The following is a 144,179-nucleotide window of genomic DNA, read 5'->3' on the forward strand; positions in this document are numbered from 1 at the left end:
TATTGCTGTAAAGTGTCAGCGCCCAGGATTTCTTTCACAGACTATTTTTCTTTACTTTTTCAGTGCTGGGGATAAAACCCAGGGCTTTGCACATGCTAGGCAAGAGCTCTATCCCCAGCCCTTTTTATTTTATTTTGAGACAGGGCCTTGGTAATTTGCCCAGACTGCCTCAGCCTCCTAAATAGCTGGGTAACAGGCAAGCACCAGCAAGCCTGGCTTCCTTTCACTCCGTTTTCATCCAGCAGACATTGAGAGGTGCCAGTGTACAGGGCTTCATTATCCCAGCCATTGTGGGCTTCTCTACCTAATGCACTGTGAAAACTTACCCAGTGAGATGTTGCAATAATTTCCTCATTTCTACTTTGAGTGCATCATATCTACATTTCAAGTAGTCAATTTATTTTTCTCTAAACTAGCCCTAGCAATTACCTGGTATTATAGTACTGGTTAATGTGATCTGATGCATAAAGTATGGTAATCTATACTTAACATCCGTATAGAGGAGGGAAACAGATTTCACATCCTTCTCTTCTGCTAGTCAGAGAAATATCTGATGTGTCAGTTTCATCTTTTTTTCCCTAGTATGTTTAGACATAGATGATGGGACTGTGTGTTGACAAAGCAAATCTTCTAATCTGTCTTTATTAAACCGGTGATAAATCCTTGAATATAAGGATATTGTGACTTTGTGGTGGTGCATGTGTAATCCCAGTTATTTGGGAGGCTGAGGCAGAAGATCAAAAATTTGAGGCCAGTCTGGGCAATTTAGGAAGAACCGATCTCAAAATAAGAGATAGGAAGGGCTGGGGATATAGTTTAGTGGTAGAGTGCCCCTGGGATCAATTCCCTGTACTCCTTAAATTAAAAAAAGAAAACAAGAGTGACTGTATTGTAATGATCATATTGTTATGTGTTAGAATAAAATATTAAATTAAAAAATAATTTTAGATAAAATTACAAAATTTATAAGGGTTAATAAAAACATTTAAAGATTTCATAAAATAAAGTGAAGTGTACTTACTTCCTGTAATAATGAGGGTGGATAGAATAAATAAGGAGAGGTAGAGAGAAGACTACAGGAAAGGGAAAAGAAGCTGTAACTTTAAATCTAAGAAGCTCCACGAACACCCTGTCCTTTACTTCCTAAATCCATTTTCCACCAAGCCTGAAATCTTACCAAAAAAAAAAAAAAAAGAGAAAAAGGTCCTCGAACCTTTTAGAGTAATATGAGCCTAGATGATTAATACCTACATATATTGCTAGCCTATACAACATTATTTTCTTCAGACTACATAAATCAAAGGGAAGATATTGTTAGAGACTTATGATATGGGTGTATTCCAAATGTTATTGACTGGATGATGTCACTCTAGAGATCCTGAAATGACCAGACTACTGTGACCCACCCTGTGCTCCATGATTGACGGAATTGAGCTCACCAGGCTGATGTCACCCCTATACACTTCTCATGTTCACTATTTACAAAATTTCCTTTAAAAAGAAGGGCCCACGATCCCAAAGTGTGTCTCACCCTCAGATAACTGCACTCCTTTCCCTTTGAGTGTGCATCTGTAGTATTACTTGTTTTCCTAAATAAATCTTTGTTTGTGTCTCTTTTGATATATCCTAAAATTCTTTTCTATGGTGCAAGTCACCTCTGCCAGGGCTGAGTTGAGGTCCCTTTCTCTCTTCGAGACCTCCTTGGATTCCTATTTAGTGACATTTCCAGATAGGTGTAAGGAAAATTTCGAAGTAATAATTTATTGGATTATATAACTCAAGGGAGAATACACCTGTGTATTACTGGTGTTATTTTTTTTATGGTTTTTAAAATTTTTTTATTGGTTGTTCAAAACATTACAAAGCTCTTGACATATCATATTTCATATTACTGGTGTCATTTAAAAAATATTTATTTTTTAGTTTTAGGTGGACACAATATCTTTATTTTTACATTTATATGGTTCTGAGGATCGAACCCAGTGCCTCACCAATGCTAGGTGAGTACTCTACCATGAAGCCATAACCCCAGCCTCTAAATATATTTTATAAAGACTATTTTGTCTTTACTTTTCTTTAGGATGATGTGTAAACCATATACCACTTTGGTATTTTTTTCAGATCAATTAATAAGCTTGTCACTGTTCCTCTGGAGAATTATCACTAGGGCAAAGGAGTATCGATGCTAGATAAAATATAGGATACCCAATTAAGTTTTGTAATTTCAAATAAACCTCAAATAGGGTTTTTTTTTTTGGTATAAATATGTCCCTTGCAATATTTGGGATAGACCTATGTCTTTTAATACACACCCTATATCTTTTGATATAGGTGTATTTGAACTTCCAATTTAACTGGGCATCTTGTGTTTTTATTTGCAAGTCCGGCAACCTTGTATCCCCTCATAGGGGATGCAAGGGAGGACCCCTTGATGTCAAGCTCTGGAGTAGACCTCAGATCTATTGGTGATTTGCTGATCATTGGAACATATGGTGTGCCACATTGTGAGTAGAGCTCATCAGAGGATAAGAGGAGAAGCTCTAAAAGGAGGACAGTAGGGGCAAAATCATGTTGGCAAACTAACTTCTCTCCTGGTAAATGCCTTTACAGCTTGTCAAGTTTGTGAGATGTTATCCTAATGCGTATAGGTGGAGCTGTGGGTCAGGTATAAAATGTCCCCCAAAGGCTCATGTGTTGAAGGCTTGTTCAGAGGTGGGGCTTTTGAGAAGTGATTGGATCTTGAGAGCTCTAACCTCCTCAGTGAATTAATTCATCGATTAATTCAGAAGACTCTGAATGGACTACTGGGAGGTGGTGGAAACAGTGGGAGGTGGAACCTGTTGGAGGAGTGGTCCTTCAGTGTATGACCCTGGGGACTTGATCTTGACCTTGGTCCTTGACCCTGCGGCCCCTGTTTCCCAGCTATCATGATCTGAGCAGCTTCCCTTTGCCATGCCCTTCTGCCATGGTGTTCTGCCTCACCTCAGGCTCGAAGCAATGAAGCCAGCTGACCATGGACTGAAACCTCTGAAACCACAAGCCAAAATCAACCTTTCCTCCTTTAAGTTCTTCATGTCATGTATCTTGGTCACAGCGACGAAAGTTGACTAGCACAGGTGGGAATGAGTTGGAGGAAGGTTGAAAATTGTTGCAGTTGGAGATTTTGTTTTTATTCATTAATTTTGTGGCACTGGGGATTGAACCCTTAGGTGCTGTACCACTGAGCTACATCCTCAGCCCCTTTTATTTTTCATTTCAAGATAGGGTCTCACTAAATTGCCCAGGCTGGCCTTTAACTTGCCATCCTCCTCCTCAGCTTCCTGAGCCATTGGATTACAGGAGTGCACCACTGTGCCTGGCTCCAGTTTCAGTTTTGGAACTCTTCTCTTTTCACTTTATTCACACTCTTGGCAGCTCTCATCCACTTTATGAGGTTGTTTCTACGTATGGGCAGTAATTCCCAAATCATTCTCCTGAATACCAGTTTGCTTTCCTGAGCTTCAGAACTATTTATCCAGCTGCAAGGTATATCCTCCATCAAATTTTCAACAATGGCTTTTTTTTTTTTTTTCTCTCTCTCTGTACTGGGGACTAAACCCAGGGCCTCACACATGCTAGGAAAATGCTCTACTGATGAATTACATTCCCAGCCTTAAAAATTAAAAAAAAAAAAAAAAAAGGACTGGGGTTGAGGCTCAGAGGTAGAATACTCGCCTAGCATGTGTGAGACACTGGGTTTGATCCTCAGCACCACATAAAGTAAAATAAAGACATCATGTCCACCTATAACTAAAAAAATTTTTTTTAATTAAAAAATTTTTTTTTGAGATAGGGTCTTGATAAGTTGCTCAAGCTCCTTCAAACTTACTATCCTGCCTCAGCCTCTCAAGCAGATGGGACTCCAGGTATGCACCACCACGCCTGGCTCAACGTGACTTTTACTATGCTTTCTCAGGTGCCCTGAACCCTAAGACTACTTCCATTTTGATATGCATCACTCTGCATTGCATTGTCTTCTATTAGACTGTGAGCTTTTTATTTAATTTTGTAAGTTTATTGAGGGTAAGGGCTATGCCATCATTATTTTGGTGTCTGCAGTACTTGACACAGCATCTAGCATGAAATGGTTACTTATGAATTATTTGGGTCAGGGTGACAGCCTGGGTGGTGTGTGGATACCAGAAGCTCTACAGCCATTGATTCTGGGTAGTTCCGGGGACCTGATCTGGGAAGGAGGAGCTACTTCAGTGGCTTTGGGACTGAGGCTTGGGTCTGTTTCTATTGCTGGTAAAATGTGTATCCAGTTCTGTCTCCACAGCCAAGGGAGCTATAGCTGCCTGGCCTGCCCATCCCAGCTTCCCTAAGATGGGGTCTGCAGCCTGTTTGAGTACAGGCTTTAGATCCATGGATCTGTCTGTTTTTGTGGTGTGAGAGCATCTTTGGGGAAAGTGGGACGCTGACAGCAATGGGTCCTTGGTAAGTGTCGTGTGCAGCATTCTGCAGAAATTTATACAGATAAGTCCTGTACTTTCCCCCAGGTTCTTCCTCCTAGGCTATGGGGAGTCCTTTTCTCATCCTCATTCTGACCTTCTGAATTCTGGGACTGTAAATTTTGCTCACACTTGAGTTTTTGAGATATAATCAGCAGGTTCTGAAGCCTAGCCTGCATCCTACTCACATCCTCACACTTGCAGACTTCATGACAGCCAGATAAACTGAGCCTGCATCACCACAGCCCAGGGCAGGAATGGTGTGGTCCAAGTTGAGGCCATATGGCCATGCTGGGGTCCATGATGGGTGGAACTGCCCATCTTTACTCCTTTTTCCTTTTTGTTTTGATGTTTATTTCTCCCTAACTCTATGCCTGTAACTCAGTCTATTTCTCCTCTGATTTTCAGAATAAAGCTCTTAGGGCTATTGGAGCCCTTAGGACCACCCAAGTCAACTTCTCATTTTACCAAGGTACAGACTGAGGCCAGAGAGGGGCACATACTTATCCAAGATCACATAGCTTCTGTTGACTTCTCTTTAGTCTCTCTCTTTTCTAAATGTTTTAGAAACATTTTCAATGTTTCTAAGTATTTGATGTCTCTTCCTTACTCCTTGTTTTTTAAATTTTTTTCCTTTGCTTTTGCTCTTCTCTTTTTGGAGTGAGTGTTGAAGGCCATTCACCTCAAGATGGGGCTAGATTAATGGTGTGTCTATTTGGCTTCCCCATTCCCAACTTTGGGCATCTGAATTGACAGGCATGGAAAGAGGTATCAGAACAGGCAATGTCAGTCTCCAGGGAGACTCCAAGGACCTGCTGTCAACTCTGCTCAAGTTGGCCTAGCTGATCGCTTTGGAATGAAGTGTGAATGAGTGCTCCCTCTCCACCTGGAAGAGAGGGGCTCTGTGTGGAAGGGGAAGCAAGGAGACAGGTGAGGCCTCACCTCATCTCATTACCTGCATCGGGCTGCAGTAGCTTTTCTGAACTTTAGGTCACCTTTCCTGCAAATTGCCCTGAGGCAAGTTCAGACAAGCAGTGCTCAGTGAGAACTGCTGCAGGCCAGAAAGGGGACAGTCTCAGACTTGCTGAGACAGGAATGCTTCTCAGTGTTGCTGTAACTCGAAATGTCCAGCAGGGCGCGCCCTGTCCCGACGAACCGACGAAATGCCGTTCTCTTTTTTCCCTGCCCGGCTCCAGGCCAAGGAGACCGGCTTCCCCTTCCTCTCATCATCTGTAAGGGGTTAAGTGCTTGAAGACGGGGTGAGAGGAGTCCCAGGGGTGGGGAGAAGAAGTTTAGAATCTGGTGTCCTGTCTAGGGAAGATAGACCAATCAGGAGATGAGACCCCCCCCTCCCCCGCTTGAAATGTAACGCTGTAAATGTGACCTTGCAGAAAGGAGAGAGTGCCTGTGTGAGAGAGCAAGCAGAGTGAAAGCAGCTGGGAGAAAAAAAAAAAAAAAAGGGAGGAGGTCTAGCACCTGCAAAGAATGCTTTTGGAAATATGATACCAGAAGGGACATAAATTGGAAAGCAAGGTTGTCCCTCCCAAAGCAGAGCATTTGGTCACCTTCATTATGAGCTGAGTACAGACTGATATTTAATCTAAAATTTCTCTACAATTCCTGAGCAGCACCCATTCATTTATATTTCATAGATACAGACCCCAGACTCAAGGGAATTAGGTTACGCAAGGGTTGCTAAGGAACAAGGGCAGATGAAGTAGGTAAGGCAGAGGTTGCTTAGTAACCAGGAGTCCCTGGGTGATGGAGTGGCCAGAGCAGATCTGAAGTGATGATGAGGGTCTGTGGACAGTTATACACACTCAAAGTTCATGTCTGTTGACCCAAAGCTGCCAGAGCCTGCCTCTCTTCGTGTCTCGGGCTCAGTCCTGCACGAAAAGCAGACCCCCCAAGTCCCTGAGTGCCTTCTCTAGCTCTTTGCTCCAGCCACTCCCTTCCTACGTCCCTTGGCAGGAAACTAATCAGATTCCTAGATTAGGGTAGGGAATAAGGAGCTAATGGGAATCTCACACTAGGGGATGCAGGAGCCTCTGGCCTGATTTAGGGCTGGGATATTGGGGTTTGGGTGAAAGAGGCTTCCCACTATAAGACTCCAGTATTTTTCCAGTTTACAGAGATAGCATACCTGAGTCTCCTAAGCCAGATCTTACTCTGCCTTCACCTGTGCATGCCTCTGCCCTTCTGAAGACCTCCTGAGGGCTTGGGTCTCCATGCTGCACTTGGCTGGGGCTGCTGGGACTGGCCTAGCTTCAGAGAGCTGCACTTCAGTGTAAGCCTGGCCAGCCATTCAGATCTGTATCCTGCTTTCTCAATCCCGAGTCCTGGACTCTCTACATTCTAGGCACACAGAAACCCTACTCTCTTCTGATTCCCTGGACATTCATTTCCTCTCAGCTGTCCCCTTACACTGGAACATTTATCCTGCTTTCCCTGTCAAAACCTTCCTCAACCTTATAGACCCTGATCTCCAGTTTCCCTCACTTTCCCCACCTCCAGTATGAGATGCGTCCCACAGACTTTCCTGAGCATTTGCTGAATTTCAAACTGTGGACAGGGCTCTGGGGCCCAGAGGGTGGAGAGGAGCCATCTCAAGGACCTCAGGCTGCTCCTAGGTCCTTCTTTATTTTCCAATATTCCCCAAGTCTCTGCTTCCTGGTTAGGATATCTCAGAAAACTATTCCCCTCTCTCTTTTTTTCTCTCTCTCTTTTGGTGGTACTGGGGATTGAAGAACCAGTAGTGCTCTACCACTGAACCACCTTGCTCAGCTGTGAACCAAATGTTTATAAATGGAAAACTTGTTTAAAACAAAGCCCTTTTGCAAAGAACACCCCTGAGAGAGTATTTGAGATGCTGGTAAGTTTGCTTCTGAGAAGGGACTTGGGAAATTTAGTTTCTGACTAGCTCTAAAGTGCTTGAATTTTAAAATTTACCATGAGCATGTAAACTTTGCTTTTTAAACATTTTTATTGTGAAATACAACATGCATTAAAAGTATGTAAATTTATGTGTGTCTGTGTGGTTTTATAAACCATTCACATATGCCACATGACCATCACTTGCTTATAAAATGTACCCCAGAGCTCTTTGTTTTGCCTCTCCCTGATTACAGCCCCTACACTTTACCCTAGAAACACCCACTCTCCTGACTTGTGTGGCAATTATGGCCTTGTGTTTCTTTGTAGTTTTATCATCAGTTGCATTCTTAAATGATAGAGTTGTTTTGCCTCTTTGGGAAACTTGTGGAATCACACGATGCATATTTTCTGCCTGTTTCTTTCACTTGATATCTTTTTTTTTCAAATTCATTTATGTTTTTTAGTGTAACTTCAATTCATTGTCATTGCTGTGTATACTATTCCATTATATAAATGCAACAAGATTTACTTATCTCTTCTACCACTACTAGGCATATGGATTTGTTTCCAGTTAGGGACTCTGACATCAAATACTGCAGTGAACACATGGGCACCATCCCTTGGTACACACAAGCTGCCCTTCTGCAGGGGGTGGGGGGAGGTCCCTTTGCAGAGTCAGAAGGCTGTATTTTCAACTTACAAAGCCAAATCATTTTCCAAAATGATCGTACTTACCCTCCATTCAGCCATGAATGAGTTTCTGTTGATTTTACTCTTCTAAAATAAGTTAATTACTAATTGACATAATTATTTGTTTGGTATTTAGCATCCTCACTCAATATGGGGCACTTCATGGGTGTGGGACTGGGTCTGGGACTAGTTCTGTCATTCACCAAGATGTCCCCCAGTGCCTGACACCTTAAGAGCTCGGTGCTTGCTTATGGAATGAATAGAAAAATAATTTTTGTCTATGGAATTTGGGTCTTACAATCTTATATGTCATTTTTATAACTAGGAAATTTTCTGGAGCTGGTTGCCTAACCTGAAACTCTGGTGTTTGAAGTTCACTGTTACTAGCCTGACTCCCGTCACTCTGGGATGCTGGCCTTGACATTCTGGAGGAGTGGGGGCTAGATTGCTTTCATGCTCACTGATGCCATCCGTGATAGGTGAAATGGAGTCTTTCCCACCAGGGTTGACTGAGCAGGAAGCAGTCTGGGTTTGGTTACCATGCTCCTACAGTGACTTGGGTCCACTAGGACTTGTTTTGTCCCTGCACTGGCTCTCTGTGAGGAGGCACAGCACTGGAACAGGGCATCCTGGCCAACCAGGTAGCTGTGGTTACAGGGTCCACTGAGGGTGCGTGTCCTGATTTCTTCTTGGGTCTGCACCTCACAGGGACCCAGTTTTCCATGGAAGGACTTGAGGTTGTAGAATATATTACTCCCTTCTTCACTGAGTTCTGGGGATGGTAGAGGAAGAATGGTGGGGAGGAGTGAGGCTGACTTGTGCCCTCCACCTTCTACACAGGATTGGCTTCACCAACAACTGGGGAAGGATAGAGCCCAGGACAGGTTGTCAGCAGCAGGAAGCAGCAGAACAGCCCTGGCAGCAGCTGAATGTGAATGGCACTGTGTGCCCTATGGGGAAGGCCAAGGACCTGGAGCAGCTGGTGGCTATGAGAGACCAAGGAGATGCAAAGAGAGCACACGGAATTTCTGCTTTACAGCTCAGCCCTGGCAGGGGCAGGGTGGGAATGGTGGCAGGAAGCTTTCTGGCAAGTGGCTTCTTCATGAGAGGACACCACCTTTGAGAACTATGGTTAAGGAGGTGTCTAAAGGGATTGAGAAGGCATTTAGGGTGCCCCTGTACCTTGGAGCCAGCCCCTGGGCCCATCCATGATACTTGCTTTTGCAAGAGTCTGGTTTTCACAGGGACCTGGTAACCATTCCTGATTGGGGTAGCATTTGATTAGCAAGTTTTGCCTCAATGCCTCCGGCTCCTAGGCTGCTCTGGGAGGGTGAGGCCTCTTCAGGTCACTTCCATACTCTCTCACACTCCTCCCCCATAGGCCCTGGATTACCAAGGAGGTGTGGACTTCCTGTTTTGCAGTGCCCCTGGTCAACCCTCTGGTGGGGAGATGCCAGGGGCCATTGAGCAGGTGTGGGACAAGATGAGGGGCTGCCCCAGGAACTGGCTGAGAGTCTGACCCAGGTAGTGCCCACTCCCAACAGGACTTTCTTCCCTTCTCCTGAGGCACTGACTATGAAAGCAGGCTGTGGATGGCAGGCCTGACTGCTTGTCGGCTAGAATGTGTCTTATGCTGCTTTATGGTTTGTTTGTTTTAAAATTTGGCTGCTACATTCTTTCTCTTCTCTTTCTGTAACTTTTGCATTTATTTATTCAGCAAGTATTTATTGTGTACTTGCTGTGTGCTAGGTGCTATTCCAGGCCCTGGGGATGTAGCTGTGACCATATAGGAAGAGTGTTTCTGTAAAAGCCAAGAATTTATATCTTCACATCCTCTTGTGGGGGCATACTTTGGTCACTGTGCTCCTCCCTGGTGACTGGGTCTTGCTGCTGAGTCTCTTTCCTAGATTAGGTGTCCCCACTGTCCTCAGATGTTGCTGTCAGGACTGGCTCTGGCCATCAGCATTCCCTGAGCTCAGGCATTCCAGTCCACCATGAGGCCACTTCATGATTCTGCCACCTTGCTGGACAAGGGTCCAGGTCCATCTTGGGCCTTGTTATTCTCCTGCTTCCTGCTGCATTCGCTCTCATGCTGTGCTCCCAATTCCCTCTGACGGATCTGACAGACAAGGATGGAGTCTCATTCTTTCTGCCATTAGCATTCTCTGCTCTGTCATAAACACTTGGTCAGTTCCCACCTGCTGGCCTTGTGTGTTGTGCCTCCCCAGCCTCTGGACTCTATACTTTGTCAACATCATCCTCAGACCCGCCCCTCTTCTCTCTGCCCTTGGCTGAATGCCCTCGCTCCATCCTTAGAGATGACCTGAAATCTGAGCTCCCTGCAACCACTGCGCAGCTGCCTCCCTAGTCTCCTGAGCTTCGTTCCAATGTCTCTGAGAGATTGTTTGTGATTATGTATCCAGGATTTCATTGCTGACATTCTCCTAACTCTCCCGAGTCATTTTCCTTTCTAGTGTCTCGGTTCATGGGATCATGACTCTTTCTCTGAACTGTTAGAAATCTTGCCTCCTGAAGCTGGGGGCGCATGCTGGCAATCAACCTGACTTTGTCTGATGGTCTCCTTTTCTCCAAGGACTTGGTATTCAACAAGCAATTCTGCGCCACTGGACAGAAATCGTTGATGGAGTAATTGTCCCCTGATCACATCTGCTGCCACCTTGCAGGTGAAATTGTCACAAAATGGGTTTAGAATTTACCCGATGCTCTGCTTTTAACTGAATGCAATTTTCAGTAGGTGTCTTGTGAGGAGAATTCCTTATCACTCATATTATCCCTGGGCCAGGTTCAGGGATCTCCCCTGGACAGACCCACATTCTCTCCAGCTGATTAGGAAACTTCCAACCCCTCTGCCATGCCCACATCTCCTCTATCCCTCTTCTGACTAAGGATTTTCCAGTATGTGCCTTCTTCCAGGCTCACAGGTCTCCACCCAGGACCTCTTGGCACACAGAGCCCTTCTTTTCTAGTGAGCAGTTTTCTTCAGCCAGAGAGGGAATCTCACCTTTTCTTTGGTTCAGGTTTGGCCCCTGAGTTTAGGAAAAGACTTGTCTCAGCCCACTGTTCAGCCTGAGGCACACAGGGCTTTGAACAAACATCCTGTGGGGTGACAGCCTCCATTCTGAGCGGGAAATCCATAGTCCAACTTTGATTCTTTCTTCTCAGGGACTAGGCCACTTCTTGTAGTCATGAGGACCATCCCCAGTGCTGATTACCTGATGTCAAATGGGCTGCAGCTGCACCCAGTTGAAGCATTTCCCTATCAACAACTAAGAGGATGAGTGGGTGTGTGAGGAAGGGGTGGGAAAAACAGTGAAAGGCCTGGTCAGTTACAGGTGTGCAGCCTCAGTCCCTAGAGACTCAGGACACTGCGGACCTTGTGTAAGTCAGCCCCTCACAGGGGGAGCCCCAGTAGCCACTGTACTCCCAGCAGGACTTTGTCCTTGCCCCTGTGCTCAGTCCCTGCACCTTTCCTTGCCAGTGCCTCTCTCATTTCTCCACTGTCCCCAGACCCACAAGGCAGAGTTCCCAGAGTGTCAGCACCCAGGTGGGAGCCCAGATCCAGACTTCAGTCAGAGACAGGATCAGCATAGGGACCTAACTTCTAATGGCAATTTTCTAGTGTGTCTCCATCTTTGTACTGGTTATAGGAAAGCTTGAAGACACGTCTGCAATAAATAGAGGTGTGTGTGTGTGTAGGATCCCACAGCCTCCATTTTTGAGAATGTATAGAAAATAATGCCCAGTCTTACCATGTGCTGTGAACTGCAAGCATCAAACTCACTCTTGCTTATTCTTATTTTTTTAATACTTATTTTTCCTTCTTCACTCATGGTAACTATTTGATGGCTTTATCCTGTTGTATTGTGAGTATGCCTTAAATTTTATTATGACAAAACAAAAGCATAAACAAATGAACCACAGACAGACAAAGATGACTCTTCCAGAAATCTCCCTGGACCTCAGCAGCTGCTTGTCCTCCATCTGGTCTGTCTTCAAGCTCTTTCCTGTAGCCTCTGTTTTTAGCTTTTTTCTATACAACCAGAACATAATCCAGTTTCTTTAAAAGGCCTGGACATTTTTTTCCTTTACCTCATTCTGAGTAATTCACATTTTTGCCCGCCTGCCTGCCCATGAAACCATAAGCAAGTTGGAAACACCTCTTGATTCAGGAAGAAGGGGGATTGGTCTCTCAAAGCTGCCCGCATTTGGGTCTGATGTACAAATTATAAGTGTCATTTGAACAGATCTGGAGCTGACCAGACTTCTTCCTCCTTCCTCAGTCCCCTGCTCTGATTTCAGATACCGAATGTGAATGTGAAGGCCCTAGTCCTGCTGCTGAGCCAGCTGCTGCGCCACATGGAGACCAGGGGCTATGGTTGCAGGGTGAGTGGGAACTTACAAAGCTGGGGAGGCTGAGGTGCACAGGCACAGTAGAGAGCGGGTGGGAGACAGGAAAGGTTTCTCTGGGATCTCCACATTACCCATCTCCCTCTGTCCTGTCTCACCCTTTGCATGGCTACTAATTCCAGTGGCTACAGGATGGAGATGATGTTCCAGCACGCTTTCCTTGGCCTTGACATTGTCAGGTTTGAGAAGAGGCTGTGCTTTTTAGCTCCTTGCCTTGGGGGCTGCTCATTCTTACCTAGTCTGACCTTCTCACAGCATAAAATCCCTCTGCATCAACTTAAAACCTACGACAGGGTTTGCCTGGCCTCTCCCCACAGGGAGAAGTTGATCCCAGGCTCTTCCCCATTTCATGCACCTTGGTCTTTAGCAATCTGCCTCTGTTGGATTCTGCAAATCTGATTACACTCCTTACTGACACCCTTTAGGAACTGGCTGGGGCTGTCCTGGGTGGAGGGGAAATTCCTAACCTTCATCTTTTGAGTCCCCCTGTCCCATCTGCTTCTTAGAGGCTGCCCATGGTGGGCATTGGCCCCAGCCCTGGGTACCTCTTCACCAAGCCACCTGCCCTCTCTGCCAAGCACCTGGCTTTCTGCTCATCTCTTCCTCATAAGGGGCAGAAGAGTACAGTCTAAGTGATGAACATGGACACCTGGTTTATGAGAAATGGGGTTGGAACCCTGACTCTGAAGTTTGTTGGTTTGTTACCAAATCTCTCTCAGCCTGTCTCCTCATGTGAAGTGGGATAATTAAAGGACTCTTATTGCTGTTTGAGGACTGCAGTATTTAATGCCTGTGTTGCAGATCCCCAAACAAAAGTGGGTCTTTAGTTTCCTCTTTCCTCTCCTGTTTGTCTGCTCTCGGGAGGGGGTTGTCCCTCTGGTCTCTTCCAGTTCTTGCCATATGTGGTAAGTGCTTAGTGCTTGTGCTCTGGTGTATGTGGTGTGAGGGTCAACTCTGTTCTATTCCCAAGAACCCACAGGGACAGTGCCCAGGACAGATCCCTGCCCTACTCCTGTTCTTCTGGACTGAGCTTCTGCCTGTGTGGCTGGGTTCCTCAGATCTAGCTTCTGTGCTCAGACAGACAGGCCTGAGGAGAGCATGCCTGAGCTCTGGGCTTGTTGAGATTCTCTATAAGTGACAAACCCAACGGATACTTCCTTCTACTCCTCTAAATCCCAATCACTCTCTCAATTCTCCTTCCAGGAGCTGGAGGCCTACAGTTCTGGGCCTCAGGACATTGGGGTTGGAGCTGGTCCCCAAGGACACCTGGGTGGATTACTTCATTCCAGGAGTGATCAAGACTGACTTTGGCAAAGTGGAGAGGACTGAGGTATTCCCGCCTTGCAGCCTGGCTCTGAGGAAATTCTCCTCAGTGACCAAGGGATGAAGGGGTGACTGGAGCCTCCATCAGCATCCTTTCGGCTGAGGCCCTCTCTGTCCTCTGAGCCCTGAGTTTAGGCCCATCAACCCTAAAAGGAGCAAACCCACCACAGGTGCTTTGCCAGGTGGCTCCTGTGGGCCCCTGACCATGTGCTTGTTTTAGCAGCACTGACTCGTCCCTTTGTTCAGTTACATGGGAACAAGACTCTCTGGAGTCACTTTAAGGAGAACCAGCAGCTGCAGAGGCAAGTGGGCTTTGGAGTCTGGGGTCTGGTACAGCTGGGGAGGGGTGGCTGAGGCCACCATATGAACAGACACTTCTCTACCTACTGGCCATTCCTTTTGCTGAAATCTGGGGTCCACATGGCCCTGGAGGGAGCAGGTAGCCCAGCTGAGTCCACCCTGTCCCCCCACAGAGCCCCCTCCCACCTATGGCCTGTGAGCCCTGGGAAAGCAAAACCAGAGTGCAAATGACTGATGCTGTGACTTTCCTTCATCCCAAACTGGGCAGCCTGAGCACTGGGCACGACTAGTGTCCTTCCTGTGCCCCCAAATGCAGCTACATCACCAGGAGGGGTGTGGGTATCGTGGTGGCCAGTTTCTCCCATTAGCTCTGAGGGGGCTAGAGGGTTGTGCAGCTGTTTCTGGTCCCAGGAGCTCATTAGGGTCCCCAGGCAGGGTCTGCAGCTTGGCCAGCCTGGCAATCTGGGGGGTCACTCACGCTGGGCTTGAGGAAGAAGAAAACCCTTCAGTATCTCATCCTAGGGACTGACACCTCTGCAGGACTATTGTAGATTTGGCCAACCCAACCAACATGTGAGGTTTTTGATGTGATGCTGTGTAAGGACTTCATGGGGTTGTGCTCTGGAGGAACCTTCCGGGAAAGAGTAGAGGCCAATACCCCTGAAGGATCCCAGCTCCTACATGTCTTTCCTAAAACAAACTCAAAAACTTTCCTCTCACCTCGAAACTTGGTCAAGGGTAGAACCAAGGGCAACTCATTGTGGTGGGGAGTGGGTATGTTGCTTCACAGCAGGTTTGGCCCCCTGTTATGGATATGAACAGTCCCTCACATGTTGGAAACATGCTATCCAGTATAGCAACGCTCACGGGTGAAATTATTGGATTATGAAAGCTGTAACCTCATCAGTGGATTAATCCATTTAATGAATTAATAATTTGAATGAACTACTGGATGGTAGGTGGGGTGAGGCCAGAGGAAATGAGTGTTGGGGGGACTTTGGGGTGAGTGTGTCCTTGGGGATTATATTTTATCTGTGGCTCCTCTGGCATTTGTTTTATTGGAGCCCCTCCCCAGTGCTTTCTCTCCAGCCCTCTGGGAGAAGGGTCCTGTTTGTGAGAATAATTCATTCCTAAGGCATGTGTTGCTCTCTGCTATAAGCTATGATTGTCGGGTACTGTGGAGAACACAAATATAAATTCGACTGTCCTCCCTCAAGTTTCTTCAGTGTGGTGGGAAAACAGTAGGTAAGACACTCATAAATAATGAGATGGAATTTTTGCATTTGTGCACAAATGTATTGAATAATACCACTCCATGTCAGGCACTGTTCTAGGAATTTAGGGCATCCTAGTGGGGGAGATAACCATAAACAATAAACATTCTAAAGTGGGTGGGGGCTCAGGTCAGGCCTTGTGAGAGGTGAGGAAGGAAGCTGGGCATGAGCAAAGCATCATGGGAATTCAGAGGACCTGGAATTGCAGTGAGCCTGGTGGAGGTGTCATTTGAGGTCAGACCTAATCAATTTGACATAAGAAAAAACTGGGTTGCTGGAATTCATTCAGTGGGTAGGCCAGGAGCTGAAACAATAGGACTGATGGTGAAGGGATACATACACTGCTGGGCCCCATGATACATAGGCAGGAACAGAAATGGACAAGATCAGTGTCTGGGTTTTTTGCCCCTCCAGATACACTCTCCACCCTTCTTGGTCCTGCCTGGTGCCCAGAGGCTGATCTCCACACTGCAGGGTAGAGTCTCTTTTGCCTCCCCCACCCCCACCCCCTGCTTCCACTGGGAACAGGAGACTGGGGGTGGGCACTTGTTTCCCTGTCTCCTCCTTGAAGGGCTGCAGTGACAAGTGGCTGTGTCTACCCTGAGGCTATGGCTCTAGTGACTCTCCCTCCCAACTATATCCCTTGCCAGAATCCTTCCAACTAGAAATCACTATTTCTGGTTCCTGGCTGCTTTACTACCCTCCTTGCTGGTCCTTTTAGTTTTTGTTTGTTTGTGGCACTGGGGACTGAACCCAGGGCTTCACATATCATAGGCAAGTGCTCTGCATTGAGCTACCTCCCCATCCCTGCTGGTCCCTTTAATCCTGCCCACATTTTATCCTTTTAATTACTCCTTTGAATGTGGCCTGACAGGGGAACTACATCCAGGATAGAGTAAGGCAATTGATAAATTCCAATCACTCTAGTCCTGGCTACCCTGGCATCTATCTCTCTGGGCATCTCCAGTGGTTCAGCAGCCAAAGGGTTAATGGCTGGCATAGTAGGGGCTTCCAGACCCTTCTTCCTGTGTGACCCTGGGCTCAACAGGCAGGGAAGAGATAACTGCAAGCAGACCCCTGCAGGGGTCCTGACCTGCTTGAGGCCCAGGGCTTCCAGGCATGATCCTGCTCTTGGCTTTCTGCAGCCAGACTTCCATTCCTTTCCAGGAACACCTTGGAAATAAAGAGAAACACAGCCTCCTGAGGTGAGTGGTCATTTCTCCTCACTCAAGAGCAGAGATAGCTTTTATAGATCCCCAGTGTCCTGAATCTGTCTTTGGAAGGCTCTGCAGCACACCCTGCCTGCTGCTCCTTCTCTGCCCACTGTGTAAATTCTTTCCTCCTCCTTCTCCAAGGAATTAGGCCACCTGTGGCTCCTGTTCTCTTAAACCGGCTCCCCTCTCTCTGAACATCTGTGTGGCATTCAGGCTGCCCACCTGGGAAGGTGAACAACACCATGTGGCAGCTTCAGCCCCCACCTTCTCCCTGGGCCACACAAGGAACATTCACACAGAAGCACATGACTTAGCCTGGGCTCCCCAGAAAGCAGAGCCAGGTCAAACCTTCTGTGGTTTCCAGTGGAAGACAGGAGGATCCAGAGTTCAAATGCTACTCCATCCTGTAGCTCTTCTTTATTTTGGCATCTTTTTATTTTATATTTTATTTTTTGGTACTGGGGATTGTACCCATGGGTGCTTTACCACACTCAGCCATATCCCCTGCCCTTCTAACTTTTAAATTTTGATACAGGGTTTCCATAAGTTGCTTAGGGCCTTACTAAGTTGCTGAGGCTATCCTCAAACTTGCAGTCCTCCTGCCTCAGCCTCCTGAGTCACTGGGAATACAGTTAGGCACCATTGTGCCTGGCTTATTTTTTATTTTTAAAATTTTCTAATAAGTTGAAAATTTGTAATTTATATTTTTATGAAGTACAAAGTCATATTCTGATTTATGATTACAATGTGGAACAATTAAATCAAGCTAATTAATATATCCATTACCTTACTTAATTTTTTGTGTTGAGAACATTTGAAATTTACTCTTAGCAATTTTCAAAATGCGAAATACACTGTTACTAGCCCTGTTCACCACAATGTGCAGTAGATCTCAAAGAAAACCAAACTTATTTTCCCTAAGATTTTGTAATTTTGACCGTTATCTGTCAACCTCTGTAACCACGTACTACTTTCTGTTTGAGTCCAATTGTTTTAGTTTTCATATATGAGAAAAAGCAATATTTGTCTTTCTTTCCTGACTTATTTAGTATAATGCTCTCCAATTCCATCTGTGCTATTGAAAGTGAACAGAATTTCTGTATTTTTAAAACCTGAATATTATTCCATTGTGTGTATACACCAAATTTTCTTTATTGTTAGATAAATGGAATTAACCTAAGTGTTCATCCCTTGATGGACACTTAGGTTGATTCCATACCTTGACTATTGTGACCAGTGCTGCAATAAACATGGGAATGCAGATGTTTCTTTGATAAATTGATTTCAGATATTTTGGGTAAATACCCAGTAGTGGATTTGCTGGATCACAGGATAGTTCTATTTTTAGTTTTTTGAGGACCCTCCATAGTTTTCTATAATGACTGTACTAGTTTATATTCCCACTGTGACTGCAGCCCTTTAGGAGCATTGCTAGTGGATCACCAGCAAGTGGCACTGTCACAGTCTGGAGTGAAATGTTCTTCTGGTGGAGTTCTTGCTCCAAATCTGCCACTGACTAGGCAGAAAGATCTGGGAGGCTTTGCTTTTGTATCTGAGATATGTGAGTCTCCTACAGTCCTTTCTGATTGTAACCAAATATTTGGCTCATAGCTCCATCTCAAGCAGCAAAGGGGTGTGAGCACTTCCTGGGGCAGAGTTTTGGGGGTGCACTAGGGCCTGAAGGGATTTGGACCAGCTGCAGGGCTAGATGCAGTATAGAAAGAATCAGGGACAGACAGAGGGGTCAGAGAGCTACCTAGAGCCCCATATAGGTTCCTCCAGGTGTACCTATAACAGGCCCCATAGTTATATGCTTATTATTGCTAAGCTCAGCCACTCTGGATTGAGGATGAAGAAAAACTGATGGGGTTGGGACACGTCCAGGCCATAGGTTCAGGTACCACGTGAAATGGCCTGATTAGGGGTCCCAGGTGAGGAATCACAGTTCATCAGTGAGCCAAGATGATAAGGTGTTAGGGATGAGGCTTCTGTGAGTGTGGGTTAGGTCCCACAAGCCTGAAAAAGTTGGGGAAGACAAGCAGGGGGCAGTGAAGTGTGGAGGGAAGATACAGCAGGCAGAGAAAGACTGAATTCTCTGGGTCAGAAGGCCAGGCCCTGAGTGGTGACTCAGCAAAAGTTCCACAGGCCTAATCTAGCCCAGAGGGTGAGCAGAGTCCAGCCATTTTGACTCCAGCTGCATGGCCTTGTTCTAGGCTTGCAGAGGCTGAGTGCTGGGGGTCGGTGCTCTGTAGGCCTGCTGGGAGACAATCAGAGTGGTGCCCAGGGAGAGAGGCTGCAGAGAGATGGTGAAACAGTGTCCTGAGTGCAGGGCAGGGCCGTGGGACCCCTCTTCCTGCAGTGAGAGTGCAGCTGTGGCTTCCTGGGTAAGGGCAGTGAGGGCGAGCAGAGAGGGAATGCCCCATTTCTGGATGTAGTGGAAAGAAGAGGATCTGCTCATAATGGAGCAATGCTCCAAGGACTTGGGGTCCCAGTGAGGAGTGTGTGTTGGACACATGTGTATGTGTGAGGAGGGTACAGTGGGACTGATCTCAGCGAAGGGGAAGGGCTGGGGAGAGTGCAGACAAAAATCTGGGAGGTGTGGAGAGAGGGTATGCCATCGTCCAATGGCTCTTACACCCTTCCTGTGTTGGGAAGCCTATCCTGGGCTCAAGCTGTCAGTGGGCTGGGAGGAGAGTAGGAGGCAGAGAGAAGGGCAGGCTCTCTTCTCCCCAGTTCTTCCACCCTGCTGTGCCCCTCATGCTGCCATGTTCCTCACAGCCCTGAGTGGACAAGAGAGCAGGGCTCTGACCTGGCTGGGCTGGGTGAGGACAAGGGTCAGGATGTTTGAATCTCCCCATCTCTTTTGTTCAGTCTTTCTGGTCCATTTCCTGCCTAGACTCTGTGCTGTGGTTAACTGCACACATGTGCTTCCCTGGGATGTGTAACCTCTGTATATAGTTGGCTCCCAGCAGCCCTTGGGGAGGGACTGAGACTCTCACCTGGGCTAATACATGAAGAACAGACAACCGAGTTTGGCACTTCTCGGGCTGGGGGTGTCTGTGGGCCCAGAGGAGGAGAAAATGGGGTCCTAGTGATTGAAAGTAGCAGATAGGACTTGTGAGTTTATACTCAGGTGTGTGTGTGTGTGTGTGTGTGTGTGTGTGTGTGTGTGTGTGTATGTTCTCAGGATAAGGCAGCCCTGGGGGTTGGGAATTGAACATCATATCCTCCATTGGGTGTAGTTTGGTATATATTTATACATTTCAATAAGTTGATCCTCTAAGAAAGGTTTAAAACTCTAGGATATTGGAGTAGAGGAACTCTAGGGTATTGGAGGTAGCCACAGAAAAGGATTATGATAAATTGGGCGTGATGGCATGTCAGCCTGAGGGTTTTCTGTCTTGCAACCCCTCACCCCCATCATCCAAATTTAATTGGATATTGAGTCTGCATCTAGAAAAGTACAAGCTGCAGCCCCTGACCCAGGCCACTGTGGTAGTGGGTGCCCTTGCTCCCACAGTCAACCCTACTCACCTGTCCTGAAGATCTCACATGTCTTGCCCAGGTCCACTTGTGGGGCTGGCTCCCCTGGCAGGAGGGAGCTTGGGGTGCTGTGAAAGGGGGAGAGTCTTGGTACCAAGTGGAGCAGAAAAGGTGGTCCTGAGGTGGCCTGACACAGGGTAGCTGGGCCAGAGAGTCAAATGTGAGGTTTCATGGCAGCTGGGCTCTGTGGGGGAAGGTGAAGAGGAAGATGAATGGGTGTCCAAGCCCGTTTGTTTACTGCTGACTCTATCAGTAAATGTCCTGGTCAGATTTTATCAAGAAGATTGGGCTGTATTACTGGTATGGTCTTAATGTGTCCCCTCAAAATCCATTTGTTGGAAAACCAAATTCATTTATCAATGGCATTTAGAGGTAGTGCCTTTGGAAGGTAATTAGAGTAGCTGAGGCCAGGAGAGTAGGGCTTCCACGATGGAAGAAGAAGAGATCTGAGCTAGTAAACCTGCCCTGTTCCAGGTGATGCCCTCTGCCAGTTTATGAAGCATCAAGAAAGGCCTTACTGGGTGCTGACCAGGCGCTAACAAGATGTACATCTTGTTAGACTTAGTTCTTAGACTTCCTGGCCTCCAGGGCCATGAGCTAAATAATGCCTACTCTATAAATTACTCTCTGTGCAGGGCTGGGCTGCTTTTTGTGCCTTGGGTGATTGTACTCAAATTTAGAGTTTCTCTCTCTTTAACCACTGAGGGCTAAAAGATGCTTCGCAGAATTCCTATAGGTATCAGGATTCTCCTTGCTAATTGATTAATCAGTGACTTTCAATTGCTATCTGCTCCAGGGAGGTTTATTTTTCTATATGTGTATGACTTGGAAGAGACAAGGCTGGGATTTGAATCCAAGTGTGTGTCTCAGCCACCTTCTGTGACAAGTGATGATCAGGACTCTGTTGGCTCAGTTCTTTCCTGGAATTCTCTCTTGATCTGATTTCTTCTGAAAGCAGAGTCTGAGACGAGAATTTTGGGATAGGAGATCCAGGGAGCACAAGCAGGGGAGAGAGTAGTGAGAGTGAGTCCTGGGAGCAGAGAGAGCCACTGTGGAATGACCCAGAGAGAGCCACTGCATTCAACAAGGCTCTGTCCCCACAAGACTCTCCAAAAGGTGTATAGGATGCCTCTCGAAGTGGAGTGTCTACCCTAAGCATGGGAGGGAGAGCATTTATCCATGGGTCGTCTCCTTCCATCCATCAAGGGTGGCCTTGAGAGTTATCAGCTCCTCCTATTTCCAATCAAGTGAAAGATGCTTTCCACAGTGCAATGATCTCAAGGTCCTTGGGAAATACCTACCCCAGCCAAATCATGATGAGGGCAGGAGGGTATGAGCTGAGACACTAAATGTGTCTGCTGCAAGCTCTAGGAAGTAACAAACAGTCCACAGTCTCAAATATATTGAAGGGACAAAATACTCAACCTATTGCTCTTGTGAGGCTCCAGGGAGAAAGAAAATCTCTCCTCTGCACAAAGTAACAATTAGTCCATTTCCCTCAAGGGACAGTGTTCAGAGATTTTTCCAGAGGCTTTTAAGCTCCCTAATCTCAAATCTCCCTTTAATGGTTTGAGCAGTCCCTGTGGTTGTCCCCTGGGTTTATCAGAAGAAATCAGAGGATGGGAAGGCAGGAAAGGAGGATCAGAGAGAAAACCCTTAATTAATGAATCACACATTAAAAGAATTAGGGGTCTTTCCATAATAGAATGCTCTGTTTGTTACAAAACAGATTTAAATGCAATAGTACTGTATAATGTACACACTTAATTTTAAGGCTCCCTTTAGTTTTCCTAAGTAAATATCAGAACAGTTTTAGAACATGAGAAGCTTGGAAGGGGAGAAACGCAGAACCTTCTTTTGCCCTATTTTTGTGACCCAGCTTCTGGAGACAACTGACAAAAGATGCCAGTGGTAGCTGTGCATCCTTGATGACCTAAGCCGTGCATCCTTGGTGACCTAAGGCATACCAGGAGTGGGTCTGAGATTCTGGGCCTCAGCGTTTAAGGACTGGCTATCTCCAAAGTAACCTCAATCAGAGTACCAGTCCTTTCAGGACTTACCTGAATAATCTGTGTAAGATTTTATCAAAAAGATAAATGGTCTTTCCTTCTAAAAAGATGGTCCTTGGGTCATCTAAGCAGTTTACAAAGAACACAGCTGGCCCACATAGGGAGGGTTTCCTTTAACAGGACTGAGGAGGGAGTAGGGTATGCCAATCAAGAGAAACTGCCACCCTCTGTCTTAGTCTGTTTTGTTAAAACAAAATGCCACATAATGGGGAATTTATAAAGAGTACAATTTTATTTCTTACCATTTTAGAGGCTGAGTTGTCCAAGATCAAGGAACTGGCATTTGTCTGGTAAGGACTGCTCTCTGCTTCCAAGATGGTACCTCATTGCTGAAGCCTCATATGGTGGAAGAGCAGAAGTGTGTGAGCCCATTCCCTCAGGCCCTAACCCCATCCATGAGGGCTTTGTTCTCATGTCTTACTCCTAAAGCCCCACCTCTTAATCCTACCATATTAGCACTCAAGTTTCAACATAGGAATTTTGGGGGACATATTCAAAACATAACACCCCTAATTCCAACTGTAAAACAGATCCCAACAACCTATATCGGATATAGCCATTTCCAAAATCCTCCTCTAACTTGTTCTTCTCTTCTCCATCCTTCTGAAGTTTATCAGCTAACTTCTTGCCAGACCTTTCAGGGACGCTCACTACTCTTGCCTTGCTTTACAGGTTGGGGTTAAGCATTGATGCAGGTGTGGAGAAGTGTAGCCCCCTGAGGATCCATAAGCTCCAAGCCAGCATGCCTGTCAGAAAGGCTGTGTTCTTCCCTGCCAAATTTGCTGGTTTCTCTCCATTGCACCTGCTCTCTAACCTTTTCCAGAAGAGCTTGAAACTAGTCCATTACCTGCCTTGGGAGCAGCTGCACCCCATAATCAAAAAATGAGAACTTGAAAAGATCATACAAGAGATCAAGTTTACCCCACCTCCCCTGCTGTGCTATGGCTGAGAAAAATGAGGCCATAAAGGGACAAGGATTTGACAATGTGGTGGCCAGGTGGGAGAAGTGGTGCAGAAGTCAGGCTCCTTGATTCCTAGTGTGGACATGGCTGCAACAAACCCCCATGATGGTTTTCTCAATTCCTTTACCTCTTATACTGATGATCTCCTAAGAAGTTCTTTTTTTTTTTTCCCCCCAGGGCGGGAGCTTCTGTATTTGAACAGGGACCAACTTTGAGGACAGGACTGCAGAGCTGGCTGCTAGCCCTTCAATAAGCTCAAGTGATGTCAGTGTCATGTTGATGGGTGGTAGGACAGCCTGGCCAATCACTACCAATATTCCAATCAACAGAGGGCTCATCATCAAGGGCTATGGCCTCTGGGCTTTTAGAATATATTTTACTAAAAGTCTCTTGTATCTCTCAAAAAGTTGCCAAAGTGGGGCTGGGGTTGTGCCTCATTGGTAGAATGCTTGCCTGGCACACATTGAGACACTGGGTTCAATCCCCAGCACCACATTAAAAAACAAACAAACAATACAACTAAATAAACAAAATAAAGGTATTGTGTCCATCTACAACTAAAAATATTTTTTTAATAAAGTTGCCAGAGTGATCCTTACTTGGTGTTGAATCCATAATTAAAAAAAAAATTAGGTCAACATCTGTACACTCAGGCAGTATAGTAGGAGCAACTAACTGAGTATGTCTGTACACTTTAGTTGGAAATGTACTGAAAAAGAGAAAAGCAGCCCCTAGAAGACAGACCTTGACCTTGAAAGGAGCTGGCCTGGCCTCATAGCTAGATGAAGGTATTCTGATGAACATAAATAATTTCAGGAAATACCAATATCAGACAAACTCACTTTCTTAATTTGGTGGGTAAAGACAAAAACAAGATCACTCTGTCATTATGACTACACACAGACAGAATGATTATTATTGTAATTTTCCCAGTTGCAAAAATGACTAAACATTGAGTCTCCTTTTCTGCATCGCAAGAGTGAACACTGCTGCTTTATCAATAGCACCTTTAACTTTGCTCCTTTCTTTTCTCCTTCAGATCGAATTTTAAGATACTTATAATGAAGAGAATTCTTCTGCTTTCTCGCAGTTGTCCAACCCAGAGTGCACTCTTGCATCCTTAGATTCTCCTCAAAGTCTCTTAACATGAGCCAAATCCTGTAAGCCCTTTCTAACATTCCCTTGTTGAGGCTCTGCACAGTTCCCCAGGTATGTTCTTCTTTAGTTTAATGAGTCAATAAACATAATTTTATTTGACTCTAATTGTGTTTCTGGTGATATAGATAGCATTTATATAGATAGTATTTCTAGGATATAGATAGCATTTATTTTTATTAAAGAAAACATGTCCAATGAACATGGTAGCACATTTGAGTACTTCAAAAAGATGAAAGGCAAGTCTCCCTTCTTTGTGTCCTAGAATTCAGTTTCCCTCCCCAAAGGTGATCACCATTATCAAAGTCAGTTCTTGCCTGTTCAAGCATATCAGCATATTTATCATTAGCTGCTCATCTATTGTTATTAGTATCATTTTATTTGTCTACATAACCATTATTTATTGTGCCCAGGACTCCACAGCAATGCAATGCACTTTTTCAGTCAGTGAAATTATAAAAGTGACTCAGAATAGGGCGTGAGCAATTTTTTAATAAGCAAAGACGGGGGAAGAAAGAGCTTGGTTACTGGTGGTGATTTTAAGCAGCTGCCAAAATTTTATTTATAAAGAGGCATATTGGTTGTTTTTGTCTCTCTCTCTCTCTCTCTCTTGGTTTGAATGCATCTGCATTTAAAAATTTTTTTTATTTATATATGACAGCGGAATGCATTATAATTCTTATTACATATATAGAGCACATTTTTTCATATCTCTAGTGACTCTCTTTTTTTAATAATTAGAATATCATTACTGAAGTAGAAGTTGCAGCTTTTATAACAATAAGGGATGTCTTTTTGTTTGTGCTGCTATAACAAAATACCCGAGACTAGGTAATTTATGAAAAACTGAAATTAAGCTGGGTTTGGTGGTACATGCCTATAATCCCAGCTAATCCAAAGACTGAGGCAGGAGGATCACAAATTCAAAACCAGCCTCCACAACTTAGAAAGGCTCTAAGCAACTTAGTGAGAACCTATCTCAAAATAAAAATGTAAAAAAGAACTGGAGATGTAGTTCACAGGTAGAGTACCTTTGGGTTCAATCCCTAGTTCCTAAAAATAAAACAAAATAAAACCCAGAAGTTAATTTTCCCACATTTCTGGAGATTGAAGGGTCCCAGTCTCTCTGCTTCCAAGATGTTACCTGAAACGTGCCCCTCAGAGGACAGGAAAGCTGTGTCCTCACATTGTATAAGATGAAAGGGCAAGAGAGCCAGATGGCTGAGGCCTCTTTGATGGGAGCCTTAATTTCATTCTGAAGGGAGGAGCCCTCACAGCCTAGTCACCTCTTAACGCTCCTGCCTCTTAGTACCGTCACATTGGCCATTAAGTTTCAAAGCCTGAAGTTTGGAGGAGTCACATTCAAACCTTGGAAAAAGGGACACTGAGGGGTATAGAATGCATCTTTTGGTATGGCTTTCCACCAGCTTTAGGATAAGGCCCAATTGCTCTGTGTGGCAGAACCAGACTCTCCTCAGATCCTGCCTACCTTCCTCCTCAGTCTTCTTCTTCTTCTTATTTTAATTACTTTTATTTTTTAAAAACATGACAGTGGAATGAATTATAATTCTTATTCACATATAGAGCAAAAATTTCATATCTCTGTATATAAAGTATTTCCACACCAAATCATGTCTTCATACATGTCTATCACATTCCACCATCATTTCTAACCCCATGCCCACTTCCTTCCTCTCTCACCCCTCTGCCCTATCTAGAGTTTATTCCTCCCGTGCTCCTCCTCCCTATCCCACTATGAGTCAGTCACCTTATATCAGAGAAAAAATTTGCCATTTTTTTGGGGGGGGGGATTGGCTAACTTCACTTAATATTACCTTCTCCAACTGCATCCATTATTATTATTTTTTCTATAGCCACCTCTAGCCCCTAGGAACTTTACTCCTACTTATCATAGCACGTGAGCATCATTGTTGTAGTTTTCTCCTGAAGCTCAGGGATAGCCTTTCTTCTCTGATGCCCCGCAGTCCAGCAGGGAGCTGGGCACATGCAAAGTCTTCAAGGAAGGTTTATTGGATAAAGGTTTGCTGAATGCTGAATGTGTTCCTCAACTGAAGGGTGAACCAGGTGCGCCTAGCTCATTCTGCTTCTTGGGAACCATGCATTGGAAAGCATGCCTGATTTCCTGGAAAATTTAATGGCAAACCACCCAAGAAAATTGTTCATTCTAAAGTAACAGAAAGGCAAGGCACCTTGGCACATGCCCATAATCCCAGCAACTCCAGAGGTTTAGGCAGAAGGATCGAAAGTTAGAGGTGAGACTCAGCAATTTAGTGAGACTTCGTCTTGAATTAAAAAATAAAAAGGGCTAGGGATGTAGCTCAGTAGTAGAGTGCCCTGAGTTCAATCTCTAGTATTAAAAAAAAAAAAAAAAGTATCAGGAAGTAGCTTCTCCATCCTCCTCCCTCCAGAATTATATTCCCTTCTGCCTTATGGATTCTAAGATCCATGAGTATTTGGACTTCTTTTGGGAAATAAATAAAAAACTTGGCAGGGCTTCCTAGATCTGGAACTCAGGTTTCCTTGGGAGTTACTTCCTGTGTGGTTTCCAGTCCCACTCAATTTGGGTCCTGTCCGAGAGATGGGATGGGGGCTGGAGATGGGTCCCCTGGGTCTCCTGTCCCAGTCAGGGAATAGTAGCCGCTATTTATCAAGGCTTTATCCTGGGTCAGGTACCAAGAGCTCCTTAGGCATTCTCTCTTTCATTATTTATTTACTTGTCTATTTATTTTTGTGGTACTGGAGACTGAACTCAGGGACACGTTACCAGTGAACTACATCCCCAGTCCTTTTTTATTTTTTGAGACTAGGTTGTGCTAAATTGCCAAGGCTGGACTTGAATTTTAGATTCTACTGCTTCAGCCTCCCAAATTGCTGGGAGCAGAGGCATGTGCCACCACACCCACTGGAGTTGTCTTAATGATCACAACTATTTTGTGAAGCAGAGTAGTTCTAATCCCTATTTATTTGTGGAGAACTTGAGATTCCAGAAAAGTCACCTTCAGGAAGAGTGTTCCAGGAAAACCTGCTTAGGGCTGGGCACACAGTACAGAAGTGCAGGGTTAATGAAGTGAGGGACAGGAGCTGGTCAATCCTAGTCTCTGATCCTTGGGTAGAGAACACTGGAAGGCATTCTCAGTAGGTCCTTATGGAATGGGTGTTTGTTGCCCACAGCAACAACTCCCACATGCATCCTTATGTTAGCTCTTCCCGCTGACCAGCATCTTCTGCTGCCTCACTTCAGTCCTCTGAGGTCACATCACAAGGAATTGACCTTCTTAGGCTCCCCTTTTGGAGGAATGCAAGCGAAGACAGTTACACAGTGCAAAAGGTGACAAAGCTGATATTTGAACCCTGATGTATCCGATAACAACTTTTTTTTTTTTTTTTTTTTTTGTGATACTGGGGGTGGAACCCAGGGCCTTGTGCATGTTAAGCAATGATAAAGATTCTTTTGATTTATTTTTAGTGAAAATTCCCAGGAGAAGCCTAGGATCACTAAGAAGAGGCAGGCTGGAGTGCTATTGCCCTCTGTGGGTGGGCTGCCCTATTCAAATGTGCTGGCCAGTGCAACAAGGGACCTGCTCTTGGTGTGGGCTGTTGGGAAGGAAGCTTAGACACTGGACAGTGGAGGTATAGTCCCCTATCGTGACTCCACATCCAGCTTTAGCACAGAATTTTAGGAGAAATCATGTTGCTAGGCTTTAGAAATAGGAGCTGAGCTAAACACACTCCCTTTAGAATCTAAGAGAGTCTTAAGTGTCAAGAAATGCTTTGGAGAGAAGAAGACCTAAATCACTTCTACTTTTTTCTTTCTAAAAGTCAAGTTCAAACTCTATTCTTGCAGCACTGATCCTTGAATTGCTGCTTGAGTCTGATTTAACGTCTGATTTCCTTGGGGGGAGAATACAAGCTAATCTGTTATTAGTCACATTCAAGTACAAATGGGTTTCTGATCCTCCTTTGAAAGCAAGTATGATAGGGAGAGATAAGAGGCACTCATGCCTGAGGTAGGTGGGGAAATGGCTCCTGCCTGGGAGGCAAAGGTAGGCAAGGCAATCTCTCTGAACCTAGCTCAGAATAATTCCAGGCGTGCAAGTGTTGGTTTAAAAAGGGATTAAATCGGCCTCACTTGGTGGTGCATGCTGGTAATCCCCAGGACTGGGTGGGGGCGCTGAGGCAGCAGGATTGCAAGTTCAAGGCCAGCCCTCAGTAATTTAGTGAGACTGTCAGCGACTTAGTGAGACCCTGCTTCCAAATAAGGAAAAAAAAAAAAAAAAGGGCTGGGGATGTGGCTCAGTGGTAAAGCACCCCACTAGGTTTAATCACCACTAACCACCTCCACAAATTAAAAAGAGAAAAGTGAAAAGAGGGATTAGGTCAAAGCACTAGTGGCTTCTCTGCTCCACCAAGAGCTTGAACTGTGCCAAAGCCTAGGCTCATGATCTGGGAGCACACCCCAGGGCAGAGAAATGTCTACCAGAGACTGTAGGCACCAGAGAGATGTGTTGTTTTGTTATCAAAGGCCCTACAAAAACAGTCAAGTATTTTGAGGAGAGTAAGGGCATTTTTTAAAAAAAAATTTTAGTTTTATCAGCTCTCACATTATTGGGGAGGAGTAGGCCAGGGTCTGCCAGTGGGAGAGAGGCTAGCTTCTGCAGAGACTGGGGAAAGAGGAGATAGGAGGAGAAGCAGGGTGGGCAGGGGGTGCTTGCCATGAACCACCAAAAGGGCAGGTGTTCCATAGCTCATCTATGCTTTTCTGACTTGCAATTTTCACATGATGCAGCCAGGACTCTGGAGTTGGCCTCCTCTGTGGCTGGAACAGTGATGGTACCTCCCTTTAGAAAGGCCAGTGGAATAGCTGATGAACCGAATCTGTCTCCAGCAGGAGAACTCATCCTCCCACCCCCACCCGGCCCCAGAGGAAGCTTATTTCCCAAGAGTCTTCCCATGAGTTCATTTCCAAGGCCAAACGTCCTTTCTGCACAGATCCTTTTTATTGCCATGGAGACAATCTGCTGTTCTGTCCAATCAAGAGTTGGAGCAGCAGGCACCATGACAACCTGTGGGGACGGGAAAGACAGCTCTAGAGCACCCCCGCCCCCAGACCAGAGCCAGGACAGAGGCCCAGAGACACTGTGATTCTCTCAAGTGTGGTGAAAGGGGAACCCCCTTCCTTTCTCAGGGTGAACTAGGGAGGGGTGTGACAGGTGGGGCCTGGCACTGGTCAGGTTGACATCTTGGGTTACCAAAGGCAGTCAGCTTCATTCTTTTCTTTCTTCTTCTTCTTTTTTTTTTTTTTTAACCATTTTTTTCTTCAGTAAGGGGGATTGAACCTGGGGGCACTTTATCACTGAGCTAAAAGCCCAGCCCTTTTTATTTGGAGACAGGGTCTTACTAAGTTGCCCAGGCTGGCCTCAAACTTTTGATCTCTCTGTCTCAGCCTCCCAAGTTGCTGTGATTACAAGCATATACCTAGTACCCAGCGGCTTCATTCCCCCCCCCCCCCCCCCCCCCCGATTTTATGCTTTGCTTGTCCTTAGCTCAGCCAGCTAAGTACAGGGAGCCCTGGCAAAGCCGGAGCAGAGAGAATCTGATTAGCTCTGCGTGGGTCAGAGGAAGCAGCGCGCCTCTAGGAGATGACCCACAACTAAACAAGTGGCTTCCTACAGAATGTCCCATCTCTCACTGCCTTGGGGAGGACTTGCTTCCAAGTTAAGTGAAACAAGTCCTGATTCCTGTGTTGTGACACCTTTGTTATTCAGAATTTGTTTGTGGTAGGAGGCCAGAGACCTGCCACAATCTCCCTTCCTGTCCCCAATGTCACCTGACTCCTGCCTGACAGATGGATCTGTGTTTGACCCATAGCTGGTTACTGTGCAGAGCTGGGTCAGGAGCCTCCTTTATCCCTACCTTCCTCCTGGCTCTCCAGCCATTCTATCTATGCCTTGACCCAGGCTTTCTGACTCCTGTGCTGTGTTCTTATCCCACTCAGCGTCTTCCCCTCAGCCTTTACCCAGAGCAGCTGGGGAGGAATAGAGTGATCCTGAGATCTGCTTGTTCCTGAAGTGGAGCTGAGTGACTGGATTACCTTTCTGGGACCACAAATCTGGGCACAGCCAGTAATCTGCAAGTGCATTCCTCAGAGCTAAGCTTCTGGCCAAATTTTGATAATAGACTTCAGTTATACGACTCTAGTTCTGGAGGGTCAGCCTCTCTGTGACTCAGTTTTATCATATATCAAATGGGGATAAAATTGAAGGACTATTGTGAACATGAAATGAATTTACATCTGGCCTGGCTTATAGTAGATATTAGCTGTTGTCAGTATCAGTCCTCATACAGACCAGGGGACACACCCTACTGCTATTTTCTATAGACTCCCAGAGACCCAACCAGCAGGGGGCTTGCTTGGTCCCATCAACTCTAGGACTGAAGAGTCAGCTCCTACACTGTGTGCACTGATTATCTGGGGAGTACTACCCCAGTGATCCCCAGCTGGTGAGGTTTGCACCTAACCCATCTGGCCAATAGAGCTGTTTCCTCAGGCAATCCTTATATTTGAGGGATATGGGGATATGGCCCTCAGTTTACATTTCTTTCTGAACCTCCAAATGTCTCCCATAGGCCCTTTGTGATCTCATGTAACCAAAAGGTCAATTCTGTGTTCAGAGCCCTGCCATTCCAATTAGCCTCCATCCATAGGATGCTGTGCAAATAGTGATTCTGCTGAGCCACCTACAAGGAATGCCCTACACAAACTGCCAGGAGTATGTCTTCAGAAACTTCTCCATCCTGGATCATTACCCTTGAGCTGCATCCCATCCTGCATGTAGGTGATATCTTTCTCTCTTCCCCTGTAGAAATACTCTCAGGGAAGTTCTGCAAACTCATTCATTCTGATGAGTAAGTGACTATTAGGGACTAGTCACTGAGGTTAGGACACTTCCAGGTAGCCTTTCTTGATGCTGAGGATGAGCTGCATATTCACATATTTTAAACCATTCCAAGGGTGTGTTGCCACAGATGACGCTGTGATCACCCCTCCCACCACAGTTACTGGTAACATTTACCAGTGCCTACTGTGTGACAGCTTAGGTAATTGCCCACAGTGGAGAATCCTGGTCTATAGCACACACTTGACCAGATCTCTGCCTCATTTATTATGTCAAGAATTCCAAAAGGACCAAAAATTTAAATGCAATGTAATATAACTTGGGTTACATCTTATGTACAAAGATATACCTTATAGCCCCCAATGTATACAGCAGAAGACAGGAAACAACCTAAATGCCCATAATAAATGAGGGTGAAATAAGTTATGGCATATTCATTTAGTCAATTCTCTGTTTAAAAAAATGAGGGCATATCTACAGTTACTGATCACTGAAAAATCACCAAAATATAAGTGAAAAAAAGTGCAAGATGTAGAGCAACATATAGAATATGCTCCTGTATATGTCCCAAAAGCAAGCATAGAGAGGAGTTTTTATGTAGACTAATTTTAGAAGGAAAAAAAAGTTGACAATAGTGGTTGGTTCTGGGAAAGGAGTTGTTGGTTTGAGTAGGAGAGTTGCTTTTTATCCTTTAATGGTGTTTAGATTTTTATTCCTTGTCATACGCAGGTTTTATTTATTTATTTGATTGTTTTTTGAGACTGTGTCTCACTAGTGCCCAGACTGGCTCCAACTCCAGGGTTCAGGTAATCCTCCTGCGTCATTCTCTTGAGTAGCTGGGATTAGAGGTACCCATTACCAAGCCTGGCTCATTATTTTTGAATTTAAAATGCTTAAGAAATAAATAAATGCTGTGGAGTCAGATGGGCTTGGGTTTAAGTTTAGTTCCACCAGTTCATAGTCACAAGCTCTTGAGTCAGTTGCCCTCTTCCAGCCTCAGTTCTTGCTCTGTAGAATGGTAGTAGCCTGCCTCTGGGGGTGGTGAGGAGTGAGTGAGATGGAGCCTGTGAAGTTCCCAGTTCAGGGCCTGGCACAAAGCAAAGCATCAATTGTTAGGTACTTGCTTATGGATGATTTATGTCCCTCAAAAATGTATAGGTGGAAACTCTATTTCCCAGTGTGATGGTATTTGGAGGTGATCAGGTAGTGTAGTCCTAATGGGTAAACTCTTAGAAGTGAATGAAGGTGGGCTGGGGATATAGCTTAGTTGGTAGAATGCTTTCCTTGCATGCACAAGGCTCTGGGTTCAATCCCTAGCACCACCACTACCAAAAAAATAAATAAAGAAAATAAAAGTATATGAAGGCACCAGAGCTCTCTCCACCAGTATCTTTTTGATACACAGTCATCAGTGTATCAAGAAGATGCCCTTACCAGAACTGGACCATGCTGGTGACTCATCTTGGGTTTCTAGCCTCCAGAATGGTGAGGCATAAATGTTTTTATTTAAGCTACCCAGTCTATGGTATTTTGTTGTAGCAGCCTGAACTGACAAAGACAGTTTCTAATTATAACTCTTTTAAAAAAAATTTGTAGTTGTAGATGGACAGCATGCCTTTATTTTATTTGTTTATTTTTATGTGGTGCTGAGAATGGAACCTAGTGCCACACACATGCAAGGCAAGCACCCTACACTGAGCTATAGTTCCAGCCTCTAATTATCACTCTCGATCCTCTATGTATTGGGTTCTTAGTTGTTGCAGTGGCCCATTGCTGTAATCCCAGCAGCTCTGGAGGCTGAGGCAGTTCAAGGCCACCCTGGGCAACTTAGTGAGATCCTGTTTCAAAATAAAAAGAGCTGGGATGTAGCTCTGTGGTAAAGTGCCTCAGGGTTCAATCCTTAGTACTATAAAACCAAAACCAAACCAAAAGGAAACAAACCATGGGAGAGTCAGACAGGGGACACCAACCATAACCAACTACAGGAGGTGCTCACAAGAGGTGACACTGAATATTACAGAATGGGAAGGAACAGGTCAAGCAGAGACTCCCACGAGGAAATACACAGGATGGGAAGAGTTGGGGCTTGGGCCCTCTGTCCCTGCGGTAGGGCTGAGAACTGGGCCTGGGGAGGCAGGAGCACCCTCTGATGGAGATGGTGCCTTGCCACTCCTTTCCTGGTAGCTGCCCAGTGGGACAATGATGTGTTTCAAGTTGCTCTGGTGGAGTTGGAGGCAAAAATTTGGGGGTTTTATGCAGCTGTGTCTTGGGATTTCTCTTTTAGCCTCTGCCCTCATACTGCATTAGCTGGGAAAGGAGCAGCAACCTTTGGGCAGGAGCAGTTCTGTTCCATATGATTCCAGTACTGCAGTTGGTTACCTGTACACCTTATTCTCCCTTGAAAGTTGCACACAGAGGAGTTGTATGGATGATCTGTTTTCTCCATCAATTATATACCTGTCTATAAAATATAGATATGTTTCTTCCTGTTTAAGCATGGACAGGTTGATGCAGGGAACTGTGTGATTAAACCAGGCACTCTGGAAGGAGAAAGAGCCCAAAGGACTGATGGACCCAGGTGGTCATCTTCCTACCTCTGGAAGACAGAGACCTGACTGCACTGACAGATGATGGATTAGCCACACCTGGGGAAGATCGGTGCGTGCAGCCTCCTTCCCTGTCTCCTGGGTGATGAAGCCTCTGGATGACCCCACCAACAATAATGAGATGAAAATGAAGAGCACTGCAGTATAACAAGCATGATAAAAATAGAGATATTGCTAAACAATGGGTGGGCTGTGGTTGAGGAACAGGAGAAGGAGCCAGACCCAGAGTGGAGCCATACCCAGACAGTGGACAGGGCCTTCTTGTATGGCCTCCAAAGCCAGAGCCCTGCTGTGTCACAGTGACTCAGGTGAAGCTAGTGTTGAGTGCAAGGATGTTGGAGGGGGATTAGAAGGTGGGTCTAAGGAAAAACCAGAGCAAGCTCTATTCTGGTCACTGTGACTTAGTCCACCAGAGAAGGGACAAAGATGCAATCAGCACACGTACCAATGGCGGTGGTGACTGTACTGTTTTAGTAGGAACCACTTGCTGTGAGAGAATATCAGAAAATGGTCTAAGAGTTAATGCACCACGTTTTTCTTTCTTCTTTTAGAAGATTGCCTTCTTGTCTAAGAATGGGAGATGCCTGTTAATTATGTCTTTGTTCATTTGTCTCTTTGTTCAATTGTTTGCCAGGAAAGGCAACTAATCCTGGGCAAGAAAGGACCAGGATGCTGTGGGGACAGCTGCCCATGCAGCCTTTTGACACCAAGTCACTCTGAAATCTTTATTTTAAATTATTTTAAAATTTTAGTTAAAACCTTTGAATAAGTAATGCATAAATATAGTAAAAAATTCAAAAGGAACAGAAAGGTTACAATAAAAATAAATGCCCCTTCCTCTCAATCCCCCAACTCCAGCCACCTAGTTTTCTTCCCCCAAGGCAACCATGGCTAGCAGTTCTTGTGTGGTTTTCCAGATGTTTGCTAAGCATGTACACACACACACACACACACACACACACATACACACACACAATTTTTTTGTTTTTTGTTTTGTTACACAAATGCTAATATACTGCATCAGCCAGCGTCCTGAAAAAAACAGATGGCATACATCTAGTGAGTCACTAGAGTAGAGTTTAGTACATGCACTGTTTGTAAAGGTGTAGGCAGGCTTTGGGCAAAGCACGGGAATAATGCAGCAACCAAGGCAGGCAATGGTTGCTGGCAAGGCATGGTGACTTTGTGTGAGCCATAGATATGGCTGGGGAGCCTGGCAGAGAGAAAGCAGGAACATAGATACCCATCCTTACTCTCCTACTTCCCTCTGATCTCCAATTAGAGCACCTCCTGGATGGAACCAACCTGAGTCAGAGGACTAAAGAGACGGTTGATGCAGTTTATTGGGATATCAGGGCAGAGAGCAGGTGGGAAGGGTGGAGTAGATGAGGAAGGCAAATGGTGGGTACCCAGCACGTTGCTTAGCACAGTGGTCTGCACTTTGCTGGTTTCTACTTTCCTCTCTGTACATGTGGCCTCCTGTGTTTTTTGGGGGGATTAGGGTGGGGTGGGGGGCTGGCTTGGAGTGTTTGTCCTATTGTATTCCTGTTGTAGAATTCTATTATATGTCATGTTATGAATTCAATTTTCTGCTGGGCCCCAATCCTCCAGTTCATATGTTGAAGTCCTAATGCCCAATGTAACTATTTGGAATAAGGAAGTCACAAAGTGGAGTTTAGGATTAGGTTTATAACAGGAGGCATCCTGTAAGAAGATACACTAAAGAATTTTCTCTGTATCTGCCATATGAGGACACAGCCAGAAGGTGGCAGTCTGCAAGCTAGGAAAAGAGCCCTCACCAGGACTCTAATCAGCAGTCACCTTGTTCTTGGATCTCCCAGTCTCCAGGACTGTGAGAAATAAATCTTTTGTTTAACCCCCCCCCCCCCCCCAGTTCATGTGGCATTTTGTTCTGGCAGCCTGAACTGACTTAGAAATCACATATAACATATATAATAATATATGCTGCCCTATATTTAATTAGTTCTTCATTAATGGGCTACTAAGATCATTTCAAATCTTATGCTATTACAAACAATGCTGCAAGGATATCCTTTTACAAAGTTATCTGCCATTGCAAGGATATGTACAGAATAAATTCCCAGGGAAGAGATTGCTGGATCAAAGAGTGTATGCATTTAAAATTTTGATAGACATGGACATAGCACCCAACATAGAGTGTGCACCAATTTACATGCACATCAGCAATGTATGAGATTCCTGTGCAGTTTTAAAACAACTGGGTGACAAAGATGTGGATAACTTATTAGAGCATTTTTCTAGCAGTGTCTGTCACCTTCACAAAATATAAACTTCTCTCTTTTTAAACTAGGAAAGTATACATTTTCCCCTTGTTTTCTGTCATCTCTTTCAGATTTATTCAGCAGGAATAAAATTCCTTCACAGGGGAATGGAATTTTCTTCTGCTCATTCTTTGGGAACAGTTTGGTGTCACTTTAAGTCACAAATAACAGCCCCAATTCAGAAGTTAAGTTCTCAATTTATCTTTCTGGGCACAAAAAACCCCCACTATATGTGTATAAAAAGACACCTTGGAGAGAGGGAGGAGACTCCAAGGAATCACCACCCATCCTACAGTGTTGCTGTGGCATGCATAAAACTGTCCCTGTTCTTTAGAGATGCAGTCTAAAGTATCCAGAAGTGTGAAATGCCACATGACTTCAATGTCTTCAACCCATCCCAAACATTTCAGAAAAAAAAACCACATGAAACAAATATGCAAAACATTAATACTCATGACATATAAACGATGGGCACCTTCCTATGTGCTCAAAACCCCTCATAATAAAAAAAACTTAAAGAATTGTCCAACCAAGATAATGACACTTCACACTTGGTTCATAGGAAGGCTCTGCCCCTCTCTCTCCTTTTGCTCTGCCCTCCCTCTCTCTCTCCTTCCTCTCCTCCCTTTCTCCCCATCCAAGCCCCAGGTAAGAGAGTCTGTGACCTAGGGAGGAGATTGCAAGGCCTTCTGCTCTTTCTCCCTTCACTTCCTTTCTAACCAGAGTTAAAGAGAGGTGGTCAGGGGACAGGATGTTCTTATTTGGCTTGTTCTCTGAGACTGGCAGATATTTAAAATAGACTCTCTTGTGATTCTTTTTTGGGTCCATCAGAGCTCAACGTGATCTGTGACAAGGGTAAATGAATTGACTCTGCTTCTCCAGCTGCCATTCATCCCCTAATCTCTCTCTTCCCTGGTCTGGTGATCCAGAGTATCAATAGCTGGAGCCCCTTTGCTCTTCATGTGTTCTTCTTGGGAAGAATATTGAGTAGCTCCAGCTTGGCTTCCTCTCTATGGAAAACCTTGAACCCTCCAACAAACCCTAGAAATGCTGGTTGTGTGTCCTGTGGCCACAAGCAGCTTCACCTTCCTCGGGCCCTAATAAGATGGGAGCTAGGATCCTCTGCCCCAACTTCAGGAAGCACACACCAAACTCTCCTAGAGTGTCCAGGAAGCTCTGATGCAATGGGTTTATGTTCTAAAATAGCTTCCTATCCTCTTCCCAGAGATTTGGAAGCAAGAAAGTATCAGTGTTCTCCAGAGAAATCTGATAAATCTTCCCAGTACATCTCTTAGATAATACATTATCCCATGATATTGAAATTATCTTAGTATTATTAAACATTTACTTTCATTACATGCATTTAGAGTTTTATCTACATTTACATAGTAGAAATTAGTATATTAAATTCCATTTGTTTACAATTGTGCTAGGAAAAATTTATTTTTATTAGTTACCTATTACTACAATGCCCTACAACAATTATCATTTCATACAATTTCTGAGGGTCAGGAATCCAGGACTGGTTTAGCTGGATGGCTCTGGATCAAAGTCACCCATGAGGCCACTGGCAAGAACATAGGACTGGGCTCAGTGGTGCATGCCTGAAATTCCAGTGGCTTGGGAGGCTGAGGCAGGAATTCTAGAGTTTAAAGCCAGCCTCAGCAAAAGTGAGGTGCTAAGCAACTCAGTGAGACCCTATCCCCAAATAAAATACAAAATAGGGCTGGGGATGTGGCTCAGTGGTTGAGTGCCCCTGAGTTCAACCCCCAGAATCAAAAAAACAAAAACAAAAACAAAACAAAACAAAAACCTTGTTTTTTTTTTTTTAGATTTGGGTCATATAAAAAAGTGTTTTAAAAAAAAAAGATGTCACATAGGTCTACAGTCATGTGAAGACTGAACTGGAGGGCTCCCTTTTGAGAAGATCCACTCACACAGCTCAGTTTCCCTTAGTTACTCACCAAGAAGGCTTCTCCATAGGGCTTCTAAAGACAGGGCTGCTGATTCTCCCTTGGATGCATAGTCCAAGGGAGCAAGGAAAAGCCATGATGTCTTTTTTGGCTTAGCCTAAGAAGTGACATGCCATCTCACCCACCATATGCTATCGTCATACAAATCAATCATGATACAATGTGGGAAAGAGCAAGGATGTGACTACCAAGAGGAAGTAACCTTAGGATCATCTTGGTGCTGGCTACCATACCTATTGATGTCAGCCTGCATGTTCTCGTAGCATTCAATGTAAACACTTAATTCTTTTATTTTTTTAAAAATTTATTTATTTTTTATTCTAGTTTGTTATATATGACAGCAGAATGCATTACAATTCACATTACACATATAGAGCACAATTTTTCATATCTCTGGTTGTAAATAAAGTATATTCACACCACTCGTGTCATTATGCATGTACTTAGGGTAATGATGTCCACCTCATTCCACCCTCATTTACCCCATGTCCCCTCCCTTCTCCTCTCAACCCTTTGCCCTATCTAGAGTTCATCTAATCCTTTCATGCTTCCCCTCCCAACCCTACTACGAATCAGCCTCCTTGTATCAGAGAAAACATTCGGCATTTGGTTTTTTGGGATTGGATAACTTCACTTAACATTATATTCTCCAACTCCATCCATTTATCTGCAAATGCCATGATTTTATTCTCTTTTATTGCTGAGTAATATTCCATTGTGTATATGCACCACATTTTCTTTATCCATTCATCTACTGAAGGGCATTTAGGTTGGTCCCATAGTTTAGTTATTGTGAATTGTGCTGCTATAAACATTGATGTGGCTGTGTCCCTGTAGTATGCTGTTTCTAGGTCCTTGGGGTATAAACCAAGGAATGGGATAGCTGGGTCAAGTGGTGGTTTCATTCCCAGTTTTCTAAGAAATCTCCATACTGCATTCCGTATTGGTTACACCATTTTACAGTCCCACCAGCAACGTATGAATGTGCCTTTTCCCACACATCCTCGCCAACACTTATTGTTTTTTTTTTTTTTTTTTTCTTAATAGCTGCCATTCTGACTGGAGTGAGACAAAATTTTGGAGTAGTTTTGATTTGCATTTCTTTAACTACTAGAGATGTTGAACATTTTTTCATGTATTTGTTGATTGATTGTGTATCATCTTCTGAGAAGTGTCTGTTCAGTTCCTTGGCCCACTTATTGATTTGGTTATTTGTTTTTAAAACTACTTCATTCTGTCCATGGTTTTAAGTGTGACACTTGGTCACTAGGTACACATGTGCAGACATCTGTGTCTCCCAGAGGTCATAGTGGTAATAATACTGTTGCTCTTTGCCATGAGTCTAGGCCGGAGAGCAAATCCTACAGACTCTGTCCCCTAGTGCCCAGTGCTCTTTGGTCCCCTTAATATATAAGCCCTCATAGAAGAAAAAACTGAATCCAGGAGGGACACAGTTCAAGCAAAGGTGCTCCTAACTGTGCTCTTCCTCCGCCCCGCTCCGCCCCCCCATCCCACAGCACATACATCAGAAGCCCTATCTGTAGGGATCAGTGTGAAGAAATGGTGACAAAGTTGGTTTGGAGTATGTTCTGATTGGAGGTGAGGTTATCCATCTCTCTGTAAATCTGAGAAGTAAATCTGAACACAGGGAGGCATCCATGAGGAGAAGACACCAAAAGCCTTTCCCTTTACAGAGGACCTTCATGAAATCCATGAAGCAGTGGTCCTGCATGGCCATGGACCTCATCCTCCAGGAGAAGGAAAGGGTAAAGGAAAGGAAAATTTTTTTGAGTCTGTGGAGAAACCATCTACTTGGAATTTATACTTCCTGAAGACAAATAAATTGTTTGGGTTTGCACACCAGTTTCCTGTGATTTGGGTTTCTGTGAATTCATTTCTGGACTATTAAGGCTGAGGTGACCCCTGAGGTATTGCCCCTCTGGGCAATACTGTGCTGTCGAAGGTCTTTATCTTAATAAATAGTAACAGCTGCTGTTTACTGCAGGATTACTACGGCCTGGCTCTGTCATCTAATTTAGCCTTTTTCCCAAACTCAGAGAGGTGATATCACCATCAAGTTTATGGGTGAAGAAAATGCCCAGAGGGAAAGAACAACTTGTCAAGGTTGTTCTTAAAACTAGGGAGGAGATTCAAGCCCAGAAGAGCCAAAGCCTACATCCTAAATGCTCTTTTAAACTATCTACCATGCTTCGAGAGATGGATTTTTGCCAGTGATTGTCATTTTCTTCATAGGCTGTTAACAATGATCTTCCCCAGTAATACCTTTGAAGTCTTTCTGGTCAGGAAATAGGTGCTTCAGACCTGAACCCTGCCCGCATGACATTCTCGAAAGTGGCTCACTCCTGCTCATCTGTTGTTGCAGGTATTGGCAATGATGGAAAGCCTACAGGCAGCCAGTATCATGGCGATCATGGTAAAGTCATAGAATGAATAGAGGTTCTGTTTTCAATATTTCTGGATCACTTCATTGAAGGTGTGTCTCTTCTAAGCAGCATTTAGCTGGATTAAAACAATCTGATCTGAGACACGTCATTTTTTATCTTTTTAGATGTGTCATTTTTAAATAAATGGATTTAATTCATTTGTATATTTGCAATTTCTGATGTATTTGAACCTATGACCACTTTACCAATTTTTTTCTCTGCTTTTCTTTTTCTTTTCCCCTTCCTTGTCTTCTTTTGTATAATGGATATTTCTTGGTCTTTCTGTTGGTATAGAAGTAATACATTCTATTTCTACCTTTTTTTTTTGTGGTTAGATGAAATTTTTTTCTTTTCTTTTTTTTGTTTTAAACACATGAACTTAACTCTACTTTTCTACCAGGACCAGAAGTTAATTAAAATGATAATTCTCTTTCTCTTAAGACATAAAATATCTTAATTTCCCACTGCACAATTTCCTCTTAGCTTCCATGGCATACTGGTCTAGTATTTTAGTTTTTTCACACTTTTAGCTTCTCAATAGTTATGATTTACCACCCACTGAGTAACAGACTTGCCAACATATTTTATGGCCCTCTCAGTCCACTACTGCTTCTTGGATTGTGTTCCTCCATTATGGTCCATGTTCTTTCTTGCTGAAGTAATACTTTCGAAGTTCTTTCAAGTTATTTTTACACTCTGATTTCTACATTTCTACATTTCTGTCTCCAACAGAAATGTAGATTTGTCTTTAATTATGTTGCTTGAGATTTGTTACTTTCCTTCAATTTTGGAAACTCTCAGCCATTATTTCTCAACAGGGCAATGTCTGGGAGCTGGGGTTGATGTTACATAGGATGGTCAAAAATTGATCTCTGAGGAGGTAACATGGGAGCTTAGACCTAAATGATTGGAAGAGGAGTGGTCCAGGTAGAAGACAGAACAAATGCTAGGACTTGGCAGGATCCAGGGGTTGAAAGAAGACCCATGAGCCTGGGCATGGTGAGAAGAAGTGGGGCAGGAGACAAAGTTAGATCAGAGAAGGAGGTGGGGCTAGCTGTGTTAAGCTTCCTAGGCCCTTCATGGGAATTTGAGTTGAGAAAAGAAACTCAGTATGAGCTCTTGTGGCAGACACCTTGCTGTTCACCCAAATCTGTTTCTTTCTTTTAGTGCTATTATTTCCCTTGAACTTAGATGTGTTCATATGCCTGAGTTATAGAAATGGAATGAGAGCAGAAGTGAGATACATACTATTTTCTGGTCTTGATCTATAAAAAACTCCATGGGTGCTTCTCCATGCTCTTTTCCCCTTCCTAGTGGACTGTGATAAAAACATCAATTATCTATTTTTTTTTTTGAGAATTTATTTATTTATTTTTTAGTTTTTGGCGGACACAACATCTTTGTTTGTATGTGGTGCTGAGGATCGAACCCGGGTCGCACGCATGCCAGGCGAGCATGCTACCGCTTGAGCCACATCCCCAGCCCTAAAAACATCAATTATGAAAGCCACTTGTTGCAGGTTGCAGGGTTGCCATCAGTGTGGGTGCCTGAGTGACTGTATGGAGCAGGATTCTTATCTCCACCTTCAATTCAACCCTCCTGACCTGGATATCCCTGGGATGTTAATATGAAAGAAGTCAATATTAAACCATCATTTTTTTTGTTTGCTATTGTAGCATAGCCTTACTAATGCAAATAAGAGGACCTTTTCAAAGAACCCTGAAGTCCTGTGGGTCACACAAGGAAAGAATAGAAGGTTCAGAGTAATATTAAATTGCACAGATCAATAATATCAGAGATGCAATGGATTCCTGAGGGACTATTACTCCAGAAGCCCACCTTTTAGCAGATGAGGCAATGTGGCCCAAAGAAAGCTACTCTTCCTAAAGATATTCAATGGCAGAGACTGCATTATATACCAGAACCTTAGGGTTCTTTCCTTGGAATTGGGAGAGAGGGGTTCAGTGGTTATTTAGGGCTCTGCTCTTCACTGATGCCTTTAGGATGTGTCAGCAAGAACTTCAGGTAGCTGCCTCTTTACATTGTTAGATAGATATTCTCTCCCTTTTTGTGGCTGAGGATACTCAACTCCTGACAGTGATACTTTGGGCTCTAAGTTTGGGTCTCATCTGAAAATGTGAAATAACAAAAATTTGTTAATTATAAATAGTGCTTTTATCAAACTCTCCTAAAAGGCATGGATGGAGTTTAGAAAACCAAATAGGGGTGGTGTAGTGCTCTGGGACCTGCTATAAGGGGAACCATTGTCACTCTTAAATCTGAAAAGGGTGTTAGTTTCCTATGGTACTGTAACAAATTACTGCAAACTTAATGACTCAAAGCAACATGCATTTATTATCTTCTAATTAAGGGGATCAGAAATCTGAAACAGGGGTAGGAGATAAAGTTCAGTGATAGAGAGCTTGTGTAGCATGTGCAAGGCCTTGGGTTCAATCCCCACTATTGAAGAATACAAAAAAAATAGTCTGAAATGTGTCAGACACTAATGTGTTACACTGTTGTCACTGATGTCAGTTACACTGTGTTCCATCCTGAAGGCTCTAGAGTAGGATCATTTCTTTGCCTTTTCCAGCTTCTAGAGGCTTCCTGCATTCCTTGGTGCATGGCCCTTCCACCTTCAAAGCTCACAATGGCTAGTTGAATGGTTCTAATGATGGCATTTCTTTGACTTCTGCTTTCTGAGCCTGTGAATACATTGGGCCCAACTGAAGAATCCAGGATCATATCCTTATTTCAAAGTTGATGATTAGCAACCTTAGTTCCATCTGCAACCCTTGCTACATAACCCAGCATATTCACAGATTTTAGGAATTAGGATGTGGTCATCCTTGGGAGTCATTATTCTGCCTGCCACAAGGGACAAAGTCAGGGATCAATTACTGGAACCCAGGGAAGGTAACTATTGGAAAGGGTTACTTGACAGAGTGACCTTTGATAGAGATCTGGGTCTCCAAATTCGGCATGCAAATTAGTCACTGTCCTACTTGGCTTCAGGGGATCAGGAAGCTAAGGAAGGACTTGCTATACTAATTGAGAAATCAATTCTGATTAACATCAGGAGCTAGGATTACTTCTGTATTGGTGTCAATAAAGAGAATTTCCATAACTCAGGGCATTTATTTGGGCATTTCTTGGTGTTTCTATGCCCTATAACAACCAGCAGTGGAAATTACAGTAATCCACCATGGGCAGGGGAAAATAGGGACTGAATGTCAGGTTTACTCAGCCAGGCTATCAACCTGGACCAGCCAGAAGGCTCTCAGGACACAGGGAAATTTAGAATAAGTCATCATGAAGGAGAGAGATGATGACTATCAATTTTGATCTGGGACCAGCTACAACAGCAAGGACTTGTTTCACTGAATTCTCTCAGGGGATTGCTACTGACACCACCTTAAGGGACTTTATGACTAATTGCACTATACCTCCCTCTTAGGGAAGGAAATAGGGTGCATTAATGCTCACAAACAGCCCCAACTGCAGAAACCCCACTTATAATACAGTACGGGTGTCAATATAGTAGGAGAGAATGAATGGATTTGAGTGGCACAAGAGGTGGCTTATGTATGGTTCAAATCTATGTTCCTCCTCTGATTTCCTCAGCATTGATAGCCTCCTGGACTCTACTGGCTCTAGTAGGGACTGACCATCACTTTCTCTGAGAACAGGGGACCTGCACTTGATCACTAGCCATGCAGCTGAGCTGATATTCATGAACCCAGAGTTTCTGGCTCCTCTCACCACTTCTAGACTTGAAAGAAAACCTCGATGACTCTCTCTGCAGAGGCGCTGCTGCCTAACAACACCTGGAGGTGAGAAGACAATTCCTGGAGGCCGAAACTTGACTTGTGGGACCCAGGAGATGGGAGAGATTCTGACAAACAAATTCCCCTTTCCTCCCTCCAAGGCCTACACCTGAGCATCCTTTTTCTTTGCTGCCTGCTTGAGAACCATGTGTCAGATGCTTGCTGAGACTCTCTGTGGTCCTGGAGGCTTGTCATCAAGCATCAGCCAGAATGGCAGCGTGTCATTTTGTGTTTCCTTTTGTCTTTCTTGGCTTTGTTTCTTTTTTACTCATCCTTGCTGCCCTCTCTTTGCAATTCCCAAGGGTGATGGTTAATTTCATGTGTGAATTTGGCTGGGCCATGGCGCCCAAATATGTGTTCAAAACTTGTTGTAGATATTTTTGTGAGGGAGTTTATGGGTGAGATTAACATTTAAATCAGTTGACTTTGAGTAAAGCAGATTGCCCTGCTAATGTGGGTGGATCCACATTGAATCCAATCAACTGAAGGCCTCAATGGAACCGAAGGCTGACCTCCCTCTGATGAGAGGGAATTCTGTAGTGACAGCCTTGGATCTGAACAGCAGCATTGACACTTGGCTTGTGTCTAGCCTGCCAGCCTATTCAGCTTGGACTTGCCAGCTTCCATGATTGCATGAACTGGCTCCTTAAAATGAATCTCTTTCTATGTAAATGCACATCTTATTGGCTCTATTTCTTTGGAGAAATCTGGTTAAAACAACATGGAGGGCTTCAGCTCTTTTGTCCTGATTACATTTTTTGTTTTGGAGTGAATCTGGCCAAGACTAGGACCCTGCCTTTCATGGAGGCCTCATCTCCAACCCCATGTGGATGTTAATATCCCAGTTCCTAGACCCTGAGGTTCATCACCATCTACTTACTTCCCTAGTTTCGTCTCTCCCTCACTATTCTTCAATCCTCTTTCTGGGACTTGAGAATTTCCTATTATTTATTAGGTCTTATTATTTTATAAAATAATTTCCTGGAATTAATTTCCTTTATTGCCTCCTCAATTATACATTTAAAATATTATTATGTATTATCTGTATGTATTTATAGTAGGAGGGTAACTTTGGAATTCCTCATGCAATTATATGTTGCCCTTTTATAGCATTGTTCAATAATAATAAATGTGTGTGTGTGTGTGTGTGTGTGTGTGTGTGTGTGTGTGAGATAACTTCCATCATATAGGGCTTCTATTTTCCTGACCATTTCACTAATGTTGGGATATTTTCATTATACTATAATAAATCACTTTATGGTGAATATATTAATGCATAAATTTCTTTAGGTATTTAGGTTTTTATGCCCTTATGAAGATTCCAAAAAGTAGAATCACTGTATCAAAGAATACAAACATTTTAAAATCCAAATCACTCTAAAAAAAGTGCCTGCATGTGATTTTAGTCTAGACACATCTTGATTGAAGTTTGTCATTCTCTTGTATCTTCCCACTTTGATCTGTTCCCCAAAGTGAATTCTTTAGAGAACTACTCTCATCCATTAAAGATTTATCTTTACTGGTATAAATTTCTGAGGGCAGACATTTGCAAATTTTATGTTTCTGGGTATAAGGACACAGTCATGTTAATGAACAAATATTCCATATATTCTTACCATGGCTAGACCCCTTTTTTTCCTCAGTGTTGAAGATTGAACTCATGGCCTAGAACATACTAGGCAAGTACTGTACCACTGAGCTACACTCCAGCCCTATTTTTAATTTTGAGACAAGGTCTCACTAAGTTACCCACGCTGGCCTGAAACTGGTAATGAGGTGGGCAAAGTCAGTTTCTATGAAGGATATGCAAAGCCACACACACAAAAATATATATATGATTCCCAGCCAAGCACTAAAACAGACAATCTTTAAAACCATAGCTTTTCTTGAATCCATCAGGTAGATGAGACAACTATCTGCAATGAATTATGAGTCATGACAAGACCCTTGGAGGAAAGATGGAACACTTGAACTGTTTTACTTTTGTCAAAGCATGGGAGGAAGAGAAGAGATGATTGCCATGAAAGTGGGAAAAAAATTCATTAAATTTTTAATGAATCCTTAAAAGCCAGGATGGGCTACGATGGGAGCTTAGAGCCATTTCCCAGCTTTGGCACTATTGACATTTTGTGTTGGATAATTATTTGCTGTGGAAGGCCAGTCCATGCCTTGTAAGATATTTCATGGCATTCCTGTCCTCTGCCTATTAGAGGCCAGTAGCACTCCCTATCCTGGTTGTAACAATCAGAATATCTCAAGAATCCCTTGGAGGACAAAATCACCCTTGACTGAGGACTACTGGGGAAGAGACATGGGTTTCTGCGCTCACTCACAAGCTTTTTTTCTATGGGTCTCTCCAAGGGCTAATGGAAAAGACAAGGAAAGAGAGATTCCCAAATTAAGAGGCAGAGGTTGTCAGACTAGATACAAAACATGACCCAACTAATACGTTGTCCACTGGAAACTCACTTCAAATACAAAGAGATAAAAGGTTAAAAGTTAAAAGATGGAAAGGATATGTCATGGAAGCTCTATTGAAAAAAAGCTGGAAGAACTACTTCAGTGTCAATGTAAACTCCAGAACAAAGAACATTACCAGGGAGAAAGAGAAACGTTACATACTGAAAAGGGATCAAATTATCAAATAGATGTAACCATCCTAAATGTGCACAGATCCGTAGAACTTCAAAAATAAACTAAAACAACAACAACAACAACATTAAATTGGAAGGAGAAATAGTAAAATCTGCTTTTATAGCTGAAGACTTCTACATCCCTATCTCAGCAGTTGACAAAACAAATAAACAGAAAATTAGTAAGTACATGGAAGACCTGAGCAACACCATCAACCAGCTTGACCTGACATTCATATAACAATCCTCAACAAAAGCAGAATACAAATTTTTTCCCCAAATATAAATGGACCATTAATCAAGGTTGATCATATACTGGACCATAAAATAAATCCCACTAAATTTAAAATGATTGAAATCATACAAGTATGTTCTCTGGTCCCAATAGGATTAAACTAGAAGTAAATAACAAAGATACTTGGAAAATCCCTAAGTATCTGGAAATTGAATAACATACTGTTAAGTGCCCATACATCAAAAAAGAGATCACAAGGGGTTGGGAATATGACACAGTGGTAGATTGCTTGCCTGGCCTGAGTGAGGCCCTGGGTTCAATCCCCAGAACTGAGATTGAATTAAAATGAAAGCACAATATGTTGAAATTTGTAGGATGCAAATGAGTTGAGTGATTCTCTCTTTTCAAAACAGCTTGATGATTCATTTCTGGTGGATAAAAAGCATCTATAAACCAGTCTCATCCTTGGGCTTTTACTGAGAAGGGAGAGAATGATGAAGTTTTGCTAACTATTGATTTGAGTTTTTTAAGGTTTTCTATTTTCTCAAGTTTTCTTGAAGTTAAGCAGTCTGTTTATTCTCCCTCTGCAAATGTTATTCTCCCATGTTCTCTTCCAGGAAGGAAGGTAGGGTGATGCAGGACAAGAGCCCTCCACTAGAATTCAGACACACATCTCAGCCTCTGCAGGGAGGATGGGAGGATCAGGGGACGTGCTTCCTCTTGATCATTCAGGTCTGCAAGTGTCCCCTTCCCAGTAAAGCTCACTCCATAACCAGGTCTGTGACATGGAATTCATCCACAGCCTTGACATGCAATAGGGGGACTGAGAATAAACACACTGAACCAAATGCTATTTGTGCAGCTTCTTTTCCTTGGTCAGAGTCTCCCGGTGTGGTGTTTTTTTTTTTTTTTTTTTTTTTTTTTTGCCATTTTTCAAGAATTAGCTTTTAGTTTTGCTGAATATCTCTATTGTTTTCGTCTTCCTGTGGAGATGAAAGGGTGGTTGATAGTTGTTGTTAGTTAGGTTGGTAGGTAAATGGTTGTCATTCTTGCTTCCCACTCCTTTCCACTCCTTTCCACCAGTTCTCACCAGTGGAAATCAATATTTCCAGCTTAAAAAAATATTTTTAGATGTTGATGGATCTTTATTTTATTATTAATTTATGTGTGGTGCTGAGAATCGAACCCAGTGCCTTACACACATAAGCGCTCTACCACTGAGCCACAACCTCAGCCTCAATTGTCAGTTTTTAAATATATCCTTCCAGAAAGAACTTGTGTATTACTTATAAATGGTACTTATGTAGTTTCAACTCCCTTTTTATGAAAGAGTCGTATATTGCATGACTGTTGTGTTACTTTGTCACTTATCATTATAAATCTGTGCATGCCAAGATCCCTCATCTGATGAAATTACAAATTGTATTTTACAAATGTTTACTATGCTGTGATCAATCTTTTACTTGTATAGATAGTGCAATTAATACCATTTTTAATATATTACTTTTCTCATTGTAGCTATAGGACAAACTCTATCTTAGTACATTTGGGCTGTTATAACAAAATACCATGGAGTGGGTAGTTCATAAACAACAGAAACTAATTAATGTTCTGGAGGCTGGGAAGTCCAAGAAGAAGCTGCCATTTCAGGGTCAGGTGAGGGTCACTTTCTGGTTCATAGACACTGCCATCTAATTTAAAAGACAAAACAAAACGTAAAATAACCACAATAAAACAAAACTGTAAAACTTTCAGGAAGACGATTTGTTCATTCATTCAAAAATATTTTATTGAGCTTGGCATATTTATTATACTGAGCACCCGCATGGTATTGTGGGTATAACGGTGAAGTAAAAGGGAAAGTAGAGGGACAGAGTATATAGGGCTGGAAGGCTGTGGCAAGGACATCTGAAGGGCCTGCAAACCATTGGAGAATTTCTGCTAAAGAGTAACAAGATGTGACTGACTGTTTATAAGAATGCTCTCACTACTGTGCCAGAAGATAGATTGGAAAGATTCAAGGAGGAAAGGGGAGTCCCATTGGAGTCTATCTCAATAGCCTGGGCAAGGCATGATGACTTGTCCTTGTCGGGTAGTGGTGGAGGTTGAAGGAGGTTGGATGTGTTCTGACATACTTTGAAGTTGGGAAAGATATAATTTGGTGGCACTGGAGAAAAAAGAAGTTCAGTGTGAAGACTGTTAAGGCCTGAGCACCCGGGTTAACAATAGTGCCTTTTAATAAGATATTTAGTTCTGGGAGGGACAGACTGTGTACTCAGAGGCTACTTTCCACTCTTACTGAGTAACATGGTCTTAGACATGTTAAGTGAGAGATGCTTATTGGCTGTCAAGTGACCTGCTGGATAGTGCCTGAGTCTGGAGTCAGGCAAGAGGGTGAAGCCTGAGATGTCATTTGTGAGTGGTTAGTCTATAGGTGGCATGTAAGTCATGGGGCTGGGTGGCATCCCCCAGTGAGTTTGCCTTCACAGAGGAAAGAAAAGTCTGAGGTCTGAGCCTTGGAACTCCAATTTTAGAGATGGGAGGAAGAGAAGGAACTAGTGAAAAGGAGTAAGAAGAAGCATTTTCTGAGATTGGAAGAGAACCAAGAACGTTTCGAGAAGGAGTGGATTAACATAATCCCCAAATATGGATGTGTCAAAGACTGCTCAAAGGCTAAAATGAGAACTGAGCGTTTATCATTGGATTTAGCAAAATGGAGATTATCTGTGACTTTGATGGTAGTTTCAGGGGAGTGGTGGTGAGGAAAGCCTGTTTGGAATAGTTTCAAGAAAGAACAGGGGAAGAGGAGGTGGAGAGGATGTGTATATGATCTTTTTTGAGGAGTTTTCCTGTGAAGAGAACACGGAAAATGGGATGGTAGTAAGCAGAGAGGGATGCATTTTTCACAGATAGGAAATACACAGAGTGTCTGCATGCTGCTAGAAATGATCCAGTAAAGAACAATATCCTTGAGGAGATGAGGAGGAATGGGATCCAGGGAAAGAGCGAAAGCATTGGCTTTACTTGGGAGCACTGGCAGTTTATCCATATAACAGAAGGGAAAGAGAATTTGGAATATGTGTAGGGGATTGGTAATACTCTTTTAGATTGATTCTATGTCCTCAGTGCAGTAAGAAGCAAAGTCACCTGCTAAAAATGAAGGAGTGAGGGATGTTGAAAGTTTGAGGAAGAGGAGAAGTTATGAGATAATTATCCATAAAAAATAAAGGAGTGAGTCAATAAGGGGGTGAAGTAGAATTGAAGGACAGATCCCAATAATATCTCCTAAGGTCAGGGTCAGGAGTTTAGAGAAAGACCCTTCCCACGCTTGTGTTTTTCCATAGAGAACATCATTTGCTCATGTGCTATTGGAGAGTAAGTGGAGAGTTGTATTTATTCAGTGTTGGAGTTTCTGCAGTAGAGATCAAGGGAGGAAGGGAGAGAGAGAGAATAAGTACCCATGTGAGAGGAGACCATAATGATAGAATGTGGGTTTTAAGCTGGACAGTGTGAGAGCTGAGGGCATGAAGGAGTGAGAAAAATTAACAAATAGGCAGGTCAGTGGATAGCAGGTTCCACTAGGCTTGAAGAATTATTAGAATCAGAATATTGGAGGACATGTGTTGAAAATTAGATAATAGTAAAAGAGTGAGATGCTTGTCATCAAGATAACGGAAGGAATTGGGTGCAGCGGCAGTCTGTAATCTCAGCGGCTCAGGAGGCTGAGGCAGGAGGACCATGAGTTCAAAGCCAGCCTCAGCAAAAGCAAGGCACTAAGCAACTCAGTGAGATCCTGTCTCTAAATAAAATACAAAATAGGTCTGGGGATGTGGCTCAGCGGTCCAGTGTTCCTGAGTTCAATCCTTGGTACAAAAAAAAAATAAATAAATAAAATAAATAACAGAAGGAGTGATGTTATTGGTAAGAGCAGTGTCTCAGGTGTAACTGTGGAAGCAGGTGGCATAGGGAAGGGAGAAGATAGGATCACTAGGAACGCAGAAGTCAAGGGACTAAGAAGATCATACATGTGGATATTGAAGTCATAGTAATTAAGATGGAGCTAGCACTGGAGAGAGACAATGGACCAGGTGCTAAAATCTTCAAGGAAGGAGGAGTGGGAAGCTGAAGATCTGAGATGACTGCAAGAAGCAAGGGTGAAATGAATAAAGTCTACCAATACAGGAATAGTGTCAAGAATATACAAATACTCTTAAAATCAATAAGAAGCAGACAGGCAATCGAATAGAAAACAGAGAACAAACAGGCAAGCTGTAGATGAGGAACCCTGAATGGTCATCAGACATGGAGAGAGGATTAACCTTGCTGGTGGCCAGGAAAATGCAAAATAAAACAAGATGCTCTTTCATGTTTGTCCAACTGTCAAAAGTGAAATGTCTGAGAGTATGAGCTCCAGGAACAATGGGCAGGAATAGGAGCTCTCATTCAAATATAAACTGGTACCACACGGCTTTGGAAAACAGATTTGTTCCTATACAGGAAAGATCAAGATACATGTATCTTTCAACAGAACCTCCTCCTTCCAGAGATAAACTCTAGGGAAAAGCAAACACATGTGTGATGCAAGGAGATGTGCGCAGAATGTTTATGGCAGCATTATGTATAATAGATAAAAACTTAAACGACTTAATATCCCTCAACAGGAAAATGGATAAGCAAATTGTGTATATTCAAGTAATATTCTGTTTTATGGCAGTGAAAGTGAATAGGCTAGAGATACATGTGTACTGATTCAATTCTAAGAATATAAGGTTGCTGGATGTGGTGACACAGCTCTGTAATGCCTGCGACCTTGGAAGCTGAGACAGGGGGTTTGCAAGTTCAAGATCAGTCTCAGCAATTTAGTGAGACTCTGTCTCAGAATAAGAAAGGGTAGGGTTGTAGCTCAGTGTTAGAGCACCCCTGGTTTCAATTCCCGGTACAATAAAACAAAGACAACAACAATAAAGGTCTCCAAAAATGACTAAGTTGCATATTGATAAAATTAGTGTGACAATATCATTTTTGGTAAAGTTTAAAAGCAAGCAAAATTATATGAATTACTTATGAGCGCATGTGTAGTAAAAATGTAAAAGCATGGACAAAAACTGTGCACACAACTTCTGGACAGTGACCATCTCTGGAGAGGGCAGAGAGAGGGGAATCTGATCTGGAAGAGTGCAAAAGGGGGTTTCTATTCAATTTGTAATATTTTCTTTTTAAAGTAAAAGTTGATGCAAATAGGAGGGAATGTTAATAATTGTTAAATGTGGGTGATAGCTGTATTATGCTGTTTTTTCCCCCATGAATTCAAATATTTCATAACAGATGAGCTGAGTATGCAAGGATGAAACTCCCAGAGAAGGGCTAAACCCCACTGTCAATTTGCAAGCATTTCTGAGAGCCAAAGAGTTGCATAACAGTGCCCTTGATGTTAGAGCACTTGCAGAGAAAGAGCAGAATTTCCAAATGGATGTCGGAAAGAGGAAGATGCCATTGGTAGAAACATCTAATGCATCATAACAAACATTTCTCAAGAGAAGTCAGAAATGGTACTGGTGATTTGATTGAATTTGGCAAAAATTTGAATTTGGTTGAATTTGCCAAAAACCTGAGGAAATATTTCCCCATGGCCATAGCTCTCTAAGACTTTAATTGGTGATAGCATTATCTTAGGCTCTCTCTTTGCCAGAGTCATTTGGATACAGATCTTTTCCTATTTGGCGTGATATTTATTTATTTAACAAATTGGTACTGATGGCTTCCTTGGCACCTGGGAATGCCTCCAGGATTTTCCTTTAGCAGGAAACTGGGGCAGCTTTGAAAGCAGGATATTGTCTTAGGAGGAGTTATTTGGGGTTATTAGAGGTGGTTTTAAGTACATAGTATTTTACTGAAATGATGTCATGACTCATCAAGAGGGCTTGGAGTGTGGTGGGAAAGGAATAAGGTGAGCTTAAGGGTGTGTCTGAACTGACAAGGAAGACTAGGGGAGAACTCTTATATAGTGGACTCCTGGAGCTAGCCACATAGCTGCACGATTTCAGAAAAGCTGAGTCCATTTGTCCCAGGTAGGTATGCTTGTTCCCTCTCTGGGTCCCCCTGGGGACAGTAGGCTGCAAGGCTGGAGCTGCCAGAGGCCACTAGGATACACACTTCTTTCCTCAGCACAGTTCTGTTCTTCAAGGCTCTCAGGAGACTCTGTGGTCAGTGAACTCCACTGGTCACCACCAGGAGTGTCAGACTGGAAAGAGAAGGTCTTAAGGCCTGAACTTGAGTCCTTATTTCTTTTGTATCCAGAGACAAAAGGTCAAATCCACATTCTCCTCTGCAGTAGCAAGTCTCAGATACCACCATAGATACTTGTGAGCTGAGCTATCCCCACTCTCTGAGACACTGGGCCGTTGTAGAATATCCTTCAGTTTGGGTTTATCTGATGTTTTCTTCATGATTGTCTTTGGGGAAAATATCACCGGGTATGATTTATGTGGTGCTGATCATATGGTTAATGGTTGGGAAGTGTCTGTCATGTTTCTCTACTGTAAAATCCCTCTTTTCCCCTCTCCTATATTCTTTGGAAATGAGACTGCAAGTCCAGCTCACCTTCAAGGTGATTAAGATCCCCTTCTTATAATATCTGCCTATAATATTTGGAATTTTTCTGTAAAGAAAAATTTATTTATTTAGTTACTTAGTTATTTAAGCCATCATTTAGTTATTTATTTAATCTTTTTTGTTTTTTTTTGATAGTAGTGTGAACACACATATATTTATTTTATACTTTGAGGTAAAATAAATCAACAAATTGAGTTAAAATTCAATACCTTATTTTCTTGCTCAAATTCGTCGAGTTTTGGCTACTGGGATCTCTGCAAGTTTGGCTCCTGTGTTCTTTTGCTATGCCTCCAGTTTTTAATGTTTATTTATTTATTTAGCAATTGCTTGTTTTCTGGCACTAAAGATGCATTTTTCCTTTCCTAGCCCGAGGACCTGCTATTCCTCCAAGTAGTAACTGGAAAAATCAACTTTTAAATGTAAAAATAATGTATGCTTTTTTCATAGAAAATTTGGGAAATTAATACAAGGGAAAAAAATTCAAGGGAAAATTTAAACTTTAATTTAAACTATAGTTTAATTTTCAAGGGAAAAATTAAACTATAGTTTTGTGACCAGAAGAAAACCATTTTTAGAATCTGATATATTTTTCTATTCTCTTGTTTTTATTCCCAAATTCATGACTTCTGCTTAAATTTATATTTTCATTCTTTTCACTTGAGTTTGTCAGCATTTCTCTTTTATTAACTTCTTAAATTGAAATATTATTTTATTGTTTTAAATTATTTCCTTTCTGGAAAAAAAATGTATTTAAGGCTGCATTTTCTTCTCTGGGAATTGCCTTGATCATGTCCCGTGGCATTTGTTCTTCTGCAAAGTCCCACCCCAGCTATATTAGTTTATTAATAATTTCTTTAAAGGCTTCCTCTCCAGACATGGTCACATTTTGAGGCATTGGTGATTAGGGCCTGGACATATGACTAGTGAGGGGACATGATTTAGACTCCAACACTCCTTGAGATGAACAAGATTGAACTTGCTTTGAAAGCCAGAGATTTAGATAGAAAGTGCATGATTGTTTAAAGCTTTGATGTAGAACAGATATGAACTTGTCTATTTTTAGAGGCTTATGGTTTTTTTTCCCTCTAGGAAAGGTCAGGTTAGCTTTCTGTATTAATTCCCTACTTAATGGTGCCTAAACCACTCAAAAAATGGAATAAGAATTAAATCAAGGTGAAAAATGGGCACTAAAGAAATGATTACCTCTTCTAGACATTAGGGCCCAGAAAGAAGTTCGTCTTCCTGAGCATGACTGTCATTTATTTACATAAAATTGCTAATTTGTTAAAACCTCCAGGAGCCCTCTTTCATCCCTGGCCTCACTCTTTATTCCACCTTATCTAGGTCCCTTCTATGCTGGTCACCTCTCTATTTCCATTACAGGCCCAATCTCACTAGACTCTATGCCTGGATAGCTTCTCAGGCTGTTAGAGTCCCAAGCACCATCCCACTTGCCCCAAAAGCCCTGTATACCTCCTCCAGCCCTGGGCTGCCACTCTCAGTCCTTATAAATGATATATCATTTATAAGGAACAGGCATTTGTGTCTCAAGAGCCAAGATTGTGCCTGCAAACTATTGCTGCTCAGAAGCAGCCCTCACCAGTAACTGATGGGAGTTGGAAATATAACCCATGGAGGTGGCTAGTGGTTCTGGTTTGCATGGGAGTTCCCTGGAATGCAGATCTTTCAGTGCTAAACCTGTAATCCTGGGAAACTGGGATAATTGGCCACCCTAAGTCTCCAGTTCCCTTGGATTAACTCTAAAATTTGAAACACTTGCTCAGAATTTCTTAGTAGGATTGAGCTCCAGTTGCTCATAGAGATAACCTATTTGATTATGTGTGCTTGGTCATTTAAATTCTTTTCCATCCCACTCTCTTCATTCTCCTAGCGTAGCTTCCCAGGGCCACCTCCAAAACAACTACTTACCTTGCAGTAAGTAAGGCAGCCAGCCTTAGGTAATTATTGCTCCTTGGTCTCCCATTAGTTGGTGAGGGATTTGAGGTGAATGTTGTGGGCTGAGAGACAGCTGTTTCAGGTATGAGGTGTCACTGATGTGGTTACAATGACACAAGGCCATGAGATCTTTGGGCAGGTAAGCATGGACAGTATGGACTGGAGGTCAGAAGGAGGCAGGGATAGACGATCTATGAAAGTTTTTTGAACGTAGGGAGTAACTGGACTTTATTTAGAGTTGATTGAGAGTCATGTGTGGTGAGGGAAAGCAACTTGCCTGTCAGACATACTGATCAGTTTAGATCTCTGACAGGGAGGCTACTACTGTTTTTTTAGGTGAGGACATGAAGAGAGAGAAAGTTGCAGCAGGCTGGGGAAAGGTCAGAAACTGAAGATGTTGAGAAAAAAACAAGTTCAATGCTCAAGGGCTGGGGATATAGCCTAGTGGTAGAGCATATTCTTAGCATGTGCTAGGTCCTGGGTTCCATCTCCAGAACCACCAAAAAAAATTTTTTTTTAATATACAAGTTCAATGTTCTGATGTTGGATGTGTAGAGGAAGTACAGAGGTAACTCTGAGAAGAATATAAAGCCAGGAATGATGGTGCACAACTAAAATCTCAGCTATTCAGGAAGCTAAAGCAGGAGGATCTCAAGTTCAAGGCCAGGCTGGGCAGCTTAGTGAGATCCTGTCTTAAAATGAAAACTAAAAAGGTCTGGGGATATGGCTTAGGGATAGAGCACTTGCCCACCATGCATGAGGTTCAGAATCACAAAAAGAACAAAACAAAAACAAAAGAATATGGTGATAGTCTTTATTTGGAGGTGTGGAGATGGGTTAGGTAAATACCCCTTAGGCTTCTACCATGAGCCACTGCCATGCTTGGCCCTGTCTGCCTCAGTGGGGTAGTTCACTATAGGTCAGGGGAGCCTGCCTGGGGAGTTGGCCACAGAAAGGACATGGATGGCTCTATAGCTTCCTGGTAAGTTTGGAGGATGGTGGGACACCTATCAGAGACTTCAGTGGAGTCTCCCTAGAGGATGCAGGACGACACAGGTCCTAATGTGTTCTGTAATGTGATTGTCTCCCCAGGTTCTTCCCCTGAGAAGTTTTGTGTTCCGGAAGACGGCCAGATAACAACTTCCACCCATGTTCAGGGCGTTATCATGGACCTTGGGGGGTCTTCATTGCTCCTCCATCCCTCTATCAATAAGAATGTTCAGTGAAAGAGCAGATAAGAGCCGCTCCCTGGCTGATAAAGTGGCGGTGATCACCGGATCTACTAAAGGGTGGGTGAATGGAAGTCCCTGACTGCCTCATGACCAGATGTCACTATAGTCCTGCTCATCTCAGGTATCCCTGCCTGCTCAGGGTCCCTATCTCATCACACAGCTCTGGTATTTAACTCCAAAACTCTCCCTAAAATATCTGGTTTCTGAGCTCCAAGAATGAGGTGGTCAGAAAACCAGTTATTCTGAGTCAATCAGAGCAGCATGTGAAGCTAGTCTTTACCATTTACTGGCTGGGTAATCCCCAGATATTTAACTTATTGCCACCAGGACAGCCCTCTTGCCCACATCCTTCATAGCCCCCCGTGGCCACGGTCTTTCGGCATCCTCATCTAATAGAGAGAAGCCCAATTCCTATTGTGTTTCAGACTCAGGGGTTTCACTGACAGCAGAATGCCCACTGGCACTGGGGAACAGACAGGGCAATGTCTCAAGAGCAGTGCCAAGAGTTTTCATGAACAAATCTTCATTTCTTCCTGTGTCCCTTCAAAGCCATCCTCTGAAGGGACAGAAGCCATGCTTTCATGTGCTCTGGCTGCCAGAATGAGCGGCAGTCTATAATAAGTCCTTACCACAGGTAGAAGGAGGGGAGGTTTCTGGATTTTGTGTTTTAGGGGCATCATCTTCCTTTTGACCTTTTGTGGTCTATAATAGCACCAATTTAGACCACTGTATTTTAGAATTGTTTAGTAATTATTGACTTCCCAGATCCCTGTGGTGTTTTAAACCTTTGTGTGTGTTCCCAATACTTAGCCTCCACAATAGATGAATACTTTCAAAATTCTAAGCTACCTGGATGGTTTCTACAGGATAGTGGGAACATGCCTTGTGCCCTTCCTTTATCTTAACCAGACCAAGTCAAGAGTGCTCAGCCCTCCTTAATGTAAGGAAACAGGCAGAGAGCATGCTCTTCAGCAGAAAAGTTTTTAAGTTGCAGAGCGGAGCAAAGCTGTTAGGCTTAGAGAAAGCACGATTTATGTCAGAACTCTCTGGTTAGAACAAAGGGAAAAAATGCTGGGCAGTTAAAAAGACTCTCTACAATTTAGGCCTGGTGCCCAGCAAGTTTACAACTGTTCTGATGGAACATTACTTTTTAAAGCTCCTTTTAGCAAATTTGATATGGAAATATCCTTATCTATAAAATATTATTATTGTACATAAAGTTGTGAGAATTAAATGAGGGAGGTTTTGTGAAGACCTGATATGTAGTAGGCATTAAATAATTCCTTTTCCCTGCTCAGAGGACTTGGAGGCAGCTCTTAGACAACACCAGGAACTCAATCTGCATCTAAGTATCAGGTTTGAAAAAGCAGTTTGGGGAAAGGTGAGGTCATCTTATTCTCTGTCTGCAGGATTGGCTTTGCCATTGCCAGGCATCTGGCCCAGAATGGGGCCCATGTGGTCATCTGTAGCCGGAAGCAGTGGAACGTGGACCAGGCAGTGACCACTCTTCAGAAGGAGGGACTGAGCGTGACAGGCACTGTGTGCCATGTGGGGAAGGCTGAAGACCGAGATCGACTGGTGGCTAAGGTGAGAGGCTGAGGAATGGATCAATTGGGAATATGCAGATCCAGCTCTGGCAAGAAGAGTCGGGGTCTTTAGCATGGATTCTAGGCCAATAACATATGCAGCCCAGGACAGGGACCTGGTCAGAGAAAAAGCAAATGGACACCAGAAGTTTTCTGACAGGAGGGAACCTTCATGATTAGACTAGAGCCATGCCAATCTGATGACCAAGAGCTGGGCATGACACAGCATCTTGCTAGAGACTCAAAACCTCAGATCTTGCCAGGCTGCTGAATTGGAATCTGCATTTTTACAAAATCTTCAAGTTAATCCAAGTTCATGTTGAAGTCTAAGCAGCACAGCTCTAGCACCTATGTGTACTGAGTTAGGAGTCTGCTAGACTACTCTGGGGTAGGAGATTTTCCTGTGGGACTACCCTTAGAAGAGGCAAGTTGTGAACCTGATGGGATGTAGAATGGGCATATACTTTTGATATGTCAGATCGAAGGAAGAATCTTCCAGAGCAGAGGGAGCAAAGAGAAGGAAATAATTATAAATGGAAGAGATGAAAGTGGGGATACTTCATAAGTGAAGATCTGGGTCAGTGGGGCCCAGGGATCAACCAGGTGTCCTATGGGGGCAGAAAGCTGATGTTTCCAAAGAGGAGAGGCACAATCAGTTCAGTCCACCTCTGATTGCCAGGATCTGATTCTGCTCCTGGACAGCTCCAGGATGGCCAGACAGGGGTTAGATATTTCCTCTGGGTCATTTTTACCATTTATCCATTCCTTCATCCACAGCTTATGTCATTTCTTCCACAGGCCCTAGAGCACCATAAGGGCATTGACTTCCTGGTGTGTGTGGCGGGGGTCAATCCCTTGGTGGGGAGCACTCTGGGAGCCAGTGAGCAAGTCTGGGACAAGGTGAGGACTGGGCGTAGGGTTTTACCCATCCTGCATGGCACTCCATCCACATGTTTGCCACATGCATGTGTGCACACGGCTCCCATATACCACCATCAATAGTGGCTCTAGTGCATGGGATTAGGGCTCACTGGAGCCATCAGTAGGCTCAACAGGCACTGACCATGTCCATCCTATGTCAGACTCCAGAAACTTCCTCTATATCAGCTCTCTTTGTGTTGGTCCCAGCTGTAAAGTCCTGAGATGCCCAGATTTCTGGGTCTGTTCGTGGCAGATACCCTCTCCAGCTCAGGTATCTGAAGCTACCACAATCTAAACTCTCAATTTGGCTGTCCCAAGAAACACAGTGCCTTGGCTACTTGCCCCAGTTATGAAGCTTCATTCCTGCTCTGACCATTGATTTCCAAGTGACCAGGGAGAGTGGGCCCTGAGCAGATGAAATTGCTCTCTCCCCGCTGCCTTTCTCTATATTCTTTCTGATTTCAGATCCTGGACGTGAATGTGAAGGCCCCGACCCTGCTGCTGAGCCAGCTGCTGCCCCACATGGAGAGCAGGGGGTGAGGGCATGAGAGGAATGGGTGGGGCAGACATTGGTCTTTCCTACCCCAAGAAAGCACTTGGGGTAGGGGCCCATGAAGTAGAGGATTATGGGAGAGATGACAGGTGTGTCTTTTGGGAAACATTCTGTTTCCAGACCTACTTTCCTTCCCCGAGGATGTGACAGTTGTGTTGAAGAGAAGCATTGGCTGGGAGGAGTCAGAACTTACCTTTCTGTTCCTTAAAGGATATTTCACGAACCCTTAGATTATTACATCACAGAAAATGGCAGGAATTTTGCCCCTTGAGTGGTAGTTGCAGGAACAAAGTTTCCAGAGAGAAGTAGCCTGGGGTCCCCTGTTCTGATTCCCTAACTCTTACCCTCCTCTCTGGGCCATCTCACCTGTTTTTTTTCTGGTCAGAGGCACTGTGGGTTTGCTCTTTCTCACCTTCCCCTACAGAGCCTGGCTCTTCTGTGTCCTGTGGCCACCAAGGGGCAAGCCAAGCTGGGACTCATGAGTGACACCCTGACCCCATAGGGGTCTCTACTGACACATGAACATTACTGGGATTCTGGGAGTGCTGCCTCTCACTAGGCAGGGCCCCAAGGGACACCACTCTGGCTGTGCTTATTGGGTGGTACTGACCTTTAACTTAAAGGTCCAGCTTCTCCCCGGTGTTCCAAATTGTTCCCCAACACTTATGCTTTTCACCATGAATGCTGAGCTAGTTTTCTCTTAGCATGAGCTCATATAATCTCTTAGTTAACCTCATCTATCATCCCATTTCCTTTTCTCCTCATAGGGGAGGCTCTGTGGTTCTGGTCTCATCTGTGGCAGCTTATATGCCAATATCAGTGAGTATGAGATCCTCAGGTGGAGCTGGGGGGCATCTGAGTTGGTTTCTTGTGAGACCCTGCAGTGGGGTGAGGGGGAACTGGCTGTTGATACCAGATAAAGTGAGCTTGAGATATGTACCAGTGGCATAACACCCTGAATGCTACAGACCGGGTATTCTACTTTCATTCTGTCATGTTATCTCTGAAACCCAGGGTGTTAGGCCATTTATTCAGGGTAAGCATAGTTAGTTTGCATTACTGCAAGGACTGGACCCTGGATCTCCTAATTCCAGTTTCCTAAGTGGATGTTCTAAAGTGTAGTGCAGCTTTCTCTGTGTCAAGTTTGGCCACACATGGCAGCAATCTGCTGACATTTCCTTAAGTATGAGGAGCCCCTTCATCTCAGAATTTCACTCCTTGAAAATCCCTGTGAAGACATGAGGGGTGGGGGAGGAATTTTTGTTGGGGCCTAGAGTCAGGCATATTTTCTTAGTCTGTGACTCAGGGTCACAGTTTTGTTTGAATAAGACCCCTTCTTCCCATGCAGACCTACTAGTTTTCTTTCTTTTGCTTTACAGAAGCTGGGAGTCTATAACACCAGCAAGACGGCCCTGTTGGGCCTCTGTAAGTCTCTGGCCATGGAGCTGGCTCCAAAAGGCATCCGAGTGAACAGCATAGTACCAGGACTGATCAAGACTGACTTTATCCAAATGGTGACTATGACAAGTGGCTCCTGCTCCCAGTCCCCACAACCACAGTCTCAGTGGTCCTTTCCCTGGCTGGGCTCCTGTCGGAACTGAGGCCCCCAGAGACCACATACCTACTAGAGCCTCAGTCCAGGCTCATCACTGAGAGGCTGTGCCCTCTGGCTTCAGAACCAGCAGCGCCCCCTTTCCTGCAGAAGAATGGGGGTCTTAATCCTCTGTGGGGAGCAGACCAGAGCCCTACCTCACTGCCAGAACAGGATCTTCCCCCAGAGAGGCATTAGTGGGCCATGATGCTCTTCCCATCACCCCCCACCCCCAAATCCATCCCCACCCCTACCAATATCCCTCTGCCTAATGCTGACTCTGAAATCTTTCCCTAGGAGAAAACATTGCCGTACACGCTATCTGATTTGAACAAAATCTATGGATTGCAGCGGTAGGTGGGGTTTGGGGCTTTAGAGGTCAGTGTCTACCTCAAGGGAAATTCAATTTCAAGAAGAGACAGATACTTGATCTTCTTTCAGTCTACTGGCTGTTCTCCTTTCTAGGGGGGCACGGCACAGTCCTGGGTGGGGGGCAGAAGGGTGGATGTGAGCTCACTATGACCATCTGTGGAGCCTGGTGAGGTATTGGCTTATTGGGGTGAATGCTAGGCCACCTCTGGCCCAGCAAAACCTGAGGTCACAGTTCAATACTGCAAAGGCTGTGACCTCAGCTCTTCTCTGTTTTATTCAGGCTTGGGGAGCCAGAGGACTGTGCGGGGATTGTATCCTTCCTGTGCTCTTCAGACGCCAGCTATATCACTGGGGAGAACATCACAGTGGCTGGCTACTCTCCTAAGCTGTGAAGAGAGTGTGACGCTAAGAAAGTGGGGCTGTGGTCCTCAGTGGAAAATGAGGGGTTTGGCAGGGAATAGGGAGGTGGGGAGCCTTAGAGTCTGTAGCATCCAGGGTCAGATAGGGAAACATGCTCAGGAAACTAGAAGGCAGGTGTTGAAACTTTTCATGTGAAAATAAACATTTTGAAACATCTAATCTGAGCTCACTCCTGTTTTGGCTAGTAATACACGAGCAGTCCTCTTGATCTAGAAGCCACTCCTTGATCAATCTCTTCCCTTTTCTCTGTCCCTCAACCCTAAGAATTTTTACCCCTCCCTCCCTCCCTTCATTCCTTTCCCATGGAGTTGGAAATTGGGCTGTATACTTCCCATCTTTCCCTCCAGATTCACTTGTCTATGCTGGTCTACTCAGTACCTTAGGAGGACCCGTGGCCTGACTGATGGTCCCTAGATCTCTGGCCTGCAGCTGGGTTTGGTCAATGGGAGGCACTAAGAAGAGATTGGAGGGCAGAGGAGAGTGAGATCAGATAATTTGTTTCTCAGCCTCCCTTCTGATTGCCATATATGGGCTATTCTGTCTGCAATTTTCTGCAGGTAGATTTCCATAACCACGTCTACCTGTCCTTCAGGCCTAGGTAATGCCTCCCTGCTGCTGTTGGCCCTGAGGTGCTGCTTTATACCTTATTAGATGTGCTAATTCTGTCCACTCATTCGTAATTGCTTTTTGTTTAAATTACATTTAAAACCTTTTTAACTGAAACATAATAATTGTACAAATATGTGGAGTACAATGTGATGTTTTGATACATGTATACATTGTGTGAGGATCAAATCAGAGTAATTGGCATATCTATCATCTCTTTGTGGTTAATCATCCAAAATTCTCTCTTCTAGCTATTTTGGAATGTACAACACATTAGTAGTGACTACTACACCCTACTGTACATTTACTCTTTTTTTTTTTCTTGAACCCAGGGCTTTGTGCATGCTAGACAAGTAGTCTACCACTGAGCTATCCCACTCCCACTCCCAAGCTCTTTTTAATTTTTATTTTGAGACAAGGTCTTGCTAAGTTACCCAGGCTGCCCCCCAACTTGTGATCCTCCTAACTCAGCCTCCTGAGTAGCTGAGGTTGCAGGTGTATGCCACCACTCCTGGTACAGAATTTATTCTCTTTATTTAACTCTGATTTTGTACCCATTGACCGACCAATCCACATCTCCCTTCACTCATCTCCTAGCCTCTGGTAACCATTATTCTACTCTCTACTTCTTTGAGATTGAATTTTTTAGATTCCCCATGTGAGTGAAATCATATGGTAGTTTTCCCTCTGTGCCTGGCTTATTTCACTTAGTGTAATATCCTCTAGTTCCATTCATGGTGTTGCAAATGACAGGATTTTATCTTTTATGGCCAAGTAGCCATATATATATATATATATATCTCACATTTTATGTATCCATTCATCCACTGATAGACACTTGGGTTGATTCACATATCTTAGTTGTTGTAACTCCACAATAAGCATGGGAATACAGATATATCTCTTCAACACACTGATTTCTTTCATTTGTGTGTACATCAGTTGTGGAATTACTGGATCATGTGGTAGATAGTTCTATTCTAATTTTTTCTTTTTTAAAAAATTTTATGTTTTATTTTTTTATTTATATATGACAGCAGAATGCATTACAATTCTTATTATCCATATAGAGCACAATTTTTCATATCTCTGGTTGTATACAAAGTATACTCACACCAATTCTTGTCTTCACATATGTACTTTGGATAATAATGATCATCACGTTCCACTATCATTTCTAACCCTATGCCCGCTCCCCTTCCCCTCCAACCCCTCTACCCTATCTAGAGTTCCTCTATTCCTCCCATGCTCCCTCTCCCTATCCCATCATAAATCAGCCTTCTTATATAAAAGAAAATATTTGGCATTTGGTTATTTGGGATTGGCTAACTTCACTTAGCATCATCTTCTCTAACTCCATCCATTTCTGCAAATGATTTTATTCTCTTTTATTGCTGAGTAATATTTCATTGTGTATATATGCTACATTTTTTTTTATCCATTCATCTATTGAAGGGCATGTAGGTTGATTCCACAGTTTAGCTATTGTGAATTGTGTTGCTATAAACATTGATGTGGCTGTGTCCCTGTAGTATGCTGTTTTTGAGTCCTTTGGGTATAGATCAAGGAGAGGGATAGCTGGGTCAAATAGTGGTCCATTCCCAATTTTCCAAGAAATCTCCATATTTCTTTCCATATATTGGCTGCACCAGTTTGCAGTCCCACCAGCAATGTATGAGCGTACCTTTCTCCCCACGTCCTTGCCAACACTTATTGTTGTTTATCTTCATAATAGCTGCCATTCTGACTAGAGTGAGATGAAATCTTAGAGTGGTTTTGATTTGCATTTCTCTAATTGCTAGTGATGATGAACATTTTTTCATATATATCATCTTCTGAGAAGTGTCTAAAACAGACTTATAGACCATTGGTACAGAATAGAGGACACAGAGACCTACCCACATAACTACAGTTATCTTATATTTGACAAAGGCACCAAAAATATACATTGGAGAAAAGATAGCCTCTTCAACAAAGGGTGCTGGAAAAACTGGAAATCCATATGTAACAAAAGGAAATTAAACCCCTATCTCTCAAAACTCAACTCAAAATGGATCAAGGACTTAGGAATAAAACCAGAGACCCTGCATCTAATAGAAGAAAAAGTAGGCCCTAATCTCCACCAACTTCCTTAATAAGACTCCTTTGGCTCAAGAATTAAAATTAAGAATTAGTAAATGGGATGGACTCAAACTAAAAAGTTTCTTCTCAGCAAAAGAAATAGTCAGTGAGGTGAATAGAGAGCCTACATCTTGGGAGCAAATTTTTACTCCTCACACATCAGATAGAGAATTAATCTCTAGGATATATAAAGAACTCAAAAAACTAAACACCAAAAAAACCAACCCAATCAATAAAAGTTCTATTCTAATTTTGTGGAGAACTGTGAGACTGTTTTCTATAATGGCTATCCTTATATACATTCCCATCAATAATGTGTAAGTGTTCTCTTTTTCCACATCTTTGACAGCACTCATTACCTTTTGTCTTTTTAGTGCAGCCATTCTAACTAGAGTGATATTTTACTGGGGTTTTTATTTGCAATTTCTTGATGACTAGCAATGTTGAGCATATTTCATATACCTTTTGGCCATTTATAGGTCTTCTTTGTGAAATGTCTATGTAGGTTATTTGCTTATTTTATTTTATTTTTTACTTCATTTTTGGTACCAGGGATTGAATCCAAAGGCCACTGAGCCACATCCCCAGTCCTTTCTATTTTTTATTTGAGACAGGGTCTTGCTAAGTTGCTTAGGGCCTCATTAAGTTGCTGAGGCTGGCCTTGAACTTGCAATCCTGCCTTGGCTGGGATTACAGGTATGTACCACTGTGCTTAGCTCATTCGCTTATTTTAAAGCCAAATTTTCTTTTGCTATGAAGTTGTTTCAGTTCCTTATATAGTTTGCACATGTACATCTTCTTCTATTATCAGAATCCCCTGCTGGGAGTAGTGCATTTTTTAGAAATGATGAACTTACATTGACACATCATAATTGTCTAAAGTCCAGAGTTTGCATTTGATTTTATTCTGTGAATTTGAACAAATGTATAATGACAGGTATCCACCCTCATGGTATCATAAAGAATAATTTCGTTGCCCTAAAAATCCTCTGCGATCCTCCTATTCATGTCTCCCTCTCCACTAACTCTTGGCAACCACTGGTTATTTTGCTGTCCTCATAGTTTTGCCTTTTTCTAGAGTGCCATATTTTTAGAATCATATAATATGTAGCTTTTTTGGACTGTTTCTTTCACCTAGGAATATATGTTTGAGATTTCTCCATGTCTTCTTTGTGACTTAAATAGCTCATGTATTTTTATCACTGAATAATATTCCACTGTGTGTATGTACCACAATTTACTTATCCACTCACCTGTGCTAGTTTATCTTTGCTGCTTCCAAGTCTTGGAAACTATGAATAAAATTGCAAGCATTCGTTTGCAGTTTTTGTGTGGATACTTTTTAAAACTCATTTGGATAAATACACAGGCATATGTCAATCTAGGTGGCTATCACAAAATACCATAGCCTGGGTGACTTAAACAACAGACATTTATTGTTCACAATTCTGGAGTCTGGGAAGTTCAACACCAGGGGGTCGCCAACATGTCAGGTTCCTGGTGAGGGTCAGGAGGTCCCAGGAGGAAACTGACACTTCCTGCCTTGCAGATGGTTGCCTTCTTGCTCTGTTCACACATGGTGAAGAGAGAAATCGAGATCTCTTGGTCTCTCTACTTGGGTGGCTGATTAGGTCCCTGGTTCTGTCGTATGGCCACACCCTTGGTGTTCTCTGCACCATGGATAGGCTGGGGATTTTCCAAATCTGGGTCAAGATTAAACCGTTAACAGATTAGGTAGTCCCCGATGAGGGACTACCTCTTCTTGTAAGGACACTGATCTCATCCTGGGGTTTCCACATTTATGACCTCAGCTTGATCTAATTATGTCCAAATTCCCACCTCTAATTTTCATCACATTTGCGGTTAGGGACTCAGGATACAATCCTTGGCAGGGACACACAAACATTCAATCCATAGCAGAGCAGTGTGTTTACTGGATCATATGGTAAAAGAATGTTTAGTTTTGTAAGAAACTGCCAAAATGTCTTCCAAAGTGAATACCATTTTGCGTTCATACCAGAAAGGACTGTGAATTCCTATTGCTCCACATCCTTGACAGTAGTTGATGTTGTCAGTGTTTTGGATTATGGCCATTCTAATAGGCATTAGTGGCATCTTGTTATTGTTTTAATTTGCAATTTCCGAATGTCATATAATGTTGAGCATTTTTTTTATACACTTATTTCTCATCTTTATTGTATACAATATTTTAAAAAGTATATATTCAGATGCTTTGCTCATTTTTTAATTGGATTGTTTATTTCTTATTGTTGAGTTTTAAGGGTTCTCATAGACTTTGTATACAAGTCCTTTCCATCAAGGTATATATACTGTAAATATTTTCTCCCCACCCGTGGTTTGTCTTTGTATTCTTCTAAGTACTTTCTTCCATTTTCTATTTCTTTTTTTTGGTACCAGGGATTGAACTCAGAGGCACTTGACCACTGAGTCACATCCCCAGCTCTATTGTGTATTTTATTTAGAGATAGGGTTTCATTGAGTTGCTTAACACATCACTGTTGCTGAGTCTGGCTTTGAACTTGCAATCCTCCTTGCCTCAGCATCTTGAGCCTCAGGGATTACAGACATGTGCCACTAGTGCCCGGATAGTACTTTCATATTTCAAGAAATGTTTTGCTTGTTGTAGAATTCAAGATTTAGCCATTCCTACCCCCTACCCCACCCCCGCCCCAATACTTTAAGAGAGGTGATGTGATTTCTTTCTGGCTTGTGTAACTTGAGAAATCTGGATAGTTCTTATCTTTGTCTGTAATGTGTCTTCCTCGCTTTCACCTTCCCATCTCTATGCCTGATTTTAAGATGTAATTTTCTGTGTCACTGATTTTTAACAATTTGATTTTGATGTGCCTTGAGTTTCCCGCATCTGTTTATTCTTCTTGAGGTTGATTTTCTCAGGTTGTACGAGTTTTATAGTTTTTTCGAATTCATAAAATTTCAACCTTTACCAATTAAGTTATTTTTTCATTCTTTGCTTTCTTCCTCTCTTCTGGAACTCCAACTATAAGTATGGTACACCACTTCATATGATATCACAGGTTGCTGAAGTTCTGTAATTTCCCTCAGCTTTTTTTTCTCTGTGTTTCATTTTGAGTTTATTGTTTTGCTGTCTCTTAAAATTCTCTGATCTTATGCAGTGTCTAATTTCTGTTGATGTTTTCATTTAAGTGACTATATTTTTCACCTGTCAAAATTCCAGGCTGTATCTAACTTCTAGGAAGGCTGAGAAATATATACTATCCATATGCCCAGGAGGAAAATAAAAATAAGTTTTAGTGAAGTTGCCAATCTCTGCCACAATAGTTCATCCTAGATTCCCTCACCTCTCTAGCCTTACATACTCCAGTTGCTGCTTCCTTCTGATTTTGTCTCCTACCACATTTCCCTCATTTACCAAGTTCCACTCACAAGGCCCTCTTTTTTTTTTTTTAAACAAGAAGTTTATTTAAACAACAAGACGCTTGACTTGAAGGGAAAACTATCTAGGAATCTTTTTTAAGAGTAATTTACCCCTATTTAAAGACAGATTGCCCTACATGTAACAGCTACATACAAAAAAAGTTATACTATGATAAATGAAAAACATTAAAATTCTCCAATCAAACAAGGTATGCAAGGATTTTTATGTTGTTCACGTTTTTGTTTTTTTTGTTTGTTTTTGTTTTTTGTTTTTTGTTAAAACAGTGAGAGCAAAATAATTTATTGGAATATAAAGATAAGAGCTGAATGAGCATGCCACTAATGGAGAAAGGGGATATTTTCACAGAACCAGTATTTTTCCCCATCCCATCTCCATTTGATGTCAATCAAAACATATCATTGGCCATTTAGTTAAAAAAAATGCAATATGCTTGTGCACATACACCAGTTACTTTATGTACAATAAAGGATTGGGGAAGGGGAAAATGAAAGAATAAAGAAAACTATACTGTAGTAGTAAGGATGTGGTGGAACCAAATTGCAGTTTTCTAATTGAGAATGTATTCTTGGTTTGTAAGAACAGAGTTCTGGAGTAAAGTAGCAGGTTCCCTTTTCAGTAGACACCTCCTGTCTGCTGCTGGAACACATCAATTATATCTTCATCCTCCATTTCCAACTGTGCAGGTGTGTCTGTTTCATTAATTGGCTGCCGTCAAATCGGAATCTGATCTGCCTCATTGACAAACCCTGACATTCACAATATGCTTTCATTAGTTTACTGAGAGGGCCTCTTAATCTTAAACTGCACCACAGAACCATCCTGCCCCACCACCTTCAAGTTAATATGATCGTTGTTTTCAGTCTTGACTCCTTCCTTGGGCTTTTCGTTGGCCATGGCGAGCACCGGAGTCTCCTCAGCTGCCACTTCACAAAAGAGGTACCAGGTCCTCACTGCCGAGCACACAAGCAGCTCACAAGGCCCTCTTACAGAATCTTTTCACATGCGTTTTCTCTTTGCCTGGAACACACTCCATAGCATATAACCCGCCACCCCTTATCTAGTTCTCAGAATTATAGCTCTTTGGAAACATCTCTCTTGACCACCTTATGTAAATGTTTCTCCCACCCCAATAACTTTCAAAGTCCTTTTTATTTTATTTTGAGACAGGGTCTCACTAAGGTGCCCAGACTGGCTTTGAACTTGTGATCTTCTTGCCTCAGCCACTCAAGTAGCTAGGATTACAGGCATGTGACACCATACCTGATGTGTTTGCTTTTATTTTAAATCAAATCCCCTCAAATGTAGGTTCCACAGGACCATGCACCTCATCAGTCTTATTCATGGATATTCACACAAAAGGTTCTCAATATATATATATTTTTTAAACAAATGAACTGCCATCTCTTTCTGGCTCAGTGATTCTCCTGCTTACATTCTCAGACTGAGGAAATCCCATGCAAAGCTCACAAATCTAACAGATTTTAGCTAACATCACAAATAAATTATTTTCAGCTGGGTGCTAGAGGATATTTTTATTTTTCTGATGTACTTGCCCCCAAACTTCATTCATTCATACATTTGTCCATTCATTCATTCACACATATTTGGCACTCCTCTTACATGTCTGGTATTTTCTAGGCAGAATTGAGAATAAAGTTGGAGAAAATCACTAAGAACTTATAGCTTAATATAATACTCACTTTTAATATTATCTGGTAATCTTTGTACATTATTCTGCTCAAGATCATCTCCTTTTTCCCTCAGCACATATTTAAACCTTCACCAACTGAACTAGTTTGCTAAAGTTACCATAATAATGTGCATTAGACGGGGTGGCTTAAATAACATAAATTTATTTTCTCAGTTCTGGCAGATGGATGTTCATGATTAAGGTTTTGTCAGGGTTTATTTATTCTGAAGACTCTCTCCTTGGCTTATAAATGACCATTTTATCCCCTTATCTTCACACAGTCTTCCCTCGATGTGTGTCTGTGTCCTAATCTCCTCTTCTCTTAAGAACCTCAGTCATGCTGAGTACAGTGGTCCATACCTGTAACTCCAGCTGCTCAGGAAGCTGAGGCAGGAGGATCTTGAGTTGAAAGCCAGCTTTAACAACTTAGTGAGGCCCTAAACAACTCATAAGACCCTGTCTCAAAATAAAACATAAAAAGAGCTAAGGATGTGGCTCAGTAGTTAAGCACCCATGGATTCCCTGCCACCAAATCAAACAAACAAATAAACCACCTCAATCATACAGAGGTAGTAGGGGTTAGGACTTAAATGTATGAATGAGGGTGGGGTGGAAGTGTAAGATACAATTCACTAATAACACCTCTCTTCTCAAGCTTGCACCTTTACTACCATAACTTCTGTTTTCATAGTAGGTGCAGAAATAATCATTTATAATCATACATTGCCTATGAATCTGACTGTGAGGAATTTTACTCTTTCCTCATTCCCTCTCATCAGTTCAAACTGTTGCTATACTTTCAATATTTGTGTCCCTCCAAAATTCATTTTGAACCTTAGTCCCTAATGCAACAGTATTAGAAGGTGGGGGCCTTTAGACATGATTAGAACATTATATGATTTGAATATGAGGTGTCCTCCCCAAACTGTATTAATGTAGGAATGTTTGGAGGTGAAATGATCGATGCCTCTAGTGGCAAAATTAACCCAGAGCAATTAATCTACCACATGTGGTCCCATATATCTCAGAGAGCTTGTACAGCCATGCCAACAGCCCAAGATCATTTTCATGCTATTTTTTTTTTTTTGTTTGTTTGTTTAGGCTACAGTAATTAGGTGCTATCTTGGAAGCTGAGAGAGCTTTTACTATTTTTCCCATTTGCCAGAAACCCAATCTTGGATTTCTCAGACACAAGAACCATGAGAGAATAATTTCTGTTGCTTATAAATTGCACAGACTAGGGTATTTTGTATGCTAGCAAGAATGAACTGAGACAGATGTTCTTCCACTTCCCTGCCCATCTCACCACAATCCTTGGAGTTCTTAGCTAGGCATCCCTTCTCACCTCCTTGGGGTTCTTGACCTATCAGCTGTTATCTTTCTTGTCTGTTCCTTTGATGCCTCTAGTGGCAAAATTAATCTACCACATGTGGTCCCATATATCTCAGAGAGCTTGTACAGCCATGCCAACAGCCCAAGATCATTTTCATGCTATTTTTTTGTTGTTGTTGTTGTTTAGGCCTCTGCTGTTCACTGTGGGATCCTTGCCTAGAACAGATGTTTCATGCAATTATTTTCCTGCTATCGACTGGGAGAACAGGGATGCTCACTAATGGATTCTTCATCTTAGTGCCTATATTCCTTTGCTCCCTTTGATCAAGGGGGTGGCGCTGCAAGCATTAGCTCACTCCTGGTTTAGGAATCTTTTGGCAGAGTCATTTCTCTTCCTGAGTCAAGAGGAAAGATGTATGGGCTCCTGTCATGAGTTAGCTCTGTTAATAACATATACCCAACGCGTTTGTGTCTTTCTACAATGTCAGAATTTGTTGAATAACAATAAACTCACAAGCTACATCAACTTCATCAGCTTTAATTCATCCAGTTCTCATGGTTCACTTGGTAGCCATGAGCAGGGCAATCACAAGTTCTTTTATTCTATCTCAAAGTTAATTAGTAATACTTTTAACATTCAAGTCACATATCACACTTTCCACAATGATGTATAGGTAACAGAATGGCTAAGAAAGGGTTAACAGTGGCCACAGGTTTAATTAGAGTCAGAACTGAAAGCAAAGGGAGAGAGCTGATAGGGATGTAAAAGAGTCACAGCAGGAAGTCAGATGAGGTTCTAACCCAAGAAGGAACTTGTTGCAGGGAAATTATTCAGGACACAGAGCTGTTCAGGGAAGGTGCACTTTCTTCAAGAGACTGAGCTGAGCTGAAGCCCCAGGGACAGTCTGGAACTTGTCACCTGTCATCTCAGGAGGCATACAGCAAGTGGTCTGATAAGACAGGTCAGCATGTGCCACCATATCACCACTATCTTAGGTGCATCTTCCTTTATGAATTTCAGGTAAGGGAGTTACAGCATTCATTGGTCTAGTGTGTCAAATAAGCCCATGGGCCTGGTTTTCCTGATAGGGGTTTGATAAGCCTCTAGTCCATGGGCCTGTGACTTAACTGATAAGTTCACAGGTGATAACTTTTCATTATCATGATTAATTCATTTATCAGTTTGTGCCTTATGATTCCACTGAGCAACTGGGGGTTCTTCTTTTTGATAAGTCCTTCCTGTATATTCAACATCCAGTGGTTATCTGTTTGCCCAGACAATATACCTAGTCATACTGCCAAAGCACTCAAAATGGAGTGGGGGCGGGGTGCAAACCACTTTCTTATCAAATGGATAGCTCAGGGCCGGGCACAGCCTGAAAGCTGCTGTGCTAATACAACCCAGAGGAACTCGAGCAGAGCACAGCCTGCTCCCTGCAGCTCCCAGAACCCTTTCTGAGGATCTCTTCTTCCTGATTCCTTTATTTCCAGAGATATCAATGTCCTCCTTCTCCTCCATTACAAAATTGCTTTTACTCTATGTCAGAAAAATTATTTGAAATGTGGAAATAGGTAGAAAAGACAACAGGGCATTTCAGTGCAGTCTTGCATTGGATTTTCTCTTGTCTCTGGCTAGAGGTTAATGTGCTGTTTTTGATTGTTAGAGATACAAGTAATTTCTGTCCAATAGAACAGATGATCCCAAAGGTCAGGGTTTATTTTCTTGTTGGACATTAATAAGTTTTGTGTCTAACACAGCAACCTTACTCTAATATTCCCTAAAAATGCCTACCTTCTCAAATGCTCTTTGAATTGATTGCAAATTTTATTTGTTCCCCTGTTAATCAATGAATCAAATAAAAGTTTGATGCCTATTTATTTTATATTTGTATGAGAGATATGATATTATTTTTTTGAAAACTATAATGCTTTTGGGTGGGTGTGACAAAGGAGAGGATATTAGATTTTGCAGAACCAATTTTATTAATTATTCTGCAGAACTTCCCCTTCCCTATTGTTTGTTTACTCTTTACACAAAAAGATGTTTGTTTTTCTTTTTTATACAGAGAAAACTCTCCAGCAATCCTTTATCATTCTGTAGCCACCATATAATCAGTGCTGTGCTTCCTCAACAAAGCAGTTTAAAAAGTTGTCTAAAAAGTTGTCTCAGACCAACTATCTGAGGCTGTACATGAAAAATACTGTGAATATGTCAAGTTGATGTAAGAAGGGTGTGGAAAGTTTTGTGCTTGTGCCAGGCAATCACAATGACATCCAGGTAACCACGATGACACTAAAGAGTTCTTTGGGCTGTCCTACCAACTCAACTATGCTACAAAGTTTTGACCTCCGCTAAGCACTTTGAGAATCTCCGCCAGTCCTTCACCTCAACCAGCTTTAATGAGCTCTCAAATTGAAGACTTCTGGCTGTAACATCTCTGCACAGACTTTCTCTGGTATCACCATAGAAACAGGCTCAACACTACGGGGAGAAAAATCACATTATAATGAGGAAGACTGCTGTACAATATGGACTGGCGAGGTGAGCAGCAAACAGAGCGGAACTTGAAGGAGGAAGAACTGAGTGACAGAAAAGGCAGTGGGAGGAAGGAGGCAGGATGAATTTCTAGTCTCAGAAGGGAGAGACGAAATTAGTCTAATACTTGCTGCATGAGCCTGATTCTTTACATACTGCAGTATGTCAACTGGCTGCTCCTGTGGGGTTGTTCTATTTCCCTTTCTTTGCCTTTCTGCCCCACCCTGATCCTTTTGCTGAAGAGAAGCCCCACTAGGATGGTTAAGATGTTAACTACAAATCCTTCTTTATTAGATTTGTAGAACCTAGAACATCTGATGACCTTTGTAGTATACCTCCTTAGTCTTTGGTTCTATGTATCAACTAACACGAAGCACAGAGATTAGAAAAAAAGAAAAGAAAAACTGCCAGAGCTGGCCTGAGGAACTAGAAGATCTTTTCAGAGACCTTCATGAAAAGTAGCACCTTATAAGATTTAGGGAGTCAAGACTCTGAGCAGAGAATGACAGTCAGGAATCACCAAGGGCAAAGGGCAAATGCATTCCTGGTCCTTAACTCATAGCTTGTTAGCTATGAAGTGTATGTGCTTTCCTCTACCCCTTCACTCATTAACTCTTGGACAGTCTTATGGGCTTCAAACAAACCAACAACAACCAACAACAATAACAACAACAAAACCAGGTATATCATTAATGCCAAGAAACTCTCTCACTATCACTGTCCAAGGACAAACAGCATAAAGGATGAAACTGTTGAGGAGTCACTGAATCAGCAAATTCCCAGGGCCCTTAACTTCTTACTTGCTATGATTTTTCATAAGAGATATCTCCAGAAGAAGGTTCCCAGAGAGGAGGAAACACAACTCAGGATCAGTAGGGTCCCTGAAAAACATGACAGAAAAGAATTTCAGTTTCTGTCAGTAGAGGCACAGAGATTTATGTAGGAAAGCAAAGAACACACATGCAACGGAGGATGTGGGCCATCTCAAGAGTGGGAGACACGTTTTCTGGATTCTGGGCTCTTCTCTGTCTATCACTTTTAAGGGAAACATGGTGAGGGCTGGGTTTGGGAAGGTCTGCTGGTGCTAAGTAGGTTAGCCAGCCGTGAGGTGGTGGGTAGAGGACATAGGAATCAAAGAGAGCCCATAGGTCACAGGACTGGGGATAAATAAAACTTTATCAAAGCTGATGAGCTTCTGGAGAAGGGGAGCTGGAATGTGCAACATTCCAGAAAATCATAACCCCTTAAAGGAACTATTACTTTAATTTATGGAGAACTTTATTGAAGTTGAAAATCTTCAGGAAAATGGGGCCTGATATGTCAGAATCTCCTCCAGCCACAGTTAATTACAATATATGAAGGGAACTATTGTTCCTAGACTGTGTCATCACCATCTCTTGTGACCAGGTTGCCATGACCTTCCCTTATCACAAAACTATGTCATAACCACTCAAGCACCCTTTGTAACAAGGACATCATGACCCTCACCCAGAGTGTTTGCTGAGGGCTATTCAAAGGGGGAATAATTCACTCAAGGGGGTATGAGAAATTGAGGCAAGAACAAGCAGACTCAAAACCCTTAAAAGGCCCCCAACTTTGTCAAGGTCGGGTCAGCCTCCTGAGGTGACCCATTCAGTCTGTCCTGAGTGTCTGTATTCTCCATTTTACTAATAAATTCATGCCTGCTGCTATGTGTTCCTTGTCTGAAATCCTTCCTGCAAGATCATGAAACTGGTGACTGTGGATCCTGATGGCAACTTTGATTCCCCCAGCAGGTGTCCTCTGTGATGTGGGGATAATATCAGTCTAAGTCTCTCAAATAGTTGATGGTTGTCTGATCATTCCCAGGAGCCTTAAGCTGGTGTGGTCTTCATATTTGATTGATAGATAATCCCCTAAATTATGTTTCTCAAATTTTCATATCTGTTTGCTTCATCTTTTTTGGTCACTGTTGTGTCTCCGTTCTCCTTAAGCAAGAAGTCCCAATAGAATCTTGGTCCCATTGCAGCGTTGTCTAATTCTTCTGATGGACAGATAGCACAAGAACCCACTGAGTAGGAACACACCGTGATGTTCTCAAGCTCTGAAAAAGAAGAAAACTCGAGACACACACCCTGGATAATGAAGATCCCATGAAGCTTGAAGCTTTCCTGTCTTGCTCTTCCTTTCCATTCCTTCCCTCCCTACAAAATCCCTTTGTACCCCTGAGCCTCCCAAGATGGAGGTTTGAGGAGCTACCTCCTCTATATTCTGCAGATTGCCTGCATTCTCCCTTGAATGTGTATCTGCTTTCCTAAACAAATCTGTGTCTCGGTGGACTGATGCCTGCTGAAATTCCCTTTTGTCAAGCACAGCAAAGACCCCCCTTAGGATATCCTGAGTTAAGGTCTCCCTCTCCAGGAACTCCTCCAGTGACAATAAAAATCTCTAAGAATAAACTAAACGAGAGAATGAGACTTTGGGATCACCATAAAAGAAAAGAATTGCAAACAGACTCCTGATCCCTTGCCCTGTTACTTGTTGAAAGCATAGTGTGAAATAACAGTAGTTTCTAGGATAAACTAACCACCTATAACAGGGACTGGAAGAAGTTGCTTTTGCTAAAAGCACAGACTTCCCACTTGGGTCTGTAGATGAGTAACTAAAAGCAGGATAAAGCTTGATGTCTCTACAACCATTTAGTGTTTGCCTCCTTTATTACCTTAAACTTTGGGTCAGTTCTCCGCTTACCTCTGAGTATAGGCATGTTAATTTAAGGAGCACGATACAAGGTTATTAACCTCAAATTTACTGAATCTATCTCATTCCTCTTCAAGACCTAGGATACTGATACAAGAGAAAATAAATATTTTTCAGGGTTTGTAGTGACATTCAACAACTGGGTTTCTGGAATGGAGCCTGAAAGTTTCCAGTCATTACCTGTGTTAGTCAGCTTTACATCACTGTGACCATAATATCTGACAAGATCAACTTAGAGGAGGGAAAGTTCATTTTGGTTCATGATTCCAGAGGTTTCAATTTATAGACAGTTGAATCCATTGGTCTGGGCCCAAGGTGAGGCAGCACATCATGGTAGAAGGGCATGGTGGGAGATCACTGCTCCATTCATGGCAGCCAGGAAACAGAGAAAGTGGGGGGAAAGGGCACTGCAGGGAAGTTAAATCCTTCCAGGGCATACCCCCTGTGACCCATCTCCTCCAGCCATGCCCCATCTGCCTACAGTTACCACCCAGTCAGTTCATTCAAATGATGAACTGATCATGTTAAAGCTCTTATAATCTAATAATGTCACCTCTGAATGTTTTTGCATTAACACAGGGGCTTTCAAATCCTCATATCCAAGCCATAACATTCAACTCCTGAACCAAAAAGTTCATATCCATCTCACAATTCATCTCTAAGAGGTCCTATAGTCTTAAAAGTTCCAGCATTGCCCAAAAGTCCAAGTCCAAAGTCTGCTCTGAGACTCAAGGCAAACTCTTGACTGTCAGCCCCTATATAAATAAAAAAATAAGTTATATAAGTCCAGTATACCATGGTACAGACTAAACATTCCCATTCCAAAAGGAGGGAATATGGGCACAAAAAGAAGGGACAGGCACACAGGTCCATAACTCTGCATATAGTTTTTCAGATGCGTGGTGGCCACCTGTGTTCTCTGAAGGGCTTAGGCAGCCCCACTTGCAGGGCTCATGGGCTCTTTTTCAGCCTGCTTTCTCCACAGCCAGCAGATTTTCTTGGCAGATAGTCCATGTTACTGGCATCTCTTCATTCTTGGGGTCTCCATTCCAGCTTCATCTTCATCTTCACTACTTCACCCATCACCTTCTTGGACTCCCAGGCTTTCCTTTGAAAATTTTGGTGGAAGTTTCCATGACCTCCTAACTCCAGCATCCCATATTCTTATGGAACAAACACCATGTGGTTGATGCCAAGGCATGCCACCAGCTTGTGCTGTAGGTGAGTGCCCAGAATCATGGCTTCAGTGGTCTCTGAGTGTCCCATGGGGAAACAACTTCCTGGGCTCCCCTGTGCATGTAGGGCACATCTTGATCTCTTCTCAAAAGAATTTTCTCAGCAGATGGATCCAAGATGGAGGCCAGAGGGAGGCAGCATTCTGAGTCACTTCTGACCTGGGATTCAAGTAGTGAGAATACTGCTTCTCTGCTACCGTTATTCCTGCTCCCGCACAGGAATCACGGTCACCATTTCCGTCCAGGGCTCCAAGCCTCAACATCAGAGTAGATATCCCAACCACTCTCTCAGGCAGCACTACTGGGTACCCTGAGCAGGACCAGCAGCATCAGTACCTGCACAGAACTTTCGGCCAGCCACCCTAGCAGAAATCACGGACACCGCTCTCACACAGGATAGCTTCGGCCGCCACTCCCGTGCAGACCTCTACCTACCAACTTGGGGTTCCCTCAGTTGCGGCCATTTTGGGACTCTGCAGCAGTAGAGATAGTCCCCTACACAGTAGCCTGCCTGCACATGAGAACCTCACACAGGCTCTGAAATCAGTCGACAGCCACAAACTGCATGCCACAGAGCTCATCTCTGAAATCATTGTCCAACACCATTACCTGGCTCCCCCCACCCGACACAACACCCCACCATTGAAAGCAGGCTCCTTCATCTTGAGTCACATTCATCACCTTCTTTGGTTGGGGGCAACTCCCAGTTTGGAACTCTGGCTGGCCAGGTACCCAGTTTATAATTCCCCCCTGTCCCCAGTAGCTGCTAGCCCAGCATAGTGACACCTTGGTTACCTTTACCATCCTGAGGGCAGAGATACCAGCTAAAAACAGACGACCCCACCTATTGGATGAGAGGGAAGGAGGAAAGACACAAATTTCCAACCAAAACAACCCTGTTTCTTCCTTTAAGATTTTTTTTTCTTCTCCCTCTCTATTCTCCTGCCTTCACATCCCTAACATATATGAAACCAAGTACTTTGTGTGAATTAGGATTTTTGAGGACTGGGATGTCTGAATGGTATATTACAGTTGTGTTGTATATTCTTTTTTGTTTATTTGTTTTCCCTATTTTTCCCTTTCCCCACTAATTTCTACTATTTTAACCTTTTTTTAAAAAATTTTCTTAATAAATATGTGTGTTTGTTTTATGTACTGTACTGTCTTCCCACTTACTTGTCTACCCAAAATTACTTCCTCTCTGTTCTCCTGCTACTAATCTTCCTCTTTAGATTTCTCTTTCATAATTCCTAAGATAGGGCTGGGGATATAGCTCAGTTGGTAGAGTGCTTGCTTTGCATGCACGAGGCCCTGGGTTTGATCCCCAACACCACAAAAAATCTGCATAATTCCTAAGATATAATAACTCTATATCCTCACTTCCTACCTCCTCAGCATATCATCCTACTCCTCACCCCCATTCCTTGTCCACTGTCAGAAACTATAAACCCTTTTACAAACCTACTGAGTATATTATAAATAATAATTGAATTCACCATTTCTGTACATTGTGACCAAACTGTTAAAGTCTTAATAGCAAATATTTGTTTTTAGGCATATATTGTTTATACTGGGATCTGTTAACATTGTTCTTCCCTCAAAGGAGAGGTATTGGAATCCCTAAGGAGCACTATAAGCCTTTATGGTAAAAATAATAACTCCTAAGACCCACAGAGCTAGAAGGGAAGACACACAACACAAAAAGACAAGGGAAGAAAATGCCCCAAACAAATCAACATACCACATTATTAGAATCCACAGACAGCACAGCAGAAGAAATTATAGAGAAGAAGTTCAGGATGCACATGATTAAAATGTTCTGTGAATTAAAAGATGATATAAGAGAGCAAATACAAGAAGCAAAAGATCATTTTGACAAAAAGCTACATAAACAAATAGGAAGCAAAAGATTAATAAGGAGATAGAGGTTCTAAAAAAAGGAAAAAACCACCAAAAAACCAGAAATCCTTGAGATGAAAAAAAAATCAAATTAAAAGTTCAATGAAAGCATCACCAACAGATTAGACCACTTGGAAGACAGGACCTCAGATGATGACGACAAAATATATAATCTTGAAAATAACGTAGACCACACAGTGAAAATGGTAAGCAACCATGAGATGAACATTCAAGAAATATGGGGTAGCATAAAAAGATCAAATTTAAGATTGACATAGAGGAAGGTATAGAGTTCTAAACCAAAGTAATGAGCAATCTATTCAATGAAACAATACCAGAAAAATTTCCAAACATAAAGAATGAATTTGGAAAACTAAATTCAAGAGACTTACAGGATGCCAAAAGTAAAAAATCACAACAGATCCACACCAAGACACATTATAATGAAAGTTCCTAACACATAGAATAAGGAGAGAATATTAAAAGCCATGAGAAAAAGGAATCAGATTACATATAGGGGGAAACCAATTAGATTATGTGCAGATTTTTCAACCCAGACCCTGAAAGTTAGAAATTCCTGGACCAACATATCAAGCTCTGAAAGAAAATGGATGCCAACCAAGAATCTTATATCCAGCAAAATTAAGCTTTAGACTTGATGATCAAATAAAAACCTGCCATGATAAACAAAGTTAAAAGAATTTACGGCTTGAAAGCCTACACTACAGAACATCCTCGGCAAAATATTCCATGAAGAGGAAACAAACAAACAAAAAAAATGAAAATCATCAAAGGGAGGTATTACACTAAAGGAAAAACCAATCAAAGGATAAACCAAGTCAAGTTAAATACCAAAAATAAAAAAAATGGCTGAGAATACAAATCATGTCTCAATAATAACATTGAATGTTAATGGCCTAAAATCACCAATTAAAATACATAGACTGGTAGATTGGATTAAAAAAAACAATATGCCACCTCCAAGAGACTCATCTCATAGGAAAAAACATCCACAGACTGAAGGCAAAATTGAGAAAAATCATACCACTCACATGGACTGCAGAAGCAAGCAGGGGTTTCCATCCTCATAACACATAAAGTAGACTTCAAGCCAAAGTTAATCAAAAGGGATAAAGAAGGATATTTCATTTGTTTAAAGGAACCATTCATTAACAAGACATAACAATAATAAATTTGTATACCTCAATCAATAGAGCATCTATATTCATCAAATAAACTCTTCTCAAGTTCAAGAGTCAAATAGATCATAACACAATAATTCTGGGTGACCTCTTTCACCACTGAATAGATCTTCCAAAAAAAAAAAAAAATCTAAACAAAAAAACTATAGAGCTCAATAATACAATCAATAGTTATGATTCTATACCTAGACGACCCAAAAAACTTCACCAGATTTAACTGACATATATAGAATATTTCATCCTTCAATGAACGAATACTTTTTTCTCAACAGCACATGGATCTTTCTCTAAAATAGATCACATATTATGCCACAAAACAACTCTTAGCAAATATAAAAAAATAGAGATACTACTCTGCATTCTATCAGATCATAATGGAATGAAATTAGAAATCAATGATAAAATAAAAAATAAAAACTATTCCAACACCTGGAGACTAAGTAATATGCTACTGAATGAATAATGGGTGGCAAAAGACATCAAGGAGGACATTAAAAAAGTTCTTAGAGGTGAATGAGAACACAGATACAATGTATCAGAATCTCTGGGACACTATGAAGGCAGTAGTAAGAGGAAAGTTCATTCCTTAAAAGAAGAAAAAGTCAACAAATAAATGACTTAACATTACATCTCAAAGCCCAAGAAAAAGAACAAATCAACACCAAAAGCAGTAGAAAGTAGAAAATAATTAAAATCAGAGCCTAAATCAATGAAATTGAAACAAAGGAAACAACTGAAAAAATTGACAAAACAAAAAGTTGGTTCTTTGAAAAAATAAATAAAACCAACAAACTCTTAGCCATGCTAACAAAGAGAAGGAGAGAGAAAACTCAAATTATTAACATACATTATGAAAAAGGAAGTATAACAACAGACACTACAGAAATGCAGAAGATAATTAGAAATTATTTTGAAAACTTGTACTCCAATAAAATAGAAAATATCGAAGGCATTGAAAATTTCTAAAGTCATATGATTCACCCAAATTGAATCAGGATGATAATCACAATTTAAACAGACCAATACCAAGTGATGAAATAGAAGACACCATCAGAAGCGTACTAACCAAGAAAAACCCAGGACTGGACGGTTACACAGCAAGTTCTATAAGAGCTTTAAAGAAGAACTAATATCAATACTCTTCAATTTACTTCAGGAAATAGAAAAAGAGGGAGCACTCCCAATCTCATTCTATGAGGCCAATATCACCCTGATGCCAAAACCAAGCAAAGTACACATCAAAGAAAGAAAACAATCAATATCTCTAATGAACACAGATGCAAAAATTCTTAATAAAATTCTGGCAAATTAAATACAAAACATATCAAAAAGATAGTGCCACGATCAAGTGGGATTCATCCCAGGGATGCAAGGTTGGTTCAAAATACAGAAATTAATAAATGTAATTTATCACATCAATATACTTAAAGATAAGAACCATATGATCATCTCAATAGATGCAGAAAAAGCATTTGGCAAAATACAGCACCCTTTCATGTTCAAAACACTAGAAAAATTAGGCATAACAGGAACATATCTCAACATCATAAAAGCTATCTATGCTAAACCCCCGGCCAACATAATTCTAAATGGAGAAAAATTGAAAGCATTCTCTCTAAAAACTAGAATAAGACAGATTTGCCTTCTTTTACCACTTCTATTTAACATAGTTCTTGAAACACTGGCCAGAAGAAAGAAATTAAAGGGAAACAGATAGGAAAAGAAGAACTCAAATTAGCACTATTTGCTGACAATATGATTCTATACCTAGAAGACCAAAAAACTCCACCAGAAAACTTCTAGAACTAGTAAATGAATTCAGCAAAGTAACAGGATACAAAATCAACACCCATAGATCAAAGGCATTTCTGTATATCAGTGACAAATCCTCTGAAAGGGAAATGAGAAAAACTACCCCATTTACAATAGCCTCAAAATAAATAAAGCACTTAAGAATCAACCTAAACAAAAGAGGTTGAAAGGCCTCTACAATGTAAACTACAGAATACTAAAGAAAGAAATTAAAGAAGACCTTAGAAGATGGAAAGACCTACCTTGTTATTGGATACGCAGAATTAATATTGTCAAAATGACTATACTACCAAAAGCATTATACAGACTTAATGCAATTGCAATCAAATTTCCAATGACATTCCTCATAGAAATAGAAAAAGAGTCATAAAATTCATCTGGAAAAATAAGAGACCCCAGAATAGCTAAAGCAATCCTTAGCAAGAAGAGTGAAGCAGGTGGCATCACTATACCAGACTTTATACAACAGAGCAATAGTAACAAAAACAGCATGGTATTGGCAACACAATAGACTGGTAGACCAATGGTACAGAATGGAGAACACAGAGACAAACCCACATAATTACAGTTATGTGCTAAAAGCATACATTGGGGGAAAAGGTAGCCTCTTCAACAAATAGTGCTGGGAAAACTGGAAATCCATATACAACAAAATGAAATTAAACCCTATCTTTCACCATGCACAAAACTCAACTCAAAGTGGATCAAGGACCTAGGAATTAAACCAGATACCCTGCATCTAATAGAAGAAAAAGCAAGCCCAAATCTCCAACATATCGGATTAGGCCCCTACTTTCTTAAGAAGACTCCTATAGCTCAAGAATTAAAATTAAGAATTAATAAATGGGATGTATTTAAACTAAAAAGCATCTTCTCAGAAAAAGAAACAATCAGTGAGGTAAATAGAGAGCCTACAGCTTGGGAGCAAATTTTTACCACTTGCACCTTAGATATATACCATAATCTCTAGGGTGTATAAAGAACTAAAAGAGCAAAACACCAAAAAATAAAATGGCCCAATCAATAAATAGCCAAGGACCCAAACAGACACTTCTCAGATGGTTATATATAATCAATCAACAAATATATGAAAAAATGTCCAACATCTCTAGCAATTAGAGAAATGCAAATCAAAACTACTCTAAGATTTCATGTGACTCCAGTCAGAATGGCAGCTATCTAGAACACAAGTAATAAGTGTTGGTGAGAATGTGGGGGGAAAAGGCACACTCATACATTGCTGGTGGGACTGAAAAATGGTGTAGCCAATATGGAAAGCAGTATGGAGATCTCTTGTGAAACTGAGAATGGAACCACCATTTGACCCAGCTATCTGTTTCCTTGGTCTATATAAGGACTTCAAAACAGCAAACTACAGGGAACACAGCCACATCAATGTTTAAAGCAGCACAATTCGCAATAGCTAAACTATGGAACTAACCTAGATGCCCTTCAGTAGATGCATGGATTAAAATATATATATATATATATGTGTGTGTGTGTGTGTGTGTGTGTGTGTGTGTGTGTGTTTGTATCTATCTTTCTTTCTATCTATAGATACACACAATGGAATATTACTCATCAATAAAAGAGAATAAAATCATGACATTTGCAATAAAATCATAAAATGGGTGGAATTGGAGGATATAATGCTAAGTGAAGTTAGCCAATCCCAAAAAATCAAATGCCGAAAGTTTTCTCTGATATAAGGAGGCTGATTCATAGTGGGGTTGGGAGGGGAAGCATGGTAGAAATAGATGAACTCTAGAAGGGTGGAGGGATGGGAGGGGAAGGGATGGAGCATGGGGGTAGAAAAGAGGGTGGAATGAGATGGACATCATTATTACCCTAAGTATATGTATGAAGACATGAATGATGTGAATATATTTTGTATACTACCAGAGATATGAAAAACTGTGCTTTATATGTATAATATGAGATGTAATGCTTCTACTGTCATATATAACAACTTAGAATAAAAAATTAAAAGGGCTGGGGATGTGGCTCAAGTGGTAACGCACTTGCCTGGCATGCGCGTGGCACTGGGTTCAATCCTCAGCACCAAATTAAAAAAATAAAGATGTTGTGTCCACAGAAAACTGAAAAATAAATACCAAAAAACTCTCTCTCTCTCTCTCTCTCTCTCCTCTTTATCTCTCTCTCTCTCCAAAAAAATAAAAAATAAATTAAAAAAAGAATTTTCCCTTCTATACTTTGACACTACAGAGGATGTGGTCTTGGCAAATTCCTGAGATGCCCTCAAAACATTTTTCCTATTGTCTCAATGCAAAGTACTTAGCCATCTCTTTCATGACTATAATCTTTTTAATAATAACATCTTCCTTGTCCCCAGTTTTACATGCATTTTTCTGGTCAAATTGCAAGTTTCACAAATCCTTCAGTTCTGCTTTTTGCTCCTGACCTCATAGTAAACCTGCCAGAAAATCCATGCCCCTGACTGAATGTTGTGCTGCCTTGTAATTTCCTCTGTCAGATTAATTAGTTCATCACTTTTAAATTCAACCTTACACAAAGTCTGAGGACATAGGCAAAATATAGATAATATTTGCCACAAAGCAGTATGAATGACCTCTAGTCCAATTTCCAATAGAACCCTCATTCCCTTCTGATACTTCATGAGCACAGTCTTTGTCTACAATCCTTTCAACATTCTTGTCTTCTGAGATGCATCAGAATCATCCCATAAGCTTTGCTTAAAATATTCTAAGGCTTCTCCAGCCTGCATCTGCATTTTTTTGCCAAGTTCTCCCACAAACCAGCTCCAAAAGCTTCTGACCACATGACCACAACAATGCCCTCACTTTTCAATACCTATTTATGTGTATTTTACTGCGAACAAAATACCTGCCAAGAATAACTAGAGATGTAAAAGTTTAATTTAGTTCACTGCTCAGAGGTTTTAGTTCATGGTTGGCTGACTTCATTGCTCTGGGCCCAATATAAGCCAGAATATCATGGTGAGCAGTTTACTGTTCCACTTGTGGCATCCAGGAAACAGAGTGGGGAGACGGAGCTGCAAAGAAGATGAACACTTCCAGGGTACATCCTCAATGGTCCCCCTCCTCCAGCCGTGTCCCATTTGCCTGTAGTTATCACCCAGTTAGTTCATTCAAATTAGAATGGACTGAATAGGTTACTGCTCTATGATTTAATTATTTCACTTCTGAATATTTCTGTATTAACTCAGGAGATTTGGGGGGACACTTTATATTCAAACCATAATATTACCCTAAACCTGCAGTCACCTTGGATTCTGGGAATAGTGGAGCCTTATAGACAGATCACTCCATGATGAGATCACCTCCACAGTGGGAGCAATTACCCCATGGCAGGATTTGTGACTGCCCCTCTGAGCAAGAGTAATCATCTCATGGGGAACAAATTGCCCCCTCAAGTGAGAAGGACTTCTCCAGAGTCACCTCACAGAACCAGTCTTGGAAGAATGATTATGCAGACCATGGTCTGCAGAATGACTTCTTTGTTAGCTATGCAAAACCCCTGACCCTGCAAGCCCCCAACTCTTGTTTTTTGTTCCCTCTTTTTATAAAACCTCAAAGTTTTTGTCAGTCTCTTGAAGTCAGATATTTGGTCACTGTACCCATACATATGATCTTCCCGCCTTGTCCACACTGATTAAAGCTCCTTTCTTGTCCTTCAACACCACTTGTCTCTTTGTTTTTTTTTTTTTTTGCATTGAATGACCCATATTAGCTTTAATGAATGTAAACAAATTTAGGAGATTAAAATTTTAAAATCCCATTTTCTTTCTTTTTTTTTAATTAATTTTTATTGTAGGTTGTTCAAAACATTACATAGTTCTTGATATATCATATTTCACACTTTGATTCAAGTGGGATATGAGCTCCCATTTTTACCCCATATACAGATTGCAGAATCACATCAGTTGCATAACCATTGATTTACATATTGCCATTCTGGTGTCTGTTGTATTCTGCTGCCTTTCCTATCCTCTACTATCCCCCCTCCCCCCTCCCCTCCCCTCTTCTCTCTCTACCCCCTCTACTGTAGTTCATTTCTCCCCCTTATATTTTTCCTCCTTTCCCCTCACTTCCTCTTGTATGTAATTTTGTATACCCCTGAGGGTCTCCTTCCATTTACATGCAATTTCCCTTCTCTCTCCCTTTCCCTCCCACCTCTCATCCCTGTTTAATGTTAATCTTCTTCTCATGTTCTTCGTCCCTACTCTGTTCTTAGTTACTCTCCTTATATCAAAGAAGACATTTGGCATTTGTTTTTAAGGGATTGGCTAGCTTCACTTAGCATAATCTGCTCTAATGCCATCCATTTCCCTCCAAATTCTATGATTTTGTTATTTCTTAATGCAGAGTAATACTCCATTGTGTATAAATGCCACATTTTTTTTATCCATTCGTCTATTGAAGGGCATCTAGGTTGGTTCCACAGTCTTGCTATTGTGAATTGTGCTGCTATGAACATGGATGTAGCAGTGTCCCTATAGTGTGCTCTTTTTAGGTCTTTAGGGAATAGACCGAGTAGGGGAATAGCTGGATCAAATGGTGGTTCCATTCCGAGCTTTCCAAGAAATCTCCATACTGCTTTCCAAATTGGCCGCACCAATTTGCAGTCCCACCAGCAATTTACAAGAGTACCCTTTTCCCCACATCCTTGCCAGCACTTGTTGTTGTTTGACTTCCTAATGGCTGCCAATCTTACTGGAGTGAGATGGTATCTTAGGGTGGTTTTGATTTGCATTTCTCTGACTGCTAGAGATGGTGAGCATTTTTTCATATACTTGTTGATTGATTGTATGTCCTCCTCTGAGAAATTTCTGTTCAGGTCCTTGGCCCATTTGTTGATTGGGTTATTTGTTATCTCATTGTCTAATTTTTTTAGTTCTTTGTATATTCTGGATATTAGGGCTCTGTCTGAAGTGTGAGGAGTAAAGATTTGTTCCCAGGACGTAGGCTCCCTATTTACCTCTCTTATTGTTTCTTTGGCTGAGAAAAAACTTTTTAGTTTGAGTAAGTCCCATTTGTTGATTCTAGTTATTAACTGTTGTGCTATGGGTGTCCTATTGAGGAATTTGGAGCCCGACCCCACAGTATGTAGATCATAGCCAACTTTTTCTTCTATCAGACGCCATGTCTCTGATTTGATATCAAGTTCCTTGATCCACTTTGAGTTAACTTTTGTGCATGGCGAGAGAAAGGGATTCAGTTTCATTTTGTTGCAAATGGATTTCCAGTTTTCCCAACACCATTTGTTGAAGATGCTATCCTTCTTCCATTGCATGCTTTTAGCCCCTTTATCGAATATAAGATAGTTATAGTTTTGTGGATTGTCCTCTATTCTGTACCATTGGTCCACCCGCCTGTTTTGGTACCAGTACCATGCTGTTTTTGTTACTATTGCTCTGTAGTATAGTTTGAAGTCTGGTATAGCTATACCGCCTGATTCACACTTCCTGCTTAGCATTGTTTTTGCTATTCTGGGTCTTTTATTTTTCCATATGAATTTCATGATTGCTTTCTCTATTTCTACAAGAAATGCTGTTGGGATTTTGATTGGCATTGCATTAAACCTATAGAGAACTTTTGGTAATATCACCATTTTGATGATGTTAGTTCTACCTATCCATGAACAGGGTATATTTTTCCATCTTCTAAGATCTTCTTCTATTTCTCTCTTTAGGGTTCTGTAGTTTTCATTGTATAAGTCTTTCACCTCTTTTGTTAGGTTGATTCCCAAGTATTTTATTTTTTTTGAGGATATTGTGAATGGGGTGGTTGTCCTCATTTCCATTTCAGAGGATTTGTCGCTGATATATAGGAATGCCTTTGATTTATGCGTGTTGATTTTATATCCTGCCACTTTGCTGAATTCATTTATTAGCTCTAATAGTTTCTTTGTAGACCCTTTTGGGTCTGCTAGGTATAGAATCATGTCATCTGCAAATAGTGATAATTTGAGTTCTTCTTTTCCTATTTTTATGCCTTTAATTTCTTTCGTCTGTCTAATTGCTCTGGCCAGTGATTCGAGAACTATGTTGAACAGAAGTGGTGAGAGAGGGCATCCCTGTCTTGTTCCAGATTTTAGAGGGAATGCCTTCAGTTTTTCTCCATTCAGAATGATGCTAGCCTGCGGCTTAGCATAGATTGCTTTTACAATATTGAGGTATGTTCCTGTTATCCCTAGTTTTTCTAGAGTTTTGAACATAAAGGGATGCTGTACTTTGTCGAATGCTTTTTCCGCATCTATCGAGATGATCATATGGTTCTTATTTTTAAGCCTATTGATGTGGTGAATAACATTTATTGATTTCCGTATATTGAACCAACCTTGCATCCCAGGGATAAATCCTACCTGATCATGGTGCACAATTTTTTTGATATGTTTTTGTATCCGGTTCGCCAGAAGTTTATTGAGGATTTTTGCATCTAGGTTCATTAGAGATATTGGTCTGTAGTTTTCTTTCTTTGAAGTGTCTTTGTCTGGTTTAGGAATCAGGGTGATGTTGGCCTCATAGAATGAATTTGGAAGTTCTCCCTCTTTTTCTATTTCCTGAAAAGCTTGAAAAGTATTGGTATTAGTTCCTCTTTAAAGGTTTTGTAAAACTCTGCTGTATACCCATCCGGTCCTGGGCTTTTCTTAGTTGGTAGTCTTTTGATGGTTTCTTCTATTTCCTCAATTGATATTGGTCTGTTTAGGTTGTCAATATCCTCCTGACTCAATCTGGGCAAATCATATGACTTAAGAAATTTATCGATGCCTTCACTATCTTCTATTTTATTGGAGTATAAGGATTCAAAATAATTTCTGATAATCTTCTGTATTTCTGAAGTGTCTGTTGTGATATTGCCTTTTTCATCCCGTATGCTAGTAATTTGAGTTCTCTCTCTTCTTCTCTTCATTAGCGTGGCTAAGGGTCTGTCGATTTTATTTATTTTTTCAAAGAACCAACTTTTAGTTTTGTCAATTTTTTCAATTGTTTCTTTTGTTTCGATTTCATTAATTTCAGCTCTGATTTTAATTATTTCTTGTCTTCTACTTCTTTTGCTGTTGTTTTGCTCTTCTTTTTCTAGGATTTTGAGTTGAAGTATTAGATCATTTATTTGTTGGTTTTTTCTTTTTTTAAGGAATGAACTCCAAGCAATAAATTTTCCTCTTAGAACTGCTTTCAATGTGTCCCATAGATTCCGATATGTTGTGTCTGTGTTTTCATTTATCTCTAAGAATTTTTTAATTTCCTCCTTGATGTCTTCTATAACCCATTAATCATTCAGTAACCTATTGTTCATTCTCTAAGTGATGCATGATTTTTCCTTACTTCTTTTATCATTGATTTTCAATTTCATTCCATTATGATCAAATAAGATGCATGGTATTATCTCTACTCCTTTATATTGTCTAAGAGTTGCCCTGTGACATAATATATGATCTATTTTTGAGAAGGATCCATGTGCTGCTGAGAAAAAAGTGTAACTGCTTGATCTTGGGTGGTATATTCTATATATGTCAATTAAGTCTAGGTTATTAATTATGTTATTGAGTTCTATAGTTTCCTTATTCAACTTTTGTTTGGAAGATCTGTCCAGTGGTGAGAGAGGTGTGTTGAAGTCTCCCATGATTATTGTATGGTGGTCTATTAGACTTGAACTTGAGAAGAGTTTGTTTGATGAACATAGCTGCACCATTGTTTGGGGCATATATATTTATGATTGTTATGTCTTGTTGGTGTATGGTTCCCTTGAGCAGTATGTAGTGTCCCTCTTCATCCCTTTTGATTAACTTTGGCTTGAAATCTATTTTATTTGATATGAGTATGAACACTCCTGCTTGTTTCCGAAGTCCATATGAGTGATATGATTTTTCCCAACCTTTCACATTCAGTCTATGTATGTCTTTTCCTATCAAATGCGTCTCCTGAAGGCAGCATATTGTTGGGTCTTGTTTTGTGATCCATTCTACTAGCCTGTGTCTCTTAATTGGTGAGTTTAAGCCATTAACACTTAGGGTTATTATTGAGATATGGGTTGTTCTTCCAGCCATATTTGTTTATTTATGTTACTAAACATGGTTTGTTTTCCTCTTTGATTATTCCCCCCCCCCCTTTACTGTACTACCTCCCGCTGTTGGTTTTCATTGATATTTTCCATTTCCTCTTCCTGTAATATTTTGCAGAGGATGTTTTGAAGAGATGGTTTTCTAGCTGCAAATTCTTTTAACTTTTGTTTATCATGGAAGGTTTTAATTTCATCTTCCATCCTGAAGCTTAATTTCGCTGGATACACAATTCTTGGTTGGAACCCATTTTCTTTCAGTGTTTGAAATATGTTATTCCAGGATCTTCTAGCTTTCAGTGTCTGTGTTGAAAGATCAGCTGTTATCCTGATTGGTTTACCCCTAAATGTAATCTGCTTCCTTTCTCTTGTAGCTTTTAAAATTCTCTCCTTATTCTGTATGTTGGGCATCTTCATTATAATGTGTCTAGGTGTGGATCTCTTTATGATTTTGCACATTCGGCATCCTGTAGGCTTCTAGGATTTGGGATTCTGTTTCATTCTTCAAGTCTGGGAAGTTTTCTCATATTATTTCGTTGAATAGATTGCTCATTCCTTTGGTTTGGACCTCTATACCTTCCTGTATCCCAATGACTCTTAAGTTTGGTCTCTTTATGTTATCCCATATTTCTTGAATGTTCTGCTCATGGTTTCTTAACAGCTTTGCTGAGCTGTCTATGTTCTTCTCCAGTTGAAATACTTTGTCTTCATTGTCTGATGTTCTATCTTCTAAGTGTTCTACTCTGCTGGTAGTATCCTCAATTGAGTTTTTAAGTTGGTTTATTGTTTCCTGCATTTCCAGGATTTCTGTTTGTTTGTTTTTTATAACCTCTATCTCCCTGTATAAAAATATGGAACGCTTCACAAATTTGCGTGTCATCCTTGCGCAGGGGCCATGCTAATCTTCTCTGTATCGTTCCAATTTTAGTATATGTGCTGCTGAAGCGAGCACACCACTTGTCTCTTTGATTGGCATATTGTAATGGGTGGCCAGACCTGGTCTGCTGGAACCAATGGGCCTAGCACCTATGCTCGAGGACTCCAGTAACTCACCCATTCCTCAAGGCCACAATTGTTGCACAAGAAAAAAAAAAAGTCTTTTAAAACTGTGCCTCTAGCTAGTGAGAATTACTAGACTTAGCCTACCCCATAAAATCAACAAAAAGCTTACATCTCCCTTTGTTTGGGGAACAGCCTGGTTCCCCTCTTGAACAGTCATCTCCCTTCATCTGAGGCACCAATTATAGACTTGCCTGTATGTTTGTACTCAATTGGCTCAATTTCATTTCTACCATCACCAAGTAGAAGTTCCCATCTCTGGCATCAAAATGACAATACTTAATAGTTACAAGGGATGTAATGAGGATGTTCACACATTTTTGGTGGAAGTAGAAACTATAATTTTTCAGGAAATCAGTTGGGCATTATGAATCAAGAAACTCAATCCATTTAATCCAATATTTCCACTTACAGGAGTCTCTAATAAAGAAATATTTAATGAATTATTGAGTACAAAATTATCTATAAAACCAAAACATTAGAAATAGCTGGAATGTTTCCAAATAAGGAGAATTTTCAGCAAATTATGTGTAGTTCACCAGTCTCCCCATGCTTACTTTACTTCAACTATATCATCCTCTTTGCTATTTATTTTTTCTTTTCTTTCTTCTTTTTTCCCTCTTCTCTCCTCTTATTTCTCTCCAACATCCCATCTTTTGAGGTACTGGGGGCTTTCCAGAGTGTCTTAAAATTTGTTATCCTCCTGCCTCAGGCTCCTGAGCAGCTGGGATTACAGGTGTGTTTCTTGAAGAGGACAAGCTCTTTGCTGTTTGTTTTTTGCTGTTTCTTGAGAAGGCCAAGCTTGCTCCAGAATTAGGACAGTCACATTTGTTGTTCCCCTTGAAACACCCTTCCTTCAGATACCTGCATTGTCTGCAACCTTACCTCATTCAGGTGAATATTCAAATGTTATCTTTGTAGTGACCCCTTTATAAAACTGCCTCTCTACCCGACTCTTTTTTTGGTTTTATTTTTCTTTCTATCCCTTATCACCATCTAACATACTATATAGGACCTCGATTACAAGTCTATCTACAAAGTTCATCATTGTCAGTAGCCTTGGAAAAAGTTTTAAATTTTAAACCCAATTAAATGCTACATTTCATTGTACTGCAAATTATTCCATGCTTCCAAAATAAGACAGAAAGGCTTTTTTTTTTTTTTTTTTTTGGTACTGAGGATGAACTCAGGAGTACTCAACAACTGAGCCACATCCCCAGCCCTATTTTTTTTTTTTTTTTAATTTAGAGACAGGGTTTCACTGAATTGTTTACCACCTTGCGGTTGCTGAGACTGGCTTTGAACTCATGATTCTCCAATCTCAGCCTCCTGAGCCGCTGGGATTACAGGCGTGCACCAGAAAAAAAGACTGGCCTGGCCAGAAATAAAGACTTTTGAGTCAAATGAAGATTTAAAAGGGTAGAGAAATTGTGTGAAATTGGCTGAGAGAGAGAGAGAGAGAGAGAGAGGGAGAGAGAGAGAGAGAGAGAGAGAGAGAGGGGCCCTCTATCCTTACGTGATAGTGACATTGCTTTTTTTTTTTTTTTTTTGTTCCCCAGGGTGATATCAAACTTCTGAGACTTCTGCCTGGTGAGCCTCCTGACTTAACACTCAGCTCCTAATAGTGACATTGCTGATTGGACTCTTCCATATAGCAACTAAACTGTCTCAAATCAAATGAAGTTAGATCTTTAGAAAACTTGGCAGGAAAGTATCAGAATGTTAGAAAATACTGGATTGTTTCTTGTAATCTTTTTTTAAAATATAACTTTATTTTATTTATTCATATGTGGTGCTGGGGATCAAACCCAGGGCCTTTCACGTGTGAAGTGTGCACTCTACCGCTGAGCCACAACCCCAGCCCCACCATTTCTTGTGATCTTTAGTAAGGTTTTACCAAAAAAAAAAAAAAAAAGACAGGTTTGATCTGAACTGGCCAGCATAAAAGCTGGCCATGAAAACAACATACATTTATAGGGATCATCAAGAAAACAACATACATTTATAGGGACCCCTCTGCCTATGGGTGACATTGCTGAGGTTCCCTTAATCATGCTTCTTGTAGAACTGCCAAACTCAAAATTCAAAATTCTGCTCTGTTATAAAATTAGCATAAAAGACAAGGAGGTGGGAAACACAGCAGAGATATGAAGTTTGGACATCTGAGAGGCCAGAGGAATGAAGGAAACCAGAGTTCCATCATTCTCCTTCCTTGAACATGCGGCTTAAGTCATCGTTCTACTTGTCAGGGCCAGACAGTGGGCTGCAGACCATCATGAGTGCAGATTGTTTTGCTTCACTTATTATTCACCTGAAGTTTATTGCTTCCACCTATTGTGCTCTTTCAAGAAGGAAACCACTGAAGTTAGGCCCAACGCCAAGGTCAAAATTCCAAAGCTACAGTGAAAAGACAGGAATAGTGTGGGAGGGGCCATAAGGGGCAGATCTGTGAACCCAAAGGTTCTAGAGCCTACCGAGGTTTCAGGGGAGTTGAGTACCCAGTGAAACCTCAGCCTAGACAAAGTGGGAACTTGTGTTTCCTCAGCCTCAAATGCAGCCTTAGGCCTGCACCTCTCATAAGTGCGTTGACAGGAAGTGGGCTGCTAAAGAAGGGGGTCTCTGGAAGGTATTGCTCTCTTGTGACCCTCTTCTGTCTCCCTCCAGGCATGGCTATAAAGGACAATTGATAAAAGAAGTCTTTTACCCAGTGGGTGGGACTGTGGGCAGTGTTACTGGCTAATAAACTCAGTACTTTGCCTAGACAGGAACTCTATGCTATGTCTGCTCAGAAATATACTTTGGATCAATGGCTGCTCCTTGTTTCTTTTTCTTTCCTTTCATTGATGATAGGATTTTTATTTTTATTTTAGTTTTAATTGTAGATGGACACAATATCTTTATGTTATTTATTTATTTTTATGTGATGCTGAGGATTGAACCCAGTGCCTCACATGTGCTAGGCAAACACACTACTGATGAGCCACAAACCCAACCAATGATAGGATTTTTAAATTAAAAATTTTATATTTCCCTCCATCATTTTATATCTGTTGGGGGAGATTATATGTATCAGCTAGTGATATGGTTTGAATGTGAGGTGTCCCCCAAAAGCTCACGTGTGAGACAATGCAAGAAGGTTTGGAGGAGAAATGATTGGGTTATAGCGTTAACCTAATCAATAAATTAATGGGATTAACTGAGTGGTAACTAGAGGCAGGGGTGTATGTCTGGAGGAAGTGGTTCATTGGGGGCATGGCTATGGGGTATTTATTTTGTATCTGGAGAGAGGAGTCTCTCTGCTTTCTGATCATCAGGTGAGCTGCTTCTCTGACATACTCTTCTGCCATGATTGAGCTGGCTGTCCATGGACTGAGACCTCTGAAACCTTGAGCTCCCAAATAAACTCTTCCTCCCCTACAATTGTTCTGATTGGGTCCTTTAGTCACAGCCTTGAAATAGATGACTAAAAATGGTTAGTCATAGGGTATACAATCATAAGGAGAAAGACTTGAAACTAAAAGAATGCACATATTTCAAGGATCTGGATGTGAAACTGGATGCAATAACGACATAACACTCAGTTGTTTTTCTTTCAGAATTAGTGTTATTTCCACCTGTAAATAAGACTCGTGCTTCATGTTAAGCAGGGACATTTTTGATACTGAGTGTATGTGTAGTAGGAGTGCTAAACAGCCAAGGCGTGGAATATAGTGAACACACAGTTTTTCTGTAATCTCTTCTGTTGGGAAAACACTCTTTACCTACTCCATGTGATCCTGGCTGTTATGTTTGCTCCATATCCTGGATGCCTACCTGAGAAAGGCTATGCAATTAGGACTCTCCATTCACCTGGGCAGAGAGGTTGGCTCAGGGATGAGTATAGGACTCAAGATGGATCAATCTTCTGATTCTCGGTGGATTATTTTGCTGGAGTATAGGACTCAAGATGGATCAATCTTCTGATTCTCGGTGGATTATTTTGCTGGAGTATAATGGGATGGCCAGCACTCCGACAGGGTAAGTTCCTGCTCAGGGGATGTAAGCTGCCTGGGAAAATAAAAAGTCTGAAATAATTAGTAAGAAAAACAGAGCCAGAAATTAGATATAAAAAGAGGAGCATCTGATGGGTCTTTCAGGGAGTTGGAACTGAAAAATTGAAAAAGGCTCCAATTCTTCATTTAAGAGGGAGTACATCAAAGACAGGGATAGGGTTTCAGTGGGAAGAATTTTTTTTCCCTGCTTGCTTCTCCGTGTGGCAGGGGTCTTACAGTAAACAGACTGATTGACATTTGACAAGCTATAGTACCTATCTCTGGAAGGCTATGCTTGAACTTGAGCAGTGAGCTAGAACAGAGTACCACATGGATCGGGTGTTCTCAAACCAGTAGATTCTGACTGGGAGTTCAGAATCAGGCTTCCCTGCCAAATGGCTTCAACGTCACTCAGTTTACCTATGGGTCATGGATGGCTCCTGGCACTTCTGAGAAACTGGATGACTAACTATGATGCTTCTTAGAAGAAGTCCATCTGAAGAAAGAGAGAATGAGGACAATACACAGATTTACACAGAATTAAAAGGTGAAGGGGGGAAGAAAAAGTAGATAAGTAGAGCTAGAGCTGCAGACAGATACAGACCATCTCCTGAAAGCAATTTCTAAATGTCCCTAGATATGCTGATAGCTTGAGAGAAGCTGACCCTACTTCTGTAATTTCCATTTCCATTTTTACAGTAGGACCCTCTCTTGTTAAGTGAATTTGAGTTGGATTTCTTGACACTTGTGACAGAAAGGGTCCTGACACAGATCGTAAATAAGCAGTCCATCTTCCCTCTACTGAAACCAGCTCCTGTCCTCACCACTTCTAACTGCTCACACCAGTTCTGTTGACTCTGTGGTCTCTAAAGCCAATGAATCCTCATCTATTTTTACTGTCCTGGATACCTTTATTGAGTTCTGTGGTGTTTATGACTCTTTTTATCCTCCATTGACTTTTTTTTAAAATTATTTTTTAATTTGTAGATGAACTCATCTATCTATCTATCTATCTATCTATCTATCTATCTATCTATCTATGTGGTGCTGAGGATCGAACCCAGTGCCTCACACGTGCGAGGCAAGCGTTCCACCACTGAGCTACAGCCCCTGCCCTCCTCCCTTGACTTTTGAGAGACAATGTTTTTTGTTGTTCCTACTTTTAAAATTTCTTATCTTATTTTCTAAGCTAGTGCTTATCTCTAAAACAACTTGCTCCTCAGTGGGGGTGTTCTTGACCCCCTAATTGTCTCACTTTGCAACTTTTCCCTGGGTGACTTGGTTCATCTTGTAGCTTCTATTGCTTTACACATGGATTACTTCAAGATTTTAATCTTTAGACCAGTGCCTCTTGATCTGCGGTCCATTGCCTACTGAATGTATCCTTTCAGATCGTCTTCAGACATCTCAAAATCAACATTTCTCAAATCTAATCTCATCGTTCATCCATCCAATTATGCTGTTCTTCTAATGCTCCCAATCACAATGATTGGTGCCGTGTGTAAGCATTTGCTTTTGTAAGAAATCGAGTATCATTGCTGTCTCCTCTTTGCTTTTTAATCAAATTCTGTCACTTGCATTTCACAGATATTTTTCAAATCTGCAGCCACATTTTCATCCTCCCTGGGTTGTCTGAGTTAGATCGAGGATTCTGCAAGCTGTGCATGGTATAATTCCAGGAGCATGGATCCCCATTGAGTGAAGTCTTAACCGGTGGTGGTCCTGGTTTAGGCCCTCACAATTTCTTAATTATGTCACTGCTGCAGCTTCCTAACATTTCCACATCCATTTCTCATCAATAATTTATCTAAATGTGGCAATTTTTTCCTCATAAACACAAATGGGAGCATATCACTTTTCTGCTACAAAGCCCCTTGTTTGCTCTACCTTCCCATCTTCATCTTTCACTACTTCATCTCTCCTTCTATGCTTTTGCCTTATTGACTATTTCAACTTCCCTAAATGTAACTTGCTTTATCCTGCTCAGTGCTCTGGTATTTTGGAAAATGCAATTTCTCTTATTTGCTAACTCTTATTTATCCTTATGTATCATTATGGTTTAGACATGAAGTGTTCCCAAAATGCTCATGTGTGGGACAATAAAAGAACAATAAGAATTCACAGGTGGAATTCTTAGATTAGGAGAGGTGTAATCCAATCAGTGAATTAATTCTCTGATACAGATTAATTGAGCAGTAACTACAGATAGGTAGGGTGTAACTGGAGAAAATAAGTCATCGAGTATCATTGGGGTCTCCTCTTTACTTTTTAATCAAATTCTGTCACTTGCATTTCACAGATATTTTTCAAATCTGTAGCCACATTTTCATCCTCCCTGGGTTGTCTGAGTTAGACAACCCTATTTCATCCCTGGTGAGCAGAGATCTCTCTTTGCATCCTGGTTGCTATGCCCTGAGTTGATTCCCTCCATTACACCTTTCTGTCATAATGTTCTGCTTCACCTTGGGCCCAGAGCTATGGAGTCAGCCAACCATGGACTAAACCTCTGAAAATGTGAGACAAAATAAACTTTCCCTTCTCTAAATTGTTTTTGTCAGGTCTTTTGATAACAGTGATACAAAAGATAACTAAAACCCAGGTTAAACCCAGGATTAACATTTCAGACCAGTGTGTATTGGCAATCTTACCTATGCTTGGAAACAACCTTGTCCCAGTAGGTGAGAACAATTCTCCAGGTGCTGGGAGACCAAAGAAAAGAGGAAGACAGATCCAGGATCACACAGAGTGCAGGTTATTAGGGATTTGCTGACAGAAGTGTGATCATGATAACAGTAAGACCAGCTGGATCCCCATAATTTGGGTCAGAAGTAGGGGCATATATTACAACCACGACAAAAGTGACTTGATTTAAGATGGAGTGTACCAAGTTTATCTCAAGCTAATACCAAAGACTGGATGCACATTCCTGCTGACAGCACTAGTGTCTAGTTATAAAGCTCCACATACCACTTTATATATTTATAATATGTTGGGAAACTGTGTGGGGAAAGAGACCTGAGTTATGCATGGTAGCGATAATCCAAGAACGCTGCAGGCAAGTCAGGCTGAATTTATAGGTTATGCCTTATAATCACAATTTACATTTGCCTCTATACACATGCATGTTGAAATAGCTTTTACTTATCAGTCTTGTTCATTAAGTGTGAGTTTCTTGAGGAATGAGAACTTGAGTTCTTTTTATGTGTATTCCTAGGACTTGGATTATTAAGATTATTGTGCATATTAAGTGCTCACCAATCTTAACCAAATTGTAAAAGGAAGAATAACTTTGGCATCTGTCAACTGCCTGCCAGCCATTGCAGCCACATCTGTCAGGAGGATATCTTACTGATTGCTATTCATCCATCAGCACCTCCTGTCCTCAGGTACCATGCTAGGCACTGCCACACCATTAGGTCACTCAGTTCAGCTCCATTTTCAGGAAAGCATTTCAGAAACATGGCTTTTTTTTTTTTTTTAAATATAGTAGCATGGCTTTTGAAGCTAAGCTATCTGAGTTTTCAGCTCCACAACTTAACCATTTAGCTAACTGTGATGGGGTTCAAATTCGAGTGACCTAATTTCAAAAGCCATGTTACTGTCAGTGTTTCATATTTCCCCAATTCTTGCTTTAAAGATATTTTAAAATGAAACTTCCTGTCCAAGATGTCAGACTGAGCATAGCTTTTATCTTCACTAGATCACTGAAATAATAATATGTTAATACTAAAAAAAAATCCTTAGCACAGTGAAGCAAATAGGATGAGATGAGGTATCCGTTGACTAGAGGTTGTGCTACTTATTAAATCCATTGCCTTTCTGCTGTGCTCCACCCTTGGTTGCCTGTGTGTGGTGCTGGAACAGTGCCTCCTCACCAAGCAGCTATGGCGTTAAACTTCCTTGTCTCTGGCTGGAGTGACCTCAGGGGAGGAAGGGGCATTTCTTCCTCTTCCAGCAGGCTCTTGTGGCACAGAACCTCCCCATGCACCTCCCAAAAGCAGTTTCCCAGGGAGTTCAACAGTGTGGCACTGCATTGTGGATGACTTTCCCAGAACTTCCTTGATGGCTTTGCAGTGAGTTCTCAGGCACAGAACCTTCAACTGATAACAGTTTACAAGTCCTGAGGAAGATAATAACTGTCACAAACTTTTACACCCCCAAACAAAAGCAGCCTGCTGCATTTTTTGTTGGGCACAGACATGGCCAGAAAGGGTTTATATACCTCTTTGAATTTCAAAACACACCAATTCCGATGTAAGCAAAATTTAAATACACAGTATGACCTTATATGTTAGATGCATATAAGGGTACGGCCTTTCTGAAAAGCAGTTTTAAAGCTCTTTTAAGAACTTTAGAATATTATATTTGTTCAGCAATTCTATTTACTTGTGTGGTTGCCTGCCAGTTGGCTATTGGTGGGTTTAGGAGGCAGGGCCTAGAGGAAGGAAGTTATATATATTGGGGGCATGCTATTGAAGGGGATATTAGGACCCCAGCTCCTTCCTGTCTCTCTTTGCTTCCCTGCTGCCATGAGGTGAACAGCATCCTCAGTCACAAATTCTCTGCTTCCAGACCCAAAATGAGGAACCAAATGATCATTCACTGAAACTGTTACCGAGCCCCTTCCCAGACCCTCCTGTTTCCCTTCTTCTTGCCTCACCATCTGTCTCCCTTTTTCCTGCATCAAGTGTGATCTGCGCATATGCTGAGAATGCCTGATCTGCATCCGAGATGTGAGACTTCTGGATTCTATAGAAAAAGCAAGAAATAAAACCAAGGGACCTGCAGGTATGGAGGTTTGGCTCAGCAAGGCTAAACAGGCCTAAGCTGGCATGGATGCCCTCTTGCCCTCCAAACTTCATTTCAATGCATTTCCCTAGAAAAACTCCCACCTGCTATCACCATGACAGCTCACAATTTCTATGGCAACCCCCATGACTCATCAGATGTGGACAGTTAAGCAGAGGGAGAGTTCTTGGACATACAGTGACAACTTTCTGGAGAACTCATGAGGGTTCCACCCATTCATCTGCCTGCTGGTCTCTCCCCACTCTAATTCTGTATAATCTTGTTCCTTTTGCTTACTGTGTGTGTGCATGGGGTGGGGTGCTTTGGAAGTGGACACTCCTGGTTCTCCCCTTCATTTATTAACTGGTATAAATGCTTGTCACTGTGACCGGTTGTTCTGTGGTGTCATTATTGACTCTTCTCTGGGAAAAATAGAATCCAAGATTTGGGAAAATTATTAGCAACAAAACATCCTGACCCATGAGCCCAAATTATATATTTATTCCTTATAAGCTGATTATCTCAGGTATTTTCCCCAGTGATGGAAAGCTGGCTAATAGAGTAACTACTAAGAGCCTCCCTTCCTCCCTCCTTCTGGGGACTCCCCAGCCACCTGTAACCTCTATGAGATCAACTTTCTTATATGTTTAACTTGAAAATATTACATAATGCATACATGTATTGAAACATCACCTTGTACCCCATAACTATGTACAACTTTTAAGTTTTATGTATTAGTTTAAAAATTAGTATAGTTTCAATTTTTTTAAATGTATTTTTAAAAATTAAATAATTTCATGAGAAGTTTCCAGGATACAATTTCAAGCATAAAAACAACAAATACACAAAAACCATGGATTTAAAAACTTCAAGCACTGCACTGTAAAATAATTTGTAAGCTCAAAGTTTGTTGCTAGAAGTTACTGTAATATCTCATCAAACTTTTAGATACAAAACTAAGCTAAGCATCACAGAACATAGGATCAGCAGCAAACATGTATAGACTAGAAGTTTTTGGAAAAGGTGGTGGAAAAGTTTACCATATAAAGGGACATCAGTGCTTCTGCAGTGAATAGGTGGGTCCCTTTACTTAACACAGTTGTTCTGTTCATCTGTCAGTTGGAATTGCACAACAAAGTTCTGGTTTTGGTGATACATCACTGAAAATAAGCATGGTAACTGCCTGAGGGAATTTCATGTGTCATGTGCAACCTGAGAAATACAGATTAAGCACATTACCACTAAAATAGATAATTATAGTCTTTGCTAAAGTGCATTGAGTGAAAAGGAGAATCACACTTATGTTGGTGGCTTAAGCATCAAATGACCACTCTTCATAAGGGCTGCAAATATCTCCTAAAATCTTCCAACAGCTGATCCATTGTCTTTCAACCTTTCCAACTTTGGGCTTTTCCACTATCATATATAAGATATGATATATGATAAAGGGAAATATGTCAATATTACATAATGTACCATAGTGGATTATATGATCCTAAGACTCCCGTTTCTGCCTTTCTTGCCACCCTACCCCAAGACAAGGGGCTCTGGGTCTGACAGAACCAGCTGGGGACAGATTCTAAGGGCTGACTTACACAGGGGTGTGGGATGCATCCATATGTGCATATATTTGTGGGAACCTCACATCTGTTCTCATGCTCTGATGACTCAAAAGAAGGAGGTGGAGTAGAGATTGCCGACAGATCAAGAGGAATATTCTGGAAGAAGAGACTGAGGATGGAGGAAGAAGAGATGGGTATTGAACCTAATTTTAAGCATTTTTTCCCAAGGGAGACAGCATCTGGAGATCTACAGAGGAAGGTACTATCTTTACAAAGCAATCTCCCAGAAATCAGAGAGAAGCATTTGGGACCCAGCTCTCAGGAAAGCTTTTGTCCTCTCTAGAAGGCATCTCTTGTCTTTGAGAAACTAAGCAAGATTTCCTACTCAGGGCCAAAACTCTGAAGAAGAGATATTTCCTTGTTCAGTCACTCCCCACTCTGAAAAGCATCAGGATGGTGTTGATGGAGCCTAGGGGAGAGTGACTTGCCTTTCCCCACCAGGGGTGTTAGAGTGTGGCCAGAAGAGGCCCACAGACTGCTCTGCAGTAGTGTGTGTGTGTGTGTGGGGGGGGGGGGGGGTGCGCGCGCGCATCTGCTTGTGCATGCACATGCACCTTGTATGCATGCTTTTCCAAAGACTCTAACTTTCTTACCTTTTGGTACTAGTTCCTTATCAGAGAGAATATTAACTTTCTTCCCCTCTCTCCTTTCCTTCTTTCTTTCTTTCCTTAATTTCTTTTTTTTTTTTTTTAAACTGGGAGTTAAACCTGGGACCATGCCCTTGCTAGGCAAGTGCTCTACCACTGAGTCACATCTAGAGCCCCTTTTTCAAATTTTGAGATAAGTTCTCATTAAGTTGTCCAGGCTGGCCTTGAACTTGCAATCCTCCTGCCTTAGCCTCTTGAGTAGCTGGGATTACAGGCCTGCTCCACTGTCACTGTGCCCAGCTATTTTTTAAAAAAATTTTTAATCCTGGAGGATAAAAGGCCAATTTTCTCTTCAGACTGCATAAGTCAATAGACATTGCCTAAGGTAGTAGTGGTCCAGCTTCGCTCTCAGAGGCCTAGGTCTTTCCTTTTCTCAGACCACAGGGCTTCCAAAGGTTGGCTGTGAGAAAGAGCAGGCCTGTCCTTATCCCCTAGGCAATTCCTAGACATCTCCCACTGATCTGTAGGTCCAGGAAGTGTGACTGCAGGTTTCCCCAGCAGATTTGGACTCTAGTAATCTTTCAGCAGCTCTGCAAGTATAATAGGGGTCTACTTCGTGCTTTGAATATAAATCTTGCTGTTTGACCACTGGTGCTTATTTTAAAACTGACATTTTTTCCCCCTTTCTCTTCTCCCTCCTCCCTTTCCTAACTGCCAGGAAGTAAGATTAACTCTCTTCCTCTCCTTGGCGAGTTATCTGTGTTTTGGCTCTCTGACCACAGGAATGAAGAAATCCAGACATGGGAGTGGATGGCTATCTCATGGCTACTACTTGGCTATGAATTCTGACTCTACACTGGAGCTTAGCTTTTGTATCCCCTCTTTAAAGGCCACTTTCCTCCTGGCAGTGAGAACCACCCTCTGGGACAGGAGTCCCCTGAGTGTTGTTTGCTAGTAAACCAATAAAACTTCTTTTCCCTTTTTCTCAAAACCTTGTTCTTATTGGATCAGTATCAGGGACAGGGTCTGAGCTTTCAGTATCACGAGTAGTCCAGCTTCCACATACTTCACCCAATTGTTTCTGTGCAATCTGTTCAAAATTTATAAATGGATTTTACCAGAAATTTAATAGATATTGCCATTTGAAAATAAGTAATATTTCAAAATTCTCTGCAGGGTTATGGGACTTTTTTTTTAAAAAAAAAAAAAAGAAAGAATTTTTATATTCTGAAAGCAATGTTTTTCTTAAAAATTTTGGTAAGAGAAGAAAAATAGAAAGTAAAAGGAAAAGAAACACTGGAAGCACTATTACCCAGAGAAAGTTATTTTTGATGTTTTGTAAATTTCATTTTAATTTTAGTAATTTCAACCTTTATCTTTTTATGCCCTTTTTACTTTGAGTTTATTTGGTATTTGTTTAGTAGCTTCTTGGGTTGAAACTTACTTTTGTAATATTCCATATTTCTTAATGATTTCCAATTATTTTACCTGTTTATCTATGGCTTTTTTCCTGAGTATTATTTTGCCCATATTGAACACCTTTAAAAAAATGTGACATGTTCTTATTGTTCATTTCTAATTAATTGTAATTTATATCACTACTTCCTTTTTAACGAAGAATATTCAATAGGGGTATTTTGACAAAAATTTTGTTAAATTATCTGGAGTTTTGTTGTCCAATAAGATAGCAACTAGCCACATGTGGCTAAGGATAATTGAAATATGACTACTAAGTGGAGACAGGTTTTAAGTACATATTAAACCCCAGTTTCAAGGACTTTTATGACAAATTAATTATTTTTATATTTATTACACACATAATGGTAATGTTTTGCCATATTTGGTTACATAAAAAGTCAAAAGTAATTTTACCTGTTCCTTTTTATTGGAAATTGGACCCAGGGGCATTTTACCCCTGAGATATATCCCCAACCCTTTTAATTTTATTTATTTTATTTTTGAAGCCTAGTTTGGTCTCAAGCTTGTGATCCTCCTGCCTCAGCCTCCTGAATTGCTGGGATTACAGGTGAGCCCCATAGCACATAGCTTCACCTATTTCTTATCACTTGTTTTTTTTAATATTACTATTAGGAAATTTAAAATCGTGTGCTTTGCTTGCTTTTGTGGCTCACATTATGTTTATCTATAATTTCACTAAGTTATTTCATTAAGTCTTATTTTTCACTTGAATGGTTAATTCCAGAGACAGGTGTGTTAAATTCAGTTACCAAGATTGGAATTTGACAATTGTTAAGTTTGTTGACAGGTCCCAAATGATACATATTATGTTTGGAAAATATAATTTTTGCCAATATAAAAAGCTATATTCTTATTTGTCCTTTACATGTTTTTTACTCTAATTTATTTTTATTTTTTTTTCTTGATTTTAACAGTTCTACACTTACTGTCTTTTGGTTAGCATTTAACTTACATCTTTCTCTATTCCTTTATTTTCAAATATCCTGCATTATTTTGCTTTAGGTATATCTTTTGTAGACTGTATACAACTATATTTTTAAAACTGTAACTTGAAGCTGGGCATGGTTGTGCCTGCCTGTAATCCCAGTAGCTTGGGAGGCTGAGGCAGGAGGATCATGAGTTCAAAGCCAGCCTCAGCTACTTAGCAAAGCCCCAAGCAACTCAGTGGAACCCTATCTCTAAATAAATATAAAAAAAGGACTGGGAATGTGACTCAGTGGTTAAGCACCACTGGGTTTAATCCCTGGTGCGCGCACACACACACACACACACACATATACACTATATATATACACACACACACACACGAAGACTTTTCTTTTAATATATTACTTTAATTCATCTTTAATTCATTCACATTTATTGGAATTATTTATATGTTTCAACTGATTCCTATAAACTTTCTTGTGTTTCCAGTGACAAGGCATTGTTACCACTTTCCTGATGGTTGGCATATAGGATGTATGGCCTTCCACTCTTCTCATTGTAGCTCATGGTGGGAATGATACTTTTGCTGTAGCAGCCTGGCACAAGGGTTGATATGGGAAGGGACCTCTTTGGCCAGTCCCACCAACTGCCTACCTTCCACTGTGTTCCTCTGCTGCCTGTCTGTGTTGCTGTCCTGCTCAGAGCACCATAACTGTTCCCACCATCTGACACTGTCCATACTTCTAGGACTCTGGCATAATTTAATCTTTCAGCAGGACACATTCCTCATAAATTCTGGTCCATCAAGAACATCACTTCATATTTTCATATGCCTCTATTGATTTTTTTCCCTTTTTATTTTTTAAAACTTTCTCACCAACTTTAGTAATATATAGTGGATGGACAGGCAGGATTGTGGCTTAATTTATCATCTTTATTCCATTACAATATATTTACTTTCTGCTTTTTTCCTACATGTATTTTTTTATTTTAACATAATTTTGGTTGACTAATATTTGCCCACATAATTTTGTATCATGGTTTTTCTCTGAGGATTTAACCTATTCATTTCCCCCAAACTGTTATAAACTAATTTTTTAAATTTTTTTATTTTATTTTATTTATTTATTTGGTGCTGAGAATTGAACCCAGTGCCTCACACATGCTAGGCAAGAGCTTTATCACTGAGCCACATTCCCAACCCCTATAAAGTATTTTAAAACTTTATTTTTAATATTGCAACAAGAAAAAAGTCCAAAATTTCCCTATTTGGAATTTTGGGCATTACTGTTTTGTCTATTTAAAAATTTTGAACTATAGTTTTAAGTATAGTGCTGAGATTCTTTTAGCTTCTTAGCAAACAGCAGAGGTCATCCAGGATTTGCTCTAATTTTAGAAAAATGATACATGCACTCAGAACATACAGGTTTTTCTGTACTATTGCCATTCTTTTAGATCATGTGTTGCTGAAAACCAGGAGACCAGGTCAACACTTTATCAGGAACATACTGGACTTGGATAAGTATTATAGCCTCGTGGATGTTCATGGATGCTGGTAGAATGTAAAGTTTGTGGACATCCCTTTCAGGAGGGTGAGTTATCACCAATCTGTAACAATTCCTGGACCAAGATGGGAATACATCTCATGCATGATCCTGGTTTGAAATAGTCTATTTGTACTGTTTAATATAAAAGTCATCAGCCACATGTGGCTATGGCATTGAAGTGTTGCTAGTCCAAACTAAGATCTGCTGTAAGTGTAAAATAGAATAAAATTTAATTTAAAATAGAATAGAATTTTAAAGACTTAGTATGAAAAGAATGTGATGTATATCATTAATAACTTTTTTCCAGGACAAGGGATTTAACACTGGGGCACTCTACCATTGAGCTATAACCTTAGCCCTTTTTATTTTTTTATTTTGAGACAAGAGTCTCTCTAAGTTTCTCAGGCTGGTCTTGAACTTGTGATCCTCCTGCTTTAGCCTCTCAAATCCTTGGGATTACAGGTGTGCACCACCACACCCAGCACATTCATAGCTTTTATACTGACTACATGTTGAAATATGTGGCTCAAATTATATTTCTTTTGGATAGCACTGTTTGATTTTATGCCAGACTTAAAATATCAGGGATTATGGAACCATAGATATAGTTGTTTCTTACCTCTCTTACTATAGCACTTTGCTATGAGTTTTTAATATTCCCAGTCTATACTGCAATGATGCACTTTATTGCATCTGTATCAACAGCAGCTCTTTTGCTATCTTTGGATTTGAGTATTTGAAAATTCAAAGGTTCATTATTTCCTTCCTGCCCTCCTGCCTGGCATTCCCATTTGCTAATGGTCAATGTTGTTAGCAAGAACTGATCCTAGGTGTCCAAGAGCATTCCTAAGTCTTTCTCCCTCAGGTAAAAAAAAAAAAAAAAAAAGCAAGTTTGAAATAATTTTGAAATCACTAGCTTTAGACTAAAAGTGCACGAAGGTCTTATCTAGGGACTTGAAAAGTTATTGGTTCATTCAACAAACATTTGAGCTGTCTCTATGTGCCAGTCACTGTCCTAGGCACCTGAGTGCTCTCTTGGAGCTCACATTCAGTGGGGGATGCAATAGATATTATGATAAGGTACATTTTATGTTGGAATGTGATAAATATGGTGGAAAAAGAAAAATTCAGCAGTGTAAGAGGGCTCTAGAGGGGAGAGGTGGGTAGTTTGCATTATATACACAGTGGTCAAGTTGGGCTCCATTGAGAAGAGACAATTAAGCAAAGACTCAAGGAAGAGAGGGTGATAGGTGTGTGGATATCTGGTAGAAATGTATTTCAGGCAGAGGGAAGGGCCAGGGCACAAACTTAAGACAGGAGAAAGCTTGGCATAGTTGAGGAACAGCCAGGAGGCCCAGGTGGCTGGTGGGGAGCCTAGATATGTAACAGGGAGTGTGGATGGGAAGGTTCTTTGTCTCGTAATCTGAAGAATGTAATCCATGGATCCAAAGGTGAGAGCAAAGTAATGGGATATTTAAGAGTAATAGAAAGAAAGAAAGAAAGAAAGAAAGAAAGAAAGAAAGAAAGAAAGAAAGAATCCTAAAGGGGAAAGTGTCCCTAGGAGATGCCAATGGGTATCTGTTTTCTTTTTTTTTTTTTTAATTTATTTTATGGGCTTGATTTGTCCCTATAGTTGATTGATGGGATGATGGGATTCCGAAAGGAGCCAGTCAACTCTCTCTATTTTGTCTTCTTCAGAAAATCTGGATAAAAGTAACTTTTAAGTCTTTATTAGCACAAGGGTGGGGGTGAGAGTCTGTTGGCACAAGAGGAAATACCTTTTGTGGTCCATCCTTTCTAGAGTCTGTTAAGGAACTGTCTTTGTGGCTAGGAGTAGCTGGGATCAGAAGCTTGATTGCCAAATCCTCTCTTCCTCCTTTTCTTCTCTGAGACCCTTTTCCTGGCTGCCTATGTATAGTCTATCTTTCTGTGTCAGTTTAGAGGTCCGAGAGGGAAGGGAGAAGCACAAATTATTTGGGCCCTATAGGCCATTGTAAGTATTTGGGTTCTTACTCTGAGAGGTGTGGAAGCTACTGTGGGCTTCTAAGTAAAAATGTCACCTTCTCTGCTTGCACTCCGTCTCCTGTGTTGAGGTTGAGTGTTAGACAGGAAAGGGTGGAGGCAGGGAGGGAGAGAATGGTGGACCTCCTAAGTTGTCATTAGTGGTGCAAATGAGGGGGGACCTAAACAACCCTCTAGCTTCACTTGCTTTTAGTTGACTTTAAAAAAATCACTGATTTTGGAAATCATACAGCTGAGAAACACATCCTGTCTCCCACTGGCTTTGCTGTAGACGACATCTTTGATTGAAGCCATTTAATTGGGTTAAAAGTGTTTTCTGGGCCTGTGGTGGTACATGTTCATAATCCTAGTTATTCTGGAGCTGAGGCAGGAAGGTCACATGTTCAAGGCCAGCCTGGGCAACAGAGCAAGTCCCTGTTTCTAAATAAAATAAAAAAGCACTGGGGATGTAGCTCAAGGGTAGAGTGCCCCTGGGTTCAGTTTCCAGTACCACAAAACAAAACAAACACATTTTTCTTCAGCAAAACTTCTTGCTCTATTTCTGTTTCCTTTCTTATTCTCAGTCTATGGTGGAATTCCCTCTGCATTCTGGTGATCTTGCTTATTTTTCTGAACTGATTTCAGGAGCTGACAGCTAAACACAAAATGGACCTGACATTGGAGAGTCCTGCCTTACAATAAGACAACGCCATCCTCAGGAGCTCACCACCTCCGATTAGTGCCAGACTAACACAAGCCCCTGAAAAACACTACTTCTGCAGACAGTACCTCATCTTGTCCTCATATCAATATCCCCTACTTCCCTAAAGATGGGGAAGATGATATTGAAGACATCAGTCTGCCTCTTTCCCACTTGCTAGCACCCTTAATAAGGCTTACTTTCTTTTCCCCAAATACTCGTTTTCCGATATTGGTTTTCTGTGTGGCAAGATTCTGAACCTGCATTTGGTAACAGAGCAAGTGGTGAAAATGTCACTGTTTGATGTTCACTGAAGATATCAACAGGATTTTTGGACAGTGTGAAGTGTGAGAAAAAGAGAAGAATGAATGATGGTTCCAAACTCTTAAGCCTGGGCATCTGGAAAGATGGAACGGCCACCTGTGGGGATGGGGAAGGATACAGATGGAGCAGGTTTAGGGGAAGTTTAGTTTGGATTCTGTATATGTAACCCATTGCTATCTTAAAAACAAACAAACAAACAAACATAATTTAGTGATTTAGTACAATGACCATTTATTATCTCACAGTTTCTGTGGGCCAGTAAGTAAAGAGTTGCTCAGTTGGGTGGTTCTGTCTCAGGCTCCTCATAAGTTTCCATTCAGGAGGTCCACATGGGCTGGAGGTTCTGGGAGTTTGATTGAGCTGAATTACCACTTTGATTTGGATTTCTCAACAGCTATTGCAGAAGACCTCAGTATGTGGGCCCTTCCAGGGAAAGAGATCTAAGAAAGACCAAAACCAAGATGGAAGTCATGGGGATTTTTTAAAAAAACCTAGTTCCTAAAGTTACATATCATCACTTTTATCTCTTTCTAGTTTTTAGAAGGGAATCACTAAGACCAGCCTGCACTGAAGGGCAAGGCTATTAGGCTACACTTATTTTTTCCATATTTTTTTTAAAGTAATGCATTGTAATTAGACATAATTTCATATGTGTAATTATGATTCATAATTTGGCCAATAGCATTTCCCAGAATTTCTCCTTTTCCTCCCATCCTCTTCCCTCAGTCTTTCCTCTACTCCTCTGGTCTCCATTTGACTAGTCTCCAGTTCTTTTATTTTTATGTGGTGCTGAGGATCAAAACTGGGTCCTGCCTGTGCTAGGGGAAGGTTCTATCGCTGAGCCACAAACCCAGCCCTAGTCTCCACTTCTTGAAGGAAGAGTATTATGGAGATTATGGACATATTTTAAAATCATCACAGCTATATGAAGTTTGAGATATTTATGAGTCATTTCAGTGGAAATGTCAAGTAGACATTTAATTATATGAGCCTGGGGCTCAAGAGAAAGGAAAGACATATTTGGTAATCCTCTGCCTATAAATGGCATGCATATTGGGATGACTGATAGAATAAAAGCAGGTAAAGAAGATAGTCCAGAGAACCCATGGATTCTATTCCTTGGAAAATTGATGAATCTCTATTGCCATGGAAGGTGAATTCCTTCTCACCACATTCTATGCAACCAACAAAGTATACCACATCACATTGTAGAGGTTTAGAGCCAGGCTTTATAGGGTAAACTTTCAAAGTAAGAGTATGTTATTATTTATATATGAGGTGTTCCCCAAAAGCTCGTGTGTGAGGGAATCCAAGAGTATTCATACTTAATGACTAGATTATGAGAACCATAACCTACTAAGTGGATTAGTCCACTGATATGGATTTACTGGGTCATAACTATATGCAGGTAGGATGTGGCTGGAGGGAGCAGGATATTGAGGGCATGCTTTTGTCCCTGGTGAGCTGAGCTCTCTGTCCTGACCTGCTTTCCTCTGCCACACCCTTCCACCATGATGTTCTTCTTCATCTTGGATCAAGAGCTATAGAATAAGCTGACCATGGACTTAATCTCTGAAAATATGAGTCAAAGTAAACTTTTCCTCCTCTAAGGTGTTTCTTGTTAGGTCTTTCAGTCATAGTGATGCAAAGCTGATTAAAACTGAGTCAGTAAGAAGAAGAGAGATCCATGCTGTGTCTCATCCATTCAGCATCTCATGGAAAGATGAGCTGAAGCTGGGGTGGTCTGCTGCTGATACAGTAGGTTTGGGTTCCAGTGGAGTGGTGTTGAACCTCTGCTACCTTGCTTCTATATGCAGCTTGAGGAACTGACCCATTAGTTGCCAAAAGATCCGGGTCTAGGCACAAAGGGCGTAGGTACCTGTTTTTCTTGAGTGCTGTCTGGGACACCCAGCTCCTCCAGATCTGGAAGCTTGAGGCCTGTGGGAAGTTGCAGAAGCCATTGTCCCTGCTGGGAACTGAGCTTAGGTGCTGCCCCTCTCATTGGGAGATGGGAGAGTCTGGACCCAGATCTTTGTCCAGATAATCAAGAACCTCTCAGGATCTTTCCGACAATGCATTTGTTACATCACAAATATTAAGTCTCTACTTGGACAGCATTCTCAAGAGTATTTAAAAAGACTGCTTCAGACCAGTCATAAAGTGGAAGAAAATTAAACTAAATGAAAGATGGACAAAAGAATAAGAGTGATTGGCCACTTTTATTAATTTGAACCTAGAATAAAGTTTGTGATGATTTGTCATTTATCACATTGAAGGAGATTTGTGCTTCCCTGAGAAAGATCGTCTCTAGCTAAGTATATATCCTCAAGTCTGAAAATCTCCAGTCGTTTTCCATTGTCCACAGCAGAAGCCCCTGATCCTACAGCTCACTGAACCCTTCCTCACCCTGCCCCTCCATCCTAGTTAGTGAACCCTTGACTCTTCACCGTTCTACAAGTGGACAGCACCTGGAGTGTTCCGCAGCCCCCTCTCCAAACACCCCCACCTCTGGTGTCAAGACCATCCCAGCTCCTTCATGGGTGCTTTCCTGCCTCTCCATGCCTGGAAGATTGCTCCTGTCCTTATATTAGCCAAGTAGACACACAAGTATTTATTGTCATATTGTTATCTAATCACTTCCATAGGATCATTTTCCAAAATGAGATCCTGCACATCACCAGATCAGAGGGGAGCCTTATATATTCTGTCCCTAGACACTGTTTGTTGAAATGTACATGCTAAGGGCTGAGCATGTGCCTGGCTTATTAAGAGGCAGGAGAGAATCTATAAAAGGGGAGACACTTCTTAAGACAAACAATTAATTAAATAGATTTTAGAAATGTCAATCAACCCGATTAACAAATTTCTACAATTTGTTTTCTATAGATCTTTACCCATAAATGTTCTACAGATCAAATTAAGTGACCCTTTAAGGAAATAAGGATACAAATATAATTTGGAGCACTTCAGGAAAAGTAGATGCAAGGATTCCACGACTGGCAGAGAGAAAGGATTAAGGTAAGAGTATGGAGGACTCTGGGTTCTCAGTTCGAGCCAGAGCTCCTCTCTCACTCATGTTGAGCTTGAGAAAGTTAGTTCCATCTTGGAGCCTCAGTATCCTCATCTTCAAAATGGGGATGATAATAATAGTACCTTCCACATAGACAAGAAGAAGATAACAGAGGGAAATGCCCATAGAGTGTTTAGTGTGCTTTCTGCCACCTAAATGCTCAGTGCAGCCCTTATTATCATTATTAACCTTCTTCAGTCTTTTGAAGGAGGCAGAGGATGCTGGAACAAAAAGGGGCAAAGCCAGGACTGCGTCAGAAGCAGGAGTTGTTCTGAGATGAGGCTGATGAGAATCAAGCTCAACTTCCTGTGAGAGCTGCGTGTGGATGGGCCTGAGAAGTACAGACGGAGCAGCCTGGGTCAAGGGGAGGAGGGCTGAAGGACTGCCAAGGCAGATCTGCAGAAGAGGGGAAGAGAACCCCCAGAGAGGAGCAGAACAGCATAGCCATAGAGGTGGTGCGTCTGGGATCTGGGGCGAGGTGGGACCTGGGCGCAGAGGGGCTTGCAATAAGCCAGAGAGACAATGGGGAGTGAGCCTAGAGTTGTAGCCCTGAGATACAAAGGGAAGGACAGAAACTGGAGACATTAAGGAGAAACAAGTGGCATGACCAGGTCATGGATGAGAAGGGAAGGAGGGAATAAGTTCAAGACATGGAGTCACAACCCTGTAAGGGATTTGGTGGTCAGCAAAGAACCCCTTGGGTACCTGCCATGTGCCTGGCGCTGTTTGCTCTGGCGAGGGAGTGGCCCACTAGGATGGGGAAGCTGGTCTGGGGTTGAGAAAAGCTCTGCATATTCCTGATGGGACTGGTGATATTGGGAGGTACCACCACAAAGGACCCATGGAGACACACCTTCCCCAATGCTGATTTTCTTTCCAGGGTTCGTTCCTGCCATGCTGGGGGCTATGTGCTGGACTTTGAGGTCTTCTTTGCTCATTGGCTCTTCTCTTTGTAAGAATGCATAGAAGGAAGGTGGATAGGAGCTGTGCCCTGGCTGATAAAGTGGCTGTTGTCCTTGGGTCCCAGCAGGGGTGGATAAATAGGAGTCCCTGGCCTGCATGTGTCCAGGGGATGTTCATGTCCCTCCCCATCTCCACCTCCCATTGACTCAGCTCTGGGAATGAGCATCTTTCCAAGGGTGAGCTTCTTCCTTTTTGTTGTTGTTGGTACCAGGGATTGAACTCAGGGGTGCTTAACCACTAAGCAGCATCCCCAGCCCCTCTTTTTAAAATTTTTGTTTTGAGACAGGGTCTCACTAATTTGCTTAGGGCCTGACTAAGTTGCTGAGGCTGGCTTTGAACTAGCGATTCTCCTGATCCACCTCCCAAGTTGCAGGGATTAGAGGCGTGCGCCACCTCACCCAGCTCCAAGGGTGAGCTTCTGTCTTTAAATTCCCATTTTTTTAGGAAGCAAAGTGAGATGGTGGACGAGCAGAGGGTTTGGACTTTTATCTGGATTTGAATGATGGCCTCAGACTTTCTTACATGGGCGATGTGCAGATTGACCTGGACATCTCTATAAAATATGACAGTAATATTTCTGTAATGGGGTAATATGAAAGCCTGGCACATAGTAGGTATTCAACAAGTACCAGTTTCTCTTTCTTGCTTTGGAGATTTGGAGGCTGGGGCACTGGGGAACACATTCATGACTCACAATCAGGCTCCTAAGAGGAGGGTGGGAAGCCATCACCCCAGCTCTGACTGAACTCTTGGCTAAGCGGCTGCTAGGAGTCTGACCAGGCACAGGGCCCATGGGGTTGTCAGCGGGAAGAAGCAGCAGCGGGAGGGGTTGAGCGTGACCAGCACTAAGTGCCACATGAGGAAGGCCCAGGACCCAGAGAGGCTGGTGGCTATGGTGAGGGGCCAGGGGCGGAAGGAGGAACGGTGGTTATTTTAAAACCATAACCGACTGAGTTCTCCATCACAGATATTAAGGCCGACATGTGCTTGGTCACTCCAGGGGCCCCCAGTCTACAGAGCAGCAGGTCTGGGCAGAGATGCTTCAGTTTGACTTGGGAGGCGGTTCTTGGTCCTCACTTGGTGCTGCTCTCCTCTGCTTGGGTTTAACCCGGGCATGACTCCAGGGACGTCCAAGAGGAGTCACCTCCCACTGAAGCACAAACTTGTTTCACTCCCCGACCCTGGTCTGCAGTGTCCCCTTCTTGCTGTCAGGGAAGAATGTGGGCGTGTGGACCTCCCGACGTGCATGGCAGGGGCCAGTGCCTTAATTGGAAGGGCCTTGGGTGCAGCAGTGAGCAGGTCGGAGACAGGTGGGCCTGGGGAGCATGGGGCTGTGAGGTTCTCTCATCTCCCACCTCTATTCACACTCCTGCTTGTGCCCCAGCTGCCACCCACAGTACTATAAAGCTACAGCGCTGCTTCCACTGGGCAGAGCAGACCTGGGACAGTCTGCCCAGTGGCCTGTGGGAACTTCTCTCTAGGTCTGACACAGCCCTAGACCTGAAGAATCTCCCAGCTCAGGCGTCTGAGGCTGTCGCCAACTAGACTTACTGGCACCAGTCTGACGGTCCCAAGCAGCCCCTCTGGGCTGTCTCAGGGACACTTTACCTGTTTACAGGCACAGTTGACACTAGGGATCCCCACCCAGGCCTGTGGTCCCAGCCAGAAGCCACTGGGCACTTCAGGTGCCTTTCTGCTGTTCCTGTTCCTGCTGTCCTGATGGGCCCACCTGAGATGGGTCAGTCTTGGGTCCCCTGCTGGCCCTGGAAGCAGAGAATGGGCCTGTGATCTGACACAGCTCTGGGTGGAGGGCCCTGCTCAGGCCTCCTCTGACTTTTATAAGAAACTCATATTTCAGCTCTTGTCCCTGAGTTGTGTCCTGAGCAGGGCTGGTGTTTATGCCGTGTGACCTCCCACCTCCTCGCCTCAGAGCAGACGCTAAGGCACCAATGGCTTTCCTCACGCCCCTCCCCATGCTGTTTCCACAGAATTGCTTTTCTGGACGATGCTTGTTCTGGGGGCAGTCTGTGTAGCCCACGACATGAAGAGGCTGATAGACCAAGAATTCTGTATATCCCTGGGGAGGAAGAAAGATCCCTCAGTCCCCTTCTCCACAACTCCGGGGTCACATGGAGAATAGCAGCACTGATCCCCAGCTCCTCCCACAATCACCCTAGCCCTGGACTCTAGATGGGCAGAGGGCTGGCCCCCCACCATGTTCTGCTTTCAGACCCTGAGCATGAATGTCAGGACCCGCCTGCTACAGCCCCTCAGGGAGAAGAGGGGTGAGGGTGGCAATGGCTCTGAAGCTGCCTGGCTCTCGTTCCTCCAGGGAGACACTTGGGAAGGGGCTGGGAGTTGGAGTATCCCAAGGAGAGCACGTAGGACCTCTCTCTCTCTCTCTCTCTCATCACTTCCCAAACCACATCTTCAGGCTCATTGGTCCCTGTCATCACAGGCAATGTGATTGACATTGAAAGGGAACATTTGGAGGGAGTGTGGCCATCAGACTCCAGAGCCATGGGAGTCCCTATCACCTCTGATATGCTCTGTCCCCTGAGAATGGCTGGGTGTGGGCAGCCGCAGGGAACGGGGCTCCTCAGTCCTCGTGGTGGAGACGATCCCCGTGTTTGCTCTTCTTGTCCATCAGACCAGCCACCACTCCAGCTGGAGCGTGAGATTTGGAACCCAGACAAATTTAAATGGGTGGCATGGGGGTTTCCACTGGGGAGTGGCCCTCCCCAGGGTAGCAACCACTGTCCCAGCCACACACTGATGGCTTCCTGTTCCCAGGTCTTGTGCCCCAGAGATCCAGTTACTGCCCAACCACGCTTTGTATGATTTCAGGGAGCTCTGGGGTTTTTCTAGCGGGAGACACGGTGTCAGGACCCTCTGGGTCTAACTTCTGCAAAGAGCTCACTCCTCCCCAGACACTGCACCCTCCCTTCTTTCCCTCACTTCTCAGTCTGTGTCCTCATCACTTGCAGGATAACAAGGCTTCTGGCTCCACTGGTTCACACCCGTCTGTCTTCTCACAGAGAAAGTTAGAGGTGCTTATGGCCACTGCTGCTGTCTATGCATCTCAAACAGTGATGGGGCACGTTGGGATAAGGCAGTAGGGTGGGTATCAAGGTGTAGAGGAAATACATACTGATCTTGTGTGCTAATAAAATCTAAGGGTGTACATTGTACCTCTGCTCTTCCCACATGTAAAATAATTGTCATTGACTTTATCTTATTCAGTCCCCACAACTCTTAAGCTGCCGTGTATGGTTGTATAAGTTGTTCACGGCACAGGAGTACCTAGTCTAGAAACAAGTGGGAGCTGAAATCCAGTCCATGCTCTGCTTGCCAAGTCATGTTCCCTGACTTCCCTGATGAATTATTTATTCCTGTCTAGCACTCAACCTCTGAATTTCTTCATGTTGAATATAATCTGGCTCTGCAAATTCCTACATGAGCCTGAGGAATGGGGTGGCTTTAACATTTTCACTCATGATGTCAGGTACCAAGAGGGCTGTGTGAACTCAGAAGAAAGGTTTCTTTAAAAATGACACCAGGGGGCACTATAGGATATCAGTGCCCCTGCATGACATTCCGGTGACTGTCATGGAGCAGGACTTATTAAGTCAGTGTGGCAAATGAGGAAATTGAGGCTGAGAGATCTTAATGACTTGTCCAAGGGCAGTCAGTTCATGGCCAAGCAGGGGTATGACCTTGGGTGTCCTTGGTCTAGTTCTCTGACCTTGTGCCATAAGTACTTCTCTCTGGGCCAAGACTAGGCAAGCATCCTCTGCTTTGATGGTTTTCTTTAAGCCCAGGCTTCCTCCCACTCCTGCTCAGATTTTGCTCCCTGGTGTTTCCCAGGGGTGGGGTGGGGAATATCTGGGCAAGCCCGAGAGCCCACATATTCAGCCTCCATACCTGGGGGTCTGGCGAGGACCCTCTTCCCAGTGGCGATGCCTTTCCCATTTCATTTCCTTCTTAGGGGCTGGAGGCTATGCCACCAGCAACACTGCTCTGCTGGGACTCACCAAGTCCTTGGCTATGGAGCTGGTACTAAAGGGCATTCCAGGGAACCACATATCTCTAGGACTCATCCACACCACGTCCTGTGCTTTCCCCAGCCTGGCCCTCTAAGACCAGCAGCCTCTCAATTCTCTGTGGCAGAATCAGGGTTGTCTTCCGGGAGCACTTCAGGGGACCCTCAGCCTCACTACTGGGCAAGGTCATCTGCCTGCTGAGCCACACATCTGCCATGGCAGCCTCTCTGTGTCCCCTTCACAGTCCTATCTAGCCCTGATACTCTGGCTTTTTCAGGATGAAGATCATCTTCCAAAGCCCTTTAAAACTCTCTGCTGGCAGAGGCAGGCAGTCTTCTCCAGAGTTGACAGGGCTCTCTGACTCTATCGTCACTCGTCAGCACTCCTCTCACCGAGTCTGGGGTTGCACAGCCCAGAAGGTGGGATTGGTGAGAAGCGGGTCACCATGTACCTCCATGGAGCCCCATCCCCTGAGGGCCTGGGACATGGGTTCCAGAGCAGGAGAGTGTGCTGGGTCCCTGTCCAGAGCGCAGGGCGAGAGGTCAGGCTGTTTGAGCATGGCCGAGACCTCAGTTTTGTTCTTTCTGATGTCTTACCTATACTCACCAGGTGCCAGTACATCACTGGGGGGGACACTGAGGCAGCTGGCTTTTCCTTGAGGCTTTGAAGGCCGTAGGTTGTGTGCAGATATGGTTCTTCTACTCAGGAACCAGAGAGTGACTGGGAAGGAGAGCTAAGGAAGGCCAGGCCCTCAGTGGTACTGAAGGTGCCAGGGGCTGGTTCACTTGTAGAATCCCAGACAGAGCCAGTGAAGGGCATGATGGGTGATGGGCAGAGTTGTTGCTGAGAGTTACTGAGCTTGAATACTTTTTTTTTTTTTTTTTGGTACTGGAGACCTAACCCAGGGGTGCTTTATCACTGAGATACACCCTCAGCCCTTTTTAAAAAATATTTATTTTTTAGTTTTAAGTGGACACAGTATCTTTATTTTATTTTTATGTGGTGCTGAGGATTGAACCCAGTGCCTCATGCATGCTAGGCGAGCACTCTACCACTAAGCCAAAACCCCAGCCCTTGTTTTTGATTTTGAGACAGAGTTTTGCAAAGTTCTCCAGGCTGGTGTGATTTTTTCCCCCCTTTTAAGTGGCAATAAGCTTTTGAAATGCTTAACTTACTGCCTGGTGTGGTTAGCCAATATGAGGACCTGCTTTGCCTATAAACATATTCCTGCCTCCGTGGCCCATTTCCTGTATGGTTCCCATTCTCAGGAGCTACTGCATCCACACTTGTCCATAGTCCTTGGATCCTGAGAACCTGGAAGAGAGAAGTCCTCACCTTGAGAGTAGGGATGCAGAGAACTAAATGTCATGCCCATCATCCAGGAGTGCAGCCAACACCTCATCCCTCAGAAGGCCAGTGACTCCACCTTCCCCCTGGAAGATCTGCTAAGGATCCCTCCTTGACCGCCATGTTTACCTTTCCGGGCTCAGTTTCCTCAGCTGTTAAATATGGAGCTGAGACTCTCTGTGAGATACTACTTGGTGTCTTTGGCCTCCCGGTCAGGATGGTCTTAAAGGTTCCAGCCCTCCCTGCCATGTGCCACTCTGAGTCCTGTCACCATCACAAGATGTTGGCCTCAGTCATGTGGCAAGCCCTAACCAGGTTCTTATTAGGGAGCAAAGAAGCTGGAGAGGTCGGGGACCCTCAAAAGGCACCAGACCCCAGGATTTACCAATATGTACGGTGTCCTTTCCAGTCCAATTCCTGTCATACTCCTTGCACTTCCTGCTCCATGACCCTTCCCTCACCCTGCTTGCCCTTGTTGGCCCAGTGTCCCAGGGCCTCACCTGTTTTCCCCAATGGCTATGTAAGCTGCTGCTGCTCTTCCCCACAGCTTCACGCCTGTTCATCTAAGCAATGGCGTCAGCCCTCACAGAGAAGACAGCAGCAGTGAGATGGCACTCCTTCCATTTCCCGCACTCCATCCACAACTTACTTGCATTTGCTTCTGTCCTTGGCCTGGGCTCACAGATCAGTGGGAGAGGTGTGGCACCCCTCTTTCATATCCACTTTGGGTCTCATCCTCTCCCACCCTTCATTTCATAAGCTCCTCATTTCATAAGCCATCTTCTCTTTTATCTGCTTCAACCTCTCAGACCAATTTGATCTAAAAACTAAAGCTCTACCAAACAACAAATACAACACAAACTCCCGTATCTCTGAGTATCCTGTAGCCCTCATTTGATTTCACCCCTGACCACACTCGGCCTTCTCTCCTGTGCTCCTGCAGGTGTTTTCATGATCAACGCACATGCTGAGGTTTTGATCTCTGCTTTTGTGGGTATTGAGAGTTTAGATCCCAGCTACTCGCCATGTGCTCAAATGCACACCAGGGTCTTCAAGGATTCTTTCCCAGCCACCCAGGTAAGCCTCTGAGCCTGTTGCTAGCTTATGGTTTTTGTTTTTTTCTGCCTCATAATTTTGCTATTTCTGGAATATTTCTTCAATGTAGCTACTGTCCCAGGCTGCTTTGCCTGGCCAACTGACTATTCTATCATTTTAGTACTATTCCAGGGAATATTTTCCTAGGTCTCTGGGGAGCAAGGAAGTGGATTCTGCCTGGATTTCTCTTCCACGTCAATGTCTATGAGTTTCCCCATTCAGACAAGCTTCAAGAACATTCCTGACTCTTCTCAAGGGGGTTCACACTGTGCCGTTCCCTAAGACAACTTGCCATGGTACTAGGTGGGCCTCTTTCTGCTGGCCTCTCTCCTGGTTGGTGTCTCAGTTTGATGAAGTGCCCAGTGTTACTCAAGGCCATTGTCACAAAGCTTTTGGCCACCATAAAAATGCATCATGCTGGAGCTGAGAAGTGGAAAATCCCATACCCACCAGGGAGTATGGGAGTTGACAAGGTTGGAATCCCTTCAGTAGGGCTTCCAAAATATGGGTTAAAATTTTCAGGCTACCACAATTGTGTCTGTGTGTAGAAAAGAAGTGTCATCAGAAGAGTCATAAGTTATAATTTTCTTTTTGATTCCAACCTAGCTGCTCTAAGGAACATCAAACTGGTTTCTTCCCACTTGGATTTTTAAGTCACCGGTCATTTGCATCTGGCCTTCACAGATTTCTGCAGCAGGGACCTTTCTCATCTTCTCCACACAGGCTTTCTTTCTTTTTAAATATTTTTAGTTGTAGATGAACATGATATAACTTTATTTTTTAATATGGTGCTGAGGATCGAACCCAGTGCCTCCCACATGCTAGGCAAGCGCTCTACCACTGAGCCCCAGCCCCAGCCCCAGCCCAGAACATGCTTTCTTTTGCTTGTGATGGAAGGAACTTCACACAGTAGCTCAGCCCTTACAAAAGTGCTGTGAGGAAATCTCCACCTCACCCTCCACTTCCCTCTTTACTTCCTCCTACAGCATGAGTAGAAGCTAAATTGATAACTCCATGATACTGATGGTAGTTTGTGAAGCAAGGTATCTCTTTTTTCTCTCTTCCCCTTGGACCACCTGCACTAAGCATAGTGGGCTCAAGAGACATTTTTAGTCCCTAGTAAGCAGGCCTTGCCTCTACTATATCCAGCCGGGTCTCTGCTCTGAGTTGAAGACGTGTTACCTGAAACTTGCTGGGTACATCAGGTCAGTCCTACTTGGCCCCTTACCTCCAATTTAGAGAGAAGGGTGTAGAAAGCCTGTACTCTAATTAACATTAGTATTGTGAAGAGGGCCCTGGCTTTTACCCCCACCATGTCTTCTTCCATGTAATTCTCTACTTCTTAGAACCCATGTGAGGGTAGGTGTGGGTTAGCATCTTCCAATGGCTGTCCTGTGGTTGATGGGAACCTTTCCTTGTCTCTGCTCTACTTGGACATGGAGGGAATTTCTGGTTCTGTCAAGGCTGCCTAAAGAATGAAGCTCCTGCTGGTGCCACCACTGCTTGTTACTACCAATTCTGGCACGGCATTGCCAGAGTGTGCAAGCTGGTGCCGCTATATGTGCTACTTCTCTCTTGCTGCAAAGCCTTTTGGGTCATTCCTTATTTTTGCAAAGCTCAAAGGCCTCAACTACCTCTTCAGGTACCAGTTCTAGGGAGGTTCATGTTCTCACAGAAGGAACGTTTCTCGCATATTTCCTATCCCATTTTTACAACTTTATTTTTGTAATTCCCCCCCCCCTTAAGTGTGGAGAGGTCCTTGGCCTGGAGGGGTTGGCCTGGAGGAAAACTAAGGATAGCACTGAGAGACATCATAGGGAAGTGTAGATTTTCCCAAGACTGCTGGTTCTGTTGGGCATAGTTGGTTTTTAGATATTGATGGATGGGTCTGTTTATTTCAAACTGACTTCTTTGCTTTTACAACATTGTACAACGATTTCTGAATGTATCATTGCCTTCAACAACAAGAAGACCCAGTTCCAACTCTATTTTTTGTGCCCTATGAGGTGGTGCTTACAGAGGCTCTGGTTGCTGTGCTAAGAGACAATGAGATGCAATGGCCTGGATATACACCCAGACACACACACACACACACACACACACACACACACGCACCCGTGCTGAGTGCCGCAAGAAACAGAATGAAATCTACATCACATCATCTATATAAGTAAAAAAGTATCACACAAGTGACTATATATTTTATTAATCAGAAAGTCTATAAATAAAAGATACAAATTAAGTGTATAGAGTGGTTATCTTTGAGGGGAGGGAAATGACAGTGAAAGTGGAGGATAAAAAGAAATAAGAGTGGAAACTTAGACAAACCAGTAATGAGTGTGTCCCATGACGTGAGGAAAATTAATCTAACCCTCTGTTCCCATGACTTTAAAAAGCTAAGGAGGCCAGGTGCAGTGGCACATACCTGTAATCCCAGTGACTGAGGCAGGAGGATTGTGAGTTGGAGGCCAGTCTCAGCAACTTAGAGAGAACTTGTCTGAAAATAAAAAATAAAAAGGGCAGGGATGTAACTCAGTGGTAGATGCCTGTGGGTCATCCCCAGTGTGTAGGGGGAGCTAGAGAGATAGATGAACCCTAGGTCCTGGGATTGAATGTTATAACCAAGTCAGGCCCCAAATGTAGAGCCAGGACATTTACCCCCTCCTTCCTTTTCTCAACAAGGACAGATCTGTAGGTTGGCTGTACCATGAAGGTAAGGACCAGGGTAGCAGAACTGAGGAGGCTATAGAAGGAAGCCGACTGCTCTACAGGAGCTACCAGGGAATAAACACCAACATCAGGGCTTGGGGAAAGTTCGTGTGGTTTCTGGATGGAAGAGAACAGAGACAGAGAGGTGGGGAATACAGGTGGTATGCATGTGAACCAGTACTGACACATGAAACTTGGACATGGCTGGGCACCAGAGAGTGAGCAAGTTTGCACAGGAGCCCAGGAGCATTCTGAGAGGGCAGCAATATAGTCCATATCCCCTCTTGATGGATTTCAAATCCAGGTTGCCTGGGGCAACTTGGTCAAGGTCCAATAAAGCTTCTAACATATAATATAGGAAAATATGTTATGACCTTCCCGTGGGGAAAGATTCACAGGATGCAAGAATGCCAACCATACAGAAAAGAGTGAAACAATTGACTGATTACATAAAATTATCAGCTTCCTTTTTATCTAAAGAAAATATTAAAAAGATAAAAAGGAGCTGGGCATGGTGGTATATTCCCTCAATCCCAGCTACTTGGGAGGCTGAGGCAGAAGGATTGCAAGTTTGAGTCCAGCTTTAGCAACTTAGCAAAGCCCTGTTTCATAATACAAATTTTTAAAAAGAGTTGGGGATATAGCTGAGTGATAGCATGTTTGCCGAGAATGCACAAAGACTTGGGTTCAATCTCCAGCACAACATACACAGAAGACAGAATTAAAAGGTAAGCCACGGGGCTGGGGTTGTGGTTCGGTGGTAGAGTGCTTGCCTAGCACGTGTCAGGCAGGCACTGGGTTTGATCCTCAGCACCAAATATATAAAAACAAATAAAGGTCCATGGACACCCAAAACATATATATATATATTTAAATATATAAATATTTTTAAAAAGATAAGCCACAGTGAAACAAAATTCAACCAACAATTAACTTGAAAGAAAAGAGCAAAAGAATGGAACAGACATTTTACAAAATAGCATTTCCAAATGCCCCATAAACATGAAAAGGTATTTGGCAATAATAGTAGTCAGGGAAATTTAAAACACACAGAGATACACTGGAAAGTTATAGAAAATGTGACAATAGCAAGTATTGGTGAAGATATGGAGCAAATATAAAAGTCTATGGACAACTAATATATATATATATATATGTATATACATATAAATATTTTAAAGTGTGCTGTGATACAGCAGTAAATGTTGATCTAGTTGGTACAGACAGGATCTCAGGTCCTATCCTCTGGTACTTTGGAACCAAAACCACCATAGATGAAGATAGCAAACAATTTTTATTTATTTTTAGAGAAGGGAAACTCTATTTTTGGTTCATGGTTTCAGTGAATACTTAGTTCATGGTCAGCTGACTCTGGGCCAAAGGCGAGGCAGAAAATCATGGTGGAAGGGAGCATAATCATGGTGGGATGTAGCTCAGTGTTACAGCATTTGCCTGGCATGCATGAGGCCCTAGGTCTAATTCCCAGTGCCATAGGAAAAAAAAAAAATAGAAAAGAAAGAAAATCATGATAGAAAGGAAAGTTTCTCTGTTCATGGAGGCCAAGAAGGAGGGTGTGGGGGGCAGGGGAGGGAGGTGTGCTAGTGAAACAGGTATAAAATCTCAATGCCAAAGAAATGCTCCCAGTAACCTAACTTCCTACAGTCATGCCCTATCTGCCTATAGTTACCACCCTATGGTTTGAGTTCATTCAAACCCTAATGGTCCATCAATTGCACCTCCCATTGGATCATAGCAATGACCTCATTAGGTTCTAGTTCTCAAAAATCTAATCATTTAACTCCTGGATTAACACAGGAATTTGGGGGGAATGCCTCATATCCGAACCATAATATTCCATCCCTGGCCTCCCAAAGCTCATGTCCATCTCACAATGTAGAATGCATTTAGTCCATCTCCAAGAGTCTTCCCAGTATTAACAGTTCCAATATCGTCCAAAAGTACACATACTAAATCTCCTCTAAGACTAAAGGAAAACTCTTGGCTGTGAGCCTCTCTAGAATCAAAAGCAAGTTATATATATCCTATAATGGCACAGAGAAAACATTCCCGTTCTAAAAGGGAGAAATAGGGGCATAAAAGAAGAGTACTCATTCTCAAAAGACTAAAACCAAACTGGGCAAACATCAGGTTCTTGAGTTTCACATCAAGCTCTCAGGACTCATGGTGGTGAATTATGTTCTCTAAAGGGCTTGGGCAACCATACCCCTTTGGCCTTGATTGTAGCCCATGTGGCCTTCTTTTAAGCAGCTCTGACCACACCTTTCCTCAACAGATATTCCATGTTACTGGCATGTCTTCATTCCAGACTGTCTCCATTCCAGCCTCTGCTTGACCTTGAGACTGCCTGTAGGGATTCTGACCCTGCTACACTTTGCCTGGCTTCCCAGGCCCTCTTCTGAAATTTTTATGGAAATCTCCATGACCCTCTAAATCCAGCACCCTGCATTCCTACAGAACCAGCACTATGTGGATGATGCCAAGGTCTGCTGCCAACTTGAATAGTAGCTAGGACCTCTTGGATCATGGCTGCAGAGATCTCTGAGTGCCTGGACAGCTGAGCACAGTGAAACAAATCCTGGGGAAGCAGGTTTCTAGGGTACCCTATGTGAGCAGACTGCACCCAAGGTCTATTCTCAAAAGAGTTGTTATTTTTACACCCTTGATGCTGCCATGGGTATGATCCTGCTGATTCCTGAGATGCCCTCAAGGCATCTTTCCCACTGTCTCTTGCAAAATCTTAGTTTCTCCTTAGTGGTGCTAGTCTCTTCAGCAACCACACCTTCCTTCGCCCCAATATTATGTGTGTTTCTTCTCTGGCCAAACTGCAAAATTTTCAAACCTCTCCTTCCTGCTTTTTGCTCTCAATTCTTACTGTAAACCTGGCTAGAAGCTGCCAGCAACACCTATGACACTGTCTGAATGTTTTGCTGCCTTGAAATTTCCTCCGCCAGATTAACAGGTCCATCATCTTTACATTCAGTCTCACACAAAGTCCAGGACATGGGCAAAACATAGACAAGTTATATTCTTCACTAGAATATAACACAATGGCCTCTACCTCTACTCCAATTCCCAACAGAGAGTCCTTGTGGACTCTGAAACCTCATGAGCACATAGGAACATCTGCATACCTATTGACATTCTCTTCTCCTGCACTCCCACCAGAATTGCCCATTAAGTTTTGCTTACAACATTCTAAGCCTTCTCTGCTCTGTACCTCTAAACTTTTCCAAATTCCTCCTGCAAACCAGTTTCAAAGGCTTCTGAACCACACGGTCAGATTAGTCACAGCAATGACCCTGATTTTTGGTACCAGTTTTGGTGTTATTCAGCTGACAAGAACAACTTAGAGGAGGAAAAGTTTATTTTGGCTCATGGTTTCAGAGGTCTCAGTCCATGGTTGGCCAACTCCATAGCTCTGGATTCAAGATGAGGCAGAAAATTATGGTGAAAGGATACAGAGGAGGAAAGCTGCACTGTTCATGGCAGCCAGAAAGCAGAGAGAGGGCAAAGCATTTTGAAAGATTACATAGGCCTAGGGTTCTTAGAAGAATGGGCTATCTATTATATTTGGCTCTCATGATGAATTGAAAAAACAAGATATGGAAAGAGTGAATTGATTGGTTATAATGCTTACCATATATCATTAGGGACCAGTGATCAGAAAGGAATTCCTTTGTGTTTTTATTCAGGTAATATCATGCTTATACATTGTTCAGAGGAAACTCTGTAAGAGGAAACTTGATCAACTATTTATACTTCTTGACTAATGGCCCAGAATACTTAGAACGTTTAAGTTTGGGAGAAAGTGATGAATAATTGCCCTGAGTCTGTGGGGGCATGTTAGCTCAAGCAAGTTTATAAACCATTGCCTTTTTGAGGTATTTTGCAAATCCCTAAAATGTACTTATAGATTATTTTAAACAAAATATCTCACTTGTGCCTAAGCAGAACATATAATTCTATGCAGCTCAGTTTTTGGAAGTTCTGTTTTGTTAAGGATTTTTAATAAGTACTCAAGTGAGGGCAGGTATGGACAGGACTGTGGTATGAATTGGCTGTCACCAGTGCTGAGATTGCTCCCGTTGGTTTTTTTTTTTCTTTTTCCTATTTCCTTTTTTTCCTAAACTCCCTCAGATTATCCTTTTCTGACTAGAGGGAGGCATTTATGTGTCTTAAATAATGATGTATTTTAAAAAGATATATTGTAATTTACTTATACATATTTAACTCGTCTCTTCCATTGCTACTTCTGCCTTTGTATCTACCTTGCTAAGCATAATTCTTTTTATTCATTAATCATATCTATGTTTCCAACTATTTGTCTGCCTAGGTAACTGGCAATTTCATATGGTTAGACTCAATATCCGCCCTGTATCCTTCTATTATCTGTTTGGGTAAGGGCCTGTTCTCCTCAGGACACATCAGCTCTTGGCACTCATCTGCATAAGGGCTTGTGGGACAGCAAGGGTGAACAGCAAGTGCCTTCTGAGTTTCATCTCGAGAACACTCCATTGCTTGTCTTTCACCTGATACTGCCAAGCATATGTTTGGCCTGGAGAGTGGCAAAGTGTGCCAGAGTGAGCAGGAAAGACTTCACATGTTGGATTGTTCTGGGGGGGCAGGAGTGAGGATATGCATGAAAAGAAAGAGGGCAGGAAGGAGTGACCCCCAACCTTAGTTCTGTTTCTTAATTGGTGGGGATATCCTCTGGGGTCTACGGGTTCTTACCAGAGACTTTCTTTTCTTCCTTCTATTTTGCTTTTGGCTGTCGCGACCCCTTGCCCGCAAGGAAGACGCAACTCAGGAATCTTCTTTCAGCAGTTTATTCAGTCCCTTGATATTTCTTCTAATTCCTTTTTTGGTCGGATGCCCCTCCCAGCCTTAATAAAGCATCCCAAGCCCCAATGCGAAGCTGCCACGTGGAACTTTTTCACAGGGTGCTGAAAAACCATGCACCAACTCTCCCAAACAAGGAGTTGTTTGTTACAGACCACAGTGGAGCCAGCGCCATCCTGCAATGGCGACCATAATCTGCAGAAGCGGCTCACCACAGTTCCCCCCTTTTGTTTTCTGAAAACAATACAGGCGAGAGTAGAGGTCCTATCCCACTGTGCAGAAGTGGCTGCATAGTATGGCTCAGTCCTAAGGAGGGCTCTTCCCCAGATCTGAAGCCATATCAGCCGACGCCTTTTTCGTGGGGCGGGGCGTGGACATCAAACCCGCATGCAATAGGACATGCTCTCCTTGAGGTCCACTTCAAGGATCACTCAAGTGCAGTGCCTTGCCTCGCATCCTGTATCGTGACGAAGATGGACGAAGGGGGACAGCTGAGGCTGAACTGTGGCTGTACACAACGACAAACGAGTTGACAACACCCTGAAAGAAAGACACGGACTTCAAGGCGATAGAGAAGCATTAGTGTGGAAACCCACCTGCGTGCAATGGCAGCAAGACCGGCAGAGTGCAAGGGCTTTCCAACACTAAGAGAATAACGAGGAAAGACATGCCGATCCCAGTGCAATGTTATAATAACTTGGGGTGCAACGACCATGTCAAAGATTTACTGTTTAAGATGCGCAAGCCAGACTTGAGGTGAATTGCCATTTTCTAAAGCTGCAAGAGCTTGGATGATCATAGCCTTATCGTGAGCATTGCGGGCCTTGAGGCGACAGAGAAACCACAAACAGAGAAACATACCGAAGCAACACATTGCACCAAAAATGCCTACCCCCACCCACTCTTTAAAAAAGGAAAAAGCAGAAGATATCCAATTGGTGAATTGACCCAAAGTCACGGGATCAACACGGGTGTTATTCAAGACAGCTATCTGGGTTAGTTGAGACTGGATCATGTCTTCCGCTTCCATGGACCAATTTTCAGCCAAATATTCGCCAATGATGCGGGAAGCATTCCTGGAATCATTAAATCTGACAGAGGTTATGCATAAATGTGCACGTTGGTCAACACAACCCAAAAGCACTAAGTCAGCCAATTCTTCTACCTGAGCTTGGAGTAAATCTATTCTTTGGTTGGCAGCTAAAATCCCTGACAAAATATGTTGATTAATTGTATTTTGGGATTCAAGTATGGTGGAAGTTTGTTGGACAACTTGATTAATGGTGGCAGCAGTTTGTACTTGATTGGCCATAGCCACTCCGGCCGTAATCGCTGCAGCAGCAGATACCGCCACGGCTGTCACTATAGCCGCTGTGATTCCAAAATCTCTGCGGACTCTAAGTAGCTCAACAATAGGGAATTTATCAGGATCCGCAGTGACCGGGATTGGGACAAAAGTTGGAATTTTCATAACCACTGCTACAGTCCAGGAACCATTCCAACACTCAGATAAGAAACAGGTAGTATGAGAACAATCCAGCATCCCCGACGAGGTGGCCTTAGCCAAAAGGAATAAGAAGGGGGATTGGACACAGACCATTGCAGGAGGCAATGTGGCATTATACAACAGAGAGTTGAATGAAACAGATGTAAGTCTATTACCTCGTTCACTTTCCCTAACAGTACCAGAAACATTAGCCAGCCAACTTTTGGCTCCTACCAACTGAGCCAGTGCAGAAATATCGGCTGAAGCCCCCTTTTCATTGGAAATCAGCCATTGAAACCAGGACCAACCTACTCCTGTAGAGGAGCTGGCACTATTGTTAAAGTTATAAACATACCTCTTAAGAGAGGGGGAAAGGGAGAAACCTTTAGCAACTTGATGTTTCTCCCAAGAATGATCCTGACAAGGCGTAAATGTTGGGGGGAAACCAAGATTAGGGGAACAGTAAGGAAAGGCCTTGAAATGAGTGGCATCATGAATACTACTAGAAGAAGGAGGCACTGGGATTAGTACCTCGGAGATAATAGCCAAGGTAGTTATGTTAAGAACAGAGCTGCTGTTTGCGGGGGTCCCTGAGCCTGATTGCTTCCCCGAAGCTACCTTGCTCAATACAGCACTGATAATGCTTCCTGAGACCTGATTGGACCGCAATGGGTCCTCCTAGTTAGTCAAATTTTTGGTCTTAAGGCTAATGCAATTAGCGTTTCTAAGGCTGAAACAAAAAACTCCTGTGAGATTAACTTAAGATTGATTAAAAATTCTCTCCATGTCCCCTCTAGGAGAGGCACAGGGAGCAGACATCTCACATGAGGTAGAAAAAAGAGTGGGGAGGACACTAGAATTACCATGAACCGGCATCGGCATTGGCCATGCCCGTGCCACTGCCCACCACCGCATTGGTGTCGCCTGTGCCATCGGCACCAGCACCAGATCCAGAGCACTTAGCAGAATGAAGATCCTCATCACAGGATTGCTGTGGTATCTCTTGTTGTTGGTCAGTTGATGTCGAGACTCTTCTTGTCAATCGTTCAGGGACCTACAACGGTTCCATGCGATCCTGGGGAAAAACACATACAGATCCTCGTGCCCATGTCAGCACGGGGTCAGGGCCGTTCCATTGGCCCGTAAGAACATCCTTCCACTTAACATAGCCAATCACAGAGGGCTGAGGGGACACATGTCTATCGGCCGCAGAGCGACCATGAGTATTCAAATTCAAAAAATTAATGGTAAAGAGAGCTAAGGACAGGCGTTCTTTAGGAGTGTGTTCAGCTCCTATTCCCCCTTTTTGTTTTTGTAAAGTTTCCTTTAAGTTGCGATGAGCACGCTCAACAATGCCTTGTCCTTGAGGATTGTAAGGCAAACCATGAGTAAGTTGCACTCCCATAGTAGAACAAAAAGCTGTAAATTGTCTGCCAGTATAACCAGGTCCATTATCAGTCTTAAGGGATGCAGGTGCACCCCATGCTGCCCATGCCTCTAAACAGTGAGTAATGACATTACGTGCCTTTTCTCCTGATAAAGCAGAAGCATGGATAATTCCAGAGCACATATCAACGGAAACATGCACATACTTGAGGTTACCAAAGTCAGGTATATGTGTCACATCCATTTGCCAAACAACCAATGGCTTTAATCCCCGTGGGTTTACTCCATAATTAGGGGGATGAAGAAATGTGACACAGTGGGGACATTGCAATACTATCTGCCGAGCATCCGCTCTTGAAATGGAAAAACGCCTGCGCAGCGTTAATGCATTAACATGGAGGTTTTGGTGAAACAACTTAGCCCCCTCTAAGGAGGAAGCCAAGCATATCAATTGACCTCTAGTGGCTAAGTCCGCACAGGCATTACCCTGGGATAACGGACCAGGAAGAGAGGTGTGAGCCCGGATGTGCATTGGATAAAAAGAAGCAGTGCGGTTAGAGATAAGCTGTTGAAGCTGAGTAAAGTAAGCAGACACATTGTGGGCATCACTAATAGCTCCCATGGCCTCCAGGACTTTTAGTGCTTGTACCACATAGCTGGAGTCCGAAATAAGATTAAAAGGAAAAGAACACTGTTTAAAAACTTCAATAACAATTTGTAGTTCTACCCATTGTGGATTTCCAGGAGCAAATTGATGCTGGATAGGGGGAGAGTCATTAATTACATAAGCTCCCATTCCAGACTTGGAACCATCAGTAAAAATGTTAACAGCCCCCGGAATTGGACTGGATGAAGTTACCTTAGGGAAAATGATGGGATGTTCTTTAACAAAATGGAGTAATGGATGAGAAGGGTAGTGATTATCAATACCCCCTTGAAACGAGCAACACAGAATAGCCCAGTTGTCTAGAGTAGCACATAAAACATTAAGTTGAGCTTTAGTGTAGGGTATGATAAGAGAAGAAGGTGATAATATTCTAAGGATTTTCCTGGGGATACATGTGGGTGGATCCATAGTAAAGGCCCATCTTGCCACAGTACTCCAGTAGGCTGCCGCATAGTGGCAAGCACACATAACTGGAAAGGTTTATCACTCTGGAGCCTGCATAGAGTGGCATGCTGTATAGCTTGTTCTACTTTTATAAGGGCCGGTCTAGCCTCAGTAGTGAGGCTACGAGGGGAAGCAAGATCTGGATCACCCTTAAGAGTAACATACAAAGGCTGGAGCACAATATTAGGAATATGTAAATATCCTCTTATCCAATTAATATCTCCCAGCAATTTTTGAAAATCATTTAGAGTTTGGAAATCTTGAGTCCTGATGGTAATTTTTTGTGGTTTTAATTTGTCATACCCAATTGTCGCTCCCAAATACCTGATAGAATCCCCCATTTGAACCTTTTCAGGTGCGATGTGCAGTCCATGTTGAGCCAACAGCATCACGAGTTCTTTATAAGCCTCATTAACTGTCTGTTCTAATTTTGCGGCCAATAACACATCATCCATATAATGAATGATCTTGGTGGAGGAATACTTATGTCTGAGAGGTGCGAGTGCCTTCCCCACATACATCTGGCACATCGTGGGACTGTTAGCCATCCCCTGTGGCAACACCACCCACTCAAACTTTTGATGTGTTTCCTCGTGATTACACGAGGGAAGGGTGAAAGCAAAACGTTGTGAATCTTTAGGATGCAAAGGAATGGAAAAGAAACAGTCTTTAATGTCAATAACAATTATATGCCAGCCTTGAGGAACAGACGAGAGCAGAGGCAGCCCTCTTTGAATGGGCCCCATAAGTTGCATCTGAGCATTAACTGCTCGTAGATCATGCAGTAGGCGCCACTTCCCTGATTTTTTCTTAATGACAAATATGGGAGTATTCCATGGAGAAGTAGAAGGTTGGATGTGACCCAAATCAAGTTGTTCTTTGACTAGATCATGGGCTGCTGCCAGTTTAGCCGAGGGAAGAGGCCACTGAGGCACCCAAACAGGCTCCTCGGTGAGCCATGTTATGGGTATTTGAGCCCCAGTGGCCCCTAGGAAAAACCCAGACCAAACCTGTTAAGCTTTTGATGACCTTGCACAGGATGCTTACGCCCCTGTAGGTGCCTATTAGGGTCCCCAAAAATCTTTCCAGCGGCATCCACCATCCTTGCTACAAAATCTGAAAAGGGTTCTGTGGGGCCCTGCAGAATCTTAGTCAAGTTACCAGACACCTCTCCTCTATTTGGAAGTGACTTCCATGCCTGAATGCAAATGTTGTTAATTTGATCATATGCCTCAGGAGGGAATCCTGTCTGTTGATTAGCAAATCTGCCTTGTCCCAAAAGCATATCCTTGTCCCAATGGGGGTGTCCCGCCGCATAGTTTTGGGCGGCCTGCTCTACAGCGCCCTCTAGCACAAAGGCTCTCCAGTCCAAATGTTTGCCTGGAGAAACACAAGCCCGAACAAGGCTAGCCCAATCTGAAGGAGTCATACAAAATCTAGCAAGTCCCTCCACCTGAGCAAGGGTGAAAGCGGCATCCACGCCATAAGTGCGGACAGATTCCGCCAAGGTTTTAATTATCTTAAAGTCTAAAGGCTCATGATATCTTCCCCTGTTATTGTCCTGAAATACAGGGTATGCAAGTCCCATATCTGTATTAACTGTCCTCCAAACTTGCGCATGAAAACATCACCCGGAATTTTGGCTCCCCCCCACATACGGGGGTGGGGCAACCGGCTCCATATCTTCTTCGAGATATTCTACCTCCTCCTCCTCAGAGTGTTGTTGACCGATATTGGATCCCGTCCCCTTTTTACAGTAGGCCTGCGTGCCCTGTATCCCTTTTTTCCTTTTCTTCACTTTTATCTTGCGTAGTTGTTGTAACAATATATCAAGGTCCTCAGAACTCTCTGAGCCGCTTGTGTTCTCAGGCGTTTTTAATTCAGCCAAGTCTGGGTAGAGCCTTCTCCTATTTTTAGTTTCAGGCTCTTTTGCCTTCTCACTACTCTTACTCCCAATGTTCTCTGCCACTTCACTATGTGATCCTTCAGACTTTTCCTCATGTAGTTGCTCTAAAACTTCTTGTCCTTTAGTAAGTGCTTCCTGACATCTGCCATCTGCAAGGCAACTACGGATCATCTTCCAAAGGGATATCACCCCACCCTCTAATATGCCCTGCTCAGAAGCAAAGTCAAGATCTGTGCCTAACTTATCCCAGCTAAGTATAGTAAGGCTGCCCGAGAATGCAAACCACGGTGCAGCAATATCTGTCTTCTGTAAAAATCTCTGTAAACTACTACGTTTCACTTCTAGGCCCTTGGAACGTAACAGGTCATCTAGGGCCAGGAGAAGCGGACTTGAAGATACGGCACCCATGACACAACAAAAGACGCACAAAAAACAAAAGTGAAAGTAAGAGCGAAAGTACACAGTGCAGCTGCAATAAGATGTAATGCTCTCTCTGGCTTTACAGAGGAGCTATGCCGCTTTGATAGCGGGTCCCACTTACCTGGGACTAATTCCCGCTTTGATAGCGGATCCCACTTACCTGGGACTAACCTCCGCTTTGATCGCGGGTCCCACTTACTGGGACTAACCGGTGCACCACCCCTGACTGCTGAAAGTTCTGGTTCCCGGGTTTTCAGCACCACTTGTCCACAAGGAAGACGCAACTCAGGAATCTTCTTTCAGCAGTTTATTCAGGCCCTTGATATTTCTTCTAATTCCTTTTTTGGTCGGATGCCCCTCCCAGCCTTAATAAAGCATCCCAAGCCCCAATGCGAAGCTGCCACGTGGAACTTTCTCACAGGGTGCTGAAAAACCATGCACCAACTCTCCCAAACAAGGAGTTGTTTGTTACAGACCACAGTGGAGCCAGCGCCATCCTGCAATGGCGACCATAATCTGCAGAAGCGGCTCACCACATTTGGCTATTTCTGGGGAAAATTAGTCCAATCCCCAAGAGCAGCCAGCTAAATCAGACAGGAGCCACCTTCTCCTCCCCACAGAAGACCACTGAACTTGCCCTCCTGGCACAAGCCAGCTGGCCTGGGCTACTTCTGGGTGAGCACTGGAGACACTGGGGTTGTCTAGATGTGGGCTATCTTAGCCTTAAGGCCTATTTTCCATCCTTCTTGCTACAACTGAGGTTAAAGTTTCCACTATGATTTTGGGTCAGAGGCAAAAGCGTAATTCAAAAAGAACCAAATTAAGGGTTGGAGATTTAGTTCAGTGGCAGAACACTTTCCTAGCACACATAAGACCCTGTATTCAATCCTTGGACCTGAAAAAAAAATATCAGCCAAATTGACCAAGATGTATAGGTAGTTCAAAACCCCTAAATTTAAGGAATGCATTGCTTTAGTCTGTTTTTTTCATCACTGTGATCAAAGGACCTGACAAGAACAATGTAGAGGAGGAAAAGAAGTTCAGTCCAAGGTCAGCTGACTCATGGCTCTGGGCCCAAAGTGAGGGAGAACATCATGGCAGAAGGGCCTGGGAGAGCAGTCCTGGACACGGCAACCTGGAAGCAAACAGAGAGAGCTCTGATCATCACGGACTACATATAAACCCCAAAGTCTACCCCCAATGACCTACTTCCTCTGGTCACACAATGACCTACTTCCTCTGGTCTACAGTTACTACAGTTAATTAGTGGATTAAGCCAGTGATTAGGTTATACCTCTCATGATCTATTAATTTCACCTCTAATGAGTTTTTGGGGAATAGCTCATCTCTAAACCACAACAGCATTTTACTCATTGTTCCTTGTATAACTTTAGCAATCTTGTTTTTTGAGCTTAGCCAGATCTTATATTCAAAGATGGAGATAAAGATATTTTTAATAAAGGGTAAAAATTTTTAAGGTCAGATTCTTGGTTTAAAATAAAATAGATAAGGTTGCTTATCATGAGCTTACCACACCACTCAGGGCTGGAATTAGGTATGTAACAGTAATAACATTTTCTTAAACCATAGTTTAAAAATGTATGCTTATTTGTAGAGAAAATAGAACAAAGCATTTGAAAATGGAACTTTTCTGGAAAGATGGGTCATATAGATATACACTTTTTGGAGAACTAATGTGTCACATCAGAACACAGATCACTTAAGAACTGATTCTTTCCATTTTGTTCTATGTTCAGTGATGAGAAATACCTGAACTGCTTTGGGCTCAGGTGAATCTGAGGAGGTTTTGACCTCAAAAGCAAAAGGAATGGACTTTTCCTTACAGGAAACATAAATCCAGTGTAAGTTATTATATAGATATGTCATTTTTAGTTAAGTGATAATATCTAATATCTGTAAATACCAAGAGAGTGCAACAACTCTTCAACATATGTAGCTGTTGCTATATTCATTAGGGCTTAGATTCATGTTAATTTTCTTATTAATTCACCAGTTTATATCAAGAACCAATTTAGTGCCAAGTACTGCTGTAGGGTTTGAGAAAACGGAAAATAGACCAGTCCCTGCACTCAATTCGGTAGGGAGACAGCTATATTAACGCATGAGTGTGCTAAGTGCTGTAACTGAGGCCTGGTGGAGATTGCACATGTGGGAGGAGAATCACCTCTTAGTCTACGTGTCACAAAAAGACCTTGAAAGTACAATGCTCAGAGTTAAGCCAGGGAGATGAGAAGGGGGATGGCATTCTTGGCAGAGAAAACAGAACATACAAAATCATGAGGCACTTAGGGAACTTGGTTTGGTAAAGCTGGTGCTCAGAACAAAGAAGAAGGAGCACTCAGGAGGGGGACAGAGTTATGAGAAGAAGCCAAGAACATGCGTGATGTGAAGTCAGATGTTGGAAATCAACTTGAAGACAATGGAGAACCAATGGAAAAAGTTTTTCTTATCCCTGTTTTATGACAGGACAACATTTTGTGGCTCCCAGTTTTACGTAAGGGGCTCAGAATGAGTTCCTTTTCCGTCAGGACTGAAGCATGGTTTCTTGTCATATGGCCATTAAATCCCCAGGCCTTATGCTTCAAGCCTCGCCATTCATTCATCAGTGAGCATATATCTATTTGTGCTGGCTTCACTCTGGTTAATGTTGACATAGACTGAATAAGAAAAGTGAATTTATTAAGATAATGGATTCACTATGAAGTGGTCATGGCTAAATATGAGAGTCAGCCAACCACCAATTACTACCCACAGACCAAATCCAGCTGTTGCCTGTTTTTGCAAACAAAGTTGTACCAGAACACAGTCATGCCATTAATTTATGTATAGTCTGCAACTGGCTTTCACACCACAGTGGCAGAGTTGAATAGTTGCAAGAGAGACCAAATAACCTGCAAAACCTAAATATTTCTACTGGCCCTTTGTGGAAGAAGTTTGATGGCCCTGGGTTTAATGTGATAAAAGCTAATTCTTCCCTTATGTACAGTCCAATTGGAGGCAGAGAGCTCTGCTCCACAGAATCATTTGAAGACATAGGCTGATGAGGGCTCTGCCATCTTCAACAAGCGTCTTCCCAGCTAACCCCAGCACCAATGTCTCAGAAGCCAAAAGGAAAAAGTGTGCATGCAGGATCAATTACAGGGAAGATTTATGGGCCAGGCCTGAAAGTGTCAAACAACACTCTGACTATATTCCACTGGCCAGACCTCAGTCATACATTCCCATCCAGACACAAGGGAGTCTAGAAAATGTTGGCCTCAGCTGAGTAGCAGCTTCTAGCAATTACTCTGAAGCATGGAAAGGGCGTTTGAGTCTTGGGTGGAAAGCCATCCATCTGCCAGAATAGGCTGTCTGCTTATGAAACTTGTATTTCTGCTGCCATGACCACATGAAGACAAAGAGTAATGTTTTAAGAGATTTAAGCTTTGGGGACCTAATCAGTAGTCCAATAATTATAGAGCTTAACAGGATACATCATAATAAAATATATGACTCTATTATAGACAAAGGCTAGATTTAGTCCCTATTCTTACTACTGTTAGAATTGAATAGAGGGAAAACATCAGATATACATCTAATGAAAATAAGTACAAATATCTATTGAGCATCTACCATATGTAGTACTGGGCCTTCAAATCTCTTCAACATGTGCTGTGGTCAGAGGAAATCAATGGCAGATTTACCTGTGGGAGTCACCTAAGTGTTTTTTCACTTCTACCTCTCCTCCCTCCTGCCCACTTCAACTCTAGAAGAGCAGAGGAAGCCTGACAAGAATGGAGTAGAGGTCCCAAATGGGGGAAATAAAAATGTACCATTGACCACCCCCCCCAAATTCTTCTGAGTGAAGTCAACTCAAGCTGGAAAAGGAAGAAAGTTTCAGTTAAAATAAATTCCAGAATTTTGGTTATTATGTTGGGCTAAACAAATTATTTTCTACAGTGAACCGATTCTTACGACTTAAGGGGACTAGAACGCTTGTATTATCTAAAAGGAATTTCATCCAGGAGCTTGTAGAATATGTGGATCAGGGAGTGGGATAGGGAACAACAAAGCCATTTTTTCTGATTGCAACTTGGATTCCTTCTTTTTTATTTTGCCAACACCAAGACCCAGAGGGCCAAATTAAGCAGAAAATGAGTTATTACAAAATTATTAGGAGGCTCATTGAAACTTGGGAGGCTGGATAACCAGCTGGAAGCTAAACTGTTACTGAATCCAGGTTGGAGGTTCACACCAGGGAAAACCCCATGTCCAAGAGACAAGTGGGGCAGAAAGAAAGACTTGATTCAGTGGCCACAGAATGAAGAAGAGGGAGATTTCTTCACAAAACAACTTGTCAACCCTAAGGTGGTGTGGGATTATAGATATGGGTAGGAATCTTGAAGGAGGGGAGAGGAATATAAATGTATTTTATGGGTATAGGTAGAGATCTTCCAGGAACTCAGGGGCCATCTCTTTTCACTCCTTTCATGATCTGGTGTTACCAGTCATGGCAGCTGGTAGGTGCTTTTAGCCCTGCCTGGAAGATTAGGCAAGTCTAGGTCAATTTAACCCTAAATTATTGTTTTGTACAAAACATTTCTCAAATATTTATTTAGAGTCTAGAAGAATCTGACTCAAAGACAAGGCTACTAAGGAGATAGATGTAACGTGAAGACAGAGTTGCCAAACCTTATCAAACCATTCCAGTCACCCATGAAACATTTGTAGTCCCAAGTAAAGAGGGTGTTTTCAGCAAAAACAGGTTTCAGGACCTGAAGAGTAACCTAGGCAACCATTATCATCACAACTCACACGTCAGAGGTTCCACCTACAACAAGGCAAGTGAGAGACTAATAATGTATTGTCTGGCTGTGTGACCTCCAAAATTAGTGATTTTTAAGTCATTAAAGAGCAATTGAAGATAGAGGGTTTTTAAAGGGTTTCCTTGGTTACAAACTTGTAGGTATATTGCCCACACCATCCACAACACTGTCTTAATAAGGAAGCCATTGTCATCATCATACCCAAAATATTCCAGTTTGCACTGAATTGAACATCAAGAACTCAAGGCTACAGCAGTTGCTATGACTACCAGAATCAGGAATGTGCCTCTGCAGGACCCCAATCTCAAGTTCACCACTGCCTCCAAAAGCCAGTTGGTGGCAAGATGAGGAACTCTGCAGCCATGGTGGCAAGATGAGGAACTCAGGCAGTACCTGTTTATTTTGCTTCATCTGAAGACTTGTGTGGGGTACTTCAGCTGGTGGGGCCAACATATGTGTTCTAGTGCAAAGGAGGTGGAGAAATCTTTTCTGGCTAGAGGGACTGGGGATATAAGGTGAAGACTCAGTCAGAAATTCTTCAAACATTAGACTACTCTTCAGAGAGACCCAAATAACCAGAAAACATTCAACAGTCCAAGTTTTAACACAAGTGTTAAAATAAGTGTATGTTACAGTCCTCTTTTATCCATGGTTTTGCTTTCTGTGGTTTGAGTGCCTGAAGATATTAAATGGAAAATTCCAGAAATAAATAATACCTAAGTCTTAAATTACATGCTGTTTTAATTAGTAGTTATGTTGCCCCATTATGTTCTGCCCAGGATGTGAATCATCTCTTTGTCTAGTGTATCTGTATTGTATACACTACCCATCCATTAGTCACTTGGTAGCCATATTGATTATTAGATTGATTATTACAATATCACATTGCTTGTGTTTAAGTAATATTTATCTTTAAATATTAATTATTTTTACATTATATTATTTTTCTTAATAATGGTTCCAAAACACAAGAGTAATAACACTGGCAATTTGCATTTGCCAAAGAGAAGGTGTAGAATGTTTCCTTTAAACAAAAAGGTAAAAGAGTATAAAAATTTTTTGGCTTTGACTTTGAAGTGTTGAGAATTAAACCCAGGGCCTTGCACATACTAGGCAAGTACTCTACCACTGAGTTACATCTCTAGCCCTTTGTATTTTTTTTTTTTTTAAACAGGGCCTTGCTAAATTAGGCAGACTAGGCTCAATCTCTTGAGTAGCTGGGATTACAGGTATGTAATATTTTGAGAGGGAGCCCACATTTACACAACTTTTTTTAGTATATTGTTAGAATTATTTAAATTTATCAAGAATTAGTCTATTGCACCTGATTTATAAATTAAACTTTATTATAGGCATGTATAGAAAAAAAAACAGTATATACAGAGTTTGCTATTATCCATAGTTTCAGGCATCATTGGGCATCTCAGAAAATATCCCTCATAGATAGAGTAGGATTATCTGGAATATGTATCTGGAATAAGATGGAGACAATTGGTATAGTACAGAGACAGGCAGTTCTAACCTCAAAGAGCAGTGATCATGTGCAAGGTATTGAACTTCTTTGAGTCTCATTCTTTTTATCTATCAAATGAAAGACTGGGCTAATTCCTAAGTTCTCATCTTCAGAAAGAAATAGAGCTATATTTATTCTTAGTTAAATGCTTTCAAGACAATCAGAAGTCGAGGACATGTGCCTTAGACAATTTTGTGCTGCTCTAACAGAATACCACAGACTAATTCATAATAATCTGAAGTTTATTTGGCTCCCAGTTCTGGAGGTTGCTAAGTTCAGGATCTGAGGGGCTACCTGTGGCGAGAGCCTCCTTGCTGTGTCCTAACGTGGTAGGACATCATCTCAGGGCGAGAGGGTACAAGAGAAGCCTGTTTTGGGAACAGCCCACTGTCTTAACAACTGACTCACTCCACAATGGCATGTGGCCATTCGTGAGGAGCCCCCATGACCTAATCACCTCTTAAAGCTCCCACTCCTCACCCCTGCTGCATTAGAGATTAAGTTTCTAACCCATATACTTTGGGGACATTTTCCAACCATACCAATGTGCTTATGCTCTTTCACGAGTTTTAAGCATGGGAAGGTGACTTGGGGCCAGATGTGGAAATGGAAACAACTTTATTAAAAATTAATCTAGTCTCAAACTATACCATAGGACCTTGAATTTTAAGGACTCGTTGATTACTTCTTTTTTCTTTCTTTTTTGCCAATGAACATTCAGTCTTTTTTTAAAAAAAATTAGTCGTTTTTTAGTTATACATGACAATATAATCTATTTTCATATATTTATGCAAGCATGGGCTATCTCTTATTCTAATTAGGATCCCAGTCTTATGGATGTACATGATAGTGAGAATCACTGTGGTGTATTCGTATATGTACATAGGAGAGTTATGTCAGAGTGGACTCACTGCTTCTGATTTACAGTTGGGAGTAGCATTTGGTTTGCATTCGGACACGTCTTTGTTGCACTGACTCTTCTATTCACTGCTGGTGAAGGCGGTGGTGGCTGGTACACTGAAAACAGAAACAAATTGAGGCCTGCTGGACTTGGCTCTTGATTGACCCCCAACAGCACCTCCCAGGTCCCCTCACTCTCTCCCACTCCCCAGAAGACTTTTGCTCCCTCTGGTAATATTAGCTGTTGATTGTGAGAAACTCAGACTTATGTGACATAGCTCCCTTCAAAGATTATCTTAAAACACTCCAGCAGAACCCTTTAGCAGTGGTGGGTGTGCTCTAGATGCCTTTTTTTTTTTTTTTTTTAAATCTCAGAAAGGATTAAAACTTTGCTTCTGTTTTTGTTGTTAAAATGAAATCATTCTGAACTTTCCTGCTTCTAAAGACAGTTTTCTCTGGTGTCACCTGACATTCTCTGAGTTCTCTGGACAGGAGGTAGCAAGCCTGAGTTCCCTAGCAGAGGTAGTAAAATGAGCTTCTATTATACCGTCCTCACTTCCTCTTGTGTACCTTCAGCTTCAGATTTTAGTATGAGCCTAGAGGGGAAAAGTGCAATGAATGTACAAGGCCAGGCACAGATAACAAAATCTCCCTTTCTATGGTTAGGGGGAAATTTAATAGTTTGATTAAGAATAAAATGTCAAAATAACTTTTCTCATCAAATCAGTTACTTAAGCAGGTATGGAAAGTGACAGAAAAGTAGTGACAGGACATGTGAAAGCCTGTTTGGAAGGTGGAAGTCCGTTTAAGAAAGAGTAAATTTGAATAACTTAATGGCAAGAAATAGGAGATGAACTTGGCAAACTGTTTTCCTTGATGAAAATAACTAGTTGTTTTATGTTCGAAGTATAAAGATAACACCAGTGAAGATCATGTCCATAGAGAAGTTAGAAGTGACAATCTAAGGCTACATCATTAACCGAACTCAAACTATTCCTGTTTCTGTGCTTCCAATGAGGGAATCTCAGATAAGAAAGAGAACCTAGTGGATCTGGAGTTAGCAAAAATTGGACAAGCTTCTGTGTTGGAAGTGTTGGTAAATACAAGGTGAACAGGACCAGAGGAGCTGGTAATTCCTCCACATCACACTTTTTTTTTTTTTGGAAAGGATTTATCACATGACTCTCACAAATGGAAAGAGATATGCCATTGACAATATCTTCAAAAAGATCCCTATAACAAATATGGCATCTAATTTCATAATGTCCTATGAAAGACCTGTTCCAAAATTTATACATAGAAAAGACATAAATTGCTAAAGGAATTTGTCAAAAATTCTGATAGATAAAGGAGGGGGAATGTAGGATAAGTCCTTCCACACTGTTATGCTGTTCTGCTCCCAAGGACTTCTATTACCCAGCTTCTCCTGGCTGGGGCACTCATACCCCATCTAGAATATTATCTCATCTTGCATTCATAATCTCAGTCCTAATTCATCTTTCCAGGATGGGCTTTGACCACTCCCATGATACTTTCCCCTGGAGCACCCCTACCAGTCCCTGGGAGCATGTGGCCACCCTCCATCCCTTTTAGGTCAGCCTAGCCCAGTAGCCAGGTGCCTGTTTATTCCCAAGACTCTAAGCAGATTACTGGTCCAGGAACCAGTTTAGGAGGCTCATCATGAACTTCAGATAGGTAAAAAGATCCTGCTACTCATAGACTGATATCCTAGATTCTACAAATGACAGAATAATCCCCAGTGGTGAGCTTTTCCCTCTTCCTCAGCTTCCCCCACTGCTCAGAAAGCCCAACTGAACCATGCACAGATTATGCTCGTGTCTGCCATATTCTTTGCATGGCTCATACACGAAAGAGAACTTCCAAGGTCCTCTTTGGGTGGTCTTCTCATGTTAAGAACTTACACACTCTTCTAACACCACCCCTTTGTCTGCAGTTTAGACAAAGAATTCCTCAAAAACTATAGTAAAGTGAGACCTGTTACAGATTCCACATACTTTACATTTAGTTACAGTGGTTCACCACCTGCACCAAAAGATGATGCAAACCCTTTGATATATTTGTAAAATGGACAAAAGTGTACAACTGCCCATGTCATCCCTGATTCATCCAAACGGATGTTTCTACTGGTATTCATTAAAATAAGGATTCCCTACTTGATTATTGCTATTCTGTGTGGTTTCTTCATATTAAGAGAATCTGTTTGCCCTTCCTCTCCTCTTTATCCATAACTAGAATATTTAGAATGGAAAGGGATGAAAAATAAGAAAAAAATTTCCAAGTA

At 42.3% G+C, this 144,179-nt stretch overlaps 1 protein-coding gene, 1 non-coding gene and 1 pseudogene across 2 annotated transcripts; 1 reads left to right on the forward strand and 2 right to left on the reverse strand.

Moving 5' to 3' along the window:
• The first annotated feature begins 5,653 nt into the window (after positions 1 to 5,653).
• On the forward strand, positions 5,654 to 62,475 carry LOC143394602 (dehydrogenase/reductase SDR family member 2, mitochondrial-like). The gene is made up of 13 exons (XM_077109057.1): positions 5,654 to 5,722; positions 9,436 to 9,525; positions 12,375 to 12,458; positions 39,816 to 39,887; positions 40,505 to 40,555; positions 56,969 to 57,117; positions 58,470 to 58,647; positions 59,445 to 59,546; positions 60,033 to 60,103; positions 60,888 to 60,939; positions 61,500 to 61,634; positions 62,009 to 62,064; positions 62,364 to 62,475. The coding sequence occupies exons 1-13, from the start codon at positions 5,654 to 5,656 to the stop codon at positions 62,473 to 62,475; spliced, it is 1,221 nt and encodes a 406-aa protein (XP_076965172.1).
• Positions 62,476 to 69,281: 6,806 nt separating this feature from the next.
• On the reverse strand, positions 69,282 to 69,563 carry LOC143393747 (small ubiquitin-related modifier 2-like; annotated as a pseudogene).
• Positions 69,564 to 92,022: 22,459 nt separating this feature from the next.
• On the reverse strand, positions 92,023 to 92,129 carry LOC143395957 (U6 spliceosomal RNA). The gene has a single exon (XR_013090862.2). It is a non-coding gene; the product is annotated as a U6 spliceosomal RNA (small nuclear RNA).
• Between the last annotated feature and the right edge of the window lie 52,050 nt (positions 92,130 to 144,179).

This window comes from Callospermophilus lateralis, chromosome 3 (assembly GCF_048772815.1).
Source record: "Callospermophilus lateralis isolate mCalLat2 chromosome 3, mCalLat2.hap1, whole genome shotgun sequence".
Classification (NCBI taxonomy): Eukaryota; Metazoa; Chordata; class Mammalia; order Rodentia; family Sciuridae; genus Callospermophilus; species Callospermophilus lateralis.

Coding starts and splice junctions, on each gene's coding strand:
- LOC143394602 (XM_077109057.1), top strand. CDS start 5,654: ATGCCGTTCTCTTTTTTCCCTGCCCGGCTCCAGGCCAAGGAGACCGGC. Junction 9,526..12,374: donor TGCCAGGGGCCATTGAGCAG/GTGTGGGACAAG, acceptor CTCTGATTTCAG/ATACCGAATGTGAATGTGAA. Junction 60,940..61,499: donor CAGCTTATATGCCAATATCA/GTGAGTATGAGA, acceptor TTTGCTTTACAG/AAGCTGGGAGTCTATAACAC.